Genomic DNA, 123,583 nt, shown 5'->3' with positions numbered 1-123,583 from the left:
ATCTTTTAAAACTTAAACGGTAACATGTATAATTAATTACTTTTTTAAATTAGGAATAATCTGCTAAAAATGTTGACTGGTCGATAACCAGTTTTGAAAGTTATACGGTTCACACGGATATGATATTCCTCTGAATAGAATTACGGTTGAATGTAATAAATTATCATCTTTTGATTTTTTTTTTAAACATGATAATCCTTCAATCTTATAATGTTGCATACTATGATAGCTGTTTTTCGATTATTATAATTTTTTTGTTTCAAAACGTCGTATATTGTATTTTTTTATTCTTTATTTTTATATGTTTTGTTTAAACAAAATGTATATTTCACTTTTGTATCTTATATTTTTTAATATTAAATTACTGTGCTTGAGCTTTTGAAGCTGTACATGGAAATAAATAAATACAAATTTAATTTTAACGTTTAGGACGAGACTTTGGTTGGAGAGTAATTTTTATTTGCGTGCATTAGCCGTGCCTCTCGTTCTTATCATTTTTAACTTAATTAACTTTTAACATAATTATTTAAGCGTGGTTATCGACCATTCAATATCTGCAGTAAATTATTCATAATTTAAAAATGTAATTAAATATATAAGTTATCATTTAATAAAAAGTTGATAAAGCTCTACAAATACTATTTTAACAATGTATCATAACAACCATATTAAAATATTTATGTTTGATTATACATAAGCACTTATATATATATATACATATATATAATAGATTTTCACTATTGTTTGTTAAATAAACTCCATTTAATATTTTTATAAATCACAAGCATGTACACAAGCACACGGCCAGTTTAGTTTTGTTGTCGGATTTTAATACATAGGTTATTACTGCTTTAATTATATTATTTTTATACAACAACAAATATGATAAAAGTTTTTTGCCTTGATTTCCTCCGCCTATCCTTACGGAATAGTGATGGGATTTTGATAGAAAGAAGACACTCGGGGATCGGGCATTGATCATCGGTTTTTAATTTGTATGTATTATATATTAACTTGTTTTTTCAACATTAATTTTCGTCATTTTTAGTAATTGCAGGTTAATGCGCCGTATAAGTCATCTTTGATCAACTATAACGACTGTTAACTGATATAGTTACATAAAAATCCAATTCCTCCTTAGCTTAATGTGGATGCTAAAAGGGGGATATCCCGAATGCGTCCCAGTTCATTTAGAGTTACAGGAGTGCACCACCATTTAGGGTGTACCACGAGGAGGTGAACTGGCTTGCACCCCAAAAATGTTTTTTTTTGTGTTCTTGACTTATTTTCAATAATGTACGTTTGTTATGTTTTAATTACTTTCCTGATGCTTATGTTGTGGCCGATGTTTGCATGCCATTCTTTTTAAACGATCCAATTTGGTCATTAGACCAACTTTAAATTGTTTTCATCAACAAAATCAATTTTTTGACGAGGCGTTAATTTCAGTTTTCTTATTGTCTGCGTGGCCGTCCGGATTGCTATTTGTACATAATTTTTTAATGTTTTATGAAATCTTAATTTGTATCCATCAATAATAATAATTATTATTTAATTTGCTGAAATGTGATTTCCCCTGTCGTTGCCACAGCCATTCTAATAATATTGTATTAATTTGAATTCTATTGAATACAATGTTGATAAATGACTGCGGATGCACTCGGGCTAAGAAAAAGGTAAGAACTTTAAACGGGACACACTCGGTAAAACTCTCGCTAAAAGATAGGTTAAAAATTATACCAGCTAAAGGCTAAAGCTATTATATACATTATGTTGATATAAAAATATGAACGGCATAATAGAAATGAAGTAAAAAATAAATGTTTTTTGACAAATATTGCCTGTAACTAATTGTCCTTTAATAAATAGCTGTTTCCGGGTACCGATGCTCTTAATTAGTAACTTTTAATTTCACCAAGGGAGGGAGGGGGGTATTGCATTGACAAACATTTATTATCGATCCGAGGGCGATACGCCCCCATGGCCCCTCCATCGCCACCGACGTATCTCGACATTGTAAGTTTGAAAAAAAAAACAATTTAGAACGTCCAAAATTAGAAAACAGGTGCGGACGTAAAAGAAATATTATTTTGCCAACAGCTCAAGGGGAGGCTATCCCCCGTATACACGGAAAAAAATAGTTAGTCCAACTAAAACTATGTAAAATTATGGTTTTACATTTTTAGTTGGGATACCTAACTAAGTACATAGTTGGCCGAACAAAATGTACCTATAGTTGCTTTAACTAAAAATTTAGTTGGCCCAACTATGTATTTTTTCTGTGATAATATTAATAATAATAATTGATTTTCCTTCGATACACGGATAGAATGTTTTTTTTAATAAAAAAAAATGTTGTAGCCCTATTCCCAGAGGCTAGATTTTAATTAAATTTAGCAAAACATCTGTACAGTGATATTTTTATAGGTGATTTAATTTACCAATAAACTTATCCTACTCACCCACCCCAACCCTGTAGACATTTTCGTAAACTCAATAATAACTAGTGCAGTACATTTAGGTAGGTACACCGTTACCGTTAAGTTTGTTTCAAAACGATTAGGTACAATTTACTATTTTATATTATCATTGTACATCTATCATCGTATCAATCGTAACTTAGTCGAGTACGGAAAATGACATTTTCGACGTGGAAAATCACCACAATAGACGTCCAACGTCCAACAAACGCAATACCTACTGCAACACGGTATTGATGATGATGATAAATATTTCTATTTCTATTATCGGTGCTCGGCGGAGGAGGGTTTTGCCGTATCCCACTGGTCTACCGGGACTCCGCCCATTTCATTCATGATTTCCCGGCCGGCGGACCGGTTCGCGGGCAACACCTTACCAGTTCGAACACCATCGTCGCGCCATCCGAACATCATCCGACTTGACGGTCGCTCCTCCGACGGGTGTTTTTTTTGAAATTTATTTTTGTGGTAATTTTTTTGCGCTTTTTTTGCGAATTTCGGGCACGACGAGTACGAATTTTTGCGATTAAAAAACGACAAAAAAAACCAATCCATCGTTTACACCGCGCTTGCGCCGTTCGCGTCCGGTTTTACTTTTGCCAATTTTTGTTTGTTTTTTTTTTTGTACTCAATTTTTTTTCACCGAACCCCGTGCGTTATTATCAATTGTTTATTATTACTGCGTATTGTCGTATTGGCATGGTAGGCTCGTACGAATCGGTGTCGGACATAGCATGGAACTGTCGCCGGTGAACTGTCCGTCGTCGTCGCCTCTCCGTGATCAGATCGTACCGGATTCCTGTAACGGCAACAATTGGACTAGCGAACAGTTGGACTTTAATTGGCAAATGCAGGTAAGTGTCACGACCGCTCCCGTATAGACGCGACGCATAGTAGATAGTAGATAGTAGATGTACACGTGAAATATATATTATATTGTAGGTACCTACGATATAATATTAATGCGCCTATAATATCTTGGCCAAGATACCGGCCAGTTATTCTTAGCGACGGCGCGTACATAGAGGTCGTCTTCCGAGTCCGTTTCTAGAACGTTCAGAATGTTTTACACGGGAACGGATCGCGCCAAACGTGCATCCGATAGTGTTATAATAATTATTGTTTCATCGCTATCATTGTTGTAAAAAATATTACAATACGCTCAAATTCATTCGGCATATGCGCGACGACCATATAGGAACTATATTCACTATTATTGGCGACTTTCTTGGCATGCTCGCAATTTGTAGGGGTTTTTTAAGCAAATCTGTTCGACACATTAAAAGTGCATTTCTCCGGAACGCCGCCGTAATAATATTGCGCTTTTATATCCTACACATAACGCGCATGTGTGTACCTAATCTTTTACTCTCATCACATGGACGTGCACACATACATACTATAAGGATTTTGCCAAACGCATTCAGTCACGTTTCACCGTTCGTACACACTATGTGTAGGTATATATTGGATATTATACACTTGCAGACCAGAGTTGTTGCTATACCTATAGCTGGTAGGTACGACACAGACGCCGGTTAATCTGTAAATGGCTAATCGGTTTCCGCGTTGAACTGGATTTCTCGACATCAAATAGGAGCGACCGGCCGCAGTACAGAAACCGTCGTACATTTAGAGCAAAACGACTTTTTTTTTCAAATTATTATTTTACTTATTATTAAAGAACACGGTGTTTCACTTTAACTTATTTTAGACATACATATATTCCACCGAACTTTAACTTCGTGGCCGCTGCATTTGTTGTCACAAGTGTCGTTGGTATTTCTTTTTTTATACAGATTTAAAAAAAAAAATACCTATTTTATCACTATTTGACCATAGTGCAAGGAAATAAAATTGTAGGCAACAACAGTAGCAAACGTTTAAACAGTTTTTTAATAGATTAGATCAACGTATCTAAATTTACCAACTTTGAGACCAACCATTTTTTTTTTGTTTTCATGTTATAATATAATTTATTAGTTCTTCGGTTATATTGTTCATGATTCGTTGAAAGATTTTAACTGATGGGTTTTATCTATATCGAGAGAGAAAAATGTATTTTAATAATTACAGATTTATGTCAGAAAATGCATCGAAGCTAAACCGTAAAAAAAAAAACAAATGTTGGTACTTAACTACTAAGGAGAACTTATTTGTCACGTGTCATGAATATTATAAAAAAAAACATGTATATATTATATACGTTTAATAGCACTATTACGATAAAATTAAAAAATAAAATATTAATTTATGTAGAGTACTTACCTGCATTTGCATTCATGAAAATCCAGAAATCCTTTTTATGGTTATGTAATTATAATATATTAAAATTATAAACGTAACGCTAAATAACTTTTGCCCGCAAAATTAAATCAAATGGTATTAACGATAAAATTAAAGTTTTAATTCAACTGAGTAAACATCGTTAAATGATACCCGCAGTGGCATTTTGGCAATAAGTACGTTTTCGTTGTCCAGCGGGAGGTCCTGTCCGATTGTATAACCTGTCTAAGAAAATACTTTTGATCGTTTTTCAAAATCCTGACTGTATTTTTTTATTTTTATTAAACTGAGACCGCAACATAAATGTCGCTTCGATAAATATTTATAACTAACGGTTAATAAGTATACACACATTAACAATAAATTGTAAAATTCGATATTATAATGTTGTTAACACACACCGCGTGGAAAAACTAGCAAGTCAACAAAAACTATGTCTATGACCCATGTCCACAGCATTCCCTACCTATTAATTATTATAATTTTGTTGTGTACACTTAAGTTGCTAACAAATAGCCGAATGAATATTTATTTAATTCTATTAGCCTTACGTCGTTAATTTAATAATTTATGTGAATTAAGGTTTTATCACGTTTTCACACTAATGTAAAACAAAAAATATTCGAATACTAATTGTAGACCTATAAAATTGTCATTCTAATATTTATATTATTTTTTGGAACGCATAGCAGCATTTCTAATGCAAACCGGCGCATTAACATTATAAACTTTTGAAATTCAATTAGTAACTTATTTATTAGGTCATTAAAAATAAACATTATATATATACCTATATATATAGGCATATATCTAAATTCTAAAACAAACATTTCAATCGACTGATAACCAGTTATGTGTGTAAACGCAGAATATGTTTTGAACGTGAAGGTTTCTCATTTAATACATGCCCAATAATATTTCCAATAGATCTGATCAGTAATTTAGTCGAGAAGGAAAAATTAGTAAAATTAAATGTAATGATATAATTTTACTTCTATGGAAAATTGCGTTGGTTTTTTCCTGTACAAAACCAATTACACACACACACACACACACACACAGAGAGAGGCACTTAATTATTTTTTATCTGTTTACTAAAATAACAATGCGTTCATATGGAATTTAAATACTTACCTACATATAAAGCGCACTTGTACGAGGCACTTGTGAGACAATCGGTGAGAGAGGGAAATCTCATTCGTACCCGGTTAGTCCACCACACACATGTGTAACGCGGCCATAAAGTTGTGTATAGTATATAATGTTATAATAATAGGTTTTTGTTGAATACCTAAAAACGCCGGGCTGGAAACAATGGTCACGTTTGATGATATAATTAATAACGCGCATTGGTGTACATAATATGATATAATATTCTGTTATAACTGACTAACTTATAAATATTTCATTGTATAGTTTGTCCGGGTATAATACACAGACACAATACGGTGAACGACTGGCGAGATAACCGCTAGGCTTGTATCCGAAACGTTGATGAAGTGGCCGGTTAAAAAAAATTGCACCTACCTAACATGTAGGATTTATATTCATTTTTACCGTCGGTTCTTCATCGCGCGTACCTACTCGACGGTATCTCGACTTATCCGTCGACGATAATAAGATTATGATATTATTATGCGTTTTATACACCGTTGTACCCGTCTTAAGCTACAGACTGTCGCCGACAATAAAATAATAATTATAAAACAACACAGCAATTAAAAACCTAGACGCGTAACAACAATGTAATGTTTGGTTGTATACTACTCACACGGATGAAAAAAAAAAAACGTGTCGGGCCTCGTGTTATCGACGGTAATCGATCGGATCGGGTTTTTTTTTTTAAATTAAATATTATTATACATAGATAGGTATATTACGTATATTGTACATGGAGATATCCCGTGTAACGCGTCTTCTGCTTAATGTGCGGCGGGCCTGTGCCCACGTGTGTTGTGTGATATTACTCTTTTATTTTTCTAGCCGAATCCGAAGCCTGTAACTAACATTTTTTCTGGAACGTACCATATTTGTTATATTTTTAATATGATACAAAGTGATACAACTATGTATGACACACTCTTCGGGACACTAATTACCGATGGCAACGGAGTAAAATATCTCTTGAGGATTCCGAAAGCAGTAAAGACCCAATAAACAAAGTTGTTAAGTCGGGCAGAAAGTAGGCATCATAAGGGCCACGACCGTTAAAAAATACAAAAAACACGCTAAGGTTTTTGTGTAAATGTTCTCATATTAATGTTTTTTTTTTTTTTGAAAAGTATTTACAACTGTTTAGGCCCAACTTATTTCATCACTGCCATACGACAAACGATTTTCTATCGAAAGGAATCTACTTGTTTTCTAAGCAGTGAATGAGTAATATAACCACTGAAATCTGATCGACTGCCATACCCGCCATTGATAGAGCTGATACACTTTGTCGGTTGAAACATACTAATCGAAATACGTAGCCCGGAATTGTTATATACTTACTAGTTTTAAAATCGCCGTTTTATGAAAAGAATAGAGTTGTTGTATTATCACTTTTTATTATTATTGAAAACGACACGCAACCGTATTTATAAATCTATAGAAATCCACAAATGATTGAGCTGTCAGCCGGACAAGCAGTCTTCGCGAAGATTGCTTAATCTCGTGTCATTTTCACGGCGGCACTTAGACGACAGAGTAGGTGATAAAAGCTGGTTACACTACACTATATAAATATAGCATGCCGTCGGTTATTAATTGAAAACGAAAAAATAATAATGATTAAACGGCATGAAAGTATTTAACGTTATGACGACGCGCATGAACATATGTAATGACTGACCCTACGCACGCCGTAGTCATCGCCCACCCGTTTCAACTTGAAAGAAAACCAACGCCAATGCAATAATAATAGTAATAATAGATATAAATCCACCTTGATTGTAATTACCGTTGTGAGATTTCATAAGTGATATGTAAGATGGGGGCCAAAAATATAGTTTAACTCGAAATAAAAACAAAAATTCACAATAAATACATTGCGACGCTCGTTTGAGCAGTCATTAGCGATGGATACCGCGGTGTTCGTATAATATTGGCATAAAAATACTTGTTATTTTTAACATAGTGCACGAGCAACAACAAAACGTTCAATCATATTATTCTGTATTCATATTGATACACAGCATAGTGTATGTGCAACACGCGGCGTCCCAGTATATATCTGTATATCATTATATTATATTGACAGACGACAGTGTCGATAAACTCTGAATGGATTCGAGTCTTTCGGAATTTCATATCATATACAGGCCCGTTGCACTTGTGTGAAGTAGATAAATAATATATAATACTATTGAGAAAACGGTTTTCGATTTTAATACAAGCGAGTCGCCTAGTGCCGTGCATTTATTTTCGATAAGAGGTCACGTAAACGCAATTTTTACTCTGTGGAGAAATGTTACCGCAAAAAAAGCGGGGGGGGGGAAGTAAAATTCGAAAATAGTATAAAGCCATCCTTCTTTAAAAAACTCAAGGTAAGAAAGACACTTGCCAAGTTGAGCAAGTTACTCTTTTTTAAAAAACAATTGTTAGTTTATTAAAAAAAAAAAGTAGTTAGGTACAGTTTAAAGTGTATTCAATAATTTCTCTTAAAAAACAATTACCAATTTTTAGTTTTTTTGAAATTTATAATTTGCTAACAAACAATTAACAATAAAATGTTATAGCATTACAAGTTTTATAAGAAGTCAGACTTGAGACATTATAAAAATTACTTAAAAAAAACTTAAACCTGGGATAAGAATAAACTTTTCAGAGCAACTTTGTTTTTAGACCTCGTTTAAGTCCAACTCATTGAACTTGAGTGTGTGAATTTGATAATAATAATAATACAGAGTTTTAGTTATTGCATTTAAGTTACTCTTATTGTTTACAAATATTCTCTCCTTAACCCCTCCTCCCGGTTAAACCTAATCACGCTCAAACCAAACTGATATGGATTTATAAAAATTGTTTCCACCGACACCTACCTTTTCGTTTGCGCCACTATTGTCTTTGGATCTAGCTTTATCCGTATTACAATAATATCTATGATAATATGCACTAAGTATAAAATATTTTTTATAGACACTTTCACTAGCGCTTGCTGGGGTAAACAATATTATGTGTTGGATAAAAAGTTGGCAGCGGACGTTAAGCAATATATACTGCGATGGTGAACAAAGATTGTTGGGCATACACATAATATCTAGTTATGGACATTTACACACACGATTTCATTTTGTATTATTATTATTTATACTGCGGTCCATTAGAGGAAGTCGGTCAGACTCGTGAACGGTCTCGCGTGTGTTCCTGTTTATATAATTGTATAATATAATATATTATATTTTATTATGAAGATAACAATAATAATAATAATAAAAAGATCATTCGTTTTTGTGTTTGTACATCGGCTGCAGTCATTGTTCTCCTCCGCGTAGTCTCGAGCGCGAAATGAACCGCAATAAAATATTAATTAATCTTTATTTATAATAATAATAATAATACATTTTTTTTTTTTTATTATTGTTTTACAGTTTCTAAACACGTTACTCTATGGGTGCGACAAACTGGAAGCAAAGGCCGAGGAGAAGCAACGGGTGAGTGTGTTAAAAAACGATATTATTATTTTTTATTAACACCTATAGATTAAAAAAAAAAAAAAAAAATTGCATACATAATAATTCATAAAACACCACATTGTATCTCTTGGTTAAATACCGCTTGTTTCTATAATATACTCGACAGGTCGACAAGTGGTCATTCGGTAAGTGCCAAGTAGGTACACTGTATGCATGCCTCCGCCGATAAACCACGGTATAGGAGAAAGGTATAAGGTATCTTATAGGTATTTAATTTTTACGGTCGTTATTTAATTAACGCTCGATTAATAACACTACATAACGGCGTGCGTGTAATGGAGCTCACGCTCAATGGTATTATTATTAGAATGCGGTGTTATACATTTCGGCTGTCGTTAAAATTAATCGCACGTTCTCCTTGAACTCAGCCGTCGTCGGTTTATTTATATTATCTTATAAATGTATATCGTATGTATAGATAATAATTATAATAAGTGTATCTCGAAATCTCTTTGCGCGTATTTCATGCAGGTACGATATTATTATCGTTTCGCAACGCTATTCTGATCACCAACAGCGTTGTATAACGTTTTTCTTAGGCGCCTATCGTGTCCGCCGTTATAACAACAATATATATAGGTATATAAAAACACACAACAGATTAGGTATATTCAATTATTTCGGTATACCGTTTCGATTTCCGGGGGAGGGCGCACCCCAATATTGCTGGGTCAACTCAAAATGAGCTGACGATGACCGATGGTGCATAATAATATAATAAAATTGTATAATTGAGGTTTTAATGTTTAATACATCGAGATACTTGAAAAATAGTTGCAAACCCCAGCTTAATAATTGGGTATTGCATATTTTAAAGTAATATTACAAAAGTATACAAAGGAGACCAATCAATAACGGACAGTTAAACATTTTTTATTTTATTTCTTAACAATATCTTGAAAAATATTACTAAAACCGAAAAGTTTTCTGTTTAAACCTTAAAACCAAAAGCAGCGTATACGCTGTTATTATAGCAGTTCCAGCTTGGTTTACAATATTAGGCATTTGTTGTTTTTGGAATCTATTTACAATGCTTTCGGAGAATTTATTGGAATATATAGGTTTTAAATTCAGTCGAGTTTTAAAAAAATTCGTACCTACTCCTGCAATGTAATTATTACGTGCCGCCGTTATTTAATTTTGCGATTTAAAATAAAATTTATTCGTTAGTTTTATGCGAAATTCAGCATAACTAATCTGTACGGAAACGATCTCCTGAAAATATCGATTGACCGACATAACCAGTTTTTTAGCGATAAATAACTCGAGTTACAAGCATAGGCCGGGAGAGTAGTGCGGATGAACAGCGGGTATCAGAAAACGCATATGATAATCCTATTAGATGTAATATCTTCTGTCTAAATAGGTACACTAATAAATATTAGGTATGCCTAATTTTTAAAGTAATTTTTAAAACTCGTTTTTTTGTTGACCAGCCGTTATTATTATTGTTATTACACTAATAAATTATTCAAACGACTATTTCGAATTTCGAGTCTTCGAAATTATTTTTAATTTTATTTCGAAAAAAAAAAAACCATTACAGGTGATACAACTATACTCACGACGAAAACCAAAAAGGTTCAAAAGGCCATTTTTTCTGAAATGAGTTTCCAATTCTAATTAATTTAAATTTGTCAATGTCATTATTTTTTATCTGTACCTAATTTATTTTACATAATACAAACACTTTTACGTACCATTTTTATTTCTCTTCTTGGAAAAAGAACTTAGAATATTCCTGAATTACTCTTGGGAATACATTCCTTATTGTATTGTTAGAACTAAACACCAACACTATTTGTACGCTATTGGTCCTATTCAATATCCTCATTATATAATCACGTAGCTTTGCGACGGTTAATTAGTTATCACTAACGTCTAACCGACCGCTTGCTCGCAGCATTTTAGTATTATGTATACATTTTAAAACAGATGTCCATATTAATAATTTATGTATGATTGTATTGCGGACGGAGAGGAATAGAAAGAGAGAGAGAGAGAGATGCTTGTATAGAAGAAAGCGAGTGTAATATTAGTATTATTATGATTTATTATTATTATATAAAAAATACTTTTGATCGTTTCGATTATATATTTTTTTTTTTACGACGTCGGTATAAGTGCTGCTATTCGAATTGAAAGTGTTTAATTAGAAAATGATACTATTTATTCGGTCATAGACACATCACATCATCGTCGGTGACGCTATCGTTCAGGTGCAATTGCAATGATGAGCAACCCGAGTCTTTTTCTAGGGGTCACGACTCACGGCGGCGAGTTAAGAGCCCGTAATGACCCTAAGCCTTGCTAATTTCTATAATATATTATATATATATATATATAATATGCGTCTCGTCCGGTTCGCGCGATGATTATTCTCATCCATCATTTTTTATTTTTTTCGATATTCTTTTTCTTCTTCCTTGACACTCGCATGATGTTTGTACACTCATCTCCCTCGTTATACCGCGCGCATTTCTTATGGAATATAATATGATAAATATATTTTTTCATGCAAGTACACAACTCTGTGGCGGTGAAGTCTGTTTGAAGTTCCACTACTCTTTCCGAACCGGTACCTTACAAAATGCGCTTTAGCATAATTATCATCAACACGACCTATCCCAACGGTGCGTTGCGCGGTGCAACGACCAAACCGACCAACTCAAACGATACCTATGCTATAGTATATTAGTTTATTTATTAACAATACATGACGTACTAGGAATAATAGGAGTTGTAAAAAAAAAAAACACTATTTTGTGGTCATTTGAACTTGTGTTTTGTTCGTTTAAAAATATATTATATCGAATTAGTTTTTGCTCAATTTTTTTTCTTTCTAAAGATATCTTGGAATTAATGTAGAATTTGTAGTTTTTCTTCAACACAAAAGAAAATTAGAAAATTCTTCTTTTTCTTTTATAATTGAGGCGATATAAAAACAATTTGTGTGCTGTGAAAAAAAAAACTAGAAACAGATTTGAAGTCAACGAAATAATCCATGTATTATTGTTCCGAAAACGTGTTGTACAATGTAGTTATACTATTAAAATAGCACAACATTTTTGAAGATAATCACGACAGTGTAATTGCATTTTTACTTTTTATTAATTTAATATATAAATTAATTATGAAACATTGTAGGTCATAACTAACTTCGAAAAACTTTTGTCCCATCTTGTTGGCTGAAAACTGATCAATAGTTATAAAAATAACTATTTTCAGTGTTGGACACTGGTTGGACTTGAGTTAAAAAAAATGTATCTCACTTTTTTTGGTAATGACGAGTTGGTCACTTAATCAATACTTACTGTTTTTGTTATACACTTTGTATTGTCGGAAAAAAAATGAGACTATTTTTATATCTCGGTTACTATTGAGAAGCGAGTCGACTAGATCGAATAACTTTAAGTTCAGATTAAGCGATTGTTATAAAAAAAAAAACAACAGCCTAACCGAATGTAGTCCACTCAAGATGGCTCATTATATAGGTATAACGTACGGCTGGTGCATTGTACCTACTCGGTACGCTTACCTACAAACGAACAAACGTTAATAATTATTATTAATTTTTTGGACTAAATATACCGGTGAACTAAATGTACAGTCGTTAGCCCAAATTCATCCAATGGACGTTGCGCATATTTTACCATATATTATGTCTACTCAACCGTCACACCGCACGTTGGTTATTATTATCATTAATAAACGGTGAGATGTTTTGCAATCTCATGATGATCGATACGACGGGATTGTGATGCGTGTACACGAATGACATGTCCCGGTGAACGATCAGAGCTTAGATCATATTATTATGATCTAAGGATCAGAGTTTAACGTATTGCGACACTATAGTGGTAAAGCATTAAACTTAAGTAACAGCGTTTCCTATTATATATGCGTTTTTCGAAAACACATGATATGATACTTGACCGCGGGCCTTTTTTTTTTTTTATATAATTATATCATGCACGAGCGTTGACCGGAGGCGTTTGTACGTTGTTATAATATTATCAAATTATTGTTGTTTGAGCCGACGGAGGACTTTGCCGTTAGTCCGGCGATATAGTTATTCCAATTTCCAATATTTTACATATACATTTTTTTTTTTATAGTTCAAGGACTCGACGTGAAGCGCTACTAGATAAAAAGCATCCTCTATAATGTGATTTAAGTAAAATATTAAAATAAAAACGCATTCGGTATTACAACAGACATACCTGTTCTGTCTCGGTCATGCATTTTTTTATAACACACATAATATAATATAATAGATAAAACTATATAGCCAGTTCTACGACTGTCACGAAAATTATTGTACGTTATAATATTGTTGTTTCTTGGCCGCTTGCTCGCCTTCCTAGAGACGTGCTAGTTCTTTTGCGCTAGCAAGTATTTCCAAAATAATTGTGCTACAGAAAAACAACATTATGGTGCAAAACGTCGGGTACGCCTCGGCCGGTATGTTTAACCTTGCGGAGTGACTTATTGTCTCAAGCTGTTGAGTAAATATAATATATATTATAAGTGAAAAAAAAAACAACATTACCGTACACCGACGTCGGTGAATCGAGTTCATTAACAAAGCCAAAATGTCAAGAGGATATTGCGCGACGGCCAATGCCAAAAATGCACTTCTCATGCGTGCTCGACCGCTGCTGACATAAGGTGCATGCACAAGTATACTCAATACTATAATAACTATAATATTATAGTAACACGTATAAAAAAGTATCCACACACACACACACACAAGCCGGGCAACCGACCATATTCGCCAAGTTTTCATAACCGAAGCGCGTGCAAGTGTTATAATAGATAAATACATATATCAATAACAATATAATGTGGCATTATCATTGTTGTTGCAGCCGCGGTGTAATAATAACAAACCGACTCTGATCGGTCGACGTTAATCCTTTGAGAGGTCACGTTTTCATTATTTGGATGGTCGATCGTTTGTGCTAAAGCACTCGCGTGGAGTGGCTACGACCTATGGAAGTCGATTGCGGTTTAACGACCACCGATCACGATCGAAAAGTGTTTTTGTTATTGGGAAAATCGAAAACCCTCCTAACCCTGGGTTATTTTTAACACTAAATGGGAGTTGGAGCTGCCGAATCTTCGGTGTACGATTTTTGACCTTTTCGAAACTAATAGAACATTTTGTTTGGCAAAGAGCTCGTGCCAGTCCTGCACTGCATCTTGTTATACACTGTCGTCTTGGCCCGTCGGGTCCGTTCGACTGATTCGCTGGCGCTGTGCTTTGATATAACAATACAGAATGTATGTTAACGCCCGGGCGAGATGATAACCCGTATAGAGATTGACCGCCGCGCCGCGGCCGGATGTTATTAATCACTCGGATTCATTTGTTCCTATACACAAATACCGTGTCCGGTTAAGCTAACCGTATAATTATTACCATTATCGTTGCGTTCGGAACGGACGTCGCAGAGGTCACCTAAAAGCGCATTGCGAAATCGCCCATCTGGAGACACACAATCTCGGGTTTCTGCCGGTTTGGCGACAAGGACGGCTGTCAATCATACACGCATACGTACACAACAGATAGGTATATTTTATAATACGACGGACGTAGGTCCGCCGCCGTATTTGCATGCATATAATATAACGTGTGCACATAAGCGCAGCAAGACATGCATAATAATAATAATAATAATATTCTAATATACGTTGGACCAACAAAGAATAAAACGAAATCGTCGCGCAGCAACTTTAATGCGTTGTTATAACCGCGTCCGCATCATTGCAGTAATTTTTTTTTTTTAAATTACACAATTACTTCTTTAGCGCGTGTACAAATAATAATAATATTTTTTATTCGTACACACCGCACACACAAGTACAAGTTCATTTGCAATGCCCCGTAGTAGTTTTTATTATATTGTGCGCGAATAAGCAATTAGCGTTTATGTGTTTGTGTGGGTGGTAGACCGGCGTATGAATCACCTCATGACCGTGCGGTAATTAAACACAAACGTCGCGAGCTGAACGAATCGCCAATGAAAAATGTTCAAAAACACAAAAAAGACACGGACGTGGACTTAGATTTGCGTAAAAAAAAACGGGTTTTTTTTTACTTTAACATATATTGTACTCGTATAATAGAGCAATACCCGAGAGATAGTCGACCGCGACACAGATTTTTACACCAATAACAACCGAGAGGCATATTGTATTATATCTATGGGTTATGTTTTTTTTTTGGTAAAATTACAAAAATTAACGATTTAAGGCCCACTCACACAATAACACCCCATCAAATAATTTATAATGTCTTGACCACAAAAAATCAATTTTATGTTTTATTTTCTCGTATTCAAATATTATCGTCGTTACGGCCATTCGTTATTATAATTGTACTTGTTTGAAACATTTTAAGAACAATGTACGCACATAGGTACTTTTGTTAAGATTTGTATCAAGAATGAACATAGGCTTTTGTTGTTATCGAAGTTGCATTATCAAACTATAAATAAAAAATAATAAAATAGCTGCTATTTTGAATGAACTGCTTTTGTTTTAATGTAGCTAATTCTTAAATAAAACAATTTTAGTTATAATTTTAATATTATAAAAATTAACGAGTTGCAGTAGCGTCTATTTTATTTTTTAATGTCAACTACTACTACTAAAAAAGCAAAGAAGTTTATTCAAAATATCAGTTTTTACTTCTCATCTTTACATCAAACGCAAGAATAAATATTTTAATTTTGCTTACTTAGATAGTGTTCAGAACAAGCATTAGAATTACTATTACTCAGACATGGCCGACCTTGTGCAAGATGACTTTCGACGGTACCAATTTGAGCGGTTTTTTGCTGTATAAACTGCGTCGAATTCCAAAAGGATGTGTCAAACATGTCTGACTCGGCGTTCAGAAGGCGAAAAAGTGAAAACGATAAAACACAGGTCGAACTCCAAATTCGATTTTATCGCCAATTTGACGTATTTCCGTGCTTTAATCGAACTTGACCTAAGGGGTACACTGTGCATAGTGACCGTGGTGTGTACACACTATTGTATTATTATATCGAGCGCTTAAGGAATTCTGCGAACCGGGAAAAAAAATAGACCATACTATTCTGACCGGAACCATCATATAATAATATATTGGTACATTTGATTCTGATAAATAGACAACAACAATATCATAATACGAACGTACACAGAGATATCGTTCGTAATGGTTAATAATAGTATGCCATATATATATATATATAGTACTATTATATACAATATTTGAGGCGATGTGCACCTCAAGTAGGTATGTAAACGCTGAATGTGAATGAACCGGTAACGATCTCGCGTCCTGTGTTTAACACATTCTGGCGATGTAGCTTCGGGCGACAACGTTGGATGTCTGCATCCGGGCATTCCGGCTGATTTTCACCGTGATTTATCTACACTCGCTGCCGGGTTAGGCTGATATTGATACAATATTCCAACAATAAGATTGGCATAATATGCTCGGCGCATAATGGCGGGCTCGGAGAGCTGCAAAGCGATAGGCGACGGATACACTTCAATAGAGGCTGTCTGCGATCGTCGTGGGCGATGCGAGTGTCGCCGGGGACTTGGCTGAACGACCACACCGACTTGGGTCCTGAATAATTCTGTGGCGTTTAGCCGGAAGGAAATCAATCCGTTTGTTTTGCACTTTCTTTTGGCCAAGCGAATAACTTCGTCATTAATTTAACGGGTTTTTGCATTGACACGTTTTACACTAGGCCCAACACGCGGCCGAGTGATTATCAGCTATCCCTGTGACTAGCTATAGTTAAACAAAACACCTTTATGGGCTTTCCGGGTTTTTATTGACAGAACTTACAAATTTAATAATTCCAATAAAACTACTTATGAAAAGTTTATCTCATATATTTATTGATTTTTTTATGTTTCGTCCACGACTGCAATAATTTCCACATGAAATAATGTAACCAAATTTATACAATATTTTAATTAAGTAGTATTTGGTTTTAATAGCACTTGCGCGAGGAAATATATTTAACGTATGTAAACAGCAAATAAAAATTAGCAATTTAATTATTTTGTCGAATGACCGGTTATGTAAGTTAGAGTAAGATTATACATAAATACAAACGCAGTTTATATTGTGTCTCCGAATCGGATTTGTTTATAACAAACCTGTGGTAATCGGTAATTTTTTTTTTATCAAAATTAGAAAAAGATAGCAAATAAAAGTTAAATCAACAAGCTTGCATTGTATACAATCAAATATCCGATTGTAATATTAAATATATGTTTACATATACTAGCTATTATTATTTTAATAATTTTATAAACGGGTCAAAGTTGTTGCCTCGTGGCCGCTTATCCGGTTATCATCGTTGCGTTCAAATTGTTATTACCGCTAATTAACGTTTTCAAACAAATATTTAAAATAATATAATAACAATAATATAGTCTTTTAATCGGGACGAGAGGTCAGGAAATTATACGGCGTGTGTATCAGTGTTTGTGTAATATATAACAATGCCATTATTATTAGGTAGTAGTAGTATGGAATAAGATGTAATCTGTGACCTACGAGTGAGTTCTAGGTATATATTGTTAATTTATATCTACTTTCTACATGTATATAAACTTATGAGTGTGAACCAGTTGGCGCACAATCGTACGTATAGCTTTAAGTGAACTGAACAATGATAACAAATTATTAGATGTTTATTTTAATGCAATATACTTTAACGTAAAATTATAATGCCAGTTCGGCGGTGAACACACCACGTATTAACCATTTGTACTGGCAGCAGAAAAATTATATAATAACACAGTTAACATCACACTATTTATTGTATACTATATAGATTATAGTACAAACCTCACACTGTGTATTTTCTTAGGAAAACAAGCCAAATGACCAATAGTCTGAATTAGGTTAAAAACAAAATATACCAATAATCAATTATCTATACTAATCTCTCCGGTGGCACTCCACTCTGTCAAAAATTAACTTCAAATTGCACTATAGCCTTTATATAATATATATAGCCGATCAATATGATATGTCCTCGTGTCGAGTTTGATATTTTCTATAATATTATTTTATATTTATGTATGTTAAAGATACAAGACTAAACGATGACTTATATAGATTTATTTAAATCTATTCTATTTCAAAATATACATTTTGAAGGTTAATATAGTATATATATATTAGTATGTTAAGTATATATAGTATTATAATTTCAAAACTTCTCTGTAATACGGCTAGTATTTTTTGTATGTTTTTAAAAAACTATTTTAAGTGAAAAGTAAAATAATTGGTCGAATAAATTATTTTACTTTATATTTTCGGTCAGACTGTTTTGCATATATGATTATTTATTGACATTTTCTGGGTCCAATAGAAATCTGTCTATTTTGAGATCTCGGTGATTGAAGTGTTGGTGGTGGTAACGGATTAGTTATCGACGGTTTAATTAACTGTTAATTTATATATTATTCAGAACGCCTTGAGCTTGAGAAAACGTTACGTTAAGTGGTTCATATATTATTTATATAAAATTATTTCACGCGGAAGTGATTAATCAAATTTTAGGTACATGTGTAATACATTTTTAAGCACTTAACGAGCTTTGAACACGAATAGGTTTATGTATTATTTTTACCTTTATAACACAAAATCCGATTTAATTTTCGAAATTTTAAACGCTTATCGATGACCGTGTGCCCGCGATGACCCCCGGTCGAAATTGACCAACTGGAGCCAATGAATCACGTTCAAAATAGATTATTTTTGTTCCATAGAGTCGACCAATTTTTTTGTGAATGCAACAAATGTAACAACAAAACAACATAACTCTTTGCGGCATGATAGTTAGTAGAGCTCACCACCGGCTAATATATTATAATTTTACTAGTTGATGGAGTGAGATAATGTATAGATGATTTGATGAGTTATTCAACATGTTATGAAAATAGACTAGGAAATTGTGAGTCCAGAAAAAAAAGTCTGAGGACTATGCCGCAAAGAGACAACGCACAAAAAAAAGTACACAGTTGGTCCAATTAGAATTATGATAGGGACGCAATACATTTCTAGGAATAACTAAATATATAGTTGGGCAAACTTAATTTTTAATTAAAACAACTTTACATTTAGTTCGGCCAGTGTCCCTATATTAAACATAATTTTAGTTGGACCAAGTATGTATTTGTTTACTTGTTTTTTACTTAACTATTTAGTTATTTAACTGTTTTATACTGTTCTGAGATAATAAAAAAAAACATTTCCAGGATATTTTTGAAAATGTTCATACTTTACGCTGTCCTTTTTAATATCTTTCATGTGTTCCAAAAAGTTAGAAAAAATGTATAAACGTGATTTTTTCAGATAATTTTTTACCCAATTCAATTCTATTACCAGGGTGATAACTAAAAATCGCAATTTTTTTTACACGTGTCACTTTTAAAATACATGCGTGATGTGTTATTTTGTATGTTAATTGTGTAATCATAATTTAGTATCATGTATATTATACGTTATTTTGAACATTTAACGAGTCGATTGTTTATTATGTTTGGTATTTTAAATTATAACATGACTCTAGTCTGGTTGGGAATTATGAGCTCTGGGCTATCGTTTAAATTGACGGCAAAATATATGCATACAAGTATACTTTAATATATACTTTATAATTTATATTATGTTTGTACAATAAACATATCAATTGTTGCACTTTCCAATAGAATCGGTCCACCCAAGCACATCCATAGTTCTATTTAACAGCAATGGCGGTGAATAATATCGGGATAAAATAATATATATATATATATATATATATATATGCATTTCCTATTTAAGATTATATGCAAAGCCGGGAAGGTATTAAGGTACACTTAAGCTTTTACGTCAACCGTGGTTCGACGAGTTAATATTATAATAACATATTGTTGTGTTATTGAGTTCTAATCTTGTCTATAGAATACTCGCACAAGTGCCCTCCACCGAGTACCTAATAATTAATACGTCGCATTTATTCGGTACAATAGCCGCTGCACGAAATCATCCATACTTATCGTCGAGCGTAAGTAATATTATTATATATACTGTAAATATCGAGTAAATCGGCTTTATTACTACCATTGTTAAACGCACCATATTATATTATCATTGTAACGATATTATTATCATTATTATATTCTTATTGCAGGTGCTGTACTTACAATAATACCGTAGCTACTCCTATACAGTCGTGCTAGTATTATATTATTATTATACGGCCGAAATCCGAATCGATAATTAATGATGGCAAACGGTGTTATCATTATTATTATTAGTAGGTACTTGGGAGCCGACAGTCCTCGTCTCGCTTGTTGCTAGGCGCGTTAGCCTTGCGGTTAATATATCCCAGTAAATATATTATAATATACACATGCATATGTATATTTTATAATAATAATAATATAACAACGAGTATAGAATAATTAACGACGCGTAATCGATACACCGTCTGCGTGTTGTTTAACTCGAGAATTAATGAAGTAAATAATTATAAAAAAAAAAAAAAAAGAAGAAGAAAAATCCTTTCCAACTGTCAACGCTGTGTACATTATCACATGTCTTGGTCGGTTTCTCACGAAGGGCACGAGATCTCTTGCCCAGACGATTGTGCCGATTCATCGTAGGTATCCGAAGAACCCGGCCCGTGCTTGGCTCGATTCGGTCCAAGCTTAGTCGGTATTTTTTAATACCATAATTATCCTATAATAATAAGTATGTATGTATACAAGAGGTAGGTATAAACGAGTGAAGACGCCGGTCTGGCTACGCCGACATGGCTGTATTTTGGCGAATCACCATACATCCTATACATTTCTTCTTTTAAATGATTATCGCTTTCAATCGGCCGTCTTCTTTTCATTATTATTATTTTGTTAATTACCGCAATCGGTAAGGACTCCAATCCACGGTGTCTTCTATACGTGTCTTATGTACATCCGATGGCGGCGCGCCAAGTCCGTCACTAATGGACCCGCTCAGAGGCGCACACAGAGAATATATAATAAAAATAATAATATATGCTTTTAGTGGACAAACATACTGTACTCTGGCTTTCTGTTTGCGTCCCATTTGCATAGGTACTTCGCCGCAGCCGCACCGGTCAATGGCTTGGACGGAAAACTCTGTTTTTTGTTTGTTTATGGGTACCTAAAACAAAAAAAAATACCATCCAGGAGTCGATTGTATATTGATATATATAAATAATCCCAGAGGAGCAAAAAAATAAACTAAAAATACTATCGCCTAATATGTGTTTTTATCCAGCGCCAAGTCATAAAGCGTTGAAAATCCGTTTGTGTGTGTTAGTGTTTATAATGTATACTTAGGTGTTTCTGAGGATAAAAAAAAAAGAAGCAAACTATCAACTATCTATGCATTTTAAACGCGCGCAACCGGTTTGTAATCAACAGAGAATTCGATCTACATAATATAATATAATATTATATTATCAAGTGTTTAAGAAGAAACGTCTCGGGGTATAGAGTACCTATATTACAGGGAGCTGTTGTATACAGATATAATAATAATAATAATAATAATAATAATAATATAGTAAATTATATATGTATACACCTATACCCACCGCGCTAGCAACCACTGTCTTGATTGTAATTCATGGACGCTTCTCGAATTCAGCAATTAGTTATAGGCTTATACACACATACACACACACTCTCTCAGTATACGTGCTTGACATCTGAACCAACGGGTTTTATACGTCTCTTATACACAGACCCGGTCTCAGGTGACAAGAGTCTTATATTATAATATGTATCTAGGCGCTTGTATACAAAGCGGTTAAATTGTTTATTAAACTTTTTGTCGTGTGTAGGACTCGACGCGCACAAAATAGTAGCTGTAAATAAAAACAAATAAAGTACAAACCAGGTTAATTGGGATAATAGAAAACAAACGGGGCAATTAATGCGATCAGAGTTATTCGAATCATTTTTATCTAAACATAAAGTGATAAATAACAATTATCAATTATTATTCGATTATTTATCAGAAATGTATTCTTATTAACGTATTCACTTAAAAATTATTCGCTATTTGTTATTAGTCGAACATAAATTATTGTTTATTATTCGATTTTTGTTATTAATTTGCTTGGATGATGTACTTTTATGTGTACCTACTTATTATAATAAATAGAAACTTTAGATAAATGATAAATGTATAAATTAGCTTCTATCTCTAATGGTGTTCGGCGAATTATCTATTATGAAATTATATTGAATTAATTGAAATTATTATGAATTATCTTATTTAAAAATTTGCAACTTTTAATGTAATTTTTCAATGGAAATAATCTTCAACAATTTGTAATTATAATTAATGACTTTTTTAATCATTTAAATGTTGCTAAATACGAATTATAATAAACATCCACGTTTTAGGCTGTTGTCTCTATTGAAAAATAATTTAAAAAATGAGCGCGTTTACAATTGTCCCATTTGTTCGCAGATTACAATTTAACTTGACCATAATTGCAGTCCGTACCACAAGTCGCGACACCTTTTTGGTTTTTATTTTTTTAACGCTACTCGCTTTTCAAGCATCCTCTACGATAGGTTACGGTCACTGTGTGGGGGTTTTTTTTTGTTGAAAAATCGTAAATTATCATTGAGTTCTATTGCAACAACAAATAACAATAACATAGGTAGCGTAGAACTTTTATTACAACCGTAACAAAACAAACTGGACGTCCTTCGAAAACCTTTGAATTTTGATTTACAATCGGTCAGAAAATAACCGTGTCCGACGTCTGTGCCTACTAAATACTATATTTATACTACTATAATATGTATAAATATATATCATACAGTTATCAACGGTAGAGAGACAGTTAACGACAATACTGTACAACATTATTATTATTATCAAAGCGAGCGTGTACTCGTGACGAAATTCGCCCGCCAACCGAATCCTTAAGCACACTCGCTGGATTGTGTGTTTACCCGACCTTGGGTTAAGTTTTTAAACGCGTGCAAGTCACTCGAATGTGTGTGTATAATAATATATAGGGTCAAAACCACTCAAAATCGTGGACACCCGAGCGTTGGTTAAGCGCACCAAATCGTCGGTGTATTAGAATAATAACATTGTACAATATATTTTATTTTACAAACGTCCCGTGTATGGCCGGTAGCCGTGCCGCACGATACTTAAGGGGAAAAAAAATGTATTATTAATAATCTTATACTTCTATAGTTCTTATTGAAAACCGATTGTTGGACCGACCGGCGATCTGCGGGTGGTATTGGTATATCCGAAAATCGAAAGTCCCGGGCATTACTGTTTATTATAATAATAATAATAATAATACAATATTATTATTATACTGTTTAACCCTTGACGCTGGGTCTGGCATAGCTGCAAATATAACCCGACCGAGTTCACCCACTCCGCGTTATTATTTTATTGTATAAAATAATATATTATTATTATTACCGTGTTGTATCTACGGGCACATCGAAAACCGATATACATTAATGCTACCGGTGCCATAAAACATCCCGGCTAATGGATTAATGTTTTCAGTAACCCAGACACGGTAATGTCGTCCCGAGTGCACCCCGAGGCGCACAACTCGCCGTCTTATCTGTGCAAGCCGGATGACTGTGCGTCGACCGAGTAGCAACACTAGCGGGAGGTCCTCTCCGTTTAAAACCTTTTCGATACTATACTTATATATTTTCCTATCCTTTCTTTTTCCCCTCGTCGTCAGTGTAGGGTTTCCTTCGTCTGTTAAAAATCGATACCACGCGACGGGTCTGTAAGTAAAAAACATAATAATAATAATAATAATAAAATGTGTTTGCGACACATTGTGGTAGGTTCAAAGTTTTCAACGTATCGTTTATGGACGGACGGCATTTTTTAAAACGTTCCCTAACCTAGCCTAACATATTCTTATCTTTTTTTTTTTTTTTAATGCTACAGGAACCGGGTTCTAGAATCGTCGAACAACTCGTAATTGAATTTATGAATGTATACACCAGTCAATTCCTCTTCAAAAATCCTCAACTGCTTGTTATTTCTACTAACCACGTCTATTCTAGTATAGTTCTCAAACTGTAATTCGCAATAAGCAAATAACAGCAGTCGGATCCACTATAGAAGTTTACCTAATGCGCTTATACAAACTGCGTTTTGGCAACAAAACCGTATATACTTAATAGAGGCGTTTTAGCGGCGACCACCAACAGAGCACTTTGTGTTTCGGTTGTAATTTTATTCGCCCATTCTTTTTGACCGCCAGGGAGATGCAAACCGCGCGTTACACAAAGAAACGATACATTATAGTATACTTCATTATACCTTATCCCGTCTTCATCAGTATACATGTGTATACACGCGTACATACGTGCCGCAGTTTAAAAATTGGACTGGTAGCGTATCACGCACGCGATTAATTATAAAAAAATTGTTTTTAAAAAAAAAACAAGCGCTGTAGACAACAGGACTAGGGGAGACGACTAGTATAGGACGACTACACACCGGTCTTTAGCGTTTACTCGGTTGTTCCACAGCAGCAGCAGCCGCCGCCTCGTTATTATAAATTAACCCGCGGACCACCGAATTTACCAACCGTTATTATTATTATTATTATTATCATCATCATAACGTTGCATTGGAAATGTATATAATTATGTTCACACACACGCTTGTGGTACCGGCCACTATACAAACCTCTATAGCCATTCGAATCTCGATAAATACAAGAACTTATTCCTTAATATTAATACGATATTATTATTTTTCGTATATTATACGCATCGCGTGTTGAGATATTATATTGTAATGAGTCCGCAGACCTTCAGGGCGAGACGGCAAAATCGAGACCCTTCACCCCCCAAAATATGGCAAAAAGAAAATCTATATAAATAAAAATGTTAACAATAATAATAAACGATGCGCCAATCGTTTATCGATGCGTTTTTCGGAAATAAACAACTGCATAGAAAAAGTAAACATGAATGTTTTACTTGTAAGGCCTTTATTCGAATACAATAATTGCTAACAGTTATGATCCCAATTCAACATAGGTAATAATACCTGTTAGAATATTAATCATAATACAATCATAGTACAATCAGGCTGCTAGTGTGATTTAAAAAGTAATACCACCCTCCGAAATGTTTACCCGTAGATTTGTATTTTTTTTTTTACAAATATTTAAAAATTAGTTTTAACTAACATGATTGTGCAACAATTTCACCATGGCCCCTGAAAAGGGGGTCGCCGCTGAAAAACATATTGTGTGTGCATATTGTCTATAATACAGTTTTATATATAATAATTGTGATCACGTCAGACCGAAGATAACACAGTTTTGTTTATGATGGACCGTTTGCTAAGTCAGATAGCCTATATAGGAAAGACGAACTCACGGGTAATTGGCATAATCACAAATAAAAAATAATAACCTCAGCCCGTCCCATACGAGATCGCACGCTTATTTGAGTTCTGTTATAATATTTAAACGGTTTAACAGCCGACCGAAGGCCGAGTACTTAAAATTTGAGTTTTGTTTTAACGATACGCCTAAGCCTCGAGTTTACCAACGAAACAGATTAATCTCGTCTAGGCACACAAACACACGGCCGTGCCGGTAATAATATTTGGTTTTTTTAAGTAGGTATAATGTTTATAATGTTATACACCGACGTTTTCAATTCGTGTAATTATTACCGTCTCGTTAAGTAGTGTAACGCGTTACCATTAAAAAAAAAAAATCACTTATATATATAGATTATAGTCACTATAACCGCACTATAATACAGCGTATACTAGTACTAGCCTAGTATCCGTAGAGTTAATTAATCGGTTAGCTTGGCCTTATAACAGCGATGCGATGCTTTGACGATAAGCGCGATCGTGTGAACAAATATGTAGGCTTATGTACATAGGTATTAGATAGTCTACGCACCTGTACTGACGGTCAAATATTAAAACCAAAACGAACAGATTGATTAATATTAAAAAAAATCATAATGCGTAGACTTGTTGAAAGTCTATACTCGTCGCGCGGTAGGCATTTAAGCTGACGTCTGGTAGAATATTGAATTAATAATAATTGTTAGGTATATGTTATTATGCCGAGGACTTTGTTATTTTGGATTCGCAGAGGCATCGGGTATTTCATAACGCGCCCACGCGCTGTATTTGCATGTACGACCGCATCTCGTGTATATTAATAATACTATGATGATGATACTTCTACTTGTGTGTATTGTCAGAAAGTACGGTTAATCTCTGTCTCGGTCCGAAACGTCGATAAAACAATTATTCCCGAGAATTTCATTTACAGCCACTCTACATGACGGTGTACTAAACGTTGTCTGCGGACTTGCTATAACACCAATCGGTATTACCACCGATTCTTTATAATCCGTCCGCAATTGAACTTGATCTTTCTCTGACGTCACACGCCATGATAAATCGTGGGTTCGACATCAAACCGTGAACTACAATATTAAAAATCAACATTGTTTCGTTGATGTCCGGTATACATGTATATTATACCATGTGATATGGAAATCCGAAGGGGTTAGCATATGAAGGGCACACGGGAAAAAGGGTAGTAGTCCATTTGTGACATTTTTTTAGGAGAACAAAAACAAAGTTGGCTTGTGCGTACAAAATGTATGTGTCAACCGTTTTTAAGTCGCTAAGTCGCTAACCTTTTGTCTACTCATTGGATTTCAACATTCGATAATAGTCTCAATATACTATTACATGGTACCCTATCTCGAAATTAAAAAAAAATGGGACTACTACCCTTCTTCCCCTGTGGCCTTCATATCTGTTGTCAAACTTTTTTTTTATTAAGGAAACACGAAAAATAAAGGGGAAAATTACACTTTGACCGTAGTGAATTTCTAGAATGGTTGCCAAGTGTGAAAGGTGTCTGGAATAATATTTTCATTATATCGTTGATTACGATACACGGGTAACATAGCGATCAACTCTAATCGTATCCACTCTATAATACTGAAAATACAATTTAAAGCACATCATTATGGTTTTATCGTTATTGTTTTGTTCCTACCATCTACAGGTTCGCTTTTTTTTATTTATTTATTCTATTTTAAACTTGAATACTGGATAGCAAAAATTTGAAATACGATTTCGTGTCGAGTAGATGGCAGCCGGCGGGCGGCACGGCCGCGTCGGCGCTCTCGATTTGCTGTCAAAACGTCCGCACGGAAGCAAATGTACCTATAAAATTAAAATATGCACTGGCACAGCCTCTGATTATAATAATTGTGCGATTACAAGCGCTGCTTTGTTTTTTTTAAATGTGTATCTGTCACGTTACACATTTATCCCGCCGTTTAAGCGTTTAGGTACGTACACAGAAATAACAGTAATTAGTGTCCGGTCGTGCAACGCAGAATTGGCGCGCGACTCGCCTTCAGGACCTCGTGCCCGTCAACGGTAATTACCGCTCAAACCGTGTTTATTGTTACCGCAAAGTGTGTATGTATGATAATCTAATAACGGCTGAACCAGATCTCTATGTATAATGAATAATATATACATTTTTTTCTTACACGAATTAATAATAACACACGTCGTAACGGTTTTTTTTTCTTTGCCGATGTGGGGAAAAACTCACTTTTTCAGTACCTATTATTATTATTATTATCATAATTCAGATGACTGACTGACAAGCGGTTATAATACTTTGGTCTTCGGGGAAACCGCAGTCGAGTGGCCCTCCGTGTTACCTCCGGGGATGTTGCCCGGTGAGGTCCGAAGAATTGTTTATGGTTATAATATTATTACTGTGTTATGTGTACTCAAATTCAATAATAATAATTGCGTTAACGAGCACTATTCGAATGGCACTACAAAACTATAGCAGCACATCCATATTATATTCTATCTGGAATATTTCTGGGCACAAACTTTTTCGTCGTGCTTTTATATATATATATGTATATTATGATATGAGATCACTGATCGGTGTAATTGATTTCTCATCTAAGTTATACATATAGGACTTCACCGACGTTTTATAATAATAGTTTTACCCCAGGTATATTATTATGTGTTCGTCGACGGTGCCCGTCCTGTGTAATCATCATCGGATGTACATAAAACGATTACGCATACATAATATAGACCTATCGAAAATTAAAACAAAATAGGAATAATAATAACATTGTTCTAAATAAAAAAAAATACAATAATTTCCTCCGTAAATCGTTCGGCAAAGTCATATCCTCTATACAAGGCCTCGCTGCGTCTAGAAGTGTATTATATGGCTGTTACAGTATTATTAAAATTTGTAGGCTTCCTATATGATATTATGTACAGTATGTATATAAACCGGCGTGCGATACTTAATGATCCACGTTACCGTCACGCTCTGTGTACCTACATGCATATAGAAACATCCGGAGCTTTCTTCGATCGTCACAAGATAACCCTTGTGTACTTACCCCATTTGAAGAAAAAAAAAATTTTCTATCGATAAACCAAGTTTTGTAGAAATCGCGACGTACTCGCTGTTTACACGTGTAATCAGCGAGCGGTTCCGGTGTTGTTTATACATATGTATTGTAATAGTATATATTAACGGCCCATATTATATAAACCTACCTACTATGTATGTATTGATAATGCCTATCGCACGCCCGACTCGTCTTGTGTTTGTTTGATGTGGGGACACGCCGGTATAAATGGCGACACGGTGTGTAAACAGACGAAATTGGTTTTTAACATATTGACAAAAAAAAAATACCTAAGCGGGTGTGGCGATCGGCGACTAATACCATATAATATAATATATTTGTTTAATGTATCTGTAACACGACAAACGTATAATAGGCGTACAAAGTTGGCGCGAAATAGATTACACAACAATTTACATTGAGCGTTGATTTGTTGTCCTCGACCTCGGACTAGCTGATTTTGTATCGACTTCTTTGAGTTTTTATAAAGGATACATTAAAACTCCATGATTTGATTTTTTACACGAAACTATTTTTCCGAAAAATTGCCTACGATTTACTCCTTAATATGATGCGATGTTCTCTCAAGCATTTATTGGGGGGAGGTGGCTTTAAAGGCGACTTAGAAGACCTCCTTTTTGAATCGATATTATATAATCATGGTGTTGTATTATTATAATTATTATTGTACAGATTTCATTGCATATTCGAGACACAATATTGTAGTTTATTTAAGTGTCTACTTTCAAGATACGATCGTTTTGGGCATTCTCCCTTGCGCGTTTGCTGTTTTGTGTAAGAGGAAAAAAACCACTTGTTTCTTCTTCTTTTTTTTTTTATTATTATCTATATCTAATATATATGCTATCATGGCTGCGTTAAACGTGATCCGGTGCGCTCGCGCTAGATTTTCCCGTCCACCCACCCTCCGTCAATTGGTCGTAATGTCAATTTCCTCTCGACAGTCACGGATCCGTGAACGTCATTTATCTCTCGGGTCGCGGTGGCGGTATATATTAATACAATGATGAACGCCAATTCATTCGTATCGGCCGGCGCGACGGTTGGCCCATCGCTGCCATCATCGTCGACCGCGTTTCGTCACGGTCATCGCGAACACAACAACAAATTATATTACTATCCATTATATCATTGTGTTCCACTCCCCCGCCTGCTGCCACCGTAAACGCGCGAGAATACTCCATTTTTTTTTTTTTTTTAATCATAAAAAACCTCATCCGACGTCATCGTGCCGTGACAGTGATGCACAGGAGCTGGTCGTTTCGTCCGACCGTGGATAAACCAAAAAAGCATCCAACGCACGTTTTTTCCCGCAAACCCTGGCGCTTTACTGATTTTGTCCACGGTTTAGACGCGCACTCAATGCACATAAAATGCACCAGGTGCACAGATGCAACGAATGCGATTCGATTGGTGATTTACGACCGCGCGGTAATTATTAAGTCGTACGGCGAGCGTGAACAAAAAAATGTATACACGGACAATCTCATCGTCTCGTGTGCTGTCTATAAATCAAACAACGTGAAGGGGTGTTGCAACTTGCAGATCGTTCGGGTTAGGTTAGGTGCATGTGCGTAAGCCGTCTTAACCGTTGTGTAACAGGCTGTACAGCTGTGTCGCAAAATGTACTTCGGGGGGCAGCAATTGATACAGCAACTGTACATGGATACTGACATAACGTTCGCACACAAAGTTTTTCAGTCTGAAGGACCTGACATCAGAAGTCATACATTATAACCCATTCTGATCTTACCGTGTAAAATTATACTTGGCGCTTTATATGATCTTTATTTTAACATTGCCATTCATTAACACGCTTCAGTTCTTTCAAACCAATTTTGACCTTTGATCGGTCATTAGTGAAGCCTAATAAATGTAGGCTGTCGACAAAACACAATAGTATATGCTTAGCCTTGATTCGCATTTATAATTCGACACCATTAATCTTCAGGTTTGTCACCGGTCCGACAGTACATTCTCGACATGATTTAAGGTTGCTCTACGATTATTATTCTCGGTGTCATAGAATGTAGGCTAGCTCATCTCGTTCAACACTAAACGACCAAAAAGGACTGATCTATACATGATCTATCTATCGACCCCCAGATTCCGTTGATGCAAACGTCGTTAGTAAATAGTATCTGACTGATGTGTGCCCGGACCGAAAGTAAACAATATTGTGAACAATTATTTTCAATTTCTATTTGTTTGATGAACTAGCGTAAATGCCATGTGCTTTTATCTTCGACTCCGGTATACATTTGTTCGTTAAACCCACCGACGCTTCAGTATAATATGATCTGATCGTGTCTGTAACAGTGATTTTGGATGCCAGTCGCTTGTGTTGTGTGTGTGTGTGTGCTTAACAGCTGTGTCGTTGTCATGAATTATAGATTTCCACGGTGGAATCGAGACGATATGACGAAACCGTGTGGTATGTCATGCTCGTCGCTGTGAGTAAGATAGGAACACACACTTTGACACGTACACTCGCGTCGTATGTTATAATAATAATAATAATAATTTTATTTTATAATATTTTATCACAAAAGCGTGGTCGCGACGCAAATATTCAATAATTGTCGAGTACGCTATTGCGGGCTTTTAAGTATAATATGTTCTGTGTATACTTTTAACACTCTGCGATGTTGATACACCAGATGACTCAGTCGCATACCCTTTAACGCCTCATGTACACATAGATTAAGGCCTGCCCACCCTTTTCCGGCCGCTTTGTCATTAACGACACTGTATATTATAATTACACACATGCGAACAATGAAAACGAATCTGATATCACATCTCTGGCTATGTATTTTACTCGAATCGCACAGCGGTGACACATTGCGCCGAAATCCAAAGGGAACTGGGCAATTCTTCTCCTAGTCTCGTCCCCAAAGCAATCCTAACCCAACATAATATATTTCCTCGGCAAACTTTACAGAAGCTTCCGTTCTCCGCCATACCCGTTTTACGCGATGCAAGCATAATTCTTATATACCAATATTACAATTATTGTTGCATGTTGCGCTGTGTGTGTACTACGGACTATGACTTATTAAACATTTCGCACGTACCCGCCGGCTTTATCTGGCCGGTGCAATAATATTTCAGAAAATTATCGTTTTTTTTTTTTTACGACTTAGAAGTGCCTTATTTTGTACATATTACATTATAGCCGCACAAACACGAATAAAACAAATATTTCGAGATTTCCTGCCATTCAGTCGCTAACGACTAAAGAAAATAATAAAATATTCCAGTCTTGTTTTTTCGACACACGCACACAACGCGCGAGAAACAATAATAATTGCCGTCCGTCGTCCACGTGTGTGTGTGTATTTTTTTTTCACCGTCACGTCTCTTCGGCTTACACAAACCGAGACCGTTTCTTTTGGGGAAATGTACAGGCCATAATGTACGAATTACCTTAAAAAAAATATGCCGCAATATATAATATTATTATGGTTTTCCGTTGAACATCAGCTGCGCACTGTGCATTATCAATTCAATTTTTATTTTTACGGGCTCGCGTTGGGTGCGCATTAAATGAATAGGTAGGTATATATATTTACATATAACTCGGTCCGAGGAGATATCGAGCAAACAAGTACAGACGTTATTGCCGTCCAAATTCGATGCAGTGCAAACATACGGGCCGTGCACCGGCAGATCACCGCGCGGTCGATTATATCCGGCCCGAAGGACTATAGTCTAGTGTTGGACACACACAAACACCACCAGTTACTTATACGGTCGACATAGTATTATCCGTGGTGATCGTTAAATATCATAATATGAAATAATAATATTTTGTTCTTCCAAGTTCCACGCGCTCGGGATGTTTTTTTTTTTTGCCCTCTCTCAGTCCCTCGTTCGTGATATAGGTGCTGCATAAAGGGCAAGTTCACACCACCGGTGTGTACGTCGAGTATTATACATGATATGGAGATCTGATCAGGACGATAATATATGGTATATATATATAGTGCACACGGCAAAACTGTCTATAAATTTAACGCCCCCGTCGATCCGGCACTAGAGTCGACGACATTTAGAACGCATTACCGGTTGTAAATATAAATGTACAAAATAAAAAAAAAACCACCATTCAACGCGCACTAAGGTTTGGGAAATTGGTTTTTTATTGGTTATAATTGTACGAGTTTGATGGTTTTATCGTTTTCGGACAAACCGTATTATGAGTCGTAAAACAAATATACATTATATACCTATACACGTACATATATAAAGTTACATCCACATTTTTATTGCATATATTTTGGACAGTTTTTTTTTTTTTTTACTAGTTTACGAAACTAGTTTCCGTCCGTGTTGTAGACATTGTTATATAATGTTGGCGCTTTAATAGTTTAATTGACAAACTTTGTATATAAAAATACGTTATGGTAGATACCGCATAGCGTCCGGCAGACTATTTTCGTATTATAATACCGTGTGTCGGTAGTAAAAAAACAAGTCTAAAGCGATTGAACGAAAATTTTAGTACCTAACCACAGGACAAAACAAATAATATATGTATATTATAATATGTCATATCGTTTAAAACATTATTTTCGCGATGGTTCAGGACATTTGTACGTGTACCATAACCCTTGTGTGATTCGACGGCTCGGACACGTTTATATGCTCATAAGTGATATTGTATTGTATCAGGCAAAGATCATTGGGAGGGATAGGCTAATAAGCTTTAACTTTAGTCGGCAATCTTGATTTAGTTTAGCTCCTCCGTTTGTAATTTCTAGGTACGCGTTTGTATTTCGTATTTTATATAATAAAACACTTAAATTTAGAAGTATATATATTTTCTAAACGTTTTATACACAGCTCGTGTACAATTAAATTTGATAGTAGGTATTTGGGAAATATTATTGAACCATTTATGTATTCTTAATTCTGATATTCTAAGCGCAAAACATTATGTAAATATACCGCGACAACTGAAACGTTATCAAAATAATATGAGGGTTTGTCGGTTGAAAAAAAAACTGTATCTCTTTAAAGGTACATGAAAGGGAAAGTGCTGCGAGTTGACGACTCAATCGGCAATCTGGAACTCGACCGGTTATACTTATTATTGATGGATGTGTAGAATTATTGGAAACTGGTTGGCGCGTTATTAATGCAATTATAACGCTGTATAAGCAGCTGCCGCTGTTCTGCAACGTAGGCAGGCACTATAGGTATATACATTGATCAAGAGGATAAAAAATATAAAAATGTTATATTTATGTCACGTGATCGGGTGTCGAGACGGCGAACGACTTATTTATCACCAGGCGCAATTGATGACGGGTTTTCTTTTTATGTTCTTGTTACATATAGCAAAATCCTTGCAGCATCTCCGGCGATTCCGGAACTATAAATTAAGTCTCGTGTTATAATTCCCACGGTTTTTTTTTTTTTTTTTAATTTTAATCGGAGTTGTTATTGCAAAAAAATATAGGTAGGTACATTTCTCCATTTTACAGTCTCGGATCGTTTCGATGCGGCTTTTAACGACAATGGGACTTTATCGGCCGTGAAGAACATCATAATATAAAACGTGCCGGCATAATCCACAGCCACGTCTAATGGGGTGTTGAAAACTGCTTCGGTTTAAAAAATAATAACACATCAAACCGCCGACCCGCGTGACGACCGTAGTAACACGCCCCCGGATAAAATACACACTCGTACATTATTATAATTTATATTATTATTATACTCGTGGCTCGGAGTCGGAGCTAAGAGTTTAATTTTTGGAAGAAAAAAAAAACCCTATAGAAATTATCGACCGTAAATCTCTGTGTACGTTTAGGTTCGAACAAAATATGGTGTCTTTGACGCCGAGTTGGGTATATATGCGCTCATATTATATCTACTAATTGAATACTAAAGATATTATAATAATTTTTTTTTCTTCGGATGTTGTTTTTCCCATTTGCGGTAGAAAATGTATAAAATAAAAAACCAAATCTGCATAAAATCTGAATAATCGGACACGGTATTGCTATTAATATCGCGTTTAATAATCGTATGTAATAATTCCATACCAAAAGATCACGGCGGATTATAAACTATGCGTTTGTATATTATGATTTAAACGATCACCTTTTTAAGATCCATTATATTATAGATTTTTTTTTATAATATTTTATCGGTATACGGGACCATCGGCTGTATCATTTATCATGCTAAATTTATTTGAAAACGCCTAATAATTCCTTAATAATATGTTATTTTATCTCTACAGTTATATCAAAAAAAAAAAAAAAAAAAATACTACAACCAAATTAATGGGCTTGATATGTTGTCATCTTAATACTTGTCCTCTGCGCCAGCCATCTAAATCTCTATCTTCGTCGGATATCTATACAATAATACTACTCCGGGATCGCTGTGCAACACAAAAGTGCTACTGTAGACATTATAAGTTGTAGTCGTATTATTGTTATTACAAAAAAAAAAAAAAATAATTTATCATATGGAATTTGTATTGAATCATACAGGAATAAATCGTCGGTTTGTGGTTTTAATGACTAATAACGGCAGTCGTATACGGCTAACGTGTATGGCTGAATATGATTTAATTAAATCACACAGATAATCGCTTAAATTGTCATGACCTAATACACTTCAATGAGTATCGTCTGTTCTTTATGGGCTTTTGACTTACTAATAGAATAGTGAATAATATGAAGAAAAAAAAACACTTTGTCGACTGATAAGCGCGCCGTCGCCTCGTTCGAATGTTGTTCTCGACGAAAATCGCACGTTTTATGTAATCTCTAAGAGAAAGGTCGAATATTCAAAATGTATAATTTATAATATAATAACTATATTGTCAATAGATGTACGCGCGCGGTAGGTGGGATTTTTGACTTCCTGCGCGTTCGCATCGCGGTGAAATTTTTTTCTACCAGTTTGCAGTTAAGTAGGTACATAATATTATTATACTCTCTGAGCAAGATATGCATTTTTATCACATTTAAACAAATTCTATGCGATAACTTCTTCCTCTTTCGTCGCTAATGGGACAAACAACCATAATTTGTATAATATGTTATACAGCATAACCCGAGATGGACAGTAAATTAATAAGTGCATTATGATTTACGAACGCATCGAGATTTTGTATCTTCTATCAATGCTCACGTCTGATCATATAACCGTGAGCAATGCTGAGTAAATATTAACTTACATTTAATGGTACTTTACTTAAATTTCCAAGACTACACGGTTCATAAACTAAGGGAGGCAAGTACGCAAATGAATAAATCAATTTCCCCCCTTTTTCCCATTTAACGTTTTTGCACTCATCCTTGGCCGATTACTCCTAAATTTCCAGTTTATATGGAACACGCCATCAATGTCTGTGGAATTTTTCGTCATATCGTATCTGACCTAACCGATGTTATCTTAATTTAACTCTCTACTTTCTATAATCTAGAGGTTAATTTAGTTATGGCAGGTATTTTGTTGTTAAATCATAGGGTGTAAATAATTCGCTATTTCCCCGTATGTGTTTCTGACTGATACCCATTTGTCTTTTTTTTTTATCACATATTTATATGAGATTCGCCAGTAAAGAATATTATTATCTATTTCCTCATAATGGTACATATGATGATAACGTGGTACCTATATGTGTATAATATAAACCAATGGCCAATAAACGCTAGACACTAGAGGAGCGTGCAACAATGAACTGTACGGTGCTGCAACGGGTCGGCGGACGATGATAGATGGTCAGAGGTTGTGGTGGCCGATAAGAGCCGTGGCAATAACATGTAATCCGGATTACAGAGAGAAGAGCGAGTGAGAGAGAGAGAGATGGGGAAAAATTGAAGCATACCTAACCGGGTTGGGGGTGTAATTGTGTGTCCTGAAGTCTAGCTCGCCGGGCGGTCTTAGGCGTCGCGTGGGTTTACGTGCACACCGAAACCCATTCATACATCCAATGCACCGTGTACGCACATTTAATAACATTATACACACGCACCGTGTATAATAATAATAATAATAATATAGTATACATTAGGTATGTATCTTACTCGTGTCGCGGATTAAAAAAAGGACACAATGGACAATATTATACACACGCGTTTATATATATATATATTATATATTATTATATGATCTTATATAAACACACACACTCACACCGGTAGCCGTTCGAAGGAGATCTTGATACATCTCGGCGACACCGCGACCGCGTGTGACAGTAACAAATGACGTCCAACTCGGCTGACCAAGGTTAGATCGCTTAACGTAAGAATAATAATACAAAAATAATAATAATAATAATAATAAGATCTAGCTTCCGTGTTACCGAAACTGCTCCCGTTCGTGAGCCCCCCCCCCCTTCTCCCTTCCCCGAAAATGGTATAGCACAGATATTAGGAGACAATGTTCAACGGCAAACATACACGGCACAAGTGTTACTCTATTATAATCCTACACGTCCAGTCCGGTCTCTTATTGTCTTTGAGCGCAGTCGTTCCAAACCGACTCACCCCACAAGTCCCACACGTGACACTTTAAACGCTTCGACAAGTGTTGTTGGAATTATTATACTATTATTGTAGTCTGCATAAACAATACTCGATTAGTAGGTATATGTATATAATGTATCTTGCACCGAAAACGAAACTGAGTCGGCCATATTTCAATAATACAAGGCAAGCTTAGTGAAATTTCTAATTAATGTAACCAACCAACGTTGTAGTAACGATTATACCTAATAGGGTTTTCTAAAGTTAATTATTCTTGAACACTATAGGGTGATTCATTAAGGATTCGATTGATTAGACACTGAATATTTCTTAAGATAACTGCAATTTTTTAGTGTTTCTTTTCGAAAGTATTTTTGTTTATGTTATTTTACATTTTTACAATATAATAAAATTTACTTGAACTAAATATACTTACCTTTTTTAGAATTTTCCAGAAATCTATGAATTTTTGAAATTAAGCATAACTTGCTGAACATTTTGACTGGTCGATAACCAGTTTTGGATAATTACTTTTAGAGTAATTGAGGTTTAAAATTTAGGACCGATGGTGGAATGTGGTAGTGTCAACATTTTCAGCAAAATATTGTTAATTTAAAAAGTTCACTAAATATGTACGTTACCGTTAAACTTTTAAAAGTTGATAGAGCTCTGGAAGAAAATAAAAAGGATGACTATTTGAATGTTATCTTATATTGTAAAACAACATAAACTAAAGTGTCCTAAAAAACAAAAACTACAAATTACAATTATTTTAAGGGACAATTAGTGTCTTATCCTCAATGAATCACTCTGAATAGAGAGTACAACGGTTAACAATAATATAGAACACAAAAATAAAAATCAGGGCTCGAACTTAAAAATTAACTTTTATTTATTTTTTAACTTTTATTTTCAAACAATTTCATGTAAATTCTAAAATAAAAGTTCTACATTTTTGTTTTTTTAAAAATTATTTTTAGATATTTAATATATTATGCACTCACGAGGGTTAGGGACTAGGGTTTTGGTGAATTTTGGGTTTAAGGCACTCGCCAGATTCGATTTGTAGTCGACTGAGATACCAACTACTGAAGTTAATCGGTCCCAACATATTTTGGATAAAAGTTTTATGTAAATGTTAAATAAAAAAACCCATTGAAATAATTTAGGCCACCAATATTGACACCGGCGCGTCCCAGGAGTTCTAGCCAGTATGTTCTTGTATGTAAGACTATTTGGTACGTATGTATTGAATGCAATACAATATCGGTGGTTAATATGGATTTACACTATAAGGAAATAATATAACATTTTTATCTTCGACTTGTACGACAATAGCGCACGTTTTGCCGTTTATGTTGGATTTTGCTGGGAAATATTGATCGTCTTTTTATATCTTGTAATAAAACGCACATCGGTTTATGGGTTGCGGTCGACAGACCGTAAAGGATAAGGCGCCGTCGATGGGACCCAACGGATTGCACACAGGATACAATATAAGTATATCAAAGGGCGTGGACGTTTCCTTCGATAGATCTATTGGTTGATTTGTATTAAGCACATCCGTTTTTTGTTTTCTATAAGTCTTTCGGTCGTGCCAACGGGTTGGGTTCACGTCAATGTTTATGTGTAAACGGTAGGAAACATCGCTCAATAACTTATATAAATCACTGTCTTGCGAATCTCTGTAATATCCGCATTGTCCTTGTGGATTAGTTAAAACCACTTTTTTATTGTAAATTTGTCTAGTATTTTTTTTCTACCTTCTCCGCTTTGTTCCAAGCAAACGAGCTGAATCTGTTGTTTTTTTTATCTCTTAGATATTATGGCTCTATTAAAAAAGTGGTGTTTTTTTTTTTTTTTTTACTATTCCAAACGACCGGAAACTACTCACCACCACCGCGTCGACCCAAAGCAACACGGGCTTCGTCATTAACCAAACTCAAGGAGCAGCATAGCATAGTATAGTAGTACAATATGGGTTTATTCATGATATGGGCCGATGTACAATAATAATACTACAATATGTATGTTTAAAGAGGACTCGGATCGTGTGTAACGGAGACCAGATATCGATAAGGGTTGGCTTTATCCTAAGTCAACACCATCCAGGGACGAACACATGGGCATGAGACACACACAGACATCATTTTAATAATAATAATAATAACCCGATGTCATCTCCCGGTGACCATTGTCGGAGGCCCGGCCTTTCCCGGCGGCGGCGGTATATAACATACACAGTGACCGTCATTCATATTGTGTACGTTTCATTTCCGGTGCTATACAGGGCGGACGCGACGACCGGTCTTCAGTGGAAAAAAAAACATGATTTCGAAATTAATTTCGTTCATTTCGAACCGACCGTTTGTGTATATTATGTAATATTAATCCGCGTAAACCGGCAGCCGGAATAAATCAGCCGTGCACGATAGTTTACATATACATTAGAATAATAATTATGTATACCCTTGTTCTTCTTGAACTCCTTTACACGATCCCCAAAGAAATTACCAGAATTTCTACACCACCGTCGAAAGATTTATAGATCATTAACGAAAAGTGTTTATGTAGAGACACACACAGTCGGAGACGGAGTGATGCGCATCACGTTAAATAATACATTTATTACATATTATGCGTTATAATGTTTGCTATACAGATATGTATGAATATACATATCTGGTAACACTGTTGCTGCTGCTGCCTTTGCTTGACAGCGAAAGTAATTTTAACGCGTGGTTACTTGTTACTAATTGTTTTTTCCCTTCGTTTTTAGTTTCTCCGCGCACGAGATGAAAAATCGAAAGGTCTGCACAATTTATATTGTAATTAAGATTTTTGAGACACATCTGCACCGGTCGTTCCGGCTGTTTAGTGTCTTCCCAACTGTAATTATACACAATCGCCCTCTGGAAGGTAAACGAGGAAGGGAAAGGGTGAAACATGCCAGATGCCTCTGCGCCACCTTTTTTTTGGGGGGGGGAAGGAGCCAATTTTCGCGTCCGACCGTGGATGTTTTATTATTATTATTAATATTACTATGTTTACATTGCGTCGACCCAAATTAACGGGGTGCCGGATAAATGGCCCGCGGCGTCGGCACAAGACAAGCGAAAAAACCAGTCGGCATGCTTTGCTACCTTTGAACCCACAAAACGGCTGTTGGTGTCAAAAAGGAGGTTTCGGTGATCGGTTGACGCTTTGCTTAAACAGTTCACGCGTTCAGAACACGCATACAGAACAGACGGGTGTGTTTTTCGAGTTTAGGTAGTCTAAACAGCAGTGCACCATAGTAGTGTGGTATATTATGTTTAATCAGTTAAAATGGTTGGCGGTTTTCGGTTATAATAATCGTAGCCAGACATTTCAATTTAAATTGTTATTAGCTTATATGGGAAAATTGAATTATTGAAAATTGTAATTATTAACAAAAATATTAATTATAATTTGGCCGCTGACATTAATTTATAGTAATCTTTACTAAATAAATGGTACCTATACTACTAGCTTAATATTTAGTTTATAATATGTAATCGTGTATTTTTTCCAGCAGTTGAAATATTAAAAGGTTTAACAACATTATAAATTCCATAAAACCGTTTACTACATTATTTATTTTTTGTACAAAACTGAAATTCAATTCTAGTCCTATTATAAATCGTTAGTGTTAGAAACATTTGACTTTTTACAATTTTTTTTTCGGATATTACTTGTATAGTTTTTCCAAACCTTATTACCTATGATTGTACGTTGTAAGGTAGGTCGCAGCCGGTTAGGTTTGATTGTGTTTTAGGAAATTGTGACGAAATAGATATAATTTAGTCTCTCGTAGCAGAGATCGCGTTTTTAAATTTGAATACTTTTCCAAACATTTCTCGGTAGGACTTTTAGCGCGCAAACCGGCTGTGTTGTGGTCATGAAGTTAAATGGGGTTTTGGTATTTAGCACAGGGCATTGGTGTACGTTGTCGGCATAACTCGTGTCCACTTTGTTGATTTGCTTATGTGACGAACAAAACTTGAAAATTGTAAAATCAAATAACTCCATCTGCCAAGCGCGCGTGCGCTATGCGCGTTTGCGGATGATTTCACAAAGATAATGCGCACCAAGTTATGGGCCCGCTCACATTGTGACAAGTACGAAAATTATGAATACAGGAAGTGGACTTTCAAAATTTCTACACCGGCACGTGAGTAGTCGTGGACCGAAATCGCGTGGACACCAACAGCGCCAATAGTTTCCCGTAAGAGCGCATTTATATATATACATATATATTTTTTTTTTGTGCGGTTGTATTTCTTGTGTATAATATTTATAGTGCATCGGTGTAAAAATAAAATAAATATTAATAATAATAATAATAAAAAAACTGGTCAAACGGGTGAGACTTTTTGATCACTCTCTATAAGTATAATACTACCGCACGTTGATATATTATTATAATATGCATTTTTGTTCAATCAATGGCTCGGGGGCGCTTACATAAAAACTCATTAATGAATTTTAAAAAAAATCCCGTTCGACCGCCGTGTAAAAGCTTTCAATTTGTTTTATCGCATTGTAATCGCCCAACCCGCCAGCGTGCCAATTATATGTTACATAGGTAGGTATACTTCCCATATAGATTGTACGCTCGCCGAATTGATGGTCTCATTTGAGGCGTTGGCCGGAAAAAGTCTTATTCTAATATGTATTTTTATCTATACGTTATACTATCTTGTTGCCCGATTCCCGAGACGTTTGATGGCACCATAGTCGAAAACCGAAAATATATGAGACAAGACAATTATTAAACGCTGAACCGCACGAATTTATGGTCCGTTAAAGTCTCCGGTAATGTAACAATTATTATTATTATTATTATGACATCTCAGCGCTTGTTCAGACCGACCCTGGCCCCGTGCCAAAATTAAGCAGTTTTAATTTTTTTTTCGGTGGCTCTCCGCTGCAAAGGAATATTTATCGAGAATTTGCGGTGAAACGCAATCGAGCGAAGAACAACACATACTTTTTGGCGCGCAGTCTTAAATTTAACGTATATGGTTGCTTTAATTGCAAATTTAGTTGGCTCGATTTAGTTATTCCAACTAGAACCATGATTTCAGTTGGTCCAACCATGTGATTTTTTTTCGTGTACATGTGCGAGGTAGACTCTACGATCTCTATAGATATGCATCATAATGTATAGATCTACTTATGTATAGAACGACTTTCTCGTATCGTAAAATACATATGTGTACAAATGTGCATACAATTTATACCAGCGTATCGCTATGCTGTTTTGTGAGTTGTGACCGAAATGTTATTTGCACAATAGTATATGCATTTTAGTGCTGATAACTAAAATTGCACTTATCCGCTTTATCGGTATAATAAATAATGGGTACTACTATTTTCGAAAATAATAATGCGTTATATATTATCATTGTTTTATCCATTTGATAAGTATTCGTCGCTGTTTGATATTGTGTCTGAAGATTGTTGACGTGACGCCGCGCCGTACGTATTATTGACGCCATACTATTTTAATATAATATATGAGATAATATTAAAATAGTTGTCATTCCTTCTTGAACGGAAAAAAACGAACAACTTAATCTCTGTATACTAAGAGAGTTATCTTATGTTAAGATTGTGCCGTATTTTTCAAATACTTCACATCAAAATAAAAAAAGAAATTAATGATACTAACCAAGTGTTCAAAATAAATTTACATTGAACGTTTTCAGTAGACAGTATTCAATACACAGTATAATAATAATTCAACGTTGATTTTTCGAAAATAAAATATATATTGCCATTAAACTGTCAACGGTCATTTGTACATAGATATGTGTCCATTCTATCCGTTATCGTGTAATGTCTTTTTTTTTTTTTTTTAATTTAAAACATAGCTATTAATAATTAAATAATACAGTAATACAAGCGACTGCGATGTATAGGTATTGTATGTTATCAAACAAGTAAAAGGTTTTATTTTTGGCATCTGCAAAAAAAAAAAAAATGCGTTGGACGTACATAACTGATTATTCCAAATCGTCATTTAAATATAAACGGTCGGATTTTTGTCTTCATAGTGTATAAGTAATATATTATTATGTTATAATATAGGTAGATAATAATAATATTCTCTAGTCACCCGACCCCGTGTGCAGTAAATAATACAATATTCTAATGTATGCTTTGTTCCCGCCAACGATTGCAATACGCAGTTTTTATGAACATTTTTTTTATTTAAAGAAAAATATCACATATTTCAATTAACCCGTGTTCCATACAAGTCCGCGGGGGAATATATTATTATACAAATATATTGTCACACCGGTTTCCATAAAATTATAAATATATTATTGTATTTATAACTAATAATATTATCATTGCTACACAAAAATATTAATACGAATAATAATCAATACAACGTTTGCAGTCGACAGATATTAATATTTGCATCATAAAGTATATATTTTATAACGACAACAAAATGCCCACACTGCGCGGGCGCGCAATCGTCTGCCATTATAATAATCATATTTATATTTAGGTACAATACATTACTATATTATTACATATGTATATAGTAATGTATTGTACATCTATATTGGTCCGCCATTAATGATTAGTTAATAAATAAATAATAATAACGTTTATTGAAGTTTTTTACGCAAGCATCTATTGGGTAATACTGGCAAAAAATAAACCACTAGTGCATGTCCTAATAATATTTGTATTATATTTTCATATGTAATTGGGGGGGGGGGGATACGAAAAAATAATTAAAAACTTTTTTCCCGTTTGAATAAAAAAAAAAAAAAACGCAAGTTTAATAATTATATAAACCACTTCGTAAACGCTTTCGATGATTCTTCTTAATCTCTAGACACATAAACAAAATTTATGCTTTAGCGTGGGCCGATAAGTGTCGTGCGCTGTTCATATGTATTATTACTTCATACGAGAAAACCTGGTTGCGACGTCGGTTCAGAATCGAATGTATTGGGTTATAAGACTGTGTGTGTGGTTTTTTTTATCGAGAAAAATAACTAATAATTGTTTACAGAAAAACTGAAAAAACTGAAAGAACAGTAAAAAAAAAATAAAGCCGATCACACGTGCGTCATTTGCCTCGTTCGCATTATTAGCCAATCTTGGACAATCTTAGTTTTAAAATGTAAATGTATATACCCAACATACGGTAAATGCAATAATACCTGTGTGCATAAATATATATATGTGTGTGTTAACTTATCTACCGACTCGTAAACCCGTAGCTATATTAAACCAAAGTAATAGTAATAATACAGCGACGTTAGGTAAGTTCTTGAGTGTTTACATTTAAACTCTACGTTGTAATAATAATAATCATTTTTTTTTTTTTTTTTAATAGTATTATTTTATGGTCGCGGCAAAAGCGGTATTAACAATTATCAACAACAGGTTTTTAGTCCGTATCGCATTAGCAGACTTCATAGGTTTCCATATCAAGCCGCGACAATAAAAATATGGACATCACTTGATAAGATTGAAACGATTGCGTTGACACTATTTGTTTAATTTACACTTTTTATCAAAAATCACCACTTCAAACTGTCGTATAAATCAGCCATTATTTCACCATGGCGTCAGTACCGACTACTGTAGCCCAGAGAGCGATCATTGGAGTTATTACCAGTTATACCCCAGAAACTGATAAAAATGAACACGGGAAAGACACATATTATCACACAAAAACGCGACAGCCATCTTTTTAAATGTACACCACTAGAATGTTATATCTGTACATTATTATTATTAGCTGTGTACCTAAACAGATTTTACAAAATGGCCGTCACTTTTTTTTTATGAAATCAATTCTGTGTTATTAGGTACTATGATAGGTCTTTGGAAATAATCCGTTTATTAATTATATTTCAGCAACAAGTGCGATAAACGCACTACGCAAACGATATTGGTATTTTATTATCCACACAAGTGTTATTTCAGGCTATATTTTCATGCTCTTTTGGCATTACTAATTTGCGATCTTCTTTTGGTCTAAGATCAGAGTAAAGTGAGCGCTTTCAGGTAAATCCCATTAAATTATCATATACTCATGTGGGGGTAGTCGAGTACGTTAATTAAATCAAACCAAATCATCGCCAAACCGATCGGTATGGACATAATTTTATAGAAAAATAATATTATGTAGGTTTGCGTTATAAAGCGTTGGCGTGCCGTTACAATAGTATTAATAACGGTTCGGTTCTGTTATATTATTATGTATATTTATTATTATTGGGTCGGCCGAGCGCGTCGACGGGTGAATCTCCGGGTTCGACCTTGTCGTGCGAATCGCACTGTTGTGTGTCTGTGGCTATAAGCTCTTGGGGCCAAGTTGGTGCACATTTTGTAAGTACTGTGGTCTGTGCGCAAACTGTGTAACAGATACACGTACGACGCGAGTATTGTGTGAACTGTTATATTGTACGGGAGCGAGCCGACCAGGAACGGAACGCGGTCTGGCGCGTCGCTCGTGCCAATTGGCCGGCTATTGTTTGCCGGCATGGGTGGCATGTGAAAAGGAGCTCCGAGACGGTTTTCTTTTGCCGGGAATTATTTTTCGTCGAGTCCAGAGTAAAATCATTTCAAAATGGGAAAACGGCGCGGCGTACGCAATCACGCGTGTAAACTGGGCCTCAAGTCACGGGGCGGTCGGAAGACAACCACGCACGACAACCGTGGTCCGTGTCCGAGTTGTATAACATATAGTACCATTTACAACGGGATAGATGTATTATAAAAAAAAATAATAATAATAATAAAAATGGTCGGCACACGACGGTTCCCAAGTATACAATAACAAAGTGTCGCAGTTACCGCAACCGCAGTCGAGTTAGCTCTCTATATAGATGCAACAACCGCGGTCGGTTTGACGGCGCACGATGACATGTCTGTATGAACACACGCGAGACTCATGCACGCCGACATCTTACAAGCAGTGCACGGACACACGGTGTTCGAGTCGCCTTGCACATCACACTCTGCAAAGGAAAAACGCAATCGGATGACTTGAACAAAAGAGCCCGAACCTCTTGTTGGCATTGATATTAAACTCGAACGGTTTTGCGTATTCCAATAGTTTCCCATTTTTTTTTTCTGTCAAACCGCATAATCAATCACGCGGCGTGCGATAACAATTGCAATATATATTACAACAATGTCACGATCGAATCTCATTTGTAAGATCAGACGACATCAGCTGATTTATCCGCACTTTTGGACCTGATAATGTAATGTCTCGCAAACAAACTTTACTTCTTCTCACTCCATATTTACATTCAAGTCTACCCAAGATGTTGTTGCGGCGACCGCAGTGGCTTTTGCGACTTTCTGGTTTGTGACTTTGCCAACTTGTCCATTTTAACGGTACCTACCATTGTATCGTTTTGTGATGTGCGGAAACCCGTGACGTCGTCGTGTCGGTCCATATATTGTATGCTTGCAATCGTCTCCGTTCTATGCGATAAACCGTTTTCTTTGTGTGATAACACTATTAACGGCCGATGCTAATTTGTTCGCGAGTTCGTTACGGGTTAGCAGATAGGTACGTACAGTGGTTATAGTGGTCACTCGCAATGGCCGGGCACGCGCGAGACGTTCGGTTTACCGTTGTCAGGTAACAATAATAATGTATTATCTATGTGACGTGGCGTGCGATGAATTTTCCTCAACACAAAACCGAAAAAAAAAACCCAAGTACGACTGTTTTTTTCCTGTAATATCGCGACACACGGATAAACCGGTTTATCTAAATTATTTGATGTTATCGAAAACATATTAGATGTATATATTACTATGTCTCTACCGAGCAGCTAAAATCCCTAAAAAAAAAAAAGAGATCCGAGTGAATTATTATTCGTTAAGACCATGTATGGTAATTGCACGTATAACTGTACAAAGCGACGACGACGACGATGACGGTATATTATGATACTTCCAAAGTCTATTCGGTTTCGTTTGACACTATTTTGTTATTTAATAAATCCTACATCGACGCACACGCAACCGTTGATTCGCCAAATATTGGCAACGTTTTTGTCATCGACCCTACTGTATCATAATAATAATATTATGGCGCCCACGGCGCTACCACACGCGTTTGAGTTACGAATGGCGAAGGAGGTGGATCATGTATGTACCGCTCGCGCGCGCGCGTGTGTGTGTGTGTTAAGGTGAAAAAAACGTCTAAGAAAAATCATTCAACGACAATACGATTTATGAGAATAAATAAAAAAAACAACAAAAACGCTTATGGTATTTTACGAAAGTGCGCTGTCCGTGTCATCACCGCTGTTAGCTCTAGTAATAGTGGCCTAGAGATCACTAGTCTAGCAATAACTATACAATATCTGGCTCTTACCTCTATACACCGTAAGAAAATATCATAATATCTGGGTTGGGGCAAAAATAATAATGGCAATCGCTATATTACTATGTCGTTGAATAATATAAATATATTGTCACTTGCATGCGATGATGACTCTACCGCATAGGTCACACCCGAAAAAGCGCGCGCACACGTGCACCGGACGCCGATAAAAGATATAACCGAGGGCGATAGGCCCGAGATGATCTCACAATAACAATAATATTAATAATACCTATCTTGTAAAAAATAATATCGTATAGGTACAACGGCATTACGCCGTCTCCTCGACCGCGTGTCGTCTTTCACTTCTGATGGGTAAAAAAAATATCTACTTAGAAGTGAAAAAAAAAAAAAATGACGATAATAATATATAATAACTGGTTTTGGTTAAGCAAATATTTGACTTTACCGAGTCTCTGTAATATACTTTCCCGAATTTGTGTGTGTTTGGGCATTATTGACATCTTCAATATTATTATCTTATCTATATTCCTTTTAATGTATATGTGTGTGTGTGTGTGTGTGATGACGCGCTTGTGGATTTAGGAAAAACGTCTTCTTCTTTTATTTTTTCTTTGGGGGCCCATGTAGAGAGAGAGACATATATAGGTACACCAACAACAATAATATATTATACATATATTACGAGTAATGTGATAATTTTCTGCCGCACGCACTTGTAGTTTTTTTTTTCTCCTTTTGGAACGTGTCTGAATAAACGATGCCGCCGTTGCCTTCAAAGTATTTTATTTGCCTCTTCTCCATTAACAGTTTACCATCAGTTTTTAAATATATGTTTTATCAAACGCACGTGCGTTATAAAAAAAAAATTTTTAAATCTAAAAGCTATCAATTTTCGTTATTGCTATTATTAATTTACACTTGGTTTAAAACTAGTTCCCCCGTTCGAGCCGGATATCTAATGACTTTAATTATGTATAAAATATACGTTTATATGTTTTACAATATTCCATCTGTCTGTTGTGTGTGTGATAATTAATATCCGACAGAATATAGGTAAATCGGAATTTATATGCGCGTATTTCTGGCAACTCTTTTTAGCATACACTTATAGGATATATTTTTTTATTATTTTTAATAAAAGAAACCGGTTGTTAACAACAATATGCGTATAATATAATTTATATATAGACAAATTTATCGTTACCAGCACTATAATAACAATCCTAACGGGCTATATAAACAAATTTATACTGACCATTATCGAAAGCGTTGTAAAATATAATATTATTATAGCGTGGTTTTTTTTTTTCGAGTTGAATATTATCTATTTTATGAATGAACTCCATCGAGTCACCGGACCAACGGCCACTATAGTATATTTTTGAGCAGCTAGCAAAACCACAAAGTAGTTTAAATGGTAAAACGTTACTTCGACGATCAAATGCTGTTTATTTTTGTTTTCATCGTAACTGAAAATAATAATTTATATAATGATAATAATGATATAATGAGTAATAATGATAATAATTTCATTGAATCTTTTTTATTAAACGGTAAACCTAACACCTTTGTCACTGTTGGACGTAACTAATTACATTATAATAATCTTATGAAAAAAATAATCTTATAGTAATACTTTATATTACTTTGTAATCGTTAATCGTCGAATTGTAATGGTATGATATAAAATACATTTTATTTTTAGCCACTAAAAAGTACTTACATATATATTATTATTATATAAAATAAGTTGTACCAATAAAAATTTGAAAGATAACTGCAACTATTATAATAATGGATGTTTAGTTATTTTTGAAAAAAGATGGCCGGTTAAAAATAAATACATTTGTGTAGTCAATAAACTGTGTAATCGGTATTAAAAATATTTTTGTAATCATACCATACGATTACTTTGCCGATTTATGATTACATTAATCTAACATTATAATTACTGATCTTAATCAGATTTAACGGTACGATGCGCGTGTTAGCCGTTTCCGTTCATGACAATAAAATCTGTATAGGTAACATTATTAGGTATTATCATTGTGAAATCGAAGGTATCATGTTATTTTGGTGTTGGGTGCAGGCGTATCGCGGTAAGCGGATGGGTATATACACAATTATAGGTACTACCGGTCGTGTTCGAGTGACCGGCAATTAAGCTTCGGACGGACGCGGTGGGTGGATACACATAGTATAATATATGTGGTTACAACTTAATAAGAATTATCTACATACGGTTTGGTCGTGTGAATAGCGCAGCGTTTGATACACAATTTTTTTTCTCTCTCGAGTAATTCGAATAATATTAAACGGTTTTGTTGTGTTTCAGGTTACCGGCATGGATCACAAATCCGCGTGGCACTGCAACGCGCCGAACAAGGTAAGAAACGATATTATAAGGACAGAGAGAGAGAGAGAAAACCAAACTGAGTAGATTTATATTTTAAAATAAAAATGAATGAAATCCCGCGGGTCTTAAACCAGTTTTTTATTTTATATAAACGTATCCACACAACCGGGTAGTTCGATTAATATTTAAATGCATTCGGTTCGGCGCTGTACGACGACCACGGCTGGGGAATTGATTAGGCACCAGATATCATTAAGCAAACCGATATTATAGTATTATTATTATATATAAATATATATATATATATATACGTTTTTCTGACACATGTATATATGTGTATTATTATTATTATTATTATGTGTATTTTCAACGTATACCCGAGTATAAATTACATTTAGTCCGGCATGATTAAAAGGTACCGGTTTTCTATTAAAATAATAATAATAATAAATAAGTTGCTAGAAAAAAAAAACAATAATAATATATTTCCTACCGAACGGATGTCCTGGACGGAGCAGGGACACACGCCATCGACTGTACCTACAATCTACACATAATACAATATCTCTTGAGGATTTATGACGACTCTGTTATACATTCGTCTAAAACGTTCATATTAATTGAAAACCGTCGCCCAAGGTAGCCGCAGATAGATATTTTGTTTTTTTTTTTTTTTAACGTAGACCGCCGGTGGAAATATTACATTTGTAATTATATCGACAGCCCATACACTATAATATTATATTGTATCCGATCTGTTCGATAGCAGCACTATACAGATATGGTACGCATACCGACAAAATGATAATATCATTACTGAATCGTTTACAACGTTTTTTCCGCCGGTAATCGGTTTGGCTGTACGTACAAAATATACACGGTCATTATAATAGTAATAATTTATTAAATTGTCAATAAATATTAATAATAATAACCGGCCATGATTTATGGCGACTGCGGGCTGCCGTTTTTGATCATGACCTCTCCAGCCGCCAGCGGATTGTGTGCCGCAGGGCCTCGCGGTTTCTATACGTTATAAAAAAATCCATTTAATAGTAATAATACATGCTACTAAATTATAATAATAATAATAATAATATACAACCGTGCCGGTGCCGGAATCGGCAAGCACACCAAAAACCCACACTAGGAGAACCCGTAAGTTATGGGGTAGCTGATAGGCTGTATAGTGTACAATACTTTATGACAGTGCTCGCCCGTGGACAGCGTGAAGATTTACATTTAGCTTCAAGCCCAAGTCGACCGGGTAAAACGATTTTTTTCTCGTTTAAATTATATTCCGGCCACGAATGGACCGGGAAATTTGCATGCGATTTAATACAATATAATATTATGTTCTTTAGATCGAACACATTCGTTTCGGTTTTTGGTACAGCTACCGCTACTGCCACCGCTGTACAATGCAAGCATATATTATACATGCATATTAAATAGAGCGAATCTCTCGTCCGGACAATGCAATAACGGTCGGCAACGAGTGAAAGTTTTCAAAGCTGTTGTTCAGCGTTTTAGGGACAGTGTCTAATTGTCGCCACGCGGAAAACGGAATAAGATGGTCGGGGCTTAGTGCTATTTGTTTACTCGGCCGCGTTGTTTACCGGAGGAAAAAAAATGCACCGTTCGACGCCGAGTGTATAGGTGTAGGTATACACGATAATTATTTTCATCAACTCCATTAAATCATACAACGTTTATTTCGATCACGTACGCGCCAGTGTACATGTATTATAACGGGACAACTATAGTCATAAAGGTCTTTGGGCTGTCTGCACACCAAACTCTACACAATAAGCACCATGGCAATTATGCAGTGTACACAATGCGCATATGTGAGCATAATATGATAAAACACTAAAAAAACTGTCTGGGCGACCAATTTGATGATCGAATCCAAGTTTGGATAACACACGCCGTGTTTGGAACCGCGTGATTATCAGCTTTCCCTCGACAGAACCGTGTGTTGGACTAGAACTGATTCACCTTTTTTTTTTCCCCGTTGTTTTTTATGTAAAACGTTTAATATTGGAAACGCGTGTCGTATCACGTTGTCGTCCGCAAAATATTATAATCATAATATATAGGTGTACAATTATGAGTGTACACAGTGGACCGTTCGAGGAAACAAACGGTACATGCGACATGCAAATGATGGCGTGATTCACAGAAAACAATAACGACACGTGATGTGCACCACTCGGTCGAAGCTATGCAATTTTTTACGGCCTCGACGGACGTGTCATTGTCTACGCGCAAAAAAATTATTGCAAGCACATACATACGCCACAATAGGTATATACCCTGTCGTATAGCGTCCAAGGCCTCTTCTGAAGAAAAGGGGTCAGAGCGAAAGTCATGGTCCTGAAAGTTAGGCTCCTCCTAAAGCCCGGCAAAGCTACAATAAAGGACAAGAGAGAGAGAGAGAGAGACATGTTGAAATTGTTTTAAAGCAACTCGCTCCGTCAATAACGGAGACATATTTACCTAAAACTAGCTACCTACTAACACTGCTTCAAATGTAGACATTTTATTTATTCGTTAGAAATACTAACGTCGTACCTACGTTAATATTCTATGATCCGGATTGGAATAATTTTTCGTAGATACAACACTGTGTGACTTAAAAATTGCACTCGACGGATTTCCGTAGCATAATAATACTGCGTTTGCGACGGCAACAGACACTCAAATCAAGTGTACCACACGGGAACGGATATGAATCACTACCACGCCAGGTGAATCACTGCTGGCGAAATAATAGTGTGTATACTGTACATTATTATTCATAAAATATGTTTTCTCGTTTTCCGTACAGCATATTATCCTATGAAGATTCGCCGGGCGGCGCTGATTTGGCCACGTTGATAAGATTATAATATCATTTTTTTTTTTTTGTGCTCTTAGTATGTAGGTAATTGATTGCAGACGTAGGCCGTCATGGGGTTCTCATATATAGGCGCTTTGCTCGTCCGTAACGAAATTTACCCTCGGGTAACGCGCGCAATGCCGTCCCGAGTTCTTAGTAATATATAGTTTAATATGCACGTACTTATATTCTTATTATTATCATATAGATATTGCGGAAAAAAAAAAAACAAGAAAAATCATCCGATCGCTGTCTCATAGTCGTTATCTGACAGTCGAATCTGCTCGTCACACAAGTACACGTACGGCTACATTATTGTATCTACTATCTATAATAGTGTTGCCGGTTCGAAACTAATATACAATCATATTTTCTCGTGTATAGGATTCACGAAATTTATCTCTACCCAAAATATTATACACGCATGCTGTGCGCACACTCTTCGGACTTCTAACGTGTGTGTTATGTAGGTACAATATATTATTATTGTATTGGCAGTGTGTAATATGTATTTTATGGTAATGCGCAAAACGCTATTCTCGAAAGTCTGTACTAGCGACAAGTGTATTGACAAATATCATGCAAATTCGAAATCCTATCCGACTATACATCGATATCATAATAAAACTATAATAATATATACATACATTCCTGTAAGACATATATATATATATATATACATCTAAATTGCACGTACACGTAGCATAACTTGTGTAATTTGAATCCGCCACTATAACGGTACGCGCCAACACCAGCACGAGCCACGATGGGATTCATATTGAATGAAAACCAATTGAAAAAAATGACAAATAAATGTCATCAAAGCGATGACCAATCTGCGCTACTTTTACATATTATAGTACACCGTCTAAATGTAACGTTGGAAAATTTAACTAAACTGGCAATTTGTGCTAGTAACAAAAAAACAAAACATTTTTTTTTTTTTTCAACTGCCGGAAGACAAACGACCCATCTCTATCCGAAAACCAAACTAATTTTAATCGAAGACGTCGGAGAATTTCCTTGGCTATTTTTTTTTTTTTTTTTGGTACACTTGACACGAAAACGGCAAGTTCACGGCGCGCGTGTTAGGCAAATCGGACGACTCTGCCGTGCCTGGCTCTGGGAAAAATATAATCATAATTAATTTTTTGTTTTATGCGCGCGGGCATTATTATTTTTTAGATTCACAACCGTGGGCGTCCCTACGAGGCGCACGCGTGCTTAGCGAAAACAATACCCTTGGCCGTTTCCACCGCGGTGCCGGCTTAAGTATAATAATATAATGTATACACACAGCGTTTGCTCGGTCGTGTATAATTACTGTGGTAAATTTTTTAGCGTATAACAGATAAAACCGGTCCCGCGTGGAGACTATTTATGATAAAAATAAAAAACACAAGTGTCGTGGGCGGTCGTGGTTAATGAAAAAATTACTGTAATACTATTATTGCGCCACGGTCGGTCTGTACTAACAGGAAAGTCCAAAACGATTAACGTTGGTTTTTTTTTTTTATGCCTTGTCCGGCGTTCAGTGTCTCTCTCCCCCCCCCCCCTCGCTCCCGGTTTTTGTCACAAAATGTCCAAAACGTCGATATTCTTTTGGACTCGCATACATAATAATATTTTACGAATTAATGCACATAGAAAACGGTTAACCAGTTTCTGGCACGATGTCGGGGCGTTTGGGTCAAGGTGGCAAGAGAAAAAAAAAAACAATAAATTCGTTTCTTTAGTGGGTACTTACAAATTGTTTTGTACAATAACAATATCGTTCTGTTTTCTCTGCCTCGACGGATCTAAATTATTGACGCCCCACGCTACTTAACCCCCCCCCCCCTCCCCCCGCCGATTGTTTACACCTATAAATATTATACAGGAGAAAAACATTATACAGTAGAAAATTATGATAATGGCCCAGTGCCACTGGAAATCGGATGCATATTTACATTACTTTTTCGGTTTTATTACCCACCGGCGGGTTATTACTGTAACTGTATTACTATTATTATTATTACTCACAAAATCTTTTCCCTGTTTTCGTCCAGCGACGTGACTCTTTTGACTTTTCCAGTTTCACCATAACATGTTGTGCCCCTCGGACCGTAAATCATAACATTATACGCATTATAGACATCTGACCTTTAGAAATTTTAGAGGTTGGCAAAAAAAAAATAAATATCTTCTCAGCTTTTCATCGAAACGAGTGAGATATAATATAAAAAAAAATCAAAAAAATCACGACGGTGTTATTTTCTTGTTTAACTATATATACACTATTCGACGGTTTCGGGAGTTTTTCAAGAAAAAAATAAAATAAAAAATAACATTATAATACCTATATCGTGTTTCTTTTCACGGCTCGTCGCATGTGTCGCACAGGCGCCGGTAAACCGATACTCTGATCGCGGTCAACATACACAAGAAGCAATACCGTGTTCACTACTGCAGCGTTGTGACCATTATGACATTTCGTTTTTTTTTTTTATCCTTTTCTTATATAATTACACGTTAATATTAACGTTCGACTATGTACGTTTAAATTAATTTATACAAACTCAACAACGGTCTGTGTATTAGTTTTGTTCTGTCCGCAGCTGGTTACCCATATCTTTTCAATCAATTTTAGTACATATTAACATTTAGCATAATATACATTTCAAACAATTTATATTATTATGTAATATTATACTGGTCGATGTTGGCAATGCTACCGATGCATCGACTATACATATTGATTGTTTAAAATATTTTATTCCCATCTATAGAGGATTTGGCTGGTTTTTTTTTTCAAATCGTAGATTATTATTTCCGGCTTGACGATCCGTTGACGTTCTTTACCGCCAACACTATCTTCTCTCAAATCTCAAATCGTAGATTTAAATGAAATAAATTGATATAAAATTCTGTAATGGAAAGTCAAAACGTGGTAAGTTAAAAAAGTAGATGGCTGGAATTTTCGTATGCATAGTTTTTAAAATGATTACGGATGGGGAAAATATCAAAAGTAGTAAATGCCCAGAAAATGATTTGCAAACAAATCACATTTTTTTAGATTGTAATGAACGATAACAATTGAATTTACAGCTTATTCGTAGCTAAAGGTTGTTTCTATTTCAACAGCTGCTGTCCAGACTTGTTGCTTTGCATTTATCTAATTTTGGCTAACCCAACATAACGTTTGGGTAGATTATTGCATATAGATATAGACTAGATTTTGTCTATTTCAAATTTTTTTGGATCTATTTCCGAGGAAGGCTCTAATGGTTGATAGGTTTTAATCGGTCATATTTTTGTCTAACCCGAATATTTTGGTATGTTTTACCGTTTTTTTTTTAATACTTGTGATTTGTATTATCGTTTGGTCGTGTGTTTAGATGTTTTAAACTGGTAGCCGGTTATAACGTTGTTATTATCGTTACACGATTAACGACAATTATTATGCCAATTGTTATTATCGCTCGCCGCTGAAACGTGCACGCATCTTACATAATATTATAATATTAAATGTGCTTTTGGCTATATACCTACAGTTATAATAAATGAACGTAGGCGCGTATCCGGAGCTCATTACCGGCGCTACGGTGCTGTGCAATGTGTGTGTATGTATATTAGGCCGAAGATAATCCTAGAATCGTTTGTCTGGAAGATTATTTAAATGAGAAAAAACACAATAATTATAGAGGCTCCGAGTGACGACGACCATGCTACAGTAATATCATCATAACTGATAATAATAATAAAAATAATTATTATTATCATTATAATTTTTCGTAGTAGGTATACTTTGGGAACGTGTATAAGGGACCTCGAATGTGGCCGGGTTACGTCAAATGAAATTAGAATATTGCATTGATAATGTTTTCCACTCGGAAAGCCATCGTCCAAAAAACGACAACAGACGGCCTAGCTGGTGCCTGTCGACACGGGGACATAGCAATATTGAATGCATTGGCGGAGATCGGGGAGGGAGGAGGACTTCTAGGGATTCTAAAAACCTTAAAACTTAAAATCATTAATTAGTGCTACATTTATTTTTATTTCGACAAATATTTCACTTCAAAATAAATGTAGGCATTTCGAAAAGCACTAATTTTGAGTTTTAAGGTTTTTAATAGCCCAAACCCGTTCCCTCCCCGATCTCAGCCAATGAGACGTTCACGACTAAGATTGCGAAATTGCCGCCCGCTTCAATTTTTTTTTTATTCTAAAAAATATCATTTGTCCGCAAGACAGAAACTCTGTCCGCCGTGAGATGAAATTTGTGTAAAAATCAAAATACCGTCAGACAGATCACACACACACACACAGTTTATTTATTATTATTATAAACGAGCGGTCGTCGCAGACCTTCGTCGTCAATTATTGGTCTTTCCCTCTTGAGATTCTTCTCGGCACACTCGCAAACGCACGTGTCAAATCGCAAAATCACCAGTCGATCAAACGGAATGCGATAAGTCACGGTTACTTGCCGTTTCCGATTACTCGCGGTTAACGTTTGTCCAACATTATAATATACAATAATAATAATAATATTATCCCCCCGCCCCGTGTAAAACAAATGCGTGCGACTGTGACAATAATATCGTTTTTGAACGTCGCACGACTACGCAGCCAACGTGGGTTTTAGCTTCGCTTTGTTTTAGTTTTTTTGTACTTGCGGGCATATGGGGAAGATCTCCTCAAAGCCGTGCTTAGAAAAGCCATATAAATATTCGTGAAAACTATATGTCTAGTAGACACGATACAATTTCAGAAACCATTTAACTAAACGCTCAATAGACTCAGTTCACTAATAGGCAATCACTAACCTTGGAGATATTATTGTTCTAGATTTAGTGTAGACTTAGTATTATTTTTATCTGCGCGCATTTCCCAACCGCACTTGCCCTCCCATCCTAACTTTTAAACTCTTATAACTTCAAAAATAGTTATCCGAAACTGATTACCGACCAGTCAAAATCTGTAATACATTATTCTCTATTTAAAAAAATAATAAAACATATACGTTTCAAAAGTTGCTATCAAAAAATCAAGTTGGGAGGAGGGGTAAAAAAAATTAAAAAAAAAAAAATTGAGATCACAAAAAATTCAATTATTAATTAAACCCAGTGAGACTGGGAGAGAATTGACTGGTTCATGATAAACGATCCACCCCGTGTATAAACAACTTTATTAAACAAAATAAGGCGGACTGTCGAAAAAGATACAGTTTACATTTATTCAGTACATTGTATATAGTTATTTATAGAAAATACATATTAATTAATACGACAAGAGTCAGGAGAAATGGCGGGGGAGAAGTGGAAAACATATTTGTGTATGAACATATGCTGTATTCGAATAATTTAAAGTGAAATATTTTGGGGAATTTTTGTTATACGAATAGCAATTAATAATTGGTACCTATATAATATTGCCTCCTACATATATATTGTCTACACGCTTTAGAAGGCAATTTTTAAAATGTTAATCTGAGAGGCATCTGTGCAGTGTGCACTATGCCATAAATACACAAGTTCACTGTATGCATGACGGTGATACGCGCCCACCGCGAAGACGTCTGACGATAAATGTGCTATAGTATTATAGGTTTGTTTATTATCAACTATATTATATTATACGCGGTAGCCGGCCACCAACAAGTGTCGAGATATAAGGTCTTGGCCGTAACATAATATACCGCCGGTGAGGTATAATTGGTTTTTTTTTTGGCTCGCGCCCACGTCTGACCAACATCACAAGGACCAGCCGTTAACCATAACGGGACGGTAGTCGATGATAGTCGGTGTAAACACTATTGGTATATACATGTTGTGTAAAAAAAATAAATAAATATATCGACCGTGTGGTGTATAGGTACAGGCTACAGTGACAATTGGCAATTGATTAGGTACATGTATTGTTATACTCGAGTATGTATTGTTGTGCGACAAGTTCGTATTATTATTATTAATTGGCTATTTTTCAAAATTTCTCGTCCGTCAGATACGACATTATATTATTATTAATTTTTGATTTGGCTCCAAACGCGACGACGAATAAAATATCGATTCTGTATTTTCTAGTCGAACGGGTGTGACACTTAAATGTGTGTATCATTCTGTACAAAAAAAACATAAAAAATCCAGATCAAACACCCGATTACGGATAATCTCACACGGTTCGAAATTTGTTAACCAAATCGATGAATTAATGTGTATAATATATATTTCTATCAGATTAATTAAGTCGTTTGGCGTGGGCCTTTTTTATTGAGATTCCAATTAAGCCAATCGGTGGTTACATAACACGAGTACAGCAGCAGCTCGCATTAGCGTTTTTCCACGACCACAGGATTTTATACCATGTTTTTCAAAGATGTAATATCCGCTTTCTACCGGAACCGTTGCTTACCTTAATAAGCATTCTGCAACAGCGGAAATCTAATGAAGGATACACAATATATGTGTACACGGCGAAGATATCTGACGCATATTTATCATTATACATATAGTATACATGTATATATTGTTATTATTATTATTATTATTATAAATCTCATCCGTTTGGGTGAACAATGAACTCTCGCGGTGTGACAACCGTGCCGAGCGTGGGTTCGTCGTTTGGTGCAATGAAAAATTAAGAAAAAAAAAAAATTGTTGTACATATAATGTATCGTTCGCCGTGGGCTAGAAGATGCACACATACACAAATAGATGTACAACCGTGTCCCGTGTGTGGCACACAATAACAATAATAATGAAAACAAAAATCGGAAAGCGCGCGACACAACACAACACAATAAGAACAACCGAAATGGTGCAATAATAATCGTGTAATTACATACTATGAGTGTGTGTGAGTATGTACGACGGTCTTACAATAGAAGGTAGTATTGTATTATTGTGCGACGCCCCAAATGTTGTCAAAACGTCTGATTGTTTCGAACGCGCTTCGGATCTTCAGAAATAAATTATAGCAATATTCACATCTGATCCCGCCCATTGCCTGGACAGGACCCGAATATTAATATCTGTAAGCACCGGTTAACTGCGAAAAAAAATACACTTCAAAGAAAACGTTTACAATACATTGCAAAACAACTGAACAAGACCGTATGAAGCTAGAGTCAAAATTAACCCACCTGCCTTTTTTGCAAAAAAAAAAAAAGACATGTCTTACTTTAATAATATTACACCAATTTTATTATAGTAGAAACCTTACGTTTCATGCTGGGGTCACAAAACTTTACTGGTTCCATTACAACAAAGTTGTGCGCAACCCAGCATAAGTATTTGTTAACGATTCAACAAACGTTTACTGCTCCGTTTAATTTATTAATTTTATCGCGGAACCGACCTATAACTGTCATAAAAATAACAATTATATATTATAATAAACATTAATTTAATCAAATATGACAGCTAATGGCTTTTATTTTATCTTTGGACGTGGCTATAGAACATATTATGGGTCATGTACAATTATTACTGTCACTAGTGGTAGGTCCTGTGTTTTCTCGTAGGTCCTAAGCTGCTGAGTCCTAAGGCCTTGAACTGAATAACGGAAAAAAAAAGATTGATTAAAATACAATTTGGGACTATTTTTTAAAATCAATGTATCAGAATATGTATATGTATTTTTTTTTAAGTAACAATAATCGTATCCCATGGACATGCGTCTCTTTCTACGGTAAACATTACAATAAAAACGATTTAAGTTGAAACTATGAAACTATTTTTGATTGACCGTCCCCAATAAAATGCGCAGTGAATTGTTTTAACTATAAATTGACACCACGCCGAATTGGTGCTGTGGTCGAATTTATAATGTATACAAAATCAGCCGGTTAATTGATACGTTCTAAACTGGTTCCCGTCGAAACACCGTCAATTGTTGGATTTAAATGCAGATTTGAGTTTTTTTTTTTTGCATTATAAATTCATTTAATTATTTAAAATCGATATTCGTACACGATTTGGGCATTGGAGTTTTTTTTACCGATATAAACTTAATTACTTACCATTTAACAACATTATTAAAATGAACCTGTTAAAAAATAAAACAAGATAACGCTTATTTTACACAGATAACATCATAGAGATGACAGCAACGCGACGACGCGACGTCCAGGATAATGTTATGTGAAACTGTTCAAAATGGGGGTTTTCTTTAAAATGTGTATGTTAAACACGTCTCCTTATAATATTATCATATTATTATTATTGATAAACGCATTAAAAAATAAGATGGTAAATATTTTTAGTCACAATCTGAACCTGTTAAAAACACACACACATAATAATACCTATTATAACATTCCTGCGTGTTTTTCGTTTTTATTAATATTTATTTAAATTAAAATGTAAATATCGAACACGGTCAAATTCAATTGATCTCTTACGTTAATAATTAATAACGGTTTTTATTAATAATTCTCAAACCGTATTATATGGTAATTCGTCCAACAATGGCGCATTAATATTTATAATGGAAAAAGTGCTTGGAATGCTTCATAAAAAAAGAAATGTTTTCATCTAGGTATATATTATTTTTTTTTTATCTTGTGTGCTTAGAAGAGTGCACGATTTTATGCAATGCGACTGTAAATGCTGCTATCTCGTTATTATAATTAAATACAAATTCATCGTCGCCCATAAGACAAAAACGGAACTTAATATCACAATGAGTTTTATTTATTACAACGCGTAATGCATAATATTATACTATAATTTAACTAACTTTCTGTACATGTTTTTTTTTCAGTGTCGGTTAGGTTGTGTTTATTTATTGATTGTATTTATGTACATATTATTTTCACTTAAAATTATGCTGTATTATAATTCTAGTTATATCGTGTTACAGTAAAAAAATAAAACAGTTACAGTATTTGTAATAGTGTCTTCTGTTGTTTAAACTCTGTTGAAAACTATTTCCAAGACATGTTGGAATTCGCTGGCTGAGAACTAAAACAATATATTACTAGCATTTATTGCCTAATATTATTAATTTCCCTGAACGCAAGACTAAAACCATAACTGTCTCATGTGGCTTCTTTTTTTCAATGCCCGGGGAGCAGGTTATTAAAAAAATGTGGCATTGACAATGCTATGTCACTTTTTTTAAATCACGGAATGCAATCTAATATTAAATATGTGAGGAAGAGGTGCGAGGGATTCTTCTAATATAAATGCATAAATAAATGTACCTACTAGTATCAGTGTTGGTCGTAAGTATGGTTAAATTACATAATCGATCACTCAAAATTAAGCTTGATAGAATTAATCAATAATTGTTTAATCGTTTGTTAAAAGTAATCAACCAACATGACTTACCTTTGTAACAGTACAATTTAATTGTAAGTATGACAATATGATTAATAACGACATTTTTTTTTATCAGCTTTAAGGCGGTTAGGTATATTATAACATATAAGCTGAACTTCTTGATATTTGTCGTATAACTAATTTATTTAAGAGTAGATAGATATTTTAAAACAATAATATAGTAATTTAGTTATGTATAGTTAAAAATTAAGTAATTTATGAACTGTGATTATACCATATAGCTGATTGCGATTAATAATTCCAACGCCGAGTTTGGTATGCAGTGTCGAGTGAAAATTTAATTTACTCGAATCCGTGATGGTCGCGCTAAGATTTGCTGGACAATTTTATAAGACAGGTGTAGTACACTGTTTGTCCAGATGTATGCCCGACACCACTACGCGCTACGGCTAATTAAAACGCACGAGAGTCGCGTAATTGCTGAGCTATTCTGTAACAACATTATAGAACGTCTCACGCGCGTCTAGTCTGTTGGGATAACGCGATTTCTATAATATGCGATGGTTTTATCAAATTGGAAAATAAATAAATAAATTACAAAGCGATCCGATCGAGTTGGGCGCACGCGTGTCTGGCTTGTCCGGCGCGGGTAACGGTTAGGTTAGGTTAGGCTACTATACATGACCGCAAACACCCAATTACGTACAACAGTTGTGTCGTATGGTGCCTTTCGCACGGGTCGGCCCGACCTGAGGGCGATACGATCGCGAATAGGCAAATGCCGTAGCCAATGTCTTTCGCAATATCATTATCATTTGCCGCTTGTAAAACCACAACCGCCGGCATAGCGTCCGCGGAACAAGAGACCCACAAATACCTGCCTCGTGATCAGCTGCCCGGCCGAGATCTATCCGACGATCGCGGGATCCACGCACGGACGGTGTGCAAACTTACCGTGTGTGTACTTGTTTGTTTGTGTACCCGTATACAACTCTTGTGTGCGGCTTATAAAATATACCGCCGACCGTTGCATAACGCACGCCGAGAAACAAGGTCAACGCCGGCGTAACAGCAGGAAACCGTAGGTCTAACGACGGTGACATTCCATCATTGTCACCGGTTAACCCTTTTTTCAGTTATGGTATTCTACGGTAACGTAATTGGTGGTGACCCCCGGCACGACGAGAGCGATTGACTTTTTTTCGAATAAGTACAGGTCTTGACGTTTGTTCTGGTTTTTTAAATTTTTTTACGTAAGACCTGCCGGATTACACGGGCACGTCTGGAGAGGTCAATCCAAAAATAAAAAAACAAACATTATTAAGTATAACGCGAAAAATGTCAGTTTTTCACGTTTTTTATAGTACACGAGCTATAATTATAATTATATATTAAATGAAACGGTCCTTGTGAAACACACAAACGTTGTGTTCTAGACGCCGCACGGACGCTTTAGTAATTTGTTTTATTTAATACATTCTTGGTGTAAGAGATGCATTGGTACGGTCAAGTTTCTACTGTGACAGAGATACGCCAAAAAAATAAGTACACATGTTATACTATGTGTATATTTTACACTTCTACGCGGTACCGCTTGTCTGAAATTATAATATTATTTAGTAGCGTTAAATTTAATTTTCTGGTTTTAAAACTTTAGTGTTTTACGAAAAAAAAAACTAGTTTCGTTCTATGTTATAATAATATTTTATTACATATACATAAACATTCTCGTTATTAAAAGGATTTTGAATTATCAGATCGAAATGTGTTATTTTATGCTAATCGCTCACGTCTTAAGTATATTTTAGGAGTTTTTTTTTATACACACAGCGAAAACCGACAAAATATAATATTAATAATATTGTAATAAACAAATTATACGCCAGCCTGCGTTGATGCTCGCCTATATGGACGTTTTTCCAATTAAATTTAAACCTGATCTTATTTTATTATTATTATATTATTATCGTCCGAATGAACTAAACGGTGGCCAAAGATTTCTATTAAATATATATTATGCAACCAGAGTCCGACGATTATACTATGTTTATACTTATTAGTTGTAGGCTTTTAAAAATAGAAAAAAATCGTATTGCCTCCAGTCGTCGCAGCGATTTAATTTATTTATTTTCAAATTCAAATATAATAATTACCGTTCCTATTTTTATACCTGCTATAATATATACATATATTATACCATGTAGTAAACATTGATGCAGTGGATCTGTTCGGACTCTTTAGCCAGGAAGACGCGGTATTTTTGACAGTAAACATTTCAATTTTTAATTTTAAAAACAAACACAACAACGTTGTTATGATTGGTATTTGTGAAATTGGGGTTTCTTTTTTGGACGCTGTTGGGGACCATGCACGTCCTATCTGGCCTATCCGCCTAGCTATCAGACGTGCTCCGAACCCGGTCAGAATCTTAAGGTATATAATGATAATAATACAGCAGGAACGCAGCACAGAGCCGGGAGGACCCGAGGGGACAAGTGGCTGTCAGTGAGCGGTCCGGTTTTAATGTAGAACGTCTGCGCGCTGTCGAGCGACACTCGAGATGATCATATTATTATTTTTTTCATTTTTATTTCGTCCAAGACCCTTATTGGATATTTAGTTAGACGGCGGTGATCCATCAGTGTATCCATTATAGGCGTGGGCAGACTTTCCGTGTAGGTAGTGCAATTCTAAAAAAAAGAAACGAGCCCAGAAGTTACATCTAAAGGGACCCGAGGCTGCAAGTGTTACACCCCTTTCCCCGTCACTATTTGGGTCCATAGCTATAGTCTTAAAAGACTTGCGTTTTACACAAAATGATAAAATCTAAAACAGAAATTATATTTCTAAATTGAAACTGCAATAATTGGTAAAAAACTAAAGTACTTTTTTTTTTTTTGCAATCGAAATATGAAGTCCATAATTCTTATTTGTTTGATCATAATTGTGTTTTAGCATTATTACTTTCCAAAAGTTAATGTGCCATATTTAATTTTTCTACAGGAAATACCAATTTTTTAATTTTATTTCTTGTTGCTTGTTATATTTTTTAAATAATAAAAAAAAGTTTAAAACTATAAATGTTCTTTAAGTTTTAACATTTTAATTTTTTTTTGTTAGTCCATCAAACAAAATATATTTTAAGGAGTATAAAAAGAATTGTCTCGAAAATGTATTATTATTAACCCAATGGTTTTTAATATGTTGAAGCTATAATGCATAAATGTCAAAACAGGTATTTATCTCGGTTGGGGTAATTCTTTAACGTGAATAATTTTTCTCCAAGAATATTGTGTAAAGACTTGATCGGTTTTCACTTAATAATTCGATTTTATTTTCTAAATCCAAAACAGTTATTTTCGTCTCATTTTGACCAAAATCGACTTACTGGTTTTGACTGCCCCCCGCCCAAAGAATTGTGTTTACAATTTGATGTGCAGTTGTGTTTTTGACTTTTGATTGGATTTCGAAAACGGACGTTGTTAGTTTTTTTCTAAAGGCACTCGAGACCAGTACGGGTATTGTTGTGTAGAGCCGCTGCAGTGTGTCTCGCGCGATTGTTGTTAAACGACCGACCTGAGCGGCGCAGAGTTTAATAACAGGAAATTAGGTAATCCGACACACCGGTTCCCGTTTATAATGATATTATGCCTATATAAGATCCAAACGAATTTATTGCGAATAATAACAGTAGAACGGCGGACGGACGGTGTTGGCATGACGGCCGACTGCGCTGAAGGGCAACAAATATGGTTTTTTATTTTTATTCGGCGGATTAAGTACAGTATTTTATAACCGTCCGTTCCAGGACCACTGATCCAGCATAACTTCGGTCAAGACCCTCGTGAACATTGTACCTATGTAAATCTATTTTGATAACGGTCACCCATCCGGAAACGGAAAGTGTCATCATAGTAGTATTGTACGCACAGCCGAGTTAAAGAAATATTTGTATTATTAGAAGGCGGCTGTATTATAGTGAAAACATGTTTTGAGAATAAAGTGATATTGAAACAAGTTAAAAACAAAATTAAACTCACAATATTTGCCATTTACTACTATCAATGAGACTTTTTTTTTATATACTATTCTTACTTTTACTTTTTACTTTTTTATAGGTACTATACTTTTTATATACCATTTGTGTATAGTAAATAAACGACTGTTTGAATTACTCTAAGGGTTATTATTTTCGTATACCAACTAACTCTTTGAAATATTATATTTTATTTCTAGAATCGCCTTGTGAGTTGGTAATAATTATGGTAGGCTTGACTGTGACGACTAGTTCAGTGAAATGTCGTCACCGGTTTGTAAAAACAAAACTAATGACATTATTTTGAGAAAAAATAGTCATCTAATTTAGGAGATGACCGGAGTAATAAACTGCACCGGGACGCAGCATAAGCATTTTGTAAAACACACTCTGAAAGAATTATTTGAATATTGTGAGTTTTAATATATTTTGACCTGTAGCCAAAGGCTCGTTGGTAATTGGCTCTATTAAATTTAAGTGGTGGCAACTGAGAATTGTAACGGTAAACCAAAATATGTAAATAACGATAATTCCAACGCGCATTGTAATGATACAATAGGCGTATATTATTTTCGTTGAATATCGATAAAAGTCACTTGGTTACAATGGGGCAACCTTCTGCTATTACAGCATTCACCATTTTCGAAACGAAATTTCTGTTGATTATTCCAAATTTCTTATTTACAGCTCGCAGCGGTCGTTCAGAGCCGATTATCTGTTTGGCTGTTATGCGTATTATAATGCACTACTATACTGTTGACTACAAAAGGCGTCCGCGTTCTGAGGGTATTATAACCGCGCCATACCTGCCTGTATATTTACAGCTTCATGTATACCCACGTGTAACGCTTGTTTAACAGACACGTCCGTAAAACCGGACACGCGACACGAGTGCATGTCGAGTATATTATTACACACACACACACACATCTCGTGTGTATAAGAAAAAAAAAAAAGAAGAAGAAAAAACCGCCAGGACAGACCGAAGGAATCTACCGGGACGCGGTTAGCCCGCGTTGGGTCGGCGGTCGGCGGTGCGGTGCGGCGGGCTACGGCGGTAACACATTAACACGGACGCGCGTCCGGGCTGGCGGTAAATATTATTATATTATATGAAAATAATATTATATTGTTGCGACAATTAAGATTATAATGTTCACGTTAAACTGCTTGCCGTGTGTCGTATAGGTATGCGCAATTAAACAAAACCGAATGGCCGCGCGTTTCGGACGGTGGTGGGGGGACATGATATTAAATTTGTTTTCATTTACTCGGATCTAACTGTGATTAGTCACTAGTGTGTCATTGCCGGTGATCTCCTCTGAGGCAGATGTCCGCTGTAGGTACAAATTAAATGTGAAAAAAGTGTACACAGTATTACTATCATATATCACATCACTGCCGCCGCCGTTGTCGATTATGTTATTATTATATCACGTGCGTTTCTTGGGCGTTGCGTTAAGATGGAAAGAAAAATGTGGTGCAAAGTGAATGGGTCAACCATTAAATACAATGGCAAGATACACACGCGGCCGCCAAGTTCGAGGCTGTACATTATAACGACTCCACTTGCCGCCTCAGTGTATATACATAGCCGCACTACTGGGACACTTCATTAAAACGCCATCAATCAGCTGCACACCGCCGTCACTTTATACTGAGAGAGGAGAGAGAGAGCTGAAGCTGATAATAGCGTTATTGCCGCTGTATAGGCACATTATAATGTGTTGTAGGTACACCTGTCGTTGCCCGTGCACTTCAGCCGGCAAGGCTGTTGCGTTCCGCGCGATCGACCCGCCGCCGAGAGCACATATTTGTGCGACTTGCACAACCAGTGTTGCAGTTACACATACCCTCGACATAATAATAATAATAATGTGTATTTAAGTACATACCGAGATACCGAAAAATCTCTGCGCACAAAATAATATAAGGTGCAGATACCCGGACTCCGTCTTATTTTCGTTTTTGTTTCGAAATCATGTTGTACGGTGTGATTATGTCGTCAAAATAAATATTAAATAATATTTATACAGTACGAAATGGCATGTTTCTTCTTTTTATTACCTATAAAAATTAATAAATCATTTTTAAATAGGTACATAAAAAAAAAATACCTTAAAATATTTTTTTTTGTCTAGCCTGGTTACTAACAGCTATTTTACATGTCAATAGCAATTGAAGTTCGTTTTGCACCACGTTATAGTCTCGAATATATCTGAATTTTGTCGGAGGATTGCAATTTTTTTTTAAAATTTTTAATTATCACAGATATGCCGCGTGTAATAATTATATTCGTGTCGATAAAATAATTTGCTACCTGACGGTGGTCCGTGCCAAGTATTTGTTTTACGACTGCCACGCCGGACGAGAGGCGCATTTCGATTTACAGAAGGAAAAACAAACACTATATTCCGTGCACGTCGTACGCGCATATTATTCCTCTATTTTTTTTTTTATTATTTTTTTTTATTTACCGCATGCGATATACTGAATATAATTCGACACCGCAATAACGCACATTTTACGTGTAATGTCCATGTGTATACACGATTATAAAATATACCTAGGAATACACTATACATATTATATAGGTTCAACCGTGACATTTATGTAATTACACCGCGACACGTTGGCGCTATAACATTATATCGACTATTGTTACAATATTGTGTTGTACATATGGGCATTAAGCTGTTGTAATGTAAGTTCCTTGGACCGGAAGACGTTGTATGCAATGAGAAACGAAAAGCTCGGGCCATCGAGATAATGCGTGCAATATTTGATATTTCAACGGTTTTCAATAGTCGCCGAGTAGGTATATTATATATATTTTTTTACTGCCCATAACGTTCAAGTGCCGCAATGGTCGAACCATAGACCCATGTATATTCACTATTGGTTAATCTATCGTCTACGGGCCAGACGGTCTTTGTCGTGACCAAGGTGTATTAAAAACAAATTAAGCCGTATATTTTGCCGCTTTGACGGCGCGTTTCCGACGTTTCCGAGTGGGCGTCAGCGCAAATGGACCGAAGTCGTTATATGAGTTTCCAAAAACATTTTACATTTGTTACAAGGTTGCCTTGCACAACGTCCAAACAGATGGCTTGGACTATGCAGATTTACGTCGTGGCTTACACAAAAATCCCTACCGTTAACCTATATATATATATATATATATATTTTATTTATGTAATTTTATGTACAGTAATATGATATAATATAGGTCGACGTCCGAAGGATGTCCGTGGGAATACCCAAAAACCGCCAAGGGAAGCAATATATACTGTCTCTTGGTCTAGCGTTCTGTGGCGTTTCCCCCGAGTAATTCGGGTTGCCTAAACGTAACGCCGCGGTATTTATGCGACCATATGTCTTGTGTTGTTTCCCCGCGTTGGCCATAAATAATGCCACGGAGACCCATTAAGACACGGCCCACGCTCAACGCTACGGTCCGGTGATGTGGTGGCCGCGTCAGGTGGCGTTTATTATAGTGTGTTGATAATGTATGGTATGGTATATAGGTACATGTACAAGATGTACGCGCGTTGCCAAAAACCGTTTCCGTGTACTTAATTTTAAATACGTTAACACGCAGTTTTCGGTATTTTTTTTATTACAGTTGTTTTTTTCTCGAAAATTTGTCGGTCCTCGAGACCGACGTCGGGCAATGATTTACACGATTATAGGTACCTTTATACTATAAGGAACACTGCGTGTTTCGGGTTGTCGTTATTATTATCATTATTACTACCCATATAAACCGTATTAACACAGATCAAACGCGATAAACCAAAAACGAGCGTTCCGTAAGCGTTTCCACCGGTGTACAAGAACGGCCGGTTTATAATATTATTCCGTTTAAATGTAAAAACGTGTAGATAAGGTTCAATCGTCAAGTTTGTCGGCGATAAAACTGAAAACGTAAGCACCGACCGGAGACTTAAACGCCCGCACGCCAGATGTCCACCGCGGACGGTTTCGAACCAATAACGATATTTTGTAATGAGTCCTTGGGATTTGCCTAAGCTATTAACACGGGCGTTCGTAATTTGCGGTTGTATCTGCAATTTATATATATTTTTTTATTGATTACCTCTATATTATGCAGTGTATACACAAACGACGGTTGCAGCGATAAATTACCGCCGTAACGGCTGTTGTGTACAATGCATTAAAATAAAATATTGAAAACAAAGAAAATATACAGCCTTCGGTTCGAATATTTAAGCTACTGACTAATTGTTTTTTGTTTTTTGTTTTTATCCAGAGTCCAGACTTCGATTCCATGTTGCAAGGACTCATGGTCGAAGACCAACACGTCATTAAGTCCAGAACGGAGCCGGTGATGTGCGATTTCTTCGAGGCGACTGGGCTGGCCACCAGGCCCGGCGACCAGAACTTGAGCAACCACCACCCGGACGATTCGCAGGAGGCACCGTGGTTCGAGATGAACGAAGTGGTGGATCCGAACATGTTCTCGCCGTTGGACGATCAGTCGTTGCAGGTCACCCACGTCAAGGTGGAAGCTCCCGAAGCCAACAGTCCCGAATACCAGAGCGTGGCCAGCCCGGGACTGTACACCCCGTCGTACTTGCACGTGCACTACCACCACCACGACCACCACCACCAACAGCACCACCACCATCACGGGTACTTCCCGAGAGTCGCCCCCATGACGCCCCCCATATCGGAGCCGGGATCTCCCGGCAAACGGCGAACGCCGCCGCCGCCTTATCCCGTCCGGACAAACGTCCAGAGGACCATGAAGTTCAACCGCAGGAACAACCCCGACCTGGAGAGGAGGCGGACGCACCATTGCAATTTTGGCGGTAAGTACGTGATATTATTTACAAAGGGACGTAAAATTGGTCATTATTGTATTACTATACAGATTAGAAGAAACATATTATCATCAACATTTTAGTAGATGACCCGAGTCCGAAGCAGACACCTCTCATATTATAACGGCCGAGGGTTTTGGTCGTTGTGTTTATTTAAATGATAACTAATGGTTCAACTAGAGGGGGGCTGGGGAAGTATGGCTTAAAATAGTTATGATAAATCCTGCTATTTCTACAAGCGCATTTTGCATTTAATCAATTATTCGAGGGTACTATAGTCTTTATGATGATATTATCATCCAATAAAATGTTTTTGGTCTACGGGCTATATTTCTTTTATTACATTTTGGACCGGTTTGTATAGTAACGCGTTGAACGCGGGTTTTTATTAATATTGTGTTATTATACATATAAACGTATAATGTAATGTACAAAACTAATCTCGCTCTTCTCGTGTGCGTTTCAGGTTGCAACAAAGGATACACCAAAAGCTCTCACCTAAAAGCGCACCAAAGAATACACACCGGTAATATATATTCGTACATAATCTAATATACTCGTCCTATATGGGCTCAAATCGTGTATATATATTGTTTATATAGCTGTTGTAACGTGCGCCCGTTTATATATTTATAATATAATATAATATAACAGGTACAACCCATTAGAGGGTTATCGGTCGGCATCAAACGGCCACGACGGCGACATTCCAGAAAACGCATCACTTATGCACATATAATCTATACATATATATATATATATTCCTATGTGTATAATATGCTATACCGACTAGGATCCGCGTCTCCTCGGTGTGTTTTCATGAATGAAATCTACCACCTCCTGCGTAAGGGTATCACTTGGCGGGCGCCGCTATTGTCGTACACACAATATCGGAAATCCTTCGGCCGAGTCCGCTTACAGAGCCGCCCCTTTGGTTTTCATTTCGTTGTTTTGCGTTTCTTATTATTATGGTTGTTATTTTTTTTTTTCGCCGTGGCACCATCGCCAAACACCGTGTAATCGATTCGGGACGACGCCACTTGGCTTGGCTCCGGTCGTTTTGCGCCGGCGCGACGACATCCTGCTGTACGGTGTAGTGCATACAATTGACATGATACAATATAATATGTAACGACTATAACGATAAATCGCATTAAGTAAGACGGGCTTGCGAAATCGGCAAGATTTGGGTCCCCCTTGTAAAATAGTATTGCGCGCCGTCGCCAAGTACTGCGGCTGAGAATCCCAAAAAGTACACAAGAAATAATAATTGTAATCGCCCAACCGTTATACTATCCAAGAACCTTCGAAATAACAACAGTCAGTCGGGGGTTTGATTGTAATTCGCCATCGTTTTTGAAATTTAATCTTGACCTTTTCGTCCCAATCCATTTTGGGCATATTTTTACATTTTAGTCAAAAGAGCCTCAAACCATCTATTTTATTAAGGAGTAGAGTGTAGGCAATTTTTCGATAAATAGCGTGTACTTACATAGCACATTTATACTTATTTTCAACTTTCAGAATGCATATGTGTATTTCGAGAGATGCGTTTTCTGGCGAGCAGAATCGTTTTAGGGCATATTTAAATTTTTCTGTTTTTCGATAGACAAACAGTAGGTAAGTAAGACGTATTGTAAAGTGTAAATGTTTTGTTGAATTATAAATTGGACAATGTAGTTTATAAATCTTAGTTTACCTCACGAGTATTCTTATAGACTCAAAATTAATTTTAATAAACGCGCGTTTATTTAGGCAAAATAATAACAAACAGTGGCCATCCCATGGACTTTAGTCCAGTAGTCAGTTGTGTGTACTGTACCTCGTTGTTGCATGCATATCTTTTGGCAGGTAGTACAGTGAAGTACTTAGTCAAAAATCTCTGTCTCTACGGTCAAAATGAAAAATCCGTTATCGACCCCCCCCCCTTTTTGTTTGTACTTGCCAATACGATGAGTAGAATTTCTGACGTCCTCGTTAGTCGTATTGGGACGGTTTTTTTTTGTATATAATATAATATTGTAATTATGGCGGTTTTGATGATTTCATCGAATCGCCGGCTGCCGGCTATCATCGTCTGGTCGGAAGTTGTTAATGTGCGTTTCGCCGTCTTAGGTTTGATGCCATTAAATATTAATATTGTTATTTTTTTTTTGGGGGGATTAATTAGACGATGGCGAACCGACCCGTTTGATTATTTCATCGGCCGACGCTAGAGTCGAGGTAGGTACGTGACGTGTATGCATAATACGGTCAAGTACACGAATTTGCCTATACTTACCGCAGGGGCGTGTCCGACAACACGGGCATGTGTCTGAAATTATTTTACACGTTTAAATTATAGATACCTATAGGTACCCCTTCGTCATTAAGCGTACAAAGAATCGTCGGACGCATTAAAAAACAAAAATCCCAAAACGGCGACTGCCGGTCTATAATACACATGTTATATATTAAAAATAAGATTAGTATCCACATGCGCGATAGTGATAGATTTCGTTGAATCCAATTAACCCGCCGTACGTTTCACACTGTATTTCGGCAAATTCGGCCATTATAAAATAATTATTATATCGTCTATTGATTGTTTTTTTTTTTTTTATACAACATCAATTAATCGGTTCGGATCGATGAACTGTGCCTAACCGTCGACTTATACCTACGACTCGCGAAAATAAAATACGTCACAATTTAGTGCTCATTTTTGGAGTTGTTGGATATTATATAATACTAAATAGTAATTATTAAAACATAAAAATAACTTATTTTTCGTTTTTAACATATTAATTTGTACAGTAGTTATAGCAATATATAATTTAAACAAAAAAACCCAAAGTATAGCTTAATATAAAAGTTTTTTTCTGGTTTTTGTGAAGCACAACCTTTTAGTTTTTTATTCGGAACTCATATTTTGTAGAACATAGTCGACAAAATTTGTATAGATGATACATTACCTTGTGTAAGCAAATAATTGTTGTCTGAGCAATGTAGAAAATGCTGTTCAGCAATACAAAAAGCTACAGCCAGGTATAGATAGATATGGTGCAATGCCTAAAGGAAAATATTTTAATTATATCGCATTCAAATCTCTATATTGGGCCCGTAGCGGTTTGGACTTGACTTCCCGGTCCCGGTCGTCTGCTTATGGGTATCCTTTAGACACTACAATGGGTTGTTCCGACCGGGATGACTCGGTGGGCTTCGAGAGAAAGTGGAGACTTTAATAATATACGGGTCGCGTTTAAAGTATACACACACACACTCACACACAGGACGATATGTGTCCTATACGCGGCTTATGTATTCGAACGTTTATGACTCGAGACGATCATAGTAATTATCACGTGCCGCCAGTGGAATTATAATATGGCGATTATTGTTAGCACGCGAGATAATATTATAATATGCACGGATAAATATGTATAATACTATGTGTGTGCGTATGACGACTCGAAAAAGAAACGCTTCTAATTCGTGATTGTGTACAGTGTGTGTGTGTGTGTATATATGTTATTTTTTTTTTTTTTCACTTACAAACGCACACACACATGCAATAAGGCCTGAGGCCAAAAACGGCTCATGGAAGTATGTCGTCTCGGCCGCCGTGTGCGCGTCTCCGTCGCGGGTACACACATAAGACGGAGAGGTCCTCGACCCTGGACAAGACAAAACGGTCTATGAATATAACTGACGTGTATGTGTGTGTGTGTTATAGTATACATATATATATCTGTACCGTATAGTGTATATAGACACACTGTACACACATACACGAAAAATTTGTACCCGAGGCTTTTAGTGTGTGGTGTGTGTGTGTGCGATGATGACGATAATAATAATAATGGTAATAATAGTATAAGATAGACAATACACGAAAACAATATATGTATAATAATAATAATAATATTCGCGCGGAGACAGCGCGAAGACGACGGTGTAATGCACAATATTGTTTGTCGATCGGAAGCCAATGAACATTTTGAGGTTTTTTATTTTTATTTTTTGGCATTGTGTCGTACACACGTACGTGCCGGCGTATAAAACACCGATTTTTGCTTATTGTTTACAATCACGTGCGGTTTTTTTTTGTTTTTTAACGGCATTCCTTTTCAAATAAATAATAAACGCGTGTAACCGTCGCACGGCGACGGATTATAAAAAATATACAATATTCTCTACGGCGCGCGTTTAACGGAAAACTTGTAAAAAGTCAGACAAAAGTCTGTCAGTAAAACACAAGCTGTTGTAATGCGGTTTTTTTTGAAATCCATTCCGTCCAGTCGTTAAGCGCGGATGTTGCTCTAAAAAACAAAAAAGTTTAAAAATCGCTATCATTCCCTAAGTACGATACATTATAATTATTACATTAATAGTGTAGGGCTTAATGTATAGGTAAACCGCTGTCGAGCATGTCTTTTTGAGAACGTTTTCTTGGCCCAAAGTCGTTCGGGAAACATATTGTGTAAGCCGTATAAACGTTTTACTGATTGTTATATTATTTTGAAACATGTTTTCGACGCGCTTGCCCGTCGTTAATACAATACCTATATCGAGATAGGACCGTTATATTTTGTGTAATGGTTTGGCCAATGGCGTTTTGGTTTTACGGTCTGTCCGGTCGAGTTTTTTTTAAATGGCCCTTAAACGCGATTTTCGGACATGATTTCGACAGAATTAATTAGCCCGACAAACACTTGAACGTGCACTCATTAAGTGCTCGCCCCGGCTAAGATGGTATCTACCGAGCGGGGTCGTCGTGCGATTTTTGTCGCCACGTTCTGTCAAAAAAGTCAACGCCATAAAAAAAAAAAAAGCTTTAATTCTTTACACTCGATCTAACGCGATAACGCCCGTATTCCTTTTCTTATATTTTACAGATGCGGTTTCGTTTACAATAGTAATAACGATATTATAATGATACTATAGCTCGACCGTGTGTGCAGCAACCGCCAATAAAATGCTATTGGGGGGGGGGGGTCCGGGGATGACCAATTAAAAAGAGATAAGCTGCCCGTGCCGTTTGCGCATTGTATATTATAGCTGATGCAAATCTCATCGCCGCCGTTTCAATAATCTAGATCGTGGCCGTCCTGTTGTTAAATATCCAAACGAACGCGTATGGGGGGGGGGGGGTTAACGCTTATGGGTAATATACCTATGCGATATTGCAAGCATGCATTGTATATAATTTCTCGCCCACACGCGACAAGCGAACTTGCACGCAAAGTCATTAATTACAATCACAATACAACGTGCTTTGTGTGTCTTTTTTGTTTGTTGGTTAAAGTTAGCAAAATTATTAAACGATTGTTTTGTATAATATTATGTACCCCGCCGGATAAGTAATAGGACGCCGTCGTAACGCCACTCGGGGGTCGAAATGGAATTTATAACCAAAACCCGATAAGATAATGTGCGGTTGCGTGTCCGTATGGATGACAATATATAAAGCTTACAAGTCGTACCTACTGTGTGTGTGTGTGTGGACACGATGTCGGTAGTTCCTAAGTGTATAATTTATTATCACGTGAATAATATGCGTCGCACGCGCTCCTCATTACACACGTGTAAGTTGTAACACGCCGTGATTGCGCGAGAGACTTAAACGCCCGGCGCAAGATTTGTTCGGAAGCGTGACACAATATCAATATTGTCTTCAAACGGATAGCACGCCCAAAAAAGCTGTCAAAATTCGAGCGTTGATTTTAATAATAACGGCTGCTAATAGTAGTCTGAAATTGTTTTTGGTACTCTAGAGAACATGTAGTTTACATTGTGTTGTAGCCACGGCTCTAATATTATGCGTCTCGTTGTTTTGACCAATTTACATACAATATAAAATTATCTATTTTACATAATGCTCGGCCATGCAGAGACAGCGTGGACACTCTGCAGGTATTCCGCAAAACATCCCAATAGAATAATGTAAACGATGACGGTGATCGATAGCAGTCCGAAGGATAGGTGTCCGATGTTGTTATTGTAGATCATTACGTATCCGACCCACGTATGCGTTTATATGTTTGTTTTAAAGTTTTTTTTCCGCGTGCCATGAGAAATATGTTTTTTCCGCTGTTTCAATTATTGTGTATAAAATATTTGAAAAATTTTGAAACAAAAATACTATCAAAACATATAATAAATTACAATAAAAAATGAACGCATATGTAATAGAAATCGTTGCTTCAGCTCGTAAATAAAAAAAATCCCATACATTTTTTTTTAAAAATGTTCGGTCGTCCACATTTCTTGCACGCTCATAATTGATAAAAAATTACCATTTTGTAATGATAGGTATAATTTTTCAAGCGATATAAACCGTCGACCAAAAACGTGTAGTAACTATAAAATCATTGATAAAAATAAATAATATTTTTTTCCTTTTTCATCGCCTAGTGAGCCAAATCTTAAAACTTAATCCACCGCTATGACTTCATGCACTCCAAACTATTCCATGTGTCTATTTATCACATCTACTTCTCCTTCGGTCTGTCTGTGCCCAATATAAATCTAAATGTCTATCTAAATCCCTTGACCGTGATCTCTCAATCTTGTTTTATTATTTCATTTTTTTTTTTACCCTTTTTCCGTGTGGCCAGACCAACTATCGCAAGTCCATTGCTTTCAAAAAATGGGCTTATCCCAATAGGTAATATGACGTGGCGGTCGTTTGTAATACAGTCGTTGAAAAAAAATTAGCAAGATTTTGCACGATTAATCTTGAAATCTAAATTGGCCATTCGTTTAGCATAAGTGACCTACCGGACGACTGTCAGGTGTCAGTGTGTTTTTTATGTGAAAACTAAAATTTCATAATTAATAATAACTGCTCTGAAAAACGCCTGCCCACTCAATCACACCACTACCATTTGTCCAAGTCTGTATGAGGGGGAGGGGGGTCAAAACTTTGCTCAACGTCGAGTATAATATAGTCCGGGTCGTTTTTCACGGTAAACACATAGTGCGCAAAGCGGCGGCAAGTCTTTTTGATGTTTTTTTCTTCTCCGTCTCGCACACAGGGTCGAGCCGTGACCGTGTTCTTGTTTATTTTCGTGCGCGCGCATTTATACAATGTAATTCTCATAATAATAACAATACACACTTGTACATCATATCGGGTGCACGCATAAAGCGCCACCGCGCCCACCGAGTGGGTTAAGTTGTTGTATGCATAAAGAGGCGATTTATTAATTATTATTGACCCCGCAAGGTACTTAGGTCGCCGCTAATTTCTCGACAATCGTATAAAAACACACATTAGTGTCACTTCCGAATATTTATTTTGAAATTTATTTCGACACAACGCGCCCGGCAAACACACCGTCTGTTTAAACGGGGATAGCGTCGACTCGTGTAGGCCGCCGACGCGACTACTCGGGTATTTATTTCTTCTTATTCTAATTTTTTTTCTTCTTCGCCACTTTATATCTTCATTTTCCTATCCGATAACGTATTATCGAGGCATAACGACCAGTTCGTACCTCGGCGATGTAGGCTGTCGATTTAGATATTATAATGTGCCGTCGGGGCAAAACAATAATCATACCGATAGTGTATATTGTGTACTATTATCAAAACCCGTTTTGTTTTTTTTTTTTATATAGTGGCGTTTGTTCGTGGACAATTCCTTTACTTTGTATATTATTGTCACCTATCTATATTCGTCAAACGGGATCTAGACAATCTCCGGCGTCTACAAATATACATAATACTGTACTGTGTGTACCTTTTTTTTATGTGTGCGGTGGAAAAATCTATACGGTTTGAATTTTTTCTGACAGACCCGGTTGTCTTCCACGACGGTCGTCTTCCTCTTGTTCGCGGATGTGTATGGTCGATGATGTACAAAAAAAAAAAACAGATCACGGCTTAAAATAGTATTATTAATGATAATTATTGATGTCCGTAGCGAATTTTCATTTTTTTTTTCTTTCACACTACACACGCGTCACTCGAGGTGCGGTGCTGATGTAAGCGCGTTGTGATATCATTTTTCTTTTTCGTGTCATACAAAATAATAATAATAGCATGTGTATAATATTATTATGGTCGACAAATAACAGTGTTGTGTACCCCTGTCGGATATAGTCGGCCAAAGCGATAATAATAATTATACCGAAAGAGAAAACGTACTCGCTCGTGTGTGTGTGTGTGTGTACATATGACACAAACACATCCGCTATGGGATGGCACGGATCTGTGTTTGTGGATTTTTGACTTTTGTGTACTTACAATACCTCTCGTTAAGCGTTCGGGGATTTTTTTTGTTTTTTTTTTTTTTTTTTGGGAAAAAAGCAATTTTTGCGATTGTGTTTGTCTTGTACACAATGTTACAAACATAATAGAAAAATAACAAACGAACATTGTCTTCTTTTTTTCGGCGGCCAATTCAGATAGGTACTTGACGTCGAGCGTACCGACTCTAAAATCCGTCGAACTGAACGTTAGATAAAACGAAAAATAAAAATACTTTCAACCCTTTTACCCCCCCCCCCACTCATCCCCTAGTCCACTCCGGCGGATCCGTGTAAAACGACTACCGCCAATTTTCCTATGGTTTCATCCGGAACAAACGCCGCGTGTGTGTGCAATGTGTGTGCGCTTATACAACATACCTCTACACATGATATTAACTTGCGGGACTCTGCCGGATGGTCTAATTTTCCACTCGAGCGGCCGCGTAAACTGTGTTGAATATTATTGTCAACCGTATCGTCATATATTATTACTATTATTATTAGGTACATTATTTTATACGGACGGGGGGTTTGAAATTAAAAAAAAAATATATAATAATATAATAAAACACTAAATTTAATGTGTGTGTGTGTAAAGTGCGTATCACGTCGAGCCGTGAATGTATATAACAATATATATATTTTGTACATAGGATCTCTGGTCGAGTAACGCCGAAATTATAATGGTAAACAATATGTTCTTAAGCGACACGACTGTGTGTACCCTTACCTATATTGTGTATAAATTACAACGCGGGGTTCGATACCATGTACTGTATTTATACAATATACATCTATATAAAACATTGTTGTGTACATAAAAACTGTAGTAAATTGTCGAAGCGGACGACAGGGCCAATGGGTCTGACCAAAAGTGTAATTTTGTTTTATATTTTTCAAATATTATGTCCTGACGGTTTTTTTTTTGAACTTGCCTTTTTCACGGGACGTGACTCGGCTTCCGTCTCTACGTGCAACCCACGCGCTATATTCGATTTGTGTGTGTGTGTGAGTATTATGATTATAATATTTACCTAAAAATATTTTCCTTTTGACGGGACGCATTAATATGTAATCTAGTTGTTCAACTCGAGGAAGTCGTCCGTACGTTTGTCACCACCGAATCAAATTAGGATCGCTGTCCGTTGCCCACCTCCTACCCTTTCTATTGTGTTTTGACATACATTGAAACTATCATCGGATACACACACTGATCATTTACACGGTCCAACCAGAGAGCGTGTAATTTAAACAGTTTTCCGCCTCGTTAATTGTTTTTACAATACAAAAAAAATGTAACGCAAGAAAGACTTATCATGTAATTTGATCGAGAACCATCTCCAAAGGCCCAACAAAACAAAATTAACCCCCTTCTCTAGTAAACATGTAATAAAAGCTATGTTTAAGATATTATGTGAGCTTTCTCGCAAGATATTTGTTGGATTTTTAACAAAAACATCTAAAAAATAACAAAAGCATTTCATTTGCACAACAAAGCTACATTTTTTACATTAAGTACACAAAAAATGTATTTCAAATGAAATAATTCAAGTACAACAATTTGATAAATTTGAACTAGAGAATAAAAAATGTATTTCTTATCCTTTATTTGCAAATTAATATCTAGTCTCCTGTATAATGTAATATAATATTGAATCAAATAATTTATAAGACACTAACATTATTCAAAAGAGTACACTGAACCGTAACTTGGCCAGTCTCACCCTCGCAGTGTTTATACAATATTATTATTATTATTATAATGTTGTACGGCCGACTTGTGAAGTTCAACACTACTATTGTTCCGATTTCGCGAGCCGGCAAATGAAATTTGAATATTTTCTCGATGGATTTAGCCAACAAACTACAAACACATCATTGTCATCAAAATGGCCAAGGCCGTCCATTCAACCTTTTGTCATCGTCTTTCCGGCTTTAAAAAAAAAAAAAATGTACTAATAATAATAACAATAATCTAACAAGTCGGTCGAGTGGGCCGCTTAAAATTTCAATCGTTTGAGAGTTTCGAATTGGTTTCTTAAACACAATTGAACATTGTTATATTATGTCGCGGGACTACATTATAGTAGAGCGTGGGCTCAACTCTAGTGTTTACCCGTGTCCGCGTAAAACAATGGCGACCGTTTGTACCTATGTATATTGTCGATGATGGTATGTGTGTGTGTGTGTGTGTATGCGTTTAATATAATAAGTAATAACAATATTTACCGTGTAACTTGTAAGTATGGAGAAAACAAAATTCGCGGACCGAGAAGACGACCCACGTGCGTTCGACTGTGTGTTAATTTTCGAACTCGGCCGAATATTGTACCTCATTGTCGACCAATTAAAACAGAAACTCTACTCTCCCGGGTCGAACGTGGGAAGCCAAATATTGTTATTTTGCCTATACCTATACTCGTGCTGTGCGTATACTATTTTTGAGTACTCTTGATAATTATGTCGGCGTACAATAGCGGAGTTTTCGAAAGTCGACCGATTGTCCTGCTCATTTTTTTGTATTTTTTTTGGATTGCCAACCGTTATTGTAATGCAGACAGCTAAACCTGTGGAACGGCTCTGGCTCGGATGCACAGACAGGAAAGGAACACGTCTATAGGGTTTTCAATTTTTTTTTTATTATTATAATTTTCATAATGTGCAAAGCTAAGAAAAGTTACTTTTTTTTATTTAAACTAACTAAAATTAATAAAAAAAAAAACCCACAAGAACCAAAATACACCTGTATTCTAAAGTTGGATTTTAACCCTACACCATACAATACATTGTATCATCCACGATACAACCACAGTATAAAACACTATGTACACTTGATATATTAGTTAATTTGTTTGCACATTAATTGCATTTATTTGTGCGGCGTAGGCTCAAAACGACGACATAGTAACAGTTACCACTGGTTGAAAATAAATAATTTCCATATGCATGTGTATATAATGACGATTGAATTACTGTTGACCATACCAAAACGGCTACTTTGTTGAATAACGACTATAGGTACGGTTACGGTTACTTGTTACAATATTATTGTTGGTAATCGGTAATCAGAGTACACGTTGCCCAACACCGCGATGACGCAGTTGTTCATGTCCGTGTGGTTTTTTTTCTGTTACAGGCGAAAAACCGTACAGGTGCACATGGTCGGCGTGCGAGTGGAGCTTCGCCCGGTCCGACGAGCTGACCAGACACTACAGGAAGCACACGGGCGACAAACCGTTCAGGTGCGAAGTTTGCGAACGGTGCTTCGCCCGGTCCGACCACTTGGCGTTGCACAAGAAACGCCATCAACCCAAAAGCGTGCAACAGCACCAGCAGCTGGAGCTTCCCATGGTGGCCGCCGCCGTCAAAGCCGCCGTCGACCCGCAACATCAGCTGGGACAACTCCAACACCATCAGCAGCAGCAGCAACAACAACAACAACAACAACAACAACAACACCACAACCACAACCCCCATCAGCAACAACAACAACAACAACAACAACAACTACAACAGCAACAGCAAAAACACACAATGATGATGCAGCTGAACGGTGGCGTAGCTTCCGTCGGTGACGCGTCCGTCAGGCAAATGGTTCCGGTTTGATGTGTAATATGTTTCCTATGGGCTGTGTTTCTTTTTTCGGGTTAACCGAATCAAACTTAATGTAAAAAAAAAAAAGAAAAAATAAGAAGAAGAAGAAGAATAAACACTCGAGTCGGCGTTTCCGTTTCCGGGCGACAAGTGTTTTGTCGTTTTTGGTTATTTTTTTTTTTTTTTGTTGTTGATTTCTGCACTGGGGCTTTTGACCCGCCGCGCCGTTTTCGGTCTGCATACAATATACAGGAATTTTTCGTCGACAATGACACCTTAACGAACGGCCATTGTGCGGTGTATATTTATATTTATATATATATAGTGTGAAAAAAGTTATTATTATCATTACCAAGCGTAATGGCGAGAGGAAACAAAAAGAACGGATAAGCGACGGGCAACAAAAAAAAAAAAAAAAAAAAAACGGCTTCGGGGCGACCTCGTCCGTTCGGGTCAACTCCAGCACACAAGCGTTCCTATTCAATTTCTTGGAGTACATAATATACATGTATAATACACAGTAGTAGGTATACTAGCATGATATAGTGTAGAAAATAGTAATAGTGGTAGTACAAGTAGTAATATGGAATATTAATAAATAATACACATAGTACTCGCACAATACACTATGTTCAAGTAGGTTTTATTCATATTATTATTATTATATAAATACTTATTAGCGACCGGTTGTCTGTAATATGGTGGCCCCACAAGCTATATTATTATATTATATTATATTTATTGTCCAAACGATAATAACATGTAACAAGAAAATATGTCTCCTATTATTATTATTATATTTAATCGTCATCTCCGCGTGTGATTAATGAACACTTTACATTATGTACACTTAACGCAGCGCACAATGCCAAGCTGATTAATAACGGATCGCCACCAGATATAGCAAACCTAAATATTATGTACATCTATAACAATCTATTACTCACCTCGCTCTAGTGTTAAATGTCCTTTTGAGTCATCTTGAAAAATATCTACTAATGCGATTCTTAGCCTACACGCATATCGTTTCCTATGTGTATAATAATATTATAGTATAATATTTTAGTTATTGTGTATGCGTTTTGTATTATTAAAACATTTTTTTTTTCTCGATATTTTTGTTGCAAAAATAATTCATATCGAGCCAGTACATAAATAATTTATATTATTGTAAAAAAAAAACCCACATTAATATTCGAAGCCAAATCGAACGGGAAAAGCTTTATTCCGTTACATTACTACTTTTGGTTTTTATTTTCACAAGTTGTTCAATTTTGTATTTATATTATTATTATTATTGTTTGCCAGAATACCAATAGTTGATAGTGTCGGCCCTTACCGTCGACGTTAGATGTAAAAATAAAAAACAAATGTCTACAATATGTTAGTTGTTAGTAATTTCAGAGTATTATATGTACATAATATTATTATAATACGATAGCTTTAGAGAAACACACATTTCCTCATAATGTAAATAGTAATTATTATAATTTTGTAATATACCTATGTAGGTTATCATTAACGGCGAAACCGTATTATATATTATGAAAAATGTTTTTGTACAATTTGTTATTTTGTTAGAGTTTTTAAAACCCCACTATAGGTATTATTAACTTTACTGTAAAGTGCATATAACATGGGCACTCGCCTTCGCCATCTTGCTCTCCACCAACAACATGTTTCACTCTTTTTGTAACGTTTCGTCTGTTTGTTATTTTTTTAATTGTTTTCCAAATTCGATTTTTATTTTATTAATATTGTTTTCGTATACTTTTTTTTCTAAACCGTTTTACCGTTTTATGACGATGCACTATGAACATAATATTATATTACAGTACTAATAGTTTATTGTGTAGAGCACTCGAAGTACACTTATTAGAATTTTTGTCTCTTACCTGTTTTCAACGCGAATGCTAAGAGAATAAATAAACCAAAGATCGTCTCCGAGCAAACAATCAGAATCAAAGTAATAGTTTATTATATATATTTTTTTTTTTTTAATAGAATAGCGAACCACAGTCGTCTGATCTCATTATTCAAAACCAAAATCCATTTACAAAAGCGATTTTGTGTATGTTGAAACAATATAATTATTATTTTTTAATAATAACATATCATAATAACATTTTATACGCAGTTATTATTAATATATAAATATATATATATATTTTTTTATTCGTTTCATAAAACCCAAACTTTCAGATAAATTAGTATTCCGTTATAACGATACAATATGTTGTTAGTGACAAAAGTATATACCTATATATAATATATATTATATATTTATAAAAAACTTGTATTACTTTTAAGGCATTACGTTTAGAAATTGTACAAAATTCAAATTTAAGTCGCCTAAATTATTATTATTATTATTTTGTTAGAATTAATTTTTTTTATAATCCTTATTTGTTTTTTGTTAAGATGATGTCGCCGGGGGCGTTTTAAACGCTTCCCAAATACCTATTTAGCGAATATAAAAAATCTATTTGTTCTAAACTTTTCTTATAATTATTAACCTGTTCCTTTAGTGCCTATTAAGTGATACTTGATCATTTTTTCCCCTATCAATTAGCAGTCGAGGGTTACACCACTTTTAGTTGGACACAGATCATCGAATAAAATAATGACTGTGATTTGTAGTCTCTTCCTCCGATGTTGGGTCATTTATTGAAAATCAAAACGTTTGAATTACAGTAAGTAAACATTTTCTATAAAAAAATATACATTGAAAACAGTGCAATATAATCGTATCAAACTTGAGTTTGCTAAAAAATAAACAACACTTAATACTTATCTTTTTATAGAACTTAATATAACTTTAGTAGTACTGGTTAGCTGCATTATTAATTACAACGTATAAGGCCAAGGTCCAAGATCAGCAAACGATTTCAGTTTTAATTTTAATTTTTAATGTTACATAATTTATTGAACTAGTATAAAATAATCCAAAACAAACCACGTCACAACCTTTTTTGCGTCACGTTTTTGAATTGTAGTTCAGCAACTAGTTATTTTGTGTATATCATATTATCATACTATTATGATTACCATATTGATTATATAAGTATACTGCACATATTTATAGTCTTCAGAATAACAGACAATGACTAATATTTACCATAATCATAGGTCATCCATGTATATATTATATATATAGGCATTATATTAAGTTACGGTGAGGGAAAAGGGGACTGAATAATATAAATACGTGCAATTGTTCAATAGAGTTAAATTTCTAGAAAACCTAATCCGAAGACTCATTATGGCACCTTGACAATGTTTATTGTTACTTCCCTTTAGTAGTATTTTGATAATGTTAGTATTTTATAAATATTATCAATATTGTCCTAACAAAAATGGGCAGTATTTCAAATAATTGATGATAAGAGATGGAAGTTTTCTTATAGTTTTTAACGGACTGAAAATGTGATTGGAAAAAATCTGTTGTTCCGCATAAGTAAAATATACTAAAAAAAAAAAAAAAATTAGTCGCTATTCTTAAAACGTATAAAAAATAACTATTACCTATTTACAAGGCGATTCATTGAGGAAAAGACACTCATTTTGTTGTGAAAAAATTTCAATTTTGTAGTTTTTCTTTTTGGAGACCCTTTATAGTTCAAAATTTAAACGGTAACTTGTACAGTTAGTATCATCTTCATATGGTTGTTTTATTGACATATTTTACTAAGTATATTTTTTTGATTCAAATTAAACTTTTCATTCAAAATGTACATAAAACTTGTATTTTATTTCAAACTTAACATCTTTAAATACATATCGTATTTTATTTTTATAAATTAATGTTCAAATGCTAAAATCCTCGCACCCTCCTTCCAAAAAATATATAATTTTATGAGTAACATTACAAACAATCCATTGTGTATTTTGCGTTACATACGCAAAAAAAAAAACAACACAAAACTCAAAAATGCATTCAAGTTTTTGGATTTTTGGATTATTCGTTATAGCAGTCCGAAAAATATTAGAAAAAATAATGATACTGTGATAGGCCCGAGTTTGGTTTTGTTTTATGCCAAGCGCCGTAGCACGTTCCTCGGTCACACTCGACTCCGAAAAGTGTAGTACTTAAAAATTCTCTCGGTTTTTAACGACCCACCCCGACCCCAAACGTGTGTTTTACGCGGTTTATCAACCCCCGACGACGCGTTTTTATTATGTGCAAACTACTACATACAATATAAGCATATGCGGGGTACCTAATAAAAATTCACTCGCACTCCACCTCGCTCTTCCTTGTCCGGTTTGTACAACTACTATTATTATTATTATTATTATTATAATTACGGTTTTATGGGTTTTATTTTTTATTTTTATGTCTACCACAGGAAACGTCCGACGCGAGTTTTTCCTTCTTCTGGTTAACGATAATTTAATGGCCACCGCCGGTGCATATCGATACGACGTCGGTAAAGTGAAATTTATTTATTTATTATTACTATTACTATTATTATTTTTTCTTTTTTCTCTGTTTTTAACGTCGTCAATGAATTACGACCCGTACACGCTTGTTATTATTATTATTATTATTATTACATACAGTCTTTTCATTTCGGTCCATACACCACCACCACCGCTGTATATACTGTTTGCGGCCACCGGGTTTCCTTGTTCCTAATCGGTCGCCCGTCAAATTGGAAAACGCTTCTTCTATTCTATTCCATTTTTTTTTCTCCTCGACAAATTGCATTTTCACTCGTCCTGTGTTACTCACAGCTGTTTAGAACATTACCGTGATCATCACAACGTTGTTGCACTTATTCGACCGAATGATTTATACTCACCACCATGTATCTAAGGACCTCTGCTGATCGTTTTCGGCTATCGTTAGAATTTTGGGTTATTTTTTTATTTATGTGGTATGACGTCTCGAGTATAGGGCTACAATAGTATTGAAATGTGTTTTAAAGTTAAGTTTTCAAACGGTTTTGTAAAATGTTGAAAGTATTCTTCTTGCTGATGATAATAAAATTAACATATTAATACTATTAACAACACTAATTCTTCTTTATATATAAATAATAACGATAATGTGTTATGAAATGGGACAATCATTTTAATGATACATTTTTAATGAAAAACTGACGTTTTACTGTCGTTGCTATTATATTAACTTTTAAATAATTAATCGAAAGCATTAAAAAAATATTATTATAATATTTTCCAATCGACATGGACATTCCTCTCATTGATCTCAGCATTGTCATTTCGGCCACTTTCTTCATTCAAAATCATAAATTTCATTCAGAGCCCAACTCTCATTTGCATACCTGCCTAATAACCACTTTTGTAATTTCATTATACTTTATCCAACTGCACTTTTGCACTCTTCAATTATTCCTCCATTCCTTTGCACAATACTAATATCGGTGAATACTAAAATTTCTCTATTCTATTTATCATTCATGTGCCAAGCATAACATTCTTGTTCAAGTGTTACTCATAAAATCGTCGTTATTAAATTTAATGTTTATTAAAATATAAATGTATTTGATTTATTCTATTTTAGACCCACTTACTCTTGTTAGCGTCAAGCTATTATTTTAGGACGCCTCCTTCCGTTACTTTAATTTAACTCATCAATTTGGCAAATGTCAAGAACAACATTATTATGGATTATGATACTAGATAGTAGATTTTGAGTAGATATTTTTCGAGTGCTACACGGAACTAAGTACCAACAACCGACACGCAGTAAATATAATCTAGGAAGATGCGTTTGTATATAATATTTATAGCACACATCATGGTGGCACAGTAAAATATAACAATGAACGTGTGTACCGGAGAATAGTAATATTATTATTTTCAACGTTAATGATACGCCCCCGTAACGTTATCTCCGGCCGTTGTTATCATCAATATTGATCTGTATATAGTCTGTACTGCGAGTTTTCGATGCCATTGACTTACAGTATAATGTGACCCGTGTCGTAGAATGTAGGTGGTAAACGCGATGATAAACCTGTTGGTTAATAAGAATAAGTAACAATAATTGTGCTCCGGTCGTGTCACTAATGGTTTGTGTCCAAGTGGATACCAACGTGCATTCAACGACAAATGGATTAATAATAAATGGTCTACATAATAATACATAAATTATTATTATAATAATGCTTTCGGTAGGTATTCGAGGTGTACCTACCTACTATATAATTTATTAATAGCCAGAAGGAATAATATTTAGCAATGTGTATAGAGTATGATTTCAATCGTGTATTGAAAATTAAAAAGCTATTGGTTTAAAAAAAAAAACTAGAATTTATGCACGGTTAAGGGGGTTAATAATTGGGAACGGCGATTTTCTGTTTCTGTCCATCACGCGTTCAAGAAACACACATAGAAATGCAGATTGGAAATGTCATACAGCGTCTCGGCTAAGTCCTTAACATCCCTAAAACATGTTGTTTAAAAAACATTTTGAAAGTATTTCATTGTTTTTCTTATTCTTATTATGTAGACATTTGTTTCTTAAAAATTGTATAAATGATCTACACTGTTTCTAGCCAAATGGAGTTTTCAGATGTTATGTGAACCCAGAAACGGTACTGATGACAAAACAGATAACATCATTATAGGCATTGTGTTTTAGGTTTGAAAAATGAAATAATAGAATATGGCACCGACGAGATTTCGGTAATGTAATTCCCCGAATGCGCTTGTTAACCCTGTCGTGAACACACACAATACTTAAGTCGGCCAACCTTTTTTTAAATTTTTTTTTTTTTTTTTTAATGCGATTCGGTGGAAACCGAATAAACGGTTCCGACTCATTAACGGACGACTAGAAATTAATACAGGATGTCGACTAATATCCAAACGGTGTTGTTGTCGTCGAGAAATGCGACACTACGGTATAATACGTTTTTTTTTTTTTTTGGGGGTATTCCAAAAATCGTAAATCACATTAGAAAACTAGTCGTAAAGTAGTTAAGTGCGATCGTACATAAACAACGGTCATGGCCGTGTGCTCTTAGATATATTATAAATTCAAATAATAGATATTTCGGGTTAAACAGTCTTATAGTAGGTAATCTATACTATACGAGTGTGTTAAAAATTAATATTTTTTAAATGTTACGAAACTGTATTACAATATTATTGTAATGATTTCGTGCACTTATCAAGGTAATATCTTCTTTTTTTAAAAATGTTTTTTTGTGTGACGAACGAGATACTATCTAAAAGCACATTAAGTACGCCGTGAATGTACAAAAATGTTTATTTTGAAGCCAAATTTAGTAAATGTAAATTCGAGAATGCGGCAAAATGTCTAGTATTATACCGGTTGTAGGAATAATGCACAGGATCCCAACAAAATATCGCTAAGTAATGGTACAAGTCGTTGTATAGGTAAAATAGAAACGAATACAAATGTATTGTATGGGATATAAATTAACTGCGGCCGTCTTTATCCTCGACATTTTACTCTTACTAGTTTCTTCATTATTTTAAAAAAAAAATTCGTTTTTATTATTTGTTCATAAGTAATAGCCGAAACGTGTTCAAAAACGGCTAAAGCAGCAAACTATCTTTTAAAAAACCTTTTCCATTGTACAATTTCTAGAATATTATGTATTTTTTCCAGTTAATCTGTATAAAATCAAAAAAATCAACCATAATAATGACAAATAAAAAAAAATGGCGTACTGATTAAGTGGGTAAAAACTTAAAAAAAATCCAATCCAAGATAAACCGTTTTCTTTTGTATATTCAAATATATAATCAACAATTTTTTTCTAGAAGTAAAAAGGGTACAAAAAACATATTTTTTAGTCGAGTCTACAACCACGAAAGAGCATTTTCATGTCTCGTTAAAGTACCGAATAAATTTAGAGCAGTGGTGGAATTATAGATAAAGCTAGGTGGCTAGTAAACATATCAAGTTTCTGGCTAATATTTTAGTGTTTTCATAATATCTGGCCTCAAGCAATTCATAGAGAATTTATTTTTCAGTTATAAATTGATCGTTGTGAATACAACACATAATTTAAAATAACAGCGTAACGCTTTTTTGCTAACACTTTTTTCGGTTATGTGCCAGAGCTCATTCCCAGCCCCAAACCCACAACCTAACCACCAGTGGGTGCAGAAGCGTTGCCAACCATATTATTATTATTATGTTTTTAATGTCGTCTTTTACTTTTTTCAAGTAAATATGTGTTCACTAAACATGTGAACACAACCACTATTTGTAGTTAGTACGGTCGTCCAGCAAATTTACCTGTGTTACAAAATATGTAAGATTTACAACACGATTACGAGATCAAGAACTGGGCTCGAGTTTTACCCTGTCGCTGATTTATCCAATGCTGTGTTTTTGAGCCCCCGACTGTTTTAACGTATGGCATCGGAGCGGACCCAAGATGAACCGGACAGGTTATAATCAGATATGAGTTTTTGACATTTTCATGTCTTAGCTCTGGCACATAACCGAAAAAAGCGTAACGAAAAAAGCGTTACCAAAAAAGAAATGGGGTTGAAGATGAGGTGGGAATGGGAAAGGGGTGGAATTAGCTCTGGCACATAACCGAAAAAAGCGTAACGAAAAAAGCGTTACCAAAAGAGCGTTACCACACGGATGTGGGTTGGAGGTGGAAATAGGAGATAAGGATAGGGTGGGGTGGGATAGGGTTGGGGTTGGGGACAGGAGATAGGGGTGAGTGATAGGGACGGGAGATAGTGGGTAGGGGATAGGGGTAAGATATAGAAGATAAGAGATATGTTGTACGTTCAACGTTCAAATTAGAATTAAATAATAAATTCAAAATAGTTTAATTATTCTCTATGTTAAGTTACTTTTGGCCAGATAATAAACACTACAATTTTAGCCAGTAACTTGATTGTACATAATTTTTTAATCTCCTTGGCTTATGCTGTAACTGGAAGCTCCATGTAATTTTTTTTTTTTTTAATTATAATTCCACAACTAATCTAAATTTATTCGGTACTCCGACGAGACATGAAAATGCTCTTTCGTGGTGGCAGACTCGGCTGAAAAGCTTTTTTATTTTTATGATCTGAATTTCGAATATTACGTCCCATCGACGACAGCCGCGGTTGTACACCCTGTATGTTGTTTATTTAAAACTAGAGGTACTCATTTCCCATTTGGGGCGACGCGAACGTGGGATGGCGGGCGCTGTCGTGTTCAGGGGTAATAACGTTTGGAAAACAACAAACTGGCGGTTTACACGACGTTCGTTGTGAAGCCGTGAAGGGAAGTGTTTTCATATTTTACTCCGGTAAAATATAATGTGTATTTGTGTGTGTGTGTGTGTGTGTATGTGATTGCATGTGTTGTGTGTACTGTAAGTTGCACTGCGGAGATGACGTGTGCCGCCGAACCGATTGAACAAACGTGTCGCCCGTCTTGTCCGCTTGTACCACGGTCGGTCGTAAGTTCGTTTTGTTCTTTGGACCAAATCCAATTTCATTTGGTTTATTATGTTTAACGTTATTACACGCCGACCGACCGCCCGTGTGTGTGTTGTGTTGGTCGCTTTATTTATATATTTTTTTTTTCGTACCTGCTCTACTCCGGTGTCGCTTGTACCGTGTACTTAGACAAGTATGCATAGGAGGTACATATATGGGGCAGAACATCGGCAATGCGCCGGTATGGATACGAGATAGCGACCGAATGGTCGATGGTCGCCAACACGTCTCGCAGTCGGCCGGTTGTAATTAGATACTTGTAAAAAAACCTATACATACTGGGGACCACGTGACAAACGTAACAAACAAAATTATAAAAAAAGTTATAATGTTAACACCGGCAAAACGGGAAAGGGTTTAAAAAGGAAAAAAAATGAACCAAAAAAAAGTAGGTAAAATGAGTAGTAGAGATCACGTGCAGAAGAGGATATCAATGTGGGTTGAAATAAAAATGAAAAAAGTAGAGGCCAAAAACTATAGGAAGAAGAATGCAGTTTGATCAATTGAAAACGTTCTATGTGTAAGTATTAAGAAATATTCGAAATGAAAGCCTCATTTCTACAGCATTTTTAACTATTTATCATTGGTACAATATAATGACACACAATTAGATTTGTCCATGAATTTTCCGTCCGTTTTAGAATGCAACGTGATATAATATGGAAAAGTGACACATACTATGCCATACATACTTATGTGTCATCTTATAAAAAAACATCAAGAAGACTCAAGATAATATAATAACCATTTATTATGCCAACAATAGCAAAAATTACAATATAATAATACTATTTTTTTTCGTAAGCTACTTCCATTGAGTATATTTTCATTAAATTGGGTAATATAACGTTAAAATATTAAAATATAAACGTAACTCAATAATTCATGAAATATGAATATAATTTCCCACGCAGCGATTACATTATATTTCTGAAATATTTCAGTATAATTTCCCAAGTACATAAATGTACATAAATTATTTTAAACATTTTAAATTAATATCTTATAATGTTATCCGCGGAACCTCAACAAAATGGAATAGTTATGTAATTTTAATTTAAGCTTTTAGAGCTGTAAATTGTCAAAATAAATTACATTTTACTCGTTTTTAAACAAAACTGCAGAATTAAATTCATATATAATGTATGTATTAATTATAATAGTCAAAATAAGATAAACAAGCTCGGTTCCGATTGCTTGATTGTTGTAAACATAATATCTCAAATGAGTTTTGTCTTTTCGTAATCGAAGTCGCCTTTGTAAAGAAACCTGATATAGCTGACCGACTCCCTTTTGTATTGGATAAGGCGAAGAGAAATCGAAGAGTAAAAATTCTATTTGGCCCGAAGAATATTTTATGACGAAATATGACATTTTCTAACTGCTTTTATAAATTTGTCACTTTGTTGTTAGCGCTTACGTCTTATGTAAATAAGAATAAACCTAAAGACGGTTAAAAAATAATTATCGCGCGTTACTTTGTCAAGCTATTTGCTGCGAATTAGCGTTTGTGGTCATTGTTGAGATTGCTGTGGGCATTCAACACCAGCAAATGCCATAGGCAAGTACGAATGTCTGTAAATTATATATAGATAATTTTAATATATATATACGAACATACGATTTTAACAGTTAATTAAGTATACTTTCGTCGACCCACTTACACGACGTACCGTATTGGTCCGTGACATTCGCTAATAATATGCTATAAACAACGGTTTTTTGTAAGAAGAGTCCGGTCAGATATAATCTGATAATATCCAAACCATCTCTTCACTGTATTACTATATATGTATTGTGTTTTGGACAATACCGTTTGATAAGCCATTGTAATGGTATTATTATCTATCCGCCAAATAATTACCGTTCTTTTAACGTTTAACATTGGCCTACATTTTTATTATTTTTTTTTTTTTGCCGAGCCCGACCCTTTTGGCTATCTCGTTTTGATTAGTCCAAATGGTATTTAATATTCTAATATAGTCATCGTTTCAACACTTTGTCGGTCGCACGCGGCAACAGCGGTCTATATACCTAATATTGTTGTTAAGGATTTCACATTGAGACTCGTGTAGGTGAGTAATAGGTGTAAAGGTTCGCATTATAATATATACATTACCGTCAGTCTCCTCGGCTTAGTGTCAAGCCTACGACCGTTTCGTTTGGATTAGGTATTATAGACAAGAAAACTCAACATACTATAGTATATTATGTACACACAATGACCCTTAAGTATAAATACTGCACCACACAATAGGTATTGGATATTGTCTCATGTATTGGAAATAAGCTCATATAATAAAATAGTCGCAACGCGCAACTTATAATCGATAACGTGCGAAGGCGTTATGGCGTTTTGGAATAATTGCCAATTTGCATTGTGAGTGCGGGAGATTTATTGATCTTTTTTTTTTTTTTTTTAATAATATAATAAGTATATTTTTGCGTTAACGATCGCGGTTTTGTCTACAATATGATTGTGGGGAGACTTCAGTGCGCATTGAATATAGCTTATAGTTCAGTGGGAGACTTGAACGGTGGGCAGTCATCGAAAACCATAATACATATTACATTATTTCAGTATCGGTGGGCATAAGTACTTGATGTAATATTAGTCAGGACTTAGCTACTAAATGCTTTTTTTGCATTATACTAATTACTGATATATTTGATAGTGTTTGTCGGCGACAAACTTTTGTCCGACGCAGAACGGCTGTTCTAAAGCGTTCAGTAAAACATGTTTGAAAGATAAAACTTTTTTATCACAACGCCTCGACCAGAAATGTCTACATATTCATAACAAGAGCAGTATTACGTTAATATAATTGCTACCAACCCTTGTGTTGCCGTTTCAGTTGTTGTGAACCATAACATTACTAATAAAATCGCTGAAAAACAACAATTACAACTTTGACCTTTTTCGGCATTGAATGGTAATAATAATGTAAAAATTACACACGTTGGCACAAAACTTAAATACAATATACTGAACCAAATATTTGTACCAGCACCGACACCAGTAGCGCGCTCGTATATTGTATCCAGTACCGGCGTATACCCGCTGCTTGTTCATGAGTGAAACAAGGTTTTTATGTAATTTTTTTTTGTTGAATTATTACTATAAACACTTCTAGTCGTCGGGACTGTATAATGTGTACCCATACGAACCCACGCGGTTATCCTAATTTGGAGTTTTGCGGTAAGTACCGCAAAAACCACCGTCTAGGACTAGATTTTTCGGCGTGTGGCGATAACCTACTGCGTTTTGATAATTTATCGCAACAAATTAATTTTTTCTCCGCTTTTGCCGCGTCCGGCCAATTATTATTCTCCGTCAGGTATATATTATGTGTATATCATAAGATCATTATGTAGATACCATTGGAATTTATTAGTCCGCCAAAACTGTACCGACCGTCCGTAACCCGATACGCCTGACCCAATAATAATGACACTGACACGTGGATAAAACGCGTATGTGTATACACATATTTACAATAATATATTAATACATTTTTGACGGTAATGCGCGAGCACAGCTGATGAAAGCGTCGTTGATAAAAAATTTAACGCGCTTATCACGTGGAGAACAACGGCAAAAACATATCCGCCCCATCTTACTCACATTTCTAATATCCCATATACAAATAATTGCTATTTTTTCGCATGTGTTTGTCACAGCTTTCCCGGTATCCCGTTTATCATTTTTTTTTATTAGGTATAACCGTAACCGGCCGCTCCTTGGTTTTTTTTTTAAAAATGATTTATCAAAACAAAATCTCACGGGTCATGTTACTTTGACATACGAGTATTTATACCAATAATAATATTGTAATTTATAAACGTTGTTAATTAAAATTATGCATTTTATCGAGGACACGGTTACTCGTCGTTTATTACAAAACGCCTATTGCCTACCGTGTATCAAGTAATAAGTTATTATATAAGTACCTATATTGTATAGGCGCATAGTTTTCATTTTGTATACAAACATTAACGTGATAACTTCTCACTGCGTCATAACGAATCCATTTAAGCTTTACGCACAAGTTATCCGTAAAATTTGACTAAACCAGCTTTGATACGTTTTTAAACGTCAACGAAGAATGGTTTATCGTTTTAAAAAAATGTCCAATTACATGTTGCAATATGCTTACAGCATTTTTGACATTTAACACCTGGACAAAAACGGTTTTGAAAACATTTGAATTTTGTGTTTTCTTCTGGATCTAGTGTATCAAACATTACGGTTATGTCCATTTTATTAATTAAGTTGTGTATGCTATATTGTTAAAATTACCCTAGGTAAGTTGGCTCTTAAAAAAAGTTGCATGAGTAAACACACGTAGGTATAATAAGAGATACATATTATGTTATTAAACAAGTATGTGTTCATAGTTAAAGTATTAATAATCTTTTTTTTTTTTTTAATTTAATTTTAGTTTTCAACAAATTTCTTCACAACAATAATTGCCTTCTTCATTTTCCCCTGTCTTTCGCCATATTTTTGAGCTCCCTGTAAAAAGTGACTCCTGCATTCTGCATTTTTTGGCTGATGTATTTCGTTCTCGGACTTGATCGTGTTCCTTCCATCATAAATAAATACAACTTTGTCTGAATTTTCAATTGTTTAAAACACTGAAGATACAAACATAGTAAACATAGTAGACAAGTGTATTAGTGTTCATACTAATAACATTGTACTTATTCATGAATCACAAGCGTTTGACCAAGCGGCAAGCGCCGCCTTTAGATATAATATAATAATGTTAGATTATATGTATATAAATACCGGAATAATTGACAAAACTCGGACTCGCCGCTATTATATGGAAAATATATACCTACTGTTACGGTATATCAATATCGTCTATACAACCGTAATAACGTCATAAATGTATTTGAATATTGCGTTATTGTATCTATCGGTTTTTACCGAGATTGTATTACAAAAAAAAAAAAAATAATAACATCTTCCCAGCGGCTTTGGCACCATCGGCCGTATTACATAAATATTATATACTTACGCTCACAGCCATTGTGAATCCTTCGGTGCCCATAATATTATTATGTCAGAACACTGTTGCGACAGTGCAATAAATAATACATTTCCTTTTACGAATAGGTCTCTGTGTCTCTGTTTGCATACTATAGGCTAAGGCTGGTGCGCGTTATCAGGAAAATGTTCTAATAACAATAGATAAACGCGCGCTACATTTAACAATTTATCCGTATATACCCATGTATAAGCTGCACAGTATCGTGCCCATAATATGTATTATTATTATGATATTTGGCCGTCACGGCTCGCGCGTCCGCATAACTGGGTTATTGTATTTCTGGTGTATTATAATATATATTATTAGCCGTACGTACACCACCATAACGGCTATAATACACGGGTATAATGTGTAATTTTAATGGACAGAACAGACACAGCATAATATCATGACGATATTATCGCACAACAACGCAACCAACCCCATTCGACACGATTCGCTGTTTAATGGCATAAACGTATCTGCGAGCAAAGAAAAACAAATCACAACAATTTGCCAATAAAACAACACCAGGTTAAAATATATGCACTGTATCTGTACGCATCCGAAACGACTGTTTTCAGCTAAAGTTTAGTTGGTAATAGTTTTAGCTAATAAATAAAAGTTGAATGAAAAATATTAATAATATGATCTTAAAAGAATAACCGAATGACTTTTAAAAGTCCCTACCTACATAGTAATTGAGGAGTCTAGTTTCAAAAACAGCTAAAAGACATTTTTAAAACGTGTTTTTTGAAATGGACAACCCACTGTATTACAAGGTAGGTATGTTAGTATGTAAAACTATTATTGAATATTAAATAAAGATTATAGTTGACTCAAACTGTGTTGGAAACGTCTTGGTTGGTTTTGAAATCGCCCATCTGAAGAAATGATTTGTTGTTTGTGATAATTTAAAAAAAATTGTTTTCAGCTGGTTTTGAAACTAAACGTTTCATATATATATATATATTATATAATTTACCTATTTATTTAGAAATAATAATTGTACATAATAAATTACTAGGTACCCACTGATCGAATAACCCGTTTTGAATAATAACTTCTTGACAGGGGCCTCTTCCGAATTCTCAAATTCCGGATTTTCAGTTAAAATTCAAAACCCAAATGCTTTAAAATAAAATTTTAATAAAAAAAGTTTTAGATTTTCATTATTTTATTTTAAAACAGTTTTTTAAATACTGAAAATCCGGATTTTGTCCGACTCTGGCATATTATATTCTTACAAAAAGTGTGTAACAATATCACTCCATCACACTGTACTCAAATAAAAACCAAGCGGGCTTTCACGATAATAATAATTGCACGCTCGCAGTAATATTCGATATAATCATAAGCGCAAGTACCTAGTAGCGCGTTATCAGGAACAATAAAATAAAAAAGTCCACACTAGATGGAGTTTTTATTGTGTTCTAAGGACAATCACTGTGGATGTGACGATAATAATGATAATTATTTATCCGTTCTCGTCACCGCCGTTATTATTACATTATAGTCGTACGCCGGCTGGCGGCTTGACAGCAACAGATTTATGACGCGATTTCACAAAATCCAATTTAAATAGAAAAACAATAATAATCATCCACGCTGAAAGTCGCGCGCTCCGAGAAAATAATAAAAAATGTTCGTCTTTGTGCCACTATCAACCTGACCGGAGATAACAAACGCATAAAACATGACATAAAAACGCATTCAAAGTCCATATTTAGCAATAAATTCGGACGTTGCAAATGATTACCGTTTAGGCCGTTGCCCGTCGGCGACTTTATACAGCTTTCCTATCAATATTCTTATAGTGGTCATACCGCCGAGGTTGAAATTAAAATCAATTTTATTACGTTTAAAGAGCATCGCACAAATCGGTCATAAAGCACAAACATACGGTGTGTGTATTTTTCGAGTCTAAACAATTTTATTTTCATTAATTACAAGTGTCTTAACGTCGGTACTCTTAAAACACAACAATAGCTTATGGTCAGGCCCGAAGACAAAGGGTGGACGGCTGCATGTTTTTTTTTTTGTTTGGGCCCTCCGACATTCGAGTGTTTAACTATTTTTTTAAGCATCTAATTTTCTTTAAGTATTTAATTATAATTAATTTTTTTTTAGTAGTCGGTCCATGGCCGCAGGAGACCCCCTCCGGGGTTAACCACTAAAGTCAAGGAACACCTATTTCTTTAAGTATATTAACTTGTTTTGCGTAGGCTAGGGCACGGACTATACAAGGTGTACAAAATCATTCGAATAGAGCCCAAACAAGTTTAATAGGTACCATTCCAAATTATTCAAGTAAGTGGCCATTTTGGTTTAATTTTAATGCATTTTACAACGGGTTTTTATCGTTGTGCAAATTGTAATCCGATAATTGATTGCGCAATTAACAATATTGTAATCGGTGATCATAATGCTGTATCATTAAACAGCAAAAAAAAAATGGAATAATTCAATAATTGTGTAATTGTAATCATGACTTTATTCGTGATTATAAATTACTTTATTTTTAACTAGATAACTCTTAATATTAAGAGATTAATATTTTTCAATAGATTGTGTAAATTAATCATATAAAGTAATATCAATTAAGTATCCAAAAATGCCTCGTATGAGTCTAAGGACGATCGTTATTTTTTTTTTTTTTATAATATAAAGTTAGATTTTGTAACATTATCATTTTGAGAATACATTTTTGAAGATTAGTGGCCGATGAGAGCCATCGCTGTTTCCTCGTAGGAACAACTAACAAGGCAATAACTATGCAATAAAAACTGTAGGAAAACCTTGTTTTTTAACATATAAAAAATTATTATATTACAGCGAAAATACACAAACTCTTGGGACGGCTTTGCGGTTAGATTGTATATGTATGTATGAATATGTAGTATTGTTCGTCAACCACATTGATCAACAATATTTTCTTTCAATAGATTTCTACGGGTAATTTACTAGTAGAATTTAGTCACTAATAACACTTAATAGAATAGCATTAGCCTTTAAGGCGACAAACTATTACCTAGTCAATAATATTATTATATCTGTTATCTATATTGTGAGTATAATGAATACAATTTGAATTCATGTTTTGTTTTTATTGCGAATTTGTATCTTAAATAAAACTTAGTACTAGTTACTGTTATATAAATTTGTATATATTATCTTGTTTTATACAGGTTTCCTTTAGCATATATATTTTTGCTTTTATGGTTGCCAAATTAAATTTTATATTACCCATTAAGTATAGAGTAATAATTGTTTTTACGTTTAGGTTTTGTGTGTGTGTGTGTGTAAATATTTATTCCATGAACGTAACTATGTTTGAGTTATTCAACTACTAAAAAACATTTGATCGTGGTGTCCGTTGAATTTAAACTGCAGTTTTTATGGATAACCATTTCGGCCGATTAAACAAATCTTGAGTCATAAAACCTGATGTATAAAAATGAAATAATCATACCGAGTTATGAACGCGGTCGGTATTGGCTACTTCTTTTTCATATTATAGTCTAATGGCGCAGTGGATTGGTAAGTACCAGTTTTCAATTATCTCATTTTACACGTAATTAGATTTTAATGTGTTAGGTATATGTACGGAAAATGAGCCGTTTACTTTCAAAACTAGCTACTAGTACCTATTTCATTTGAGAAAATCTCATAAATTAATAATCAAATGTTAAATCTGAATTCTATAGGACTTCTATAAGATAACCGTTATGAATAACATTAACTTTGGGACACATTAACATTACGCGTTATGTACACAGCACAGACGAATAATAAAGAAATATTAATTCAAGATGATGAACAATTTTTTTTTTTTTACTGCTTCAGTGGACAGTGACTGGTTATTATGTATAATGATACGTGTTTTTGAATAAAAAAAATGATACGGCAAGGGTATAACATCGGTAGTTTAGCTCATTTACATTTTTTTTTTTTGGTCTGTATTTCTACAATTATCGCTTGTACTCAACATATTTTAACCAGTTGGCCGAAATTTTTATATAGATACATAATTTTGCAATAGTCGGGGAAAATATTTTGGAATTATGTTTTTTTAGTTGATTTGTCACTATTCAACCGGTTCCCTGGTGTATAGATCCTCGTCCGACAATAGATCATTAGATATATTTTGGCGACGTTCAAAGTATGTAGGCGCTAATTTGTACAGTAATAATATTGCAAGTTAGGTTCAATTAGGTACTATCGTGTCGAACACACTTGTCTGCCGTTTAGCTAAACGTTGAGTGGCGCATTGTCAATACCTAATTGTTTTGTTGGCAAATTTTCAACGCAGTTAACGTGAAAGTGACCAAAAAACCACCGGAAATATTATCGACGGGCACGTCCAAGCGCTTTTTACGACCTTGAAGGATAGGTTAGTAAGGTTTACGGTTTTGGCCTTAAACGCAAAATCCAAACACTTTCAAAAACGATTAACGGTTTGAAGATATTTTTCGCCCGTTGTAAAACGGTTTTTTTTTTGTAGTACAAGCATTGAAATACCACCATATAATATTATATACTCAAATATAAATAACAAGTGTACCTACCTACTTAATAGTGTGTGCCTTTATTGGCTTGTAGGTATTGTTTTTTTTTACTATATAGGAAGATAAGTTATATATATTTTTTTTTGTAACAAGGATAATACATTTTAGCAATTCCAATATTTCCGCATTGATATTGTATAGGATTATTGTTATTATATATTTTCATCCGGCGATGACTATAAAAGGAATGTCGCGAGTGTCGATCGTTGTGAACTGTTTACACGTGTGCAATCGGCCATCAATCTTAAAGGTGAGATATTTTTTATCATTTTCCTCGTCACACAAATGTGTTAAGCGTATACATGCATATTATTATAACACTCGCCGATCGTTTCTTATATGTACAGTATATGACATACAGGATAACATTATATATGTATATGGACTGGTGTTACACATGTGCATTGGCTAGCTGTTTTGTGAAATGATAATCTCTTAAGGCTTTAATCCGTGTTGAACGCTGTTTATTCGGACGAGCTGTTATGGGAATATCTGCTAAGGGCAAAATGTATATTTTGAATTGCCCAGAAACGGTTCTAATAGTTATGAAAACCGGTACATAATTATTTGACTTGTTGATAACATAAAAATAAAAAAACTCCCGGTAGTTTAGACGCTCACGTTTAGATTAGATTTTTTTACGAGCACATTATTATTGTCCTTTTTGTACTTGTGTGTGTGTGTAATAAAATCAAATTTATTCATATTTCCCTGACGGTTAGTAGCTGTACGGGGCTTAGTGGCGAAATGAAAAGAAGATCTTATTTTATTTATATCTGTATATACCTAAAACAAAGAAAAACCTAACGATGTTATCACAAGACAAATGAAGTATAATATTGTAAAATGTTATGAGATAGACGTGTTACGGTGTACTATAATGAACGGTAAACATGTAAACCTGTAAAAATTGATGTTTTAAGATAATTCTACGTACAAGTCTTAGAAATTTGTCATAATATAATACGGATTTTTGTTAAAATTTATATTTTGAAAAATTGGTGCAAATAGATTATATACTTACTTGGCACATGACAGTTCGCCATTTTTGAACATCTATATTATTGATTTTTATACTATGTTTTAAAGTAGTAAGTTTTGCTTTGTTTGCAAACGTCTGCAATGGGTCCAATTACTATTTAATTACAGATGTATGTAATTAAATACAATTTTTACTTCGTCATAAGTCATCCGTAGAATATATTATTGCTTATTTCATTCCCGTTACATTTTGCGGACGTTAAATAATATTCAGCTTCGGCGAAACGGCGACAATTTTATTAAAACGAATGTACTCTGACGGTTTTTCCGAGTATTTTTTTTATTGCCCGAAGAAAGCCATAAAGCCAACACATTCGTGAAATCGACTGAAGTTATTGGCAAGTTTCAAGTAAGTGTGAAAAAACCAATTTTGCGCTTCTAACACTAACGATTGTGTCTACTTACTTTATGTCCTTATCGCCATTCTAAATAACTATATGAGTGAGTTATTGGATCAGCGTGGGGACACCTACAAGGTGCAAAGCTATGTAAAAAGCATAGCTTTGTTGGGTTTGTATAAAATAATAACTACATTTTTTTCTGGAAACAGTTAAGCCCTTCAATATAGTATCATATATTAACATTGTCTATAGAGCTTAATTTCATTCAATAGCAGTATTTCTTACACTGATGTTGGTAGTTGAGCCGTTATAGCTGTAAGCTTATAAAAATTCAGCGAATTATTAAACTACATCAATATTGCCATGTGAAATATTGATGTAGTTTCATATAATTTCGCGTTTGCTGTAAAACAGATTGTGAACATACTTTTTTGTAGGCCATACATTACATTACGATATTCCCGTTTTGATTTTTATAAATAATTCAATAGCTCATAGTATTAAGAATTATTGTAATATATTTTCAACAGTATCTATTGTAGTTATTAAACCCTACGCTAGATTCCTTTTTTCAGAAAATGTATACAATTTTAATCTAAACACGCACTTAATGTGTGCATTTATGCACTAATATGCAATTATGATATCAAAATAAAGTGTTTCGTATTAAAATATTTGTTTTATTTATGTATACCTAAATTTAATAAAAAAAAGAATATTAGTCTACTAATACTAATAATAGTCTACTACTTAAACGCAGTGTGGGGTTAATGTTAACATAATAATTAGGTGTATTACGTTGTTTTTAACATTATTACCTTTAAAGTTCAAATAGTATATACTATTATTGATGAAAATACTAATTTTTGAATTTTTCTCTAAATAACAATTATTAATCACCAAAAACGTTATAAATGAACCCATTTGACAGGGACGCCATAAATAAAAAGCTCGTGTGACTATTTGAACGCACTATGCCTTATTTTTCTTTTTATTCATTTCTCGGTACTCGTTAGAGCTGATGGACGTTCTCTGGAAGGTAAATCTACACTATGAATTATGAGTTATGACCAATGTAATGTGACAAATTATTCAAGTGAAAAGGTACTTGAAGATAATAACAATATTATTATTATGTTATGTTGTTTAAATATAATAAATCGTTGTAAACACACAATTAATATTTTTCGTTTTGATGAATTATTCTCAAGAATAGTTACACGGGCCTTATCGGGCATTGAAGATGCCGTTTGCATAATACCGAGATTTAATTAAACTGTCCACTGTTGAACTACTACGATTTGAGGTAAGATACATTAGTGTATAAAATATAATAACATTAATACTCGGTAAGTTATAATAGGGTTTATTCGATCCTCCCACTTCTATTGCTGAACTGTAAAACGGTTAAATGTTCTTAATAGCACTTGAAAGTATATATACTTTTTATAGGTAGTGTAAAATATGGCAGTGTTATATATTGTGTTCCGTTGCTTCGTCTGCATCTAGATAAAACCTCTAAACGTTTTTTTTTACTGTCGAAATTATTTTCATGATTAATGTCATTTAAATTGAAACAATATTACATTGTTTGTACGGTCTGGCCAACTCCCACTGGCAAAGTGCTTGAAAAAAGAAACCTACGCTGGTTTTTGCGCGTAATACGGTCGTGTCAAAACGTCATGTCAGATGATTGTCAGATAATTTAATATTATGTCATAATATTTATGATTTTAAAGATTTATGGTATTAAGTTATTTTTTTTTTAAAATTCAGATAAAAAAAAGTGTAGACGAGTTTAAGAAAAAAAATATTTTCTTAATTTTCTCGTCGCGGTTTCATTATAACTTTCTAAGCGCGACGCTTAATGTTTTTAACTTTAAAAACATAAATTAAACATGAACAGCAAACGGCATGTTGATTATTCAACATAGAACACAACTATTAACAACTTTTTCGAACCTATTATTTTTAGGTTTCTTGTATTGTAAATAGACAAACAATCATGGAAAAAACTTATATTATTTAACATAACACACAGAATTATTATGTATCTACTTTGATCGACGTTTTCATTTTTTACCTGTAACACTTTTCTCAAAAATCTATAGTGAAAACTTTTGTAAGGTTACGTTAACATATGTTTAAAGAAGTTAAAAAATCTAAACTACTTATTTTTATTGATAAAACCTCATAAAATCGAATAACACTAGGTATTGTTTTTACATGTATTGTCAATAAAATGATTTTTATTTATACTTAATAGTTTTTGTCATCAACAGCTTTGCATCGAATAGTTAATTTGAAAGTGATTTTATCACTTTCAGATGTAATAATTTTTAAATACTTGTGCTCCACATCCCCAATGTGCTGATGTTTTTTTAATATTCGATTTTTGATGCGGAGCAGAGAGACTATTTTACTTTCTCACTACAAACTATAAATGACTAAATTTACAACGTTATGTAAACTATTGATATAGTTTATTATGCGCAATTAAAGCGTTCAATTGTGTAAATTAGTTGCGAGTGGGGTAATTGTAAAGAAATGAGGCCGATAATAATTGCCACACCAATTTCACCCTTATCAGTTATAATACAACAACAGCCATGTGACAATTGACAACTAGTAAACTGAATTATAATATTAGTAAAGTGAATACTATTGTTGTCCGTGAAGTCGATACAGAGTGTTAACAACAACAGTAGTGTTATTGACGCGACAATGAATCATCATCAGGTATCTTAACAATATAATTTAATTACATTGTTTTTATTGAAACCGTGCCTCGAAGTATCTTATTTTAACCCGTACCAAAATGCTATTTAGAATATTTTATTATTTTTAAATAAACAATAATAACGATATTAATATAAAAGTTGCAAAAATATATATATATTTGTCAGGAATTTTGTCTTTAAACGACAAATTCTCGTTGGATTCGTTTTTTCGAATAGTACATAATTCTAATTCTAGTCATAACTTAAAAATAAAATTTAGTTTATCATGTGTATAAAATAATATTTTCATAATATGTAAATTATCTAAGCGGTCAGTACTTAGTATATAATGGTGTTATACGGCTAACATCTTAACGGCATTAAGAAACTATACCGCACTGTTGTAAAATCACAAATTTTTTCCTTTAGCTTTAGTCTGTACGGTTTTTTTCTCAGCGTCTTGGACTTGTTTCTAAAAGAAAAAAAAATCAAAATATTAACATAACACGCTTCGACGTTCCGAATCGAACAAAATCTGTTTTTTGAGAAATTTTAAAAACCTAATTTCACTGTATTTCGATAAGCCGAAAAAAAATCACTCAATACAGAGTGATTTTTTTTTATCATGAGCCACTCGACATCTCATAGGGTTCAATCGCCCTGTATTTACCTCTACAGATTTCGCAATCTCGCCTATTTTGTTGATTATCTCCATGAAGAAGTTGCCTATGTCGTCCAACACTGGCCGGACTTCCGGACGGGCCGCTTGGATTTTCCTCTTGAAGTCGGGCGCCCTTTTCACCATCCTGTCAATGGCTGTTTCGAATTTTCCCCAAGCCGTGTTACCCCTTTGCTTTGACAAATCGGTTGCGTTTCCGTTGTTTAAGTTGTCCAACTCAACGAGCCAATAGTTCAATCTCGCTTTTACTTTCTCGTAAATAGGATTCGCGTCCACCTGTAACCGCGAATCACACCGAATAATACCATAGAGTAAAAATGTATAGAGCTGTAACGCATCACGTTATGCACTCAGCGACGAAGTGATTAAAAAGGATTAGCGTGACCTCTTTAAATAAAAATAAATACTTTATTTTATAGGTTGTTAAACATTACAACTGCTGTCACCCTTATCGATTATATGGATCAATTGAAAATTAAAATTTCATACGCCAATATGAGAATGAGATGCGATGATAACTGATAAGTCTTATGTTTTGTATCACTGGTTGCTCTAGTGTAACAATTAAAAAGTATACACTGTGTATGTACTAGAGAAATGTAATTTCGTTCGTCTGGTCACACTGCAGCACAATTTTGATAATAAAATATGAGACATTTCTAGAGTCTAATCCCAAGACTGCCGGAAATGTTCGACTTTTTCGAAAAATCACATTTGTGAAATTAATTGAAAATAAAAGTCAAAAATCGCTTTGCGCCACCTTAAATTATCAAATTATTTGGTAACTTGTGTTTTTAACATGTTAAAAAGTACGAGATATTGTCCAGTCGAACAAAAACATATATCATTTTTTCACTTAAAAAACGATAATTATTTTTTATTAATTATTACTATGCTACCTTCTTCAATGTCGGAGCTATCCCGTCCTTGATGAATTTAGTGAAGTCGGCAAAACCCTTATTGGCAATGGTATTGATTTTCGCATCTTCGACTCCGCTCGTAAAAATTTTTGCAAACGACTCGTTCATAGATTTTTGGGTAGCCAGTGCTTTGGTAAGCCATAAGTTTTCGTCTACCCTTGGGGCACCGAGCACCTATAATTAAGTAAAAAATTATATTTACAAAAAATTAATTCTAATTAGTTGGCTGAAGTTACAGGCATATTTATCACCAGTCAAATTATCATACCAACAAATAAAAACATCCTATTAAAATAAAAACATTTTCCTATCTTTCTTTCAATATTTCCAAACCACCTCAATCTATTCCCCATAATTTTGTCTACTAATGACTACTCATTGATACTCAGTAGTCACTCCAATGCACATCACCCATCTCAAAGTTTCCAATTTCGCCATTATTCACATCCGCCTCACTACAGTGAAATCCAGTGCTTTTAATTTAATAATTTATTATATAATGTTAATAAAGTTAAATATTATTATTATTATTAGCAGTTGCAGTTTCATCAATTTTGATAAATATAAGTCATACCATCTGTGGTATGGTCAGAAAATTAAGCCACCAGGTCATTTGTTTTTTTGTTTACATATATTTCTTTGAAAATAGTTGAAAATGTTTGTCGATAACCTTTTTAATAATCAGTTGATTAGGTATTATTCGATGATAATATTGACCTTTTCACAAGCGCATTGTATCAAAAACAAATACATGAACAAAATTAAATTTATTAGATTCTTTTTTTAGTATTTTTTTCACTAAATCAGTATCTGCTTCATAGTTTTTTACAGCGCGATTTTTTTGCTGAATTCAAAACTGGTCTCGGAAGCAATCTAGGATTTGTATTGTTGTTTTTTTAATTATGAAAGAAAATTTTAAAAGGTTCTGATTTTTGTTATTTACACCTTGGATATTATATAGACATAATACACATAAATTATTATTTGTTATTTGTATTTAACCATAAAACTCCAACCTTGTGTTGACCTTATAAAACATCATAAACTCACAATTACAATCTTAATAATAAAAATACTGAACCACAAAGGCCAAGTAAATCGTTTATTGAAACAGTTAAATTGATAATTGCTGATCTGATTAAATTGATTCGCATAGTTATCATATGTATATTATAGTTTAGACTTTAGAGAGCATTTAAAAATATTTTTATCAACTATTTGGTTCTCCTGTAAAATTTCTTTATTGCAGTTGTTTTTACTATTCTACCGGGGCAGCGGTATACAAATATTTATAAATATATTATAGAGGAACCTATACAAGTTTGTTTGATAAATCTGAAGATAAACGTTATAAAAAAGTCAAAATTCGAAGTTCTATTCGATACAAATCAAACTTAATTGCAAATAAAAATGAATTGCAATGCATGTCGCCTTTTGTACATTGTACCATTGGCACCTATTGTAAAGTATTGATACTATTAAATATTGTACCTATTGATTTACAGTTTAAGAAATATGTATGAAGTACCTAGCTAATGTGTCTAACCATTTACATCGCTAATCTGTTACATGTTTAATGCGATTTCTGTATAATATTCTAGACATGTTTGCTTCGTTTTCAAGAACATGTAATATATAATATGATTCCGATGATTTTAAATAAATGATTACAATAATTTATTTATACTATTTGTTTTTGCAAATAATTGATCTATAAGACAAATTACATTTTAATCACTCACCTGAACAGCGACCAAAGCTGTCAATACGACTTTAACACAACTAGACATGATTATGGCTGGAGAAAACTATAAACTGTAGCCAAATCCACATTCATAACCGATTATGATGTTCACGTTATTATGGTCCTTGTACCTTGAACCTAACAATATTTATATAATTATATACCGAGTGATTAACGTATATAAGACACTTATTTCTTCCATAAAATAATTACAATTTCGTAGTTTAAAAAAAATATAAAATGACAAAATATTCACTTATTTAAGTATTTTCCAGAGTAAGTAAAAAGTTTTAAAAGTTAATAACGCTTCGTAAAATAGGTAAATATTTAGTGATTTTATAATATTGTACAATAACATAAATACGAATGTTTTATAAAAGAAAAATTTGTAATTATTTCCTTCGAAAATAAGTCTCTTGTGATAAATGGATCACTATGTAGGTATGTATATATAGGTATATTAATACAAAGGTAACAAAAATAATATTATCGACAATTTCCGCAACAAAACTAGTATTACGAGTTGTTTTTCGTTTATACAGAATGAATCATTATTATGGATACTCATGAAAAAATACTTATATTCATTTATATACAAATGGCTTGCTTTTTTTGATCTTAATATAATCAAATTGTGAATAAATCAAACTTATAATATGTAACGTCATAAACACATAGTTACGCATTACGCGTTATAATTAGGTACTTACTGACTTAAAAATAAAAAAAATAATTTTATAAACATGTTTAATAGCTATTTTTAATTATCAATGTTCTAGATAAAGTCACTAGTATTAAAATAAAATATACTTTTGGGATTTTTGGTTTGTTTTTTAAAAACATGTTATCATGAATTAAAACCAATGCTGTGTCTTAACACTGCTGACCGTGACCGAAACAAACGACGCACACCTGCATTTATATTAAAAAGTTAGACTATAATAAATGTATATCTTTTATGATTACAACTACATATAGTTTTTTTTTTTTTGTTAACTGTATAGTATTTAACAGTAAAACTTATTTCTAACCATTTGTTGTCCGATTCATATGTTTTAACCACCGTTCAATTTTACTAAGACTGAATTTATACCATTGGTCTGTTATCGTTGCAGACCATAATATTATACTACAGCTCGAACATTTTATCTATTATCGGTAATCTTTCATGTGATAGTTAATTGTTATCAATAAAATGTTTGGATAAATAATAACAATATGAAACTACACGTATTACGGTTATACGATTTTTATATTACAGAAACAAATAATTTGTTTACGTTTGGTCGTCAGAGTGACTTCTTGTGTTTTGTCATGAACTAACAAACAACACAATTTCCTTTGCATTTGATGTCAACAGTGCGAAGTGTTTGTACTGCAGTTTTAAGTGTCTTTCACACAGTTTTTTCTTACAACAACATATCGTTTTATATTATTCAGATACAAGATAACCCGATCAGCTATTGATCGTCGTGTCGGGTCTGACCGATAATGAACCGTTGCATACCGATGAAATGATAATTGGAAACTGCGGCTATTCGACAGTCGCCCGTTCGGTTCGGTATCATCGGCCAATGTCTCGTTAACGACATTTGATTGCCCACCCGAAAATATTAACTAGGTGTTTACCGAACTCGTTCCCGGCGACTTTCAGCCGGAATATGATTCGGACTGGGCGGTCGATGAAGAGTTGAGTGAAGCGAATCCTGTCGGCTACTTTTTGCCGAGTTGCCGTTCGGCACTCAATCCTGGGTAGACTTGATAGGATTAATCACACCAGGAATCCCGGGAAGCGATGTGCAACCGAGCCAGAAGATCCGTTAGCAGACGGTTGAGGGCATTTGGCAGATGTTTGTGGTGGTGTCGTTGAATTGCCATTCAGTGGGATAACATTGGATTGAAACAGTGAAGCAGTTCTTCATCGCAACTCGTGTAGTTGACTAGCGATAACTTCACTAGCCAATACAGGATGGCGACCTGTCTCTTTAACGTGTTCTCCCTTATGTTGTTTAGTGCTGCTTCTTTTCCGCCGAGGCCTTGAGCACGTGCTCTACCGCAGTGGTGAAGTTTAACCCGAAGACAGTGTTTGAACTCCCAGCAATTACCACATCTTCCGGTTGGTAAATTCACACCAGTGAATATATTACATTGTGAATAATTCACTTATTCGATTAGTTAGGTTTAAATTCGACGCGACTGGTATAATGATGTGTTTTTTGTGTCTAAAAGACACGATATTTTTTTTCTTGTGGCAATGCCTAGGTGACATTAATTATAGTTCCAAGACTGGGGTATTTGAAAATGAAGTGATTATTTTTTAAAAATCCCGTTTCACTTTTTATATCAGGTTTGACTTAGAATAAAATTAACGACATCTTGAATACTATTATAACCCATCCAGTTCATCTCGACACTTCGTGACGTCACACAACAGATCAGGGGTTCGAAATTCATGGTCGGATGTCAAGTGTTACCACTTACCAGCATAAGCAAAATATGAAACCGTTTAAACAAAATTTAGTGATAAGAATTAACCAAACGTCAATAATATTTGATTTTTTTTTTTTTATAAAAACTGTATACTACTCAATAGTTAATACAATCTCTAAAAGAAATATGTTGCCAGCACATCTTCACTAATACTAATTTGCTGACCACTAAACCGTAACGGTATTCAGGTGTCAAGATGACCTTAAAGGGCCTTAACGAGGAATTAACAAAGTGTCATTGCGTATTATGATAAGAAAAACAAAATTGAAATAAGATGTTGCTGGCAGATTAGTAATTTGAATGAATTATTTATGTTATAACATTTTTTGAACTATCATTGTTATTATCCAATAAATATGGTTACACCGAAGCGACACTTGTTCAAATACAAGTTTCGTAAATTGAATCATTAAATTATCTAATTGCTGGGTTCAAATGGGCGTACGCTAAAAAACAAAACCTGGAAGAAAAATACCCGTTTTTGATGTCCTAAATATAAATTACAGCGAAATTTTATGTGGAAACGTTATCTCGCTGTACGCTATCTGTCGTGATGAAACTCTTTGTTTAATATTGCCTTTTTAATTATCGTGTCGATCTGATTCGAACGTGAAAGATGAGCGAGTCGAAATCCAAAGAGTTGGGTAGTTAACTGTGTTTAACCTTATATTTGCATAATTTCAGAATCTATAAACAACAATTGAATAATTAAATATAATGTATATGTTACCATTTAAGTTTTAAAAATTGATAGAGCTCTGGAATAATGTAAAACATATAAAAATTTTAATATTGTGTTCATATTGTAGAGAGACATAACACAGAACTCAGAAGTGTCCAAAGTAAATTATTAGTGTGTTATTCTGCTCGCAGTGTAATGTTAAAAAAAAAATAGAAAAAAGAATAGTGCTGAGTGAGATAATAATAATATGTAATGGCCGACAAAATATTTGGTATGATAATATTAATAATTAGACGGTTTAAACGACTTAACGTTAATAGCTCCACGGACGACTCTCTTGGCACGGTACGTGTTTTGTGTGTGTGTGTGTGTATGAACTGGCTTTAACAGTGTTCTGAGGTTCGTTTACCTTAGGACTTTGTTCGGTCTGGTGTTATGCATATTTTCGTTTAGTTACCGAAAAATAAAACTCAAAATTGATAACGTTGTCATGGTTGTACATGATTTTTTTTTTTTTACTTCCAAAATATTGTCATACGACCATTAACTACTGTTGTGTACATAATTCCACTGGACGCTAATAGTCGATTCGCATGACCGAGAGACGTCCCAGGAGATCCGATCGTTTTGTTTTATAGACTCGTTTTCACAGTTGGAATCTTTTTTTTCTTCTCCCTAATAATAATAATAATAAGTATTTATTTGTTGCTCGTTATTATAGTAACGACCATAGCCTGTACGCTGGACTAAAAAATTAAAAACAGATATACGACCGAGTGTATTGTAAAATTATGTTGTACCGTTTTTATTGTAATTATTATTATTATCATTGTTGTACAACCATGAAGAATTACGTCTGGAGTCTCGTTGCTTTCGAGTACAAATCAAATACAGCCAAACAAATTGAAATGCCTATAAACAACGTGCGATTAACAGACGTTGCGTTTTATAAATTCTATTTTATACTAGTAATATGTAAACACTATACATGTATATATAAATAAATTGGTTAAGGCTGGTGGCCTGTGGCGCAAATAAGGAGGAGGACCTTTAATGACCCTCAATACTTGTTATGTACCATGATGTTTTTTACTTTTTGATAGTTTAAGATTTTTAATTAAAATTATGTATTGCATTTGCATGTAAAAAGTATACCAAAACGGCAATCTATTAAACTGATATAATCACTGAATAAATAAACGTCTTGTTAATATCTTATGAGTTATAGTAAAACTAAGTTTAGTCATGTTGTTCGGGACAAAAACAGTCAACACGAATTCGAAATATCACCGAATATTTTAAGAAAGCAAATTTTAAGTTGAGCGTTGACTTAGTTACATCTTCAGACGAAAAACACTGATCAATCAGTAAAGTCATCAAACAAAATTTTGTCTGTCACTTTTTTATCCCTTCATCGTTGTTGGCAAACTATTAACCGTGCATTCAAAATTGCATATTTTCTAAACGGTTTGAGTTACTACAGTGAAACAAAACTTAGAAGACGGGTAACTAAGAAGTGTGTCTTGTAAACAAAACTTCGGCAACATTCTAGATGCAAAAACAGTTGAGATTTAATGAAATTATCAACGTTTTTACTTATTTTTATTGTGGTCAGTATAATTTCATTAACTTACGATTTCGTCTTAAACGTTAAACCCGCAAATAGATTAGGCAGTTTTCGTAGTTACTACCGTCGAATGGTTGTATTTGGTCAATGGCGATTTCAATGGTCTGTTTCGGTAGGCAACTAAGATACAAATCTAAAACGATAGCTACTCAACCGCGATTACACTGATAATGTCAGAAGTCACTCCAAAATAACAACGATTCACATTGCGTGGAGTCGAAAACGGAATGCGTGTATTGAATTTATACCTTATATTAGATTTAAGTAGTTTACCATTAAATTATTAGGCTAGGTATTTAAGGATAATAATTATGTTCGGGAGTTTGTATCGAAAGGACTGTTAAAGCGTATAAAAAAAAGTTGTTTAATAAACGGCTGTAATATAGCGTTCATTTGCTGATGGATGTAATTTCGTAAAATTAAAGTAATTTTCATCCGGCCTCGGGGTACATTTGTATTAAATCGATGGTCAAAAAGTCGTTAAGTGTTATTAGTTTTGGTAACGGCCCGATCGGTGTACCCGCAACACGATTTTGATGGTTTTAACACGTGATAATCGTTAAACTTCGCTTCTATAATATGTACATTAAATTCTACAGTTTCCATACCCAACGCCAACGTTGAACGTAACTTTATCCATACTTAAGTAAGTAGAGGCTCGGCAAAAAAAAAAAAAATTACATTTTAAATAATATGCGGGTGATTGATGCTATTGGAATGTGTATAAAAACGTTCGAATACACACACACACACACACACACACACTATTTTATAAAATAATATAACATTATCTATGAAGTGTAGCAAAATAAACTTGAACGTTTTTCGGTTCGAATATGATATGTGTATATATTATAATTTCGGGTTGTCCACCCGTGTGGAATGTATGATTTGTGGGCAGTACAATGTTTCAATAGTCAAGACCGTCCTCCGGTAATTATAATTGTTTTTTTTTTTTTTTTTTGCATAAATTATACATTCTGCCATTATAATATTTTATTTTGCATACAATGTAACGCACGAACGGAACATAATTAAAAGAAATCTCGACGACTCTCGTCGTCGGGCCACGACTGGATTTTTTTCTTTTGCTTTTTCTTTTTAATCCTCCGCAGATTTTTGTTCCTTAATAATGGCCAATTATAATTAACATAACACGAAACAAAAACGCAAACGCCTCGTGTCGCTGTGGACAACTGTTAATATACCTATGTTGTGTAGGCATACAGATTTCGGCAACAGGAAAACATAATAATTACTGTACACAAATTTTTTTTTTTTTTTTATGCCGTTATTGATAGTGTATATTATGTTGGTCAGTCAAACATGTTTGGGAATATACATTAATATTTAATAACGCCGAGGATAGTAGGGCGGGGGAGGGGTCTTTGATTTATGTTCGTTCTAATAGTTACCACGACGTACAATAATATCTTACCCTACACCGTGTAAATTATAAATCATTGGTATTATTTTTTTTTTTCAAAAATAATTTATGTGATTGTCGGTACAGCGTAAAATAATTACACTGATCATTATGTGTTTACACACTTGATAAAAATAGTACCTACACCTAAAATGAAAATACAATATACATATATGTGTGTATACACATTACTTATATAAGACTTTTTTTTTTCATTTTTCCCCCTACGGTTGTCCTATCAACCGATGCGCATTTAGTTTCGAAAGTTGCTATCGAAAAAACTATACAAACCTAACCTAACCATCAATGTTAAAAGAAAAATTGTGTTATGTACTATTGTATTGATCTAGTATGCTGTGTCTTATATGGCAACCTATGTTTTAGGCAGCCCGCTTGATTTTTTTAAATAAAGTTGCTTCTCTCTCTGGAGGGTGGTAAAAACAAAAACAAAAATGGGGGAAATCGAGATCACATAAAAACTTTATGTAAAGAAATTGTTTTATTAAACCCAGTGAGATATTGAGTGGTTTACGATGAGTTGACCCCCCTGTATAGTAAAAATATTGATTTTTTTTAAGTTAAAATTAAAAAAAAAAAATAATTCTTATAGTAATATGTTAATTAAATGCAAAACACAAAATCATGTTAAAATTCTTTGGGATGCGCTAGAGATCGGAAATGTTTGGGATTTCTCATTTGAATTTAATGAAACAGTCTTGGATATTATAATATTTAGCTTTAGGTACATGGAAAAAGGTCAATACAATTACTATTGATTTTGTTCTCTGATCAATGTGTTCAATCATTCGGTTTGTGTTTGAACTACTATGTGTGCGCGTTTTCCGATATGCACATAACCTTTGATTTTCCCAATATCGGTTCGTTCTAAGAATGCTTCTAGTACAATTCCTATGCAAATACATTGGATTATGTAAAAATATATACTTAAGGTGCTATGACTATAATAATGTAGAAATATTTTGTACTTCGAGAACCAGCTCGCAGATCGTTTAAGCTATATTTTTTTTGCTCTTCGTTTCGACCAATAAAATGAAAATATGAAATTTACATAATAGCATTCATAACCGACAAGCGCGTCCACGGTCCATATATGCATGTTAAGAACCGACGGTGCCGATGGATTACTTCCGGAATAAATAAATAGCGTCTTAATAAAAAAAAATGTATATATATATATATATATATATAATATTATAATCCAACTCGAAAAACGGGATTGCAGTATAATTTTTTTTCCTTTCAATGTCGCGGTTTGATATTTATTCAATTTTTTCCCTTTGGTACACGGTGACGTGTTGTATAAATGCGGTTGTAAATTATTATTAATTTGCTTTTTCGACCACGCAAATCAAGTCGGATACATATTATACATATAGGTACCCGCAGTGACGCCATTATGAAGATCGACCGCAGTTTACATAGTTTGTCACATCATTATAGTGCACGTGTGCATCGCACATCTTGTCAGCCGCGGTTGTCGTTGCGCGATGTCATACATCAAATACGTTTGGGCTTCTCGAAATGAGTTCGATTATTGTTGTTGTATACGAATTTTGTGATGTTTAGAGGTCAAATTAACAGAGCGGGGGCCCACGGGAATTCTCAAGACGACTGTACGGCGGGTCCTTGGGCGTTACCGTTTTGTGATATTAAAATATATTGTTATATTATTGTATTATATACACACACACTCACGTGTATATCCTTGGCATTTCTCGTGTACGGCACAAAACTAGGACTCCGGTCTTATTTAGACAAATCCGTACTTCGATCTCGCGGTAATAGTTTTATAATAAATATTTTTTCGATTACGTTTTGAAATATAATATACGACGAATGACATGACCGACGGCGGCGCCGGGTCACAGCTGTTGTTATGAAACACACACAACGTTACATTATATTATATTATATATTTTTTTTACAAATCCTTAATTGAATATTGTATTTGGTACATTGTTTCGAAACCGTGTCCCGTTGATTAATTAATTGATACCGTAACGAGATTTGATTCGAAGTGCAATTATAAAACGATTAGAATTGTATTTTCAGTAGGTACACCTGTTGGTTTTTTGTTCTTTGATTTTGGACAATTAGATAATACCGTGGTCGGTTCGACCCATTCACTTTGATTACTAGTTTTTAGGTTCACTGTGAACGAAAAGAGCGACATTTTGTATAAATATAAAGACTAAAACGAAAATTCTTTCTCAATGGTTTGGCCAGAAATAGTGAATTTTACGAGAGTATTTTTTTTCCATCAAACTAAAACATAACTCAAATAAACATAATTTTAATAGTCATGTTACTAAAAAACTTGTTAATTGAAAATGTTAATTTATCATTAAATTAGTTTTGGCATATTTAAAAAGGCGCCTAGATCAATTTTTATCAAATATTGCCTATCTTATGCCCCTTAATAAATAGCCCTTTACATTACCCGGGCAAATGAGTGTACTCTATAATGTGAATACTGAATAGTAATAATGTTAAGCAGATGAATCTAAGATTAATTTTTTTAAGCAAAATAATATGTATACTCCGTCAATTTTTTAGAAATATACAAGATATATATATATATACTTGTATTTTGATAAGACTACCGTTTTAACTTTGAAAAATTATGTTAACGTGGAATTACAAAGGATGTTTCATAGTTTAGTTTGTGCTCAAACGACATACATATAACATATACATACTTAATCTTTAGGTATTGTCGAATTTACTGAGTATAATATTAAAAAAAGATATTTAAAGAATATCTCCAACAAATTTGGAACAATTTTTTTTATTTTTTATTATTCATAATAAAAAAATGTGTACATTTTTAAGTTGTTTTTCTCGATTTTATAAGGAAAATTGATGAACTTTAAAACTTTTAACTTTTAGCCTTTACTAAGACTAGATCTTAGGTGATCCACTGGTGATCTTAGGTCGTTATAGAACCAACAACTTTTGTTAGTTCCACATCGAAGCTAAAATTAATTTTGTTTAGAGATGTTGGAGATGACAAAAAAATACCAACATTTCTGCGATAAGGTAGATGTTCCCAATTTCTGCCTAATTTTGGAGTTATCACTATTTTGATTGCATGGTATATTAAATTAAAAGTTATGTTATAATTTTGTATAATAATTATTGCTTTGTGTCTATTGTACAAAACGCCAGGGGCATTCATAGGTGGTGTTTCTATGATATTCCCTAGTACAATACAGCTAGTTAAGAACAGTATGGTGTATTGGATAACCTACTTTAAATTTAGATCTAGGTTCTATGGCCAATGCATGTACATAATATGTAGTATTTAAACGCAAAATTCAACTCGGCGATGACAAAATAACAAGTATGTTATATTGTAAAATAGTTTACATCAGAAAGTTTGATTTATATGACCGGAAAATAATTGACATAGTTTTTTTCAAAGTATTATTTTTTATGTGTTTAGCTAAGTAGAATTTTCGAGTACACCGTTGTGTAATTGTTCGGCTATAGATTTTGACCTATGTATAATATGTACTGTTACATGGCAGATCCATTTCAGCACAGTACGACCTAACCTAACCGTAAATAATACAAAAGTGTTGCCCGCCTACGCTGATCGTGTAACGCTGAAATTTCGCATTGCTGAAATATTATGTTATTATTATTTTCTGTACTTTCATTTTAACGTCGATTTTATTACTTTTACATGAATATAAAAAGCTATACTGCATAACAAAGTTATAAACCTGCGGCCCGATAAATAAATAATAGTCATGTACTTGTCCCTATGTGCGGTGTGTATACGCTCTACTTGTGTCCATTAATTACATATATTGCGATAGGGGCCATTAAAATCCACCTAGTTTCGTTGTCCGGCTTAATATATTTTACGGGTGACTAATAATGGTTTTTAACTACCTTGGATAATATTAAATCGCTTATGTCGTCCGCCATAGACTGCTTCGTTGCACGGTTACGAAGATAATCGCTTTTGTAATAATATATTTTTTATTTTTTGTATGTTTGTTATTTAATTTATTCGATAATTGTTTATAATTAACGGGTAAACGAATCGACAGTCAACAGGTTTCTGAAAAATATTTGTATTATATTGTCAATTGCGACAGACAGATAGACTCCAATCGTATTCTGCCTAAAATATAACTTAAAGCACATTATAGCATAAGTGATTTTTTTCACTTTCAGTTATATTTTTTTGTAACTAAATGTCCGCCGAGTGCGCAATTTCAAAGAAGCTTCAAATAAAATTAACAGGTACTTTTAAATCTGTCCCGGAAAACATAAGGTCATCACACAAAATAGCTGTGGGCAAGTGTGATTTGTTCACAATCGTATCCCGCGGTTAGCCCACTTAGGGCGCTGCACTTAGTGCTGATCTTATTACCTGTCGCTACTTACTGATGCTGCAGCAGCAAATAGTAATATGTATGTACATAGTTAATTTAATGCTAAATTATAATTCTCAAAGAGGTGTTCTTTCGACGTCAATCGCGGTGCTATGATACAGAATTTACATTTGAACAGCGAGACAGCTGTCTGCTAAGCAGTTAAGAAAAAACAAGTTATATTTTAAATAATCAATATTTTATCAATACGCACGATCAATAATTATTGTGAAAAATAACGAGTAAAACTGCCCAGCGAATTTAGGTTATTTTAATCGCCACTTGAAAAAAATACATGAATAAAAAATAACTGGTTGAAAAAGGTAACTAAACATGTTTAAGTACGTTAATTTAAAGTTGATACGTCTTAATTTATTAATTGTATATTATGTGTGTAATGCGTACACCCTACACACGGCTCGGACATCAGATCATTTGCTGATTTTTTGGCAAAATAATTCGAAATTATTGTGTAAACGGTTTTTTGCTGTATTGGAAAACTAAGTCCAGCATAGGCATTAGACGCGCAATACGCGAAAAAAGAGCTTCCGAGTTCTTAAGGGGGATAACTGACTTAAAAAATAAGTTTTTCGTTTCTTCGCGTGCGGTCGTTTTGATGATTTTAAACGCACTGTATTCGTACAAATGGAGATGACTGTCTCGCACATGAAACCGAAACCAGCGTCCAGTTTAAAGACCCTATTTAAATCGGGTAGGTGTCGTTAACCCGTGCGGTGCCCTTGCGCGTTCCTCTAGGGTGATTATTTCCAAGGCAATATACACTGCCAAGACATAACGCGCAAACCGCGCACGTGGATGGTCCCCCCCTCGGAGGGTTCAATGCCGGCAAAATGGGCTGACGCTATGTGTATTATGTGCGGTAATGTCTACTAGTGTTTTTTTTTTTTTTTTGTGTGTAGCCCATTTGGCCAGAAGCACGCATCGACCGAAAGAAGAACAAACGTTCATATGCATGTGTAATAATATTATAATACTGTGTACAAACGCCGTAGAGAAACCGTACGTACAAGCCATCCCGGTAATTAAAACAAATAATCACAGTAATGTTTCTCGACCGACGGTAATTATACGTGCGGCGATGGGAACGTATCCTCCCCCCGTGTATGCATAATCCAACGAGAGGATCAAGCCGAAGATTTACGATTTGATCTTCGCCGTTACAGTACCTGTTATTATTATCATTATCGTCATCGCCGTTATCATTTTTGCACACAAACACCTTCCCCGCGGGCCGCACGACGTTATCCTGCGTTTTGCGTGTAAGTATAGAGCGAAAAAAATAAAAAATAAAAATGCACTTTAATGTGTTAACAATTTTCATGACACAAATTAGTACTCGCTACTCGGCTACTACTAAATTTTTTTAAAAACTCTTCGTATCGCTTGGAACACGACGTATATATATATATATTTATTTTTCATACTATATTTGTTTTCTCGCAAACCGTGTTTTCTTACCGCGAAGTCAAAATAATAATACTTATGCGTTAACTATACCGTCAGTGGTGTTATTATGATGTAACTCAATCGCTTTGCGATGGTAAATAAGAGGCTCGCTATATTTTCTCGGTCATGATTATTGTCTATTGATTGTATGTACACGATGATAAGTTTAACGTAATAACTCACAGAACAATTGCAACGTTTCTTTTTGAAAACATTTTTATTAATGTTATTTTGAAATATTATAAAATTACTAATTATGTATATGTATATTTATTAGTACTTTCCAGAGCTCTATCATAGATTAAATAATATATTTATATTATTATTTGATCTATGACCTAACCCGAAAAAAGGGATGAGTGTAGTATTATTTTTTCTGTTCTATCGCACTCCACCTCCCGTCCTAAAAGTAATTATTCAAAACTGGTTATCGACCAGTTAACATATTTAGCGAATAATTCTCAATCTAGAAAACACAAATTGAACCACTTATGGTTATTTATAATAAAATTATTTTAGCTTTACAATAAAACATTATTTGAGTGTAATTTTAAGTATAAAATACAAATTCATTTACGCTTACCTATTCAAAAATATTTATGTTAATTATATAATATAAAATGTACAATAATTGGATATTATGGAATAATTAAAAAATATATGTTTATTAATAACTAACTATTTGATGCGCTAAATATGTATGCACTTCAAATAACTCTTATTTGCCAATCATTATTTGTGATAATATGTTAAATAAAAATTGCCCAGGTTTGCGTTACATGAAAACGATAAAATGTTAATTTTGAATAACTTACTTAACATACTGAACGAAAGTAAGTTTGTATGTCAAGTGCATCTCATGGGCAAACCATGCTTAACGATTAAAGCTCCAGTTCTATTGAATAAACTTCATACAACTTACAAGTTTAGGAAATCTGATGAAGTTTGAATACCAAAAACGTACGTCACATGATATTTGCATTACACAATGCAAATATCATTATTAATTTTTAACCAACAAATTTGTATTACAATAGGGTGGTTCACTAAGTATGGAATATGTAATCATTTCCTTAGAAATTTTGATTGCTTTTTTGTTTTTACTCTTTCTATAAACATTTTATGATATCATGTGATTATAATATCTCAACACCTTGTACATGAACATAGGTTCCTAGCCATTCTTTTGGACATTTTTTAAAACTTTGTTAAATCTTTGCACACATACTTAAAGAATAATCTATACTTTAAATTATTAATGACCAACTGCTTATAGTGATACATGTTTGGTTTTTCGAAATTAAGACTGATAGTAATACATTATGTGTTTATGAGTAATATGTTGTGTAAAACTGATTAGAGCTTGCTAGTCTACACATTTTTACTCAGAGAATTTAATTTTAAAAACATCATCGACCATATGTTTTCGGATATCAAGAACAATAATTATATTAAGTACTATGGTTATTTTTACATTGTCCTATACATTTGAATCAACTTTTTTAATCGCCGTCACGTGAGCCTTGTAAAATAAAAATATAATAATATAATAGACCAATATAATATACGATTTTCCTCTTCATAATTCGAATATAAATGTTTTTACTAACTTGAGTGTGCCAATAAATTTGAACCAGTGCAATAATAAGTGTATAGAAAATGTTCAAGGCCATACATTTGTGATATTTCCTGTATAACATTATCGTACCACCTATTTACAACTGACATGTAGGTGCTGTGGGTATATAATACCATTAACAATTATTGTACATACAAAAGTTTCAAAAAAAACAACATAAAATGCCATACACGTTTATAGACGTCAAACTTCTAAAATACATTTGTCCGTATGATATTTTAATGTAACGACAAGCTGCTAACGCAA

At 34.5% G+C, this 123,583-nt stretch overlaps 2 protein-coding genes across 2 annotated transcripts; one reads left to right on the top strand and one right to left on the bottom strand.

The window, feature by feature from the left end:
- Positions 1 to 2,871: 2,871 nt before the first annotated feature.
- LOC126845609 (zinc finger protein squeeze-like) lies at positions 2,872 to 85,306 on the top strand. The gene is made up of 6 exons (XM_050584365.1): positions 2,872 to 3,334; positions 9,341 to 9,403; positions 50,199 to 50,249; positions 70,682 to 71,243; positions 71,722 to 71,781; positions 82,629 to 85,306. The coding sequence occupies exons 1-6, from the start codon at positions 3,215 to 3,217 to the stop codon at positions 83,096 to 83,098; spliced, it is 1,326 nt and encodes a 441-aa protein (XP_050440322.1). The 5' UTR covers positions 2,872 to 3,214; the 3' UTR covers positions 83,099 to 85,306.
- A 21,101-nt stretch (positions 85,307 to 106,407) lies between these two features.
- LOC126845764 (uncharacterized) lies at positions 106,408 to 109,734 on the bottom strand. The gene is made up of 4 exons (XM_050584649.1): positions 109,596 to 109,734; positions 107,833 to 108,027; positions 106,925 to 107,209; positions 106,408 to 106,726 (listed from the first exon to the last, which is right to left on the bottom strand). Exons 1-4 carry the CDS (start codon positions 109,641 to 109,643, stop codon positions 106,664 to 106,666), a joined length of 591 nt encoding a protein of 196 aa, XP_050440606.1. The 5' UTR covers positions 109,644 to 109,734; the 3' UTR covers positions 106,408 to 106,663.
- Between the last annotated feature and the right edge of the window lie 13,849 nt (positions 109,735 to 123,583).

The sequence above is a fragment of the Adelges cooleyi genome, unplaced genomic scaffold (assembly GCF_023614345.1).
Source record: "Adelges cooleyi isolate 19-005CV unplaced genomic scaffold, UGA_ACOO_1.1 ACOO_flye_CR_arks_rails_tigmint_CR_PRNA_8, whole genome shotgun sequence".
In the NCBI taxonomy this organism is placed as follows: domain Eukaryota; kingdom Metazoa; phylum Arthropoda; class Insecta; order Hemiptera; family Adelgidae; genus Adelges; species Adelges cooleyi.
This window is presented reverse-complemented; position numbering and strand designations above follow the sequence as displayed.

Bases quoted from the DNA above. Each gene is read 5' to 3' on its own strand.
- LOC126845609 (XM_050584365.1), top strand. From the start codon at position 3,215: ATGGAACTGTCGCCGGTGAACTGTCCGTCGTCGTCGCCTCTCCGTGAT. The intron at 50,250-70,681 runs GTAAGAAACGAT...GTTTTTATCCAG, and splicing joins ACTGCAACGCGCCGAACAAG to AGTCCAGACTTCGATTCCAT. The intron at 71,244-71,721 runs GTAAGTACGTGA...TGTGCGTTTCAG, and splicing joins GCACCATTGCAATTTTGGCG to GTTGCAACAAAGGATACACC.
- LOC126845764 (XM_050584649.1), bottom strand. From the start codon at position 109,643: ATGTCTAGTTGTGTTAAAGTCGTATTGACAGCTTTGGTCGCTGTTCAG. The intron at 107,210-107,832 runs GTAGCATAGTAA...TCGCGGTTACAG, and splicing joins TAGCTCCGACATTGAAGAAG to GTGGACGCGAATCCTATTTA. The intron at 106,727-106,924 runs GTAAATACAGGG...TTTTTCTTTTAG, and splicing joins AGATTGCGAAATCTGTAGAG to AAACAAGTCCAAGACGCTGA.